Source organism: Aristolochia californica, unplaced genomic scaffold (genome assembly GCF_029961685.1).
Source record: "Aristolochia californica isolate CCGP_79_NKW_82.1479 unplaced genomic scaffold, dmAriCali1.0.hap1 SCAF_7, whole genome shotgun sequence".
Taxonomy (NCBI): domain Eukaryota; kingdom Viridiplantae; phylum Streptophyta; class Magnoliopsida; order Piperales; family Aristolochiaceae; genus Aristolochia; species Aristolochia californica.
In genome coordinates this window covers 32465098-32594841 of record NW_027182268.1, presented here as the reverse complement: position 1 = coordinate 32594841, position 129744 = coordinate 32465098, and the positions used below count along the sequence as shown (strand labels likewise).

General features: G+C 38.2%; 3 protein-coding genes and 1 pseudogene across 4 annotated transcripts in view; 1 reads left to right on the top strand and 3 right to left on the bottom strand.

The window, feature by feature from the left end:
• The first annotated feature begins 12857 nt into the window (after positions 1–12857).
• LOC137937000 (pyrophosphate-energized vacuolar membrane proton pump-like) lies at positions 12858–16387 on the top strand. Its single transcript, XM_068782006.1, has 2 exons — positions 12858–15761; positions 15872–16387. The coding sequence occupies exon 1, from the start codon at positions 14307–14309 to the stop codon at positions 15522–15524; it is 1218 nt and encodes a 405-aa protein (XP_068638107.1). The 5' UTR covers positions 12858–14306; the 3' UTR covers positions 15525–15761; positions 15872–16387.
• A 13681-nt stretch (positions 16388–30068) lies between these two features.
• On the bottom strand, positions 30069–67541 carry LOC137936491 (aspartate--tRNA ligase 2, cytoplasmic-like; annotated as a pseudogene).
• Positions 67542–102774: 35233 nt separating this feature from the next.
• Positions 102775–110133, bottom strand: LOC137936108 (protein STRUBBELIG-RECEPTOR FAMILY 5-like). Of its 2 annotated transcripts, none has more exons than XM_068780660.1 (16): positions 110002–110133; positions 109006–109138; positions 107876–107947; positions 107722–107787; positions 107380–107451; positions 107221–107292; positions 106160–106231; positions 106010–106075; positions 105808–105873; positions 105428–105699; positions 104860–105188; positions 104487–104743; positions 104240–104363; positions 103631–103767; positions 103364–103520; positions 102775–103112 (listed from the first exon to the last, which is right to left on the bottom strand). In XM_068780660.1, exons 1-16 carry the CDS (start codon positions 110084–110086, stop codon positions 103044–103046), a joined length of 2049 nt encoding a protein of 682 aa, XP_068636761.1. In that variant the 5' UTR covers positions 110087–110133; the 3' UTR covers positions 102775–103043. The 2 variants fall into 2 exon arrangements, with proteins under 2 accessions (XP_068636761.1, XP_068636762.1); XM_068780661.1 differs by having other exon boundaries at positions 104860–105137.
• Positions 110134–127934: 17801 nt separating this feature from the next.
• LOC137936109 (uncharacterized) overlaps positions 127935–129744 on the bottom strand; it is a 9393-nt gene continuing 7583 nt past the window's right edge. The window contains exons 5-6 of the mRNA XM_068780662.1: positions 129373–129569; positions 127935–128617 (exon numbers count right to left, since the gene is read on the bottom strand). Coding sequence (XP_068636763.1) covers positions 128327–128617; positions 129373–129569 — 488 coding nt within the window. The 3' untranslated portion in view covers positions 127935–128326. The remainder of the gene's footprint in view (positions 128618–129372; positions 129570–129744) is intronic.

Sequence of the window (129744 nt, the reverse complement as noted above, 5' to 3'; positions counted from 1 at the left end):
CCTTCTTTTACTTTTAAACGGTCTCCGTTAAATTCGAAACGTATCGGTCATTGGCCGGAGGATAGCCTTTCGCCGCCTTCGTTCATGGGTTAGGTGTACCGCTCTAAAGCTTTTCATCTCCTTTCAAAAACTCCAGCTAATCTACTCTTTAGGAATCTTAAGCCCAGAAAAAAAAAAGTCAATTAAGATAAGCTAAGATTTATTTAATTGTAGCTCGTTCGTTTCCCTCGCGGTTGTGAAGTATAATGTATAACACGGACCGCCGTGTTTCCGTCGCCGACGGTGGTGACATTAAAGAATTATTGACAAAGATTTTGAACAGGACGGAAACTAGATTGCGATCGATTACCAGTCTTAATCGCCTGCAGCGACAGATTTCGTTACTTTTTTTGTAATCCATACTCTGCGCGTCTTTGTCCTCGGCTGAAAAAATTTCCTATTCAGACCGCAGAGATGTAGAAAGAGAAACGCGTGAGAAAGACCTGACGTCCGGAGGAGTCAGTCGTCGTCGTCGTCGACCCTTTCAAATTGGTGCCGGTCAGGGAAATGAATCCAAATTGGAAAAAGACGAAATGGGAAACATAAGATTCAGGGATGCCAATGCTTTTGACCATCCAAAGACCGAGCCAGTTTTTTTTTTTTTAAATTAATCAATAAGAATAAAATTCTTCATCTATTAAAAATGTATTATACCTTTAAATTTAGTGTTAACGAGTTGGTAATTTATATAATTTGTTACTTGCATATCTTTCATTAAAGAGAAAAATGTGTATAAAAGCATAGGTTACCAATTAAGCTAGTTGACAGTTAAATGGGACCCTATGACTTGTTATGATTTTATAGTTTATCCACACAAATCCTTCACATTTTTATTTTCTTTTCTTGCTTACCAACTACCTACAAACGATAATGAGACGTATAGAGATGACAATAGGGCAGGTTCAACCAAAACCCATCTATATTGACCAGCTTGACTTACTTCCTCCAAATATAAATTTCTCATTTTACCTACTAGGGTGGGAATGGATTTCCCATGAAAAAACCTATGGGTTATGGGTGCAGGTCAGATTTTTGAAAACTCATCCCACCTCATGAACTTGGATTTAAATCCATTTCTACAAAAAAACTTGTCACAACTCTCAGGTTTGAAAATCCAACCCCATTTCTACCCCATGACAGGTTCTCATAAGGATGAGTTGCCATGGGGATAGCCTCTAGGTCAGGTTCAGGGGCTAGGGTAGAAATTAGATTATGATTTATTTTTATTTTTTTTGTAATCATCCCTATACATAGAATAAATTGACCTTTAACAACCAAAATAATAATTTTTTCTTGTTAAATTTATATATTATTTTTAAAATGTATCATGTATGTGGACCTTATGGATCGGGTTCAGGACTACGATGGAAAAACCTGTTCTGTTCCCACCTATATCTATACGACGTTTATCCCTTATGCCATCTCCGACTCGAAGGGTGAGGGGGAAATCCCATCCCTACCAAAATTGAGTTAGGTTGGGTGGAATCGCATTAGTAATTGGTTTGCTAAAGACTTGTTTTAAATAAATAATAAATTGTAATAAGTATCAAAACATAAGAAAAAAAGAATGCATGTGTGTCTTTAATTATTAGTTGTGATATTATATTTGGAAAACACATGATTCTTTTTTAGGTTCCCTTTTGAGAGCATTACAATACTTTTTAAGTGGGATAAAAAAAGTACCATAATTGACTAAAAAAATAGAAACTTTTGGAAAAAAAAAAACTCAATGAGCATTAGGGGGTTGAATAAGAGAAATTGCATAGCCTAAGAGTTAACAAGTTAATAAAAAAAAAATAAAAGGAGCTAATCAAAGGTCTTTTTGTATGCAAAAAGGAGCTAAAAAATTTCGGATTTTTGTATACAGCATACTTCTAGTATGACCTTTGAGTCTTCTAATATTAATATCTCTCTAAAGAAATATCAGATTGAGAAACTGTTTGTTAGGTTAAAAAACTAGGCTCAAAGAGATTTCTTTTGAGATGTAATTCATATAAAGTCTCATTTTTTTATGGTATAAAATGTTTCCAAAAACGAAGCTTTCTGTTATTACTCAAGTCTTTCCTACTTCAGATGTCGATTTCTCTTTGTAAGAAACTCTGATTTCCAAAACACCTTTTGCATCAGAAAATAGACTCAAAAAACTTTCCATAAACATATAATTCATAATATGGAAAGTGTATTAAGGAGGTGATAACTTCAAGGAACAATGGATATAGGGACAAGAAAACATGAATGAGGAAGACAAAAGTAGAATACAAATCTAAACCAATAGAGTTATAGATTAGAAAATGATCACATTGTCTATTGTTTTTGCCAAGTCAACTCATAGAACTTGTCGTAATACCATGTTGATTATTTTTTAAATACAAATAATTCTTTGACTTATGTAATTTGAGTATATTAGAACTTTATTTATAAAAGAGGAAATACATAAAATCTTAATGAAATTAAACTACCCAAGTTCCAATTACACTCAGAATAATACTCCTAATTATAATCAAACTAAAATATAATTAAAGAGAATTAAAATAATTGAAACACGTTTGAACTAAGACAATATGTGAGACTTCTTCCCATAAGACTTTTGTTAGACTTCATCAAATTAATTCTCATTCTTTGATACTTCTTTCTAGGAGAGTCATGTACGACTCTTCCATAACTGATCTTCAATAATTTCAAACACATTTTTTAGTTTAATCTATTTCCAGTTTGATAATGCCTTTTTCGTTTAATTAATTTTATTTTTTAAATAATTTATTACTTTAGTTGCACAATTGATCTTTTTAACTTTTGCTTTCCTTTTTCAGGTTTAATTTATAAAAAAACATTTAATTTTTATTTTTTTATTTTTTAAAATATTCTTATTAATTATTTTATTAAAATAATATTTTATGTATATAACTCAGTTTTATATTTTGTAATGCTATTTTAAATAAAAATGTTTATTATTTATTGCTTACTCTAATTTACTTTTTTTATATGTATTTTACAACCTTTATAATATTTCCATGACTTCTATTGTTGTTATTTAATTGCATATAAAGGGGGCTGAGCTTTTCACCAAAGTTCCCTTCTTGATTAATCAATAGATTAAGATGGAATCCTCTTTGGTCACTAGCTTTTCACCTGCCTCTTCTCAAGGCTATGATACGATGGAGTAATATGTAAAACATGCCAATTCCAATTTCTCATTTTCCCATTAAGATAGATGACTTATAAGATTTTTGCATCTTACTTAATACTCTAATCAATGAAATACTCTTCCTTTTAGTCTCGGAGGAGGGCAAGGGAGAGAGAATGGGTCTCTTGGCTCCCTCTTCAATTTATGATAAGATTTGTGATGACATTGAGAAGGTGCAAAGCAAATGGGCCCAAGAGATTGGTCTCATGCCCTTCTTTGCTCCACAAATATTTAAAGAGGAGAAAAGCATAAGGGCACTCTCCCTTGGGTAGGCCACCAGTAGTGCACAAGAAACTTTTTGGGTCAAATCATACAGGACTCACTTATATTTAAAATAAAAATAAAAATAAACTAAATAATTTAAAATTTTAAGATTGGTTTACAATTAAAATTCGTCTTGGTCGATGTTTCCCAACAAAACACAAAACCCCCATTCAATCAACCAAGTGAGGGGGAAAATCTCTTGCTTGCTTTTCACTACCCTTTTGTTTTTCATTCCCATCCATCTGGAGAAAAAAAAGTTTGCTACAAAAATCGGCAAGAGAGTTGAGGGAGGAATTCAGGATTGGGAGTGTCTTAAAAGGGAGAAGAATCGAGATGAAAATCTTACAGAAAAACCTAATGTTTTTGTTATTCTTTGCTTTGCTCGTCTCTACTTCACTCGAAAATGAGAGAAAATAGAGAGAGAAGAGAAAAACGAAATGAACAATGATCAAACAGAGAGATATTAGAAGGAAATGAGCTAGAGATCCATTTAATCAATTGATGGTTTGTCAAGGTCAAACTAATTTGTTTTCACTCTCAATCTCAATAAGTGGCTACTCTAATAATTTCATTCTCTCTATTATGGTACTCCGTCCATTGTTCCTTCTCTTTGAATTGTTGCTTTTATGTTGGTCTAGATGGTAAGCACCCATTACATTGCTCATTCTATGCTATTTCTACTATTTACACTCATAAACTCGGCCTCCGTTGTATGATCATTTTATTCTCTCCTTTGTTGTTTTTCCTATTAGATTCAACTATGCCATTTTTGGTCTATTAAACCATGCCCGCTAGATTTTGGTACACCCATTTTGATTATGTTATCCCTGTCTTATTGATCGTTATTGACCATATGTTGACTCCCTTCTTGATTTTGATGATAACAAAACTTAATAGAGTTGACAATTGTAAATCTAGTATTTCAGATATTTTTCCTTCAAGAGACATGCATTTTAAGGTCTAAAACATCAAAACGAATCAAGCTTCTAAAAGACCTCTAGCATTATGGAAAGTCAAGAAATCTTGAAGAAACACCCTTGAAAGATGAAGACAAATTGAAGACAAGAGTTCTAGGACTTATTGAGAAATGTCAAAACTCAGTCTGTGTAAAAGAGAGTTGTCCAAATCCTTCAAATTTGAGATACAATGCAAACTTAGAGCTTTAGGACATAACATGCATTCAAACCTGTTTAAAAATCATTATATACACATTTCAAACATGTTAGAAGCAGTTAGGATCATTTATTCTCATGCTTTAATTGTACGTTAAATGACCTGACACTAGAATGATCAATCAACATCTGCCAATGATCAATCATCTGGAAGCGTACATGCCAAAATTATAAAGCATGATTGATCAACCTAGGTTGATTGATCGATCATCCAAAACATGGCCAAATCATGCTATAAAGCATGATCGATCATCCAAAACATGACCAAACCATGATCGATTATCCCATTTGAACTGATCGGTTAATACTGTCCAGGTAAGGTAATTTCATGTTATTTGATTGATCCACCTATAAGACTAATTGATTTTACAACACTGTGCCAGTCAGAGACATAAAGTACTATCGATCATAGAAAGTATATTGATTGATCATATGTCCAATTCAATGCTAGAAGAAATTTTGATTGATCAATCATACCATGTCATTGATCAATCAACTTCAAATGTTAAACCCAATGAAGAGATATTGATTGATCATACCATCGATTAGTAAGACACATTCTAACAAAAAAAATAGTCATTACACTTGATTGATTGATCAATCACTTTACAAACAGGCAAAAAAGACTAGTTTGGCTTGGGGAACTTATAAATACCCCCTACCAAACCTCCCATTGAGAAGTTAATGAACATTTATTGGTATATTCTTAAGCCTTTATTCTCAATGCTTTGAAAATCATTCCAAAGTGTTTTTGTGACAAAGAGTGAGCCTCACTCTGGAAAATCCCATACTCTTTTCTCAAATCCTCTCCATTGCATCTGCATTAGACAAACTCCATCATTTCCATCGTGCTACAAAGTTGGAGGCTTAGATTTTTCTAAGGAGAAGGTTCTCTCCAAGTGATAAAGGGTGTAACTTTTATCCTTTCTTTTGTAATTTTCTGATAAAACTTAGGATTCCATGATGTATAACAAAAATAGAAGAAGATTAAGGGCTGAGAAGAAGAGGAAGAGTTGTGGAGAGAAGGTTTAGGAGGTGGTGAAGAAGATTGATGAACTTGGAGGAGAAGAAAAGAGGTTGGAGAATTAGGGTATGTTTTTTCTCCCTGTTTCTCCCTTCTAGGCTTTATATAATATATCTAAAGGTGTAAATATTACATAAGTACCCCTAAACCTAAAAGCAATATATGAAGGTCAATTAGTTCAACTGTATTATAAGAATGTGATTAATCTATTTATCTTCTAACACTCTCCCTCATGCTGATGGTGAAAATACATCGTACATCCCCATCTTGCAATAGGTAGCAATTAAGGTCTTTGAAGCAACTACCTTTATGAGTATATCAACAACTTGTCTTTGTTAGAAGATAGACTCAAGCCCACACATCCAAGAGGGATGGCATGATAGTAAATAAGGTGTCATATCATAAAGATGGCACAAAGGTGTAATTAGTCAAGGAGAATATATCTACTTATGTTTTTTCTTGTGTAAAGCTTGTAGCTCTAAGGGCATTATAGACATTGTAACATGTTACGGTCCCAGATCTGACACAAGGATTCTTTGGGAGGATCTGGGATCTGCCACGGGTTACGGGTCTTCCATGCATTACTATAGGGATAGTAGGAAGACATGGGGAAGACGAAGATCAATGGAGGATGAGAGAATACGTGGGTTTTTGAGGAAAACCCTAACCTCGAGATCAAGAAGGTGATCTCAAGCTTGTTTACCCTAGATTTAACCTAATTTTTAATACTTCAATCCTTCTATCTTCTCATTACTCTTACCCCTTAAATTGGGTTCACCCTGTTAGGGTTTAATATAAAAAATTACAAAAATGCCCTATAAATAAAATATTCCAAAAATACCCCTATAAATAAAATATTCCAAAAAATACCCCTGTGGCCTAAACTGAAATAAAAAAAGTAAATTAAAGAAAAAAATAAAATAATAATGTTATTGTGTTCATAACATTACACCCCCTAGAAGAATGAGCTTGTCCTCAAGCTCGAAGTTAGGTCTGCGCGCCCGTGCCGATGTCTCCATCCCTTCTAAAGCGTCAACCGCAATATCTGTGGCAGCCCTCTGGACTACAAAACTAAAACATCCACCTAAAGAAGCACGTTTGTTTTTTTTGTTTTTTTCATTCGGATCTCCTACTTGCAGTTTTATGTTTCTCTACTAGACCTCCTCATCCCCATGTGGTAGTAATTTCAAAACACCTAGGGTGACGATTGACTAAGAGCACAACTATCCTATAGTTGGAGAGTGGTCTTGCCCATATCGCAAGATCTCCCTCCATGTGAACCTTCTTAGCTTGAACACCAAGATGATCTTGGTTCACTGCTACCACTTCCTTATTGCCAATAATTTTCAAGGTTTCCTTGGTGGCATTCCGTACATCACATCCGATTAGGAGAGGTGCCTTAGAGATAGCCCATAAACTGAAGTGTGTGATGTATTCATCATTGGTCATACCTCCATTTCCTACCTCAAGCATGTCTGGATCATTCCAACCACCGGGACATGCAAGCTCAGCATACACTTCTTTCATATCAGCACTGGAGACCATACCCTCTTCAAGTTTTCTAGCAGTCCGCAAAGCACTCAACCCCGGTTCTTTTGGCCTCTCCAAATCCTTAGCATAGCCCCCCGGATCATGAGTAGCAGTCCCAAGGAAGTGCCCAAGACCATGAAGCATGAAAACAACACCCAATCTCTCAGCCATCATATCATCAACATCACCATGAATTAAGCCACCAGCCACCAATGACCCGAGAATAACTTTCTCTGCTAGCTTGTGCATGTCCATCCAACTTACTCCAAGTCTCATTGTAGAGACAACGTCATTATGAGCCTTAATGACTGCATTATAGATAAGATGTTGATCACTCGTAAATTTACCATACACAGGAAAAGAACAAGTTATGCCAGAACCATAAAAATGGTATTCATCTCCCATATCTAGAAGTGCCATGTCACCATCGTGTAAGATCCTGTCATTTGGAGCAGTAGCATGCCCATAATGAAGAACAGAGCTACTTTCACCAGTAGCACATATGCATGTGTATGAACAATATCTACAACCTCCATACATGTACACAGGATGGAGAAACATGCTCTCCAACTGATACTCTTTCATGCCCACTTTTGTTTTGCGCATAACATCAATATGAGCCTCCAAACTTATATCATTACCATACTGTATGAGTTCAAGCTCCATTCCCGACTTAAATATACGACATTTAGTCAAGATAGGATGCAATGTGCTACGATCTATTTCAAACTTCTCCATTTCCTCAAGCTCTGCAGGTTTGGAAAATTTGTTGCTATCAGTATTAAGCCCGCACAAGAGAAACAAGAATGAATTTCCCAATCCTTGGTAGTGATCACAAAGCACCTTCACCATCTGATCAGTGTAGCAAACCATGTTGACCATGTATCTTTTCTTGAAGTATGATAAGGGATTTATTTCTCCCAGCCAAAAAGCATAATCATTAGACAACCTGGGAGCAAAGAGGATGGATTTTCCAGAAACAATGTTTATTGCCCCATAAAAGTCAGGTTCCCTTACTCCAAATAGGTAAGCAAAATAACTCTCTTGCCTGAAGAGTATGACATGATCAGAGTAGTAGATTGCAAAGATCAGAACAAGATCCCATCCTCACTGAGAAGGAGAAACTGTGTAGCAGTTGCGACGCTGGAAGGCTTAGTCGAGTGACCAATTCCAAAAAACCCAACAGAATGTCTATTAACACACACCCTCTGTGATAATTAAGCCCTTTCTCAAACAGAAAAGGAACAACTTCATTGATCCCATTAGCAATGGCATTCAACTCCCTCCAACATACTCTAGAAATTACATTTGTAGCAGGCAACTGAGTCATGGACAACAATTGAAAAGGAGAGCTAAAAGATGAGTCCAATTTCTGTGGTCTCACTTGCAGTGCATAATGACAACCTTTCGTGCATCGGTGCACAATTGCTTGCTCAGTGATTACCTCTTGAATTCTGTGTTAATGCATAGAAGCTCTTTTTACGAAATGCCCTGAAAGTGCCGCCAACTGGTACTGAATCAGGAATGATAGTGTAAGCATTGCCTCCATTGATGTGGAACACTGAAACCACCTGTGAATCTAGAGGATCTGCCTCCCTTGAGACAAGTTGTTGTAAGCTTATTACTGAAGATGATGCTGTCGAAACAGGGTCAATTGAAGATTGTGGAATAGCTGCATGGCCTCCATTTCCTCTAATCTTTTCTTAGTAGTATCTACAACCAGCCAAGAAGTCACCAATTTTTAAAGCCACTACCCCTGTGGGATAGTGAAACCCCAAGTGAATGCCAAAAATAGCCTATACATTTTCTAACACCTCTTCTTTGATCATTTTCCAAGATCCTATTCCTTGTTTCTCCACAGGTTGAAATATAAGAACAACTGTTCCCTATATTGTACTGCTGAGTTGTTGAAGCCTTATCAAGACACATTGAGTGGCAAGGTGTCAAAGTCAACAAGACCCGTCAAAAAGCTTAAATATGTTGGAAGAAGCTCATCAAATTCATCTTCAGTAGTGAAGTGACTCCAAGCCATTGGCTTTTCATCACCAAAGTCCTTTGCAAGAGAATGGTAAAAATTTTGGTACTCTTCATCAGTAACCTCTTCATTTGATTCATCATCCTCTGCTGAAACTGTTGACTCAACCTCCTTGCTTGCCCAGAGATAGACGGGGAAGTTGATGACTTCAGAGAATCTTTGAACCAATTCCTTCAATTTGTGTTGTTCCAAAGATTCACTAGCTTCATCCGTAAGATGTAATCTGATCTCAGTACCACTACCTAATGGTTCATTCCATGTGTCCTCTGAGATTGCAAAGGCCCCATCAGTGGTAGACTCCCATACATAATCAGCAACCAAATATACCTAGTAGAAACCAAAATATTCAACGGCAAAATTTTAAGCAGTCCCACCCAAAATATTCAGCAGTCGCCATAAAATTTTCAGCAGCTTCTTCTCTAAAATAAAACTGAAGAGGTGCAAGCGTTGATGTCCCCCTAAAAAAATTTCTATGAATTTCGGCATCCCCAGAAAAATTACATGGCGAAATTCATACACACAAACCCTAATTCCACCAATTAAGCATTGTTGCTCTGCAACAGAGGACAAAAAACCTTTGTCCACAACTTTCGAGTAGCGTTGCTACTGCTCAACCTCTTGGAGGCCCTTCAACCGCATGGAACCACCGATTTGACCTAAAAATAGATGACGATTCAGAAGCTTACCCCCAATTTCGTTGGAGATGGTTCTCACTGGGCTTCCGAGGGCAAGGTTGAGGCTGAGAATGAGAATCCGGAAGCCAAAGCCCACCGGATTTGTTTTCGACGACGCTTCCTCTTTTTCCAGTGGACTTTTGTTTCTTCCGGTGCTTGTAGATTGTCGGAGACAGAGGAGGGATGGCCTAAATGATTCACCATGACCGAGTTAGATTGGAATGCTTCCGTCTATTGTGCGAAAAAAATTGCTACTAGCTGTGAGAAGGGGATGTGTAAGGTTGAACCCAAATCAGCCTGTACCAAGGAGATTTTGGTAGAAAACCCTTCTGATTTCCCCAACTCTTCATCATTGTTGTTCGGCTTTGGATTTCCTTGTGTGGAAATCTTGAATTTTTCTGAAGCTTGGCCTTTCTGCCCATCCGAAGTTGAGGTTGCCCCTGTAGGGACTTCGGCTGGTAAACGGGACAAAATTTTCAATTTTTCTGTTGTTTTTCCTTCATTGCGTACCTCTTGCTCGGAAATTTCAGGTCTTGTGACCTTTTCTGCGGCAGAGCTGGCTCCTTTGTCCAACATTTCATGAAAATTTCATACAATGCTCGTGCTTCTCCTAATTCTTTGCATAATTTTTCCACCGAAACATGTAACTTTTCCATTGAAACGTGTACCTTTTCCATGTAATCTTGTACCTCGTGCAATTTTTGGGATACATAACCTATTATGTTCCCGCTCTGATACCAGTTGTTACGGTCCCGGATCTGACACAAGGATTCTTTGGGAGGATCTGGGATCTGCCACGGGTTAAGGGTCTTCCACGCATTACTGTAGGGATAGTAGGAAGACATGGGGAAAATGAAGATCAATGGAGGATGAAAGAATACGTGGGTTTTTGAGGAAAACCCTAACCTCGAGATCAAGAAGGTGATCTCAAGCCTGTTTACGCTAGATTTAACCTAATTCTCAATACTTCAATCCTTCCATCTTCTCATTACTCTTATCCCTTAAATATGGTTCACCCTGTTAGGGTTTAATATAAAATATTACAAAAATACCCCTATAAATAAAATATTCCAAAAATACCCATATAAATAAAATATTCCAAAAAACACCCCTGTGGCCTAAAATGAAATAAAATAAAGTAAATTGAAGAAAAAAATAAAATAATAATGTTATTGAGTTCATAACATAACTTCCTCTCAAAAACTATAAATAAAGGCCATTGGCTAGGGGTAGAGCATCAAGTCTATCTCCCCTTCTCTCAATTTGTCCAAGCTCTTTTAGCATAAAGGCTCTCTCCCTTTTCTCTTTTCTCCTTTCTTTACCTTAGTTCCTCTCTTCTTCTCTCCCTCTCTTACTTTGCTCGAGGTTCTAATCATGGGGTCCTAAATTCAAAATGGTACCAGAGCAATAAATTTAGGATCCCCATGTCAAGATGATGCTCTGAAATTTCTATGATCAAAGCAATCATGCAAGGCTCCATGTGAAGCAAAATTCAAACATGTTGAGATAAGTTTCTTGTTCTTGTTATTATTATCTATTGATGGCTTCTTGATCTCGGTTTTTTATCCCTGGAACATGGTTTAGAGATTACGTTCTTCATCCTATGAGAATATTGATATTCATATCTCTCGGTTTAGAAGAAGGTTGTAAAGGCTGGATTTTTTTAGTTAGTTTACAAGTTTTTGGTTGTAATTGGTTATGTTGAGACTTTTTTTTTTGCATGGGAAGCTACTATTTGTGCATGTAAACTTTGTCTACTGAAAATCCATCCTCTTGTACTTTTTATGATCCATTTGATATTTTTTGGTTTTAAGAAGTTACGAGTAAAAGTATGATACTTCTTCCTCCCTCGATGTTCCTTTGAAGAGCTATTTTTTGAAGAACCGAGATTATTCAGCTTTTTTATTCAAAGCTGCTAGTAAAATGAGTTTTTTTCTTCTCCTTGAATAGAATCCCACGTGAAGCTAAGGTTGGGAGATCTATTTATGGCAAAAAACAACGAAGGGGTTCAAGTTGTTCTCTTGGAAAAGGCAAGGTGGCGCCGATGTATTTGAGGAAGATTTTTCTTTTTTTGAGATCTCAAACCACCTCAAGATTTCTTTGATTAGGTTTGATTTATTGATTCTTTATCAATCATATCTTGCCTAAATCAACAAGGGCTGAATCTAGACTGGTTGGTGTCAACATTATTTTTGGAAAGATCATGAAAATATTAGTCTTTCGGCAAGGAAAGAAATTGCTCCTGTCATGTTCTTGATTGCTGATTTTTCTCTTATTCTAAAAGGAAGATAAGAGGTCTAATGAAAGCATGTTTAGCATCTCATCTTGCCTCAAATATTAAGGATATAATCCAAACTTAGATATGTGAGTTGGCATCCTATTATGAACCCAATAGTGGGTCAAGTCAGGCAGAGACACTACGACTGAGTCAATTATTCTGACTGAGTTAGTTATGTAGTCATTTAGTTTATTTTCATGTTAAATGTCATGGAGGGGAAAAATTATAATTTTATAACCTTGTGGATATGAGTCCTATTTAAAGGACGACCTGAAATGAAAAGGGATAAGTCTAATTTTACCAAAAAACATAAGATCAATGTTCTCCTCAACGAACCCTAGGATCACTGTTCTCCAAAAACGAACCCAAGGATCGGTGTTCTCCTCAATAAACCCTCCCCTTCGAGCTTGATTTGCTTCTCCTCCTTATTCTTCCCTATGAATCACATTGTGGGATATGGGACCATAACAATTTGGTATAAGAGTTAAAACAATGAGCAATTCGTGGACCGTTGATGTAATATGCGCAGCAATCCGTCGAGTAATTCGGGAGACGAAGGTCGTCCCTGTATGCGCATAAATCCGTTTAAGTAATTCGGGAGAGGAAGGTCGTCGCTGTATGCGCATAAATCCGTTTAAGTAATTCGGGAGAGGGAGTTCGTTGTAGTGGAACAGTCGCTAATCCATGATCATCTTGCAGCAATGCGCACAGAAAGAATTTCGGCAATACGTGATGAGTTAGCAGCAATGCGCAAAGAAAGAATTTTGGCAATACGTGATGAGATTTTCATTGAAATGTCTGAGAGAGGGGCCGAAATAAAGACACATCTTGATAAGATTCAGAGGGGGAAATCGCCGTTCTGGAAGAAAACGGTGCAGCCTCTGTCTCGGGGAATAATTTCACCCATTCCGAAGTTGTTCGACCTCAAATCTTTACGGGACAGCCCGATTTGGGTTTGCCTGTTTTCTTTCGGCCAGATGCCTTCTTTGTCAACACTATTGTTGTTCGCCGGCTGACAAATCTTACTAAAGTCATTATTCTCGATGACACCAGTGCAAGGAAGATCTCGCTGATAAATACAAATGCGAATAGGATAGAAAAAAAATCCAGAGCCTGGAATTTCGAACACGGGGAGCAGTCCGACGAGCGCCAGCCCTATTCGAAACCTCTGCCTTGAATTGCTGTTGTTCGCCATCGGGAACAAGCCAACTACCGCGTGGATCGAACATTGGCAAAACGGGAATGGCGGCCACTGTAGGGCCTCTGTGTAGGAAATTCCCGAGATTTCCCGTTTGCCATTGGGAACGGTCGTCTAGTAGAGGGTCGACCTAACTCCAAGCGTGGAAATCTAGCATCGACCTATCTCGGAAATTTTTGAGACTCCTCATACGCCGTCGGGAACGGCCGTCAAGCAGAGGGTCGACCTAAACCCTCCAAGCCTGGAAATTCCCGAGCTGAGAAGCTCCATGACAAATTCTAGCCAGACGCCTTTGCTATTTGCCGTCGGGAAAAGCTTCCTACGGTAGTTCTTCTCGGCAACGACGGTGGTGGGAACAGGAAAGAGTCAAATTCCAGAAAAATTGATTTCGACGTGGAGCGTGTCGCATTAACGGAAGCAGACACTTTTGGAACATTGAAGTTCGGTCGGACATTGCCACCACAGAACGGGGACCCTGATGATGGTGTGGAGGAAATTGCCCAGCGTGCCCAGGAGATGAATTCTATGTTCATCATATCCATAGTGAAGGTGTTTGAGGCAATAAATACCAATTTATCTGTTGTTGATACAACAATTCGCCAGAGAGCAATATTTGCATTTCGTGAGTCATCTCTGAAGAACTATAGAGAAGTTGCTGCTGGCAAATCAGTCCTAAATTATATTGGTCTGCAGATGGAGAATATAATTCAACAGATGAATTATATTGTTGTTGGTGAGAACATAATCCGTGGGCATGTTCATTGTCATATATCCAGGAGTGGCATACAATCTGATAAGTTTGTGCAGCATTCTTTGGCTCACATGTATTCAGCCTGCAGAGGTGTAATGTCCACTTAGACACTGTTCGATGAAATTCTTCGACCAGGGGTGGTTCTTGGAATTCTATTATGGAGGGCTATGTCAAGGATAACACCCTGGCCAAATTTGAAAGGATGCCAAGTGAAGGTCCCAAAGCAAATGATGTGACAATGGTAAGTGTTTTGTGTGCTCTAACTTCTATTCTCTCCGGTTTTCTTGGAATGAGGGTTGCCAAATATGCTAATGCCAAAATAACCTTGGCGCCTACAAAGGGCACAGGGAAGGCTTATATTACTGCTTCTATATTAGGGGCTGTGATGGGTTTTCTTCTAATTGCAAGTGGTTTGATGGGTTTGTATAATTCTATTAATCTCTTCGGGATATATTATAGAGATGACTGGGAGGGACTGTACGGATCCATTACTGGGTATGTCTTAGAGCAGCTTCAATTGCACTCATTGGACGAGTTGGAGGAGGAATATACTGGACTCATTATTGGATACACAACAGAATATTACACTAGCAATGCTTGCAGTCCTGTGCAGGATATTGCTGCCTCTTGTAGAACAGGGGTAGCAACAAATGTCATCTGTGGCCTTGCACTAGGTTCAAAATCTGTCATAATTCCAATTTTTGCCATTGCAGTAGCCATCTACGTAAATTTCAGTCTTTCTGCCATATATGGACTTTCTGTGGCAGTTTTGGGAATGCTTAGCACAATGGCAATAGGGCTTGCGCTTGATGTCTATGGACCTATTAGTGATGATGCCGGTGGTATTGCTGAGATGGCAGGAATGCGTCACAAAATTAGGGAAAGAACAGATGCTCTTGATGCAGCTGGACAATGGTTCTCTGCTATTGTTGGCTTAATTGTTGGAGCTATGCTACCCTACTGGTTCTCTGCCATGACTATGAGGAGTGTGGGAAGTGTAGCCTTAACAATGGTGGAAGAAGTTTGGAGGCAGTTTAACACAATCCCAAGACTGATGGAGGGAAAAGCAAAGCCTAACTATGCCACTTGTGTCAAGATTTCTCCAGATGCTTCACTAAAGGAGATGATCCCCCCTGGTGCACTTTCTGGGTTTGATGAGCACTTGCAAATTTTAGAGTTGTTTGATCTTGACATTTTTACTGCTGCCTACACACCGGTGATGAACATACAATCAATTCTTCATCAATTTACTCTAGTGGGTTTACTCACAGCTTGCTCAAATTTGAGTGCATTAAACTATGGCAGGCTCATTACCCGCATTGCAGTTGCTTTTCAGAAGCAGAGGATCTCACTGAAATTTTTGCTTGGCTGTTGACTCATGTTGCTGGTCTCTAGTATGGGATAAACAATACAGAAAGTGGAACCCAAGTGCAAAGGATTTCAGGCCAACTATTTAGAGTCCCAATTGAACCTGACTGGGATGATGATGATGTTTATTTAAACCATTGGAATGATGCACTGAGGATGATGATGTTATTTAAACCATTGGAATGATGCACTGAGGATGATGATGTTATTTAAACCATTGGAATGATGCACTGAGGATGATGAGGTCAGCAACCCAACACTCTCTAGCTGCTAATAACGCTTATCTACGAGGTGATCATTTCTCTGCTCAGCAGCTTTCACTACAGTCACAAAAAAAAATAAATTGTTTTTCAGGTGGAACCTACAACTAACACGGAGTCTCAGAGGAGGTTTCAGATCCCACAAACTTTTTGTCTGTGGTGCTACATTGGCACGCTTACACCAATTGTGTTGTCTAGTGGGCTGACATAGTTAAAGGGGCGCTACTTGGGATGATGTGGAGCCGTTTCGGTAAGCGTACCCTACCTTCGAGCTTGAGGACAAGCTCGTTCTCCAGGAGAGGTGTAATGTTATGAACCCAATAGTGGGCCAAGTCAGGCAGAGACACCTCAACTGAGTTAGTTATGTAGTCATTTAGTTTATTTTCATGTTAACTGCCATGGAGGGGAAAAATTATAATTTTATAATTTTTTCTTGAACCTTGTGGACATAAGTCCTATTTAAAGGACGACCTAGAATGAAAAGGGACAAGTCTAATTTCACCAAAAACATAGGATCGGGGTTCTCCAAAAATGAACCCAAGGATTGGTGTTCTCCTCAATGAACCTAGGGTTTCAAGCTCCCCTTCAAGCTTGATTTGCTTCTCCTCCTTGTTCTTCCCTACGAATCGCATTGTGGGATCTAGGACCATAACACATCCAAAATTTTTTTTTGGAAAGATCTTAGATGATCTTCATATCTTGGTAAGGAAGATTAAAGTGGCTGATTCTTACATAATTTGGTGTTTGATTGTCTTTTTCCTCTCAATCAAAAAAGGAATAATAAGAGGATTGATTCCACTATTTTTTGGACAGCGTGTGCCTTTGATTAGTGGTTGTTTACTTGAACAAAAATATACTCCAACTCGAGCTGCCTTGTAGTCCTACCTAAACTGGTCTACTTTGTCAAAGAAGGAAATTGTTGGCTTGATTTGACTTTTGGTTATTGAAGCTTATTCCTAAGGATATATCAGTTATCTTGTTGAGTAAATATTAATTTTCAAATGGTTGAAGAACACATTGCTAGTAAGAGTGATATCCTCAAGATCAACACTATACCCTTGAGAGGGTTATCCAATTACTCGAACTAGCCAAATCGGTTTAAAAGGTTTCTTATTACCTATGACTTCCTAGTTCACCTAACCAAGCTCAGACCACCTATTAATGGAGAGGATAACACTTATAATTAGTGGTTGAAGAATGATACCTTGGTGGTTAGTTGGCTCATCAACAACATGGAATAACAAGTAGCCAACAATGTAGTCCACCTGGACAACCAAATAGGTTTGAGACGTGTTAAATTGTACCCAGGCAGTTTAAAAAAAGTGTATGATGTCTTCCAAAGGATGAAAGTGTATGATGTCTTCCAAATTATGTTTAATACTAAGCAAGGAGACAACTTACATGAGTACTTGGGAAGATTCAAAGGCCTTATTCAAGAATGGAAGTTAGCCGAGCCTAACACCACCGATGTCTCTGTTCAAGACAAGTAGAAGGAGGCCTTAGGAACAACTAACTTTTTAGAGAATAATAAGCCTTATCTTGAGGTTGCTAAAACCCAACTCCTTAGTGTTAGGAATTAGACGCCCTAATTCAATACTAACGAGAACAATAATAATTGCAAAAGAAGAAAAAACAAGCACGAAAAACACAAGATTTATACAGGTTGGCCTCAAGTTGAGACTACATCTTGTCTGTTGTCGTTGCAGTAATTCACTATGATGATGTAGTAGTTTACAAGAGAAATCGCACACACTCAAGTGTTTTTCTCTAACCTCTCTCAGCCGCAACTGATGATACTTCTCGATGATTAACCCTAACAACGGTGCCCCCAAATATAAAGAGAAAACTAGGGTAACCTTATGAAATCCCAAAATTATCCTTAATGAAACAAAAATTAATATATTTTTGTACCAACTCAATGTAAGGCGTTAATTAGGCTCCATAACTTAACACTTAGCTCCTCCGATATTCCCACTTTTGATGATATATGTGCCACCTTACTCCACATTCCAAATTTTTTCTCCTCCTCTCCTCTTGATGTATCATTAGCTATGTACTCCGGTAATAGGGGCACATCCTCTACTAACCAAGGTTGTGGTAGAAGTTATAGAGGAGATCGAAGAAGAGGTGGAAGGACTGGTCCCTCCAGAACAGACAACAAGGAATACACTCATTGTGGGAGACTTGATCACACCATTGAACAATGTTATAGACTCTATGACAAGCCAGAATGGTCCATGGCTAATCAAGCCTTAGCTAGTGGAACAAAGGAGGACAAGTCTGCACCATAATAAGACAAAAAGACCCTCTTAGATGATGAGTATGATCTCTTCAACGAATGAAAAAACCGATGGTCTCTCCTCCAAAATCTTCCACTACTGCTGATGCTACCACGACTTCAGGTATGCTCTCTGCCACTACCTCCTCTTCATCCTGGATTATTGACTCAAGGGTCTCTAAGCATCTCACAAGTAACAAAGGTCTATTACATTCTTTCTCTCTTTGCCTTTCCTATAAATTTTTTATGATAGTTGATGGATACCAGACCAAAGTTCTTGGGAAATGATCCACCTCTGTTACACTATTACTTCCGCTTACATATATCTTCTTTGTTTCTACCTTTCCCTTGAACCTATTGTCGGTTAGTCAACTTACTAAACATTTTAATTGCTCTATCACCTTCTCACCCTCTTTTTATGTGTTTCATGAGCTAACAACGAAGCAGGTGATTGGAGGAGGCCATGAACAAGGGGGGCTCTACTAATTGACTTGCCTCAAATAAATGCAGTCTCAACTAAGCTAGCCGAGGAAAGATTATGGCACAATCGGTTGGGACATCCCTTAGCACCATCTCTTCACCTTCTTTTTCCATAATAAAAAACTTTGTCACATTTGAATTGTGAAGTGTGTCAACTGACAAAACAATAAAGGACCACATATTCTCCTCGGACTGAGCTTAAAGGTGTTGTTTTTTTTTCTTTGATCCAACAAATGTATGGGGACCCTTGAACGTCTCAAACATTTCCAAACTTAAGTACTTTATTACCTCTATTCATGCTTTTACTCGTGTCACATGGATATTCCTCTTTAAAGAGAGATCTGAAATTTTATCCATATTTAAGTCCTTTCATACTATGGTGGCAACTGAATTTGGTAAAAAATTTAATGTACTTGAATCTGATAATGCCAAAGAATACCTCTCTAAGGACCTTGACTCATTTTGTCAAGAAAATGGCATTATCCATCAGACGTCTTGTGTCTGCACCCCTCAATAGAACAATGTAGCGGAACGAACAAACCGTCATCTCCTAGAGGTAGCCTACGATTTATTATACTCCATGAAAGCACCATACTTCTATTGGTCACATACCATACTTACTGCGTGTTTTCTCATTAATAGGCTGCCCCCATCAATCCTCGGTCATAAATCACCATTTTCATTATTTTTTCCAAATGATGAGCATTTTTCACTTCCTTTGAGAGTCTTCGAGTGTACATGTTTTGTTCATGTTTTATCACCTCAAGGAAGTAAACATGACCCGAAATCTTTCAAGTATATCTTCTTAAGATACTCTCAAACATAAAAGGGTTATGTTTGATATAATCCTACTCTCTAAAGGTTACTTGTGTCTAGGGTTGTGACCTTTTTTTAAGACACTTTATACTACTCCGAAAAAACTCCTTCAGGTCTCTTATCTATACAAGCCTCTCCTCGACTGGTTGTGCCCCGTATTGTTGAAACTCTTCAACACCTTGAAGCACTGGCCAAAACCACACCTACAGAGTTTACGGTAACCATTGAGGTAAGTCCATCTCCACCTACCCCTGTTCCATTTGGACCACAATATTCTACATTATTGTGTCTATAATATTTAAATAATATTCAAAAATTAGTATTCAAATGTATCAACATTGTCAGCATACACATATTATTCATCATATTGAGAAATTTTAAAATAATCCAAATACTATAGTATACATACTGGAAACAAAAATAAATACTATAGTACACCCCAAGTTATATTGTTATCCCTTGCTGCTAATTCTTCTTGGCTGGTCTATCAGTTTGATGTGAAAAAATGATTTCCTAAATGGGGATATAAAGAAGAAAATCATATGCAACAACCACCTGGATTTGTGGTTGAGGGGGAGTCGGTATGTCGATTAAGGAAGTCTCAATATGGCCTAAAACAATCTCCTTGTGCATGGTTTGATAAATTTAGCTCAACATTGATACAGGTTGGATTTCATCGATGTTCAGTAGATCACTCTGTATTTATCAAAGACACTCTGATGGGAAAAGTACTTCTGGTAGTCTATGTTGATGATATTGTCTTAACCAACAATGATTCTGATGGCATTTAGGAGTCCAAAAAGAAGATAGATGAAGAGTTCAAGATAAAAAACCTTGAACTACTTAAATATTTTTTGGGTATTGAGGTGTTACAGTCCAAGCATGAGATTATATTATCTTAGAGGAAATATATATTTGATCTACTGGAGGAGACAGGAATGATGGGGTGTAGACCAACAGATACCCCCATGGACTCAAATACTAAATTATTTGCAGGCTTTGGAGAAGATGTGGATATCGGGAAATATCAAAGACTTTTAGGGGAAACTTATCTACCTTTGTGTAACAAGGCTGAATATCTCATATGCGGTAAGTATGGTAAGTTAATACATGCACAAGCCACAACTTACACATTGGCAAGCATTGGAAAGAATATTGTGATATTTGGAAGGAGCTCCAAGAAGAGGGTTTCTCTATAAGAACCATGGTCACTTCAACATAGAAGGGTTCTCTGAAGCAGATTGTGTTGGATCTCTGGATGACAGAAAATCCACTTCTAGGTATTGTACAATATTTGGAGGAAACTTGGTCATGTGGAGAAGCAAGAAGGACAATGTGGTTGCAAGGTCCAGTGCAGAAGTATAATATAGGGCCATAACACACGCAGTCAATGAGCTTCTTTGGATCGGATCCCTTATCATTGAACTAGGATTCTATAAAAGATCTTCTATGGATCTACATTGCGATAATCAAGCAGCAATTCATATCACTTCAAATTCAATTTTTCATGAAAGAACAAAACACATTGAAGTGAACTGCCACTTTATACGAGAAAAATTCCAATCCGACATATTATGCATCATACATATCTCCTCACAAGGACAAATTGCAGACATCCTCACAAAGCCAGCCACTCACCAAATCATGTCTACCATTTGTCATAAGTTGGGCATTTACGATATTTTCTCACCCCTAGCTTGAGGAGGAATTTTAAAAGATGGGCTCAAGCCCACACGAGTATGGAGAAGGCCCACACATCCAAGGGGGATGGCATGATAATAAATTAGGTGTCATCTCATAAAGATGGCACAGGGTGTAATTAATCAAGGAGAATATGTCTACTTATGTCTTTTCTTATGAAAATCTTGTACTCCTAAGGGCATTATAGATTTTGTAACATCATCTCAAAAACTATAAATAGAGGCCTTTGGCTAGGGGTAGAGCATCAAGTTTCTTTGTTCTTCTCTCAATTCGTCCAAGCTCTCTTAGCCTAAACGCTCTCCCCCCTTTCTTTCTTTCTCCTTTCTTTACTCAAGTTACTACTCTTCTTCTCTTCTTATCTTCTTCTCTTCCTCTCTCCCTCTCTTACTTTTCTCAAGATTGTAATCATGGGTCCTAAATTCAATTGTCTTTCAAACGAAACATGTTCAAGACTTATAATCCCAGCTTTTAGCTTTTCTCTGATGAAATGACAGTCTACTTCAATGTGCTTAGTTCTTTCATAAAATATCATATTTGATACAATATGGATAGCCGTTTGATTGTCACAATAGAGCTTCATTGGGGTATCTCTGTTGAGTCCCAGAACGATGAGAAAAGACATGATTCATATTAGTTTACTTACAGCAAGTGCCATGGCTCTATATTTTGCCTTTGCACTAGATCTAATGACAACATTCTGCTTCATGCTCTTTCACGTGACCAAGTTGCCTCCAACTAGTGTACAATACCCAGAGGTAGATTTTCTATCACTTGGGCATCCTACCCAATTAGCAAATGCAAAACCCTCAACAGTAATGTTACTGTAGCATTTATAAAGAAGTCCTTACCCCAGAGATTTCTTTAAGTATCGAATAATTCTTTTTAAAGTTTGCCAATGAGAACCCTGGGGCTTATGCTTATAATGACTAACAACACTTACATCAAATGAAATATTTGGTCTTGTGGCTATAAGTTATATTAACTTTCATACCAATCTCTAGCATTTTCCCACATCAATATCATCTCTAGAATCAATGCATAACTTCACATTAGTGTCCATAGGAGTATTAGCAAGTTGACACATTGTCATTCCTCTCTCATTTAGGAGATCAAGTACATATTTGTTGTGACAAAATAATGCCAAACCTGGACTGTAACACTTCAATGCTCAAAAAATATTTGAGAAATCCCAAATTATGTGTTCAAAACTTCTCGCATAGATCTGTTTCGCTTGAGTGATACTCTCATAATCACTTCCAGTAACAATAATATCATCAACATATACTACCAGCAAAACAATGCCCTTATTTTTATGTGTAACAAACACCGAATGATCAATCATACATCGAATAAAACCAAGTTGAAGTATTGTTTTACTAAATTTATCAAACCATGCTCTAGGAGATTTTTTAAGGCCATATAGAGATTTTTATAAGAGACTTTGGATTATGAGAGGTAAGACTAAATTTGAGGTAATAAATTGTTATGGTCCCGGGTCATGGATCAAGTAACACAGTGTGGGATTTGTGAATCCAGCATTGGTACTGAGTTGCTGGACTCGGTAAGGAGGGTTAAATATCCCTTCTTTGACTGATCTTCCACACGTGATCAGTCCTCCTTTTTATGAATTGAATTAATTCACGTGGAGAAAAGACTGGAAGAGATACCTTTTGTTGCTCACGGAAATCAGGGTTTCAACCCTGGTTTGACTGCTGTTCATGCTAGAATTGAAGTCCTAGCTTATGGGTAGCCCTTGGCTCACCTTGGTGGACGTTGCTGCTATGTGTCCATGATGCCTCCAAGCTAGGAAGAGATTCACCAGTCCTTCACGTGGAAGAACTAGAAAAACTTTCCTTTTTCTGCTCGTCAAGAGGGTTAGAACCCTTGCTTGCTATTGATGAAGGATACGTTGGATTTTTGGAGTAAACCCTAAACTCAAAATCAAGAGGTGAGCTCAGCCTGTTTACACTACGTTATTCTAAAATCTCAAAGCTTGCCTCTTTCATTCATTCTTTCCCTTTAAATAGATCACGTCATGGAGTTTTAGGGTTAGGGTTACAATAATTCCCATAATGCCCCTACATATAAAAGTAATTAGAAATAACTCCTACTTAAAACAATATAAGAAATAAATCCTACTCAAAGTAATATAAGAAATAAATCCTATTGAGTGAGTTGTTGTTGCCTTCTTCATTGTGTGACTCGGTGTGCTATTGAGTCCACAACATATGCCCCCCCCTGGAGAAAGAGCTTGTCCTCAAGCTCAAAAGCTGAGTAGACTTGTTTGAAGATGTCCACATGTTCCCATGTTGCAGTGTCGGGGTCACTGTCCGTCCATTGAACGAGAATCTCCCAATGGTCATTGGTCAATCGAGCGCGTAATACCGCAGCAAGGGTAAGAATAACCTCGCCATTATCAACCAGTGGTAGGAATGGAGTGGATGTAGGCAGCGCCCCAGAATGTGGCTTCAAAAGAGAGACATGAAACACATCATGAAGTTTGGCCATGTACGGTAATTTGAGCTGATATGCGACTAGTCCCACGCGCCGAAGAATGGGGAACGACCCAAAAAATCTGGGAGAGAGCTTATGTTGTGGAGGTCCTGCAAGAGACTGTTCGCGGTAGGGCTGGAGTCATAACCACACATAATCCCCAACCTCAAAAGAGACCTCACGGTGGCCTTTGTTGTAGACATCATTCATCCGAATTTGGCCGCGTCGTAGCCGTTCTATGATATTCTGTAGCAACAGATTACAGTCCATGAGTGCCTAATCAATCGCATCCACGCGGGTGGACCTTGGGGTGTACGAGAGAAGGTGAGGTGGATCCTGGCCATATAGAACCCGGAAAGGAGTGGATGGCAAGGCAGAGTGGAACGAAGTGTTGTAATAGTATTCGGCCCATGGAAGCCATTGAACCCATTGCCGCGGACGATCACCCACCAAGCACCGTAGATACATCTCGATGGTGCGGTTCACCACCTCTGTCTGCCCGTCTGTCTGTGGATGATAGGCGGAGGAGAACTTCAATTTAGTCCCACTCAAGCGAAAGAGTTCCCGCCAAAAGGTGCTCGTGAAAACTGCATCTCGGTCACTCACAATGGATTCTGGAATGTCATGTAAGCGGATTATCTGCTCCAAGAAAGTCTAAGCAACCCGTGTTGCTATATAAGGATGAGCTAGTGGTATAAAATGTTCGTACTTGGAGAATCTATCAACCACCACGAAAAGTACGGATTTGCCGGAGGACAGGGGTAGACCTTCCACAAAATCCATCGAAATGTCGGCCCAAACCCGCGTACGAAAGGCCAATGGCTGGAGAAGACCGGCTGGACTCAAGTGCTCGGCTTTGTTGCACTGGCAGATTTGACAGTCGCCCACCTAAGTCGCAACAGAGGGCTTCATGGCTTGCCAATAAAAATCAACTCGAATTCTGTGCAAGTCTTTTGTATCCCCTTGTGTGTACTGTCATGGTAGGCCGAGAGAATAGCTGGAATCAACTCAGACTCAGGTCGAAGGAAAAACCACTACTTGTAATAAATAAGTGAATCCTGGATAGACCACTTCGAATTCATTATCCCTTCTAAAATCTTCCGATGCAATTCCTGCAGTGCAGGGTCAGTGGCATGTGCATCTCTCACCAAGTCAAGGATGAGAAATCTCGGCTGGCTGATTAAATAGACCGACTGTTGATCCTCAAAACATCGTGACAAGGCGTCTGCCGCCTTATTCAATCTCCCCACACAATATTCCACCGAGAAGTCAAACCCCAACAACTTACTGATCCAGTGCTGCTGTTGCGATGTCGTCAAACGTTGTTCCAGTAGGAATTTAAGGCTATAGTGATCCGTGTGTATGAGAAAAGCCCGGCCCCATAGATAAGGCATCTAATGTTGGACCGCCTTGGCCAACCCAATCAATTCCTGCTCATAGGCTACCAGCTTGTGATGGCGGACTGCCAACTGTCTGCTAAAATACGCAATAGGATGGCCCAACTGCTATAAAACGGCCCCAATGCCCCCACCCGAAGCGTCGCACTCTACCACAAATAATTCGTCAAAGTTGGGAAGTTGTAATATTGGTGCGGATGTGATAGCAGATTTTAGTGCCGCAAATGATTGGGTGGCCTCCTCATTCCAAATAAAGGAATTTTTCTTGAGCAGACTGGTCAATGGTGCTGCCACCGGCCCATAGTTCTGAATAAATATGTTGTAGTAACCTACAAGACCCAAAAAAACCCGTAATGCAGAACAAGACGTTGGTTGCGGCCACTCATGAATAATTCGGATCTTCTCAGGATCCACCCTAACCCCCTCATGTGAGATAGTGTCCCAGATAAGCCACATGTGAAGCCGCAAAAGAACACTTGGAATGTTTTAAATAGAGCTGATGTGCTCGTAACAAGTCAAAAACAATCCTCAAGTGTGCCAAGTGCTCCTCAACCGACTTGCTATATATAAGAATATCATCGAAAAACACAAGAACAAATTTTTGAAGATAGGGGCTAAATACCTCGTTCATCAAAGCTTGAAAAGTGGAGGGTGCATTGGATAACCCGAATGGCATGACAACGAACTCAAAGTGGTCATGATGTGTGCGAAACGTCGTCTTCTCGATATCAGAGGGGTGCATCCGGACCTGATGGTATCCCGAACGGAGGTTGAGTTTAGTGAATAACCACGACCCATGTAACTCATCCAAGAGCTCATCCACTACCGGAATCGGAAACTTGTCTTTTACTGTTTACACTTTCAACTCCCGATAATTCACGCAGAATCTCCATGTCCCATCATGTTTCTTCACAAGTAAGTGTCAAAGTCCTAGGCAAGAGTCCTTCCCAGGAGGTCACCCATCCTATAATTACTCTTGCCCAAGCTCACTTAACTTCGGAGTTCTGAGTCAGATACCTAGCCAATACAACCCGAAAAGACTAGTCGTTTAAGGTGCGGAAAGCCAAGTATCTAACTCAGAACACAAACTCTAACAAGAGTGGACGGAACCACTCTGACACCCACCCCGCCCATTCTGGAGCCGCTTCTCACGGGATACAAACGCGGGCCGTGACGTGCCTAGCTCTGATACCATGTCAAAGTCCTAGGCAAGAGTCCTTCCCAGGAGGTCACCCATCCTATAATTACTCTTGCCCAAGCTCACTTAACTTCGGAGTTCTGAGTCAGATACCTAGCCAATACAACCCGAAAAGACTAGTCGTTTAAGGTGCGGAAAGCCAAGTATCTAACTCAGAACACAAACTCTAACAAGAGTGGACGGAACCACTCTGACAGTAAGACGGGTGAAGAGAACGGGGAGCGACTGGGACGAATAAGACCCTGTTGCAACATATCCTGGCATTGACACTCTATCTCGTCCTTCTGAAGGTGTGGGTAACGGTACGATAGCACGACCACTACCTCAGATCCTGGTTTCAGACAGATCATGTGGTCACAGTGCCTCAAGGGAGGCAATCCCGAAGGCTCCTGGAAGAGGTTAGAGAACTCATCAACCAAACCATCAATAGTAATGTCAGGCTGTTCTTGTGTCTGCAAAGTGTGAATGCGGTGGGCCCTGTCCACCTGACAGCCCTGTAAAAGCACCCGACTCCCGACCAAATCAAAGCTCATGGCTAAAGCCGAAAAGTTCCACAGAATGGGCCCCAACATTTGTAACCATTTATGCCTAATACCATATCAAATCCAGCTAGGGGAATAACAAAATATTCAGCATTAAATGAAGTAGAGCCAATGGAAAAAGTTACTGCCTTACTAATCCCATAGCTAGAGACCTTCTTGCCATTGGCCACTGAGACGGTGGCTATCGGATGAGGGTGTATCTGGAGTTGGAGGTGCTGTGCGGCTGTCAAACTCAAAAAATTGTGTGTACTCCCCGAGTCGACTAGTCCCACCAATAACATTGTGTTAGGAGATTTCTACCTAGTAATAGCATGCAAGGATATCTCCGGTGGTTCCTCCTCGATAATATCCTTTGGCTTCTCTGGATCATCTGAATCCGCCACCTCGAGCCAAAACAATCGTTTACATTGGTGCCCCACCCGATACTGCTCATCGCAGTTGTAACATAAATTTTTTGATAGCCGTTCTGCCATCTCTACACTCGTTAATTTTTTGATAAAGTGCAGTAGGGGATTACCAGTGTGGGGATCGGCTACCAGAGTCATAGTTGAAGTGTGTCTGGATGATGGTGCTGCTGAAGATGCTCCCTGAGATGAAGCATAGCGGTGCCCTTGCCAAGTGGAGGAAGTGTTCCTCTCACCGGACCAACTCGGCTTACGTTGCTGCAACTGTTGTCATTGTTCCATTACTCGGGCCATATTCATTGCATGAGCTAAATCCGTAGGCATAAGGAGTTCCACCTCTAGCAGTAAATATTCATTGAGACCCGTTATGAATAGGGAGACCTGTTGGTCGACCAATACCCTCTCACTAGCACGAGCCAACTTTTCCTAGAACTGTTTTTATATTGTTCCACATAACCAGTTTGTCGCAATAGGACTAACTCCCTCAGGGGGTTGCTGTTGGCTGGAGGGCCAAATCTAACTGTGCATAGATTTTTAAATTCTCCCCAATTCATCCCTAGTCTCTCTTTTTCTACCTGAGTAACCCATAACAGGGCTTCATCTGTCATATGGAAAGATGATAGTTGCACCTTATCCAATTCAGCAGTCCTGTGGTTTAAAAAAAAAATCACATTTATGCAACCAAATTAAGGGATCAACTGAACCATTGAAAGAGGGAAGTTATTACTTGGTGTACCTTGGAACTGTGCCTCCATGTTGGGGTCCTTGGACAACAGTGCGCCCAGGCCACTACTCCCCTCTTCTGTGATATGGTTGAGCCACCTCTCTCGCCTCTGGGCTTTGATGTCTCTCTGCCCTCAGCTTAGTTAGCATGCTGATGACTCGACTCATCTCTTCTTCCAAACCACAAACCTTCACCAGCACTGGTTGTGCTGTTTCAAAGTTATCTTCTATCTTTTGTATCCTGATTTGGATTTTTTCATTGCTAGGAGTATCTCCCATGTTACCCTGCTCTGACATCACGTTGTTACGGTCCCGGGTCATGGATCAAGTAACACGGCATGGGATTTGTGAATCCAGCACTGGTACTGAGTTGCTGGACTTAGTAAGGAGGGTTAAAGATCCCTTCTTTGACTAATCTTCTACATGTGATCAGCCCCTCTTTTTATGAATCCATTCTAGTGCTAAAGTTAAAGCTAGAATTGAATTAATTCACGTGGAGAAAGGAGTGGAAGATGTACTTTTTGTTGCTCACGGAAATCAAGGTTTCAACCCTGGTTTGGCCGCTGCTCGTGCTAGGATGGAAGTCCTAGCTTATGGGTAGCCCTTGGCTCACCTTGGTGGACGTTGCTGCTATGTTTCCATGATGCCTCCAAGCTAGGAAGAGATGCACCAGTCCTTCACGTGGAAGAACCAGAAAAACCATCCATTTTCTGCTCGTCAAGAGGGTTAGAACCCTTGCTTGCTGTTGACGCTGAGAAGGAGAGAAGACCCTCTCTTTGGGCTCGGAAAAGGGGCTGGAAGCTCCTCTTCCAGCTATGGATGATGGAGGATGAAGGTGGCTGAAGATGGATGGCAATGGAGGGTGAAGGATACGTTGGATTTTTGGAGTAAACCCTAAACTCGAGATCAAGAGGTGATCTTAGCCTGTTTACACTAGGTTATTCTAAAATCTCAAAGCTTGCCTCTTTCATTCATTCTTTCCCTTTAAATAGATCACGTAATGGAGTTTTAGGGTTAGGGTTACAATAATTTCCATAATGCCCCTACATATAAAAGTAATTAGAAATAACTCCTACTTAAAATAATATAAGAAATAACTCCTACTCAAAGTAATATAAGAAATAAATCCTATTGAGCGAGTTGTTGTTGCCTCCTTCGTTGTGTGACTCAGTGTGCTATTGAGTCCACAACATAAATCCCCATGATGGCCAATTGGTCGAATAGGTTCCTTGATGATTCATACCATGCATGCCTCCAACCTAATAGAGACTTGAGATTACGAAAGGTAATAATCAATTTGAGATTATAAATCCCATGATAAAAACTTAAATAGGTGGCATGCCAACCATCACACTACTTAAGAGTCCTAAATGGTCATATTTCTATAGTTTGAGTAAACCCATATTTCTTCTCATACTTTTTCAGATAAGTTACATTAAATTCATTCTTTTGCAATAAGGTTAAACCATTTCATGTATGTTTAAAATGTTTATGATGGACAAAGTTGAATTCTAATTATCATTGCATATTTTTTGGATAAATAGAACGATTCAATAGTGTGTTCAACCAAAAATTAACATTTTTTTTTAAAAACAAACTTAAGTTAATAATCAAAACATACTATCTAAAAAAGCATAACTTTCAATATATAAGTCCCATACAATTAATTTTTTTGAATAATTAAATATTTTATAAAGAATAGAAATTCCAGCAATAATGACTAGGATGGTGGAAAGATGCCCCCCCAACAAGGAAATTGGTTAGCTCATTAGCTGACCTGAAAAATAAGATGCCTATAAATGAAAATAAAATCATAATCTAATCTAAGAAAAGTTAAAAGACACTCACGTGTGTAAAAATAACGTAACTACTAAATAAAGAAAACTTCCACATAAATAACATAAAATTAAAATTTTACAAGCTAGTGTCTTTTTGTATCGTTTTGTTTAAATGAAACCCTAAAGACATTATAATCATTATAAATACATTTTTACAACTATAAATACAACCTCAAAGCATAAAATAGAATATTCAAACATCTACATTTTGACTCAAATTAGTCCTTATTTTAGTTATTATTTTACTTTTGTACTCGGGTTAATAGATTTCACTATGGTTAAGCCAATAAACAGTTTTACCTATTTGAGGGTTTTTTGTGCTTTTTACCAAGAAAGAAAAGGCAAGGCATCCAATCCAATTGGAAGCAGCCAGTCTGGTTGGGTATAATAACTCTACTTGAGGGCTGAGGATCATGGACACTGGACGAGGATCAAAGCGAAGAAGCGAATTGCGTTAAGCTTTTGGATACCATTAGGTAAATAGCAGTTCTGAGGCCAATGTGATGGCTTCTAACATTCTGATAATGGCCATCAAGCAAAGAATGCAGGTGAACGGAGGCTCTGTAGCTTCTCACATGGTAATTTCTCTGGAAATAAAATTTTCGTTCAATTTTATTCTATTAACCAGAGAGAATAACTACATGAAAATTTTACTTTTTGCTGCTGAATCATGGACTATGGGGTAAGCCTCATGGGGTCGCGGGGGAACAATGATGTAAGGCGAATGTTATTAAGTCCACAGAAAAGCATCACCACTCACTCCAACCCAACACCAAAGCCACCGTGTGGAAAAGATCCATATCTGCAAAAACCAATTATAATAATTCATTAATTTCATACAAACACGAGCATAATCTACCAATACTACGCTACAGCTATACCAACAAGCTAAGTTTCACCTCTCTACATAGAGCACCAAGATAAACAAACAAAACAAAAAGGAAAAGAACAAAAAAAGTGAAATTACCGCCCAAAACTGATGGAGAAACATTCAAATCAATACCTGAGTGAATCAATGTACGTCTCGATTGTTGTAACATTAATACCACATTCCTTCACTGTAGAGGTTAAAAAGTCGGTATCATGGACACGCTGAGCTCCCAAAATAATCTCTTCGCCTTCATAAAAGAGCAAAGACAATTTCACTGATTTATCACTTGCTTATTTACCAGATCCAAACAACATGACAACTTAGCTACTACTGAGAAAACTAGGCAAGTAGAGCTATATATGAAACAGTGCATTAAGCCTTCAAAAAACCAACAAACGTCTTCTGCAGAGTCTATATTAGATTACAAACGGTTGACCAGGCTTCTCTATCCATATGCAAACCTGGCAATAAAGCTTTCCTACTCATGATTTATTCAATTCACATCATTCAGCATCTTCAAGATCAGAATTTCAAAAGATGAGTAAATAAACTCTAACATAATCACCTATTAGGAACAGAAATTTAATTAGGAGAAAAATGACGTAAGATTTATAGTTCTCAACTACTTAAACATAGAGATGACAAACAGATTGATTCTGCATCGAAGATCAACGCGAACAAAATAAATATAGGACGTTAAAGCAGACATGCTCTGCACAGATATCATGACTGAGGAAAATAATATAACTGTAGAGTTCAATAGAGAAAAAAACAATGACACAAAAATAATATTTGGGCTGCGTTATACTTCACTAAAAACAAAACCTTGTCAACTACATAAAGGGAAATCCTTATCAACAATATCTGCTGCCTTGAGCATTGCATCAGACAATTTGCATTATAAAAATTAATCAGTGTAAGATCTACAAACCCAAACATTGAAACAGTTGTAATTTGCAAACGAAAATACACGTAGTGAAAAAAGTTTTTTTTTAAGAAGAATGATTTATTAGGAAAAGCATTTAATAAACAAAAATTAGATTAAGAAATAAATTTGAACAGCTATACTGAGTTAGATCCATAGGAGAGGATCTTCAAAGATTACATTTTTCCTTGTCCTTCAGCTTAAACTTTTTTTCCTGCTAGTATAACTTGCCAAGTAAAAGATATTCATAATATAGACGGCACAAATGACTGATTGACAGTTCAAAAGAATGAGGTTGCCTCAGGCAAGACCATGGTTTCACGACTTGGCAAAGTCGTCATGAACCAAAGATGAGACGGGAGATACATCTCAGCCCTGACCTAGCTCTGTCCCAAAGTAATAACATGGTCTACACTAACTGCGAGACTCATGTTAGATGCTCTTTTAAATTTAGAACTTTACATCGTTTAAATAATTTGTCCTAGTGAAGCTTTATATAATTCTTTCACAAACGTATGCCTATGTTCACTAAAACAAGGTTTCCCACGCACTTCTCAAAGAAAGCACAAATCTTCAATAATTTTTCTCTTATAATACAATGCAAGATATGGAAACATCAAGAACACTACATTAATGATTTTTTCAACTGATAAGTATTACTGAGACCTTTGCACTTATCTCAAACTAGATGATCAAAGGTTCTGATTATTTAAAGGTGATGCAGTTCCAAACCCAACTGTATTGACAGAAACACTCAGATCTACGAGTAAAAATTGCAGGACCCTATACTGAGACATGAACCACTTGTCATCACTACTTTATATGTTATACTAAGGCAAATAGCTTTGAGAATTCTCCTGGTGCTTCCACATTTAAAGTATAAAAAAATTGAGAAATACCACTTCAGACAAAAAGTAGCATCCATAACAGAGTTAAGGTCTGTGTCATTGTTACCTCTGATGAAAACATCAAAAGAGTTACTGTTTCTTTGATCATCATAACATGGCATTGTATAGAATGGCCGGACAGCCAAAGGATAGCAGTGCAGTATATAGAACTCCGTATTGTACCTAAGATCAGAAGTAAACCATGAGCATTTACTGTTTATCTAAAAGCCCGATAACAGTTCTTTTTCTTTTTCTTGAATTTGCAGTGATAGACTTTGTAATATACTAAATGAAATTTGCTAGGAGCAATAGGGTGAGATTAATGACTCACTTCTCAAGAACAAGCTGACCCAACTTTCTCTCAGACTCTGTGTTTAGATCTCCCAGTGGATCAACTTCTATGCCGGCTTCCTATAATAACATTTCAGGTTTGAATTAGTTTTTTCTTCTTCTAAACTAGCAAATAATGACATTGTAAGCAACAATATTACTATAGAAATCAATATTTTTCTATTTTTTATTAATAAAAGACAGTTAATTGAAATAAACATGCAGATGATTTTACATCAACAAAATTACAGAATGTATTTTGCTTTTTCACTTGTAACCTCCACAGAAATCGACCAAATCCACAAATCAATTAGTTAAATAAAAAGGTGCTCTAAAATACATGTCCCTAAGATTCAAAGATTTTTTTTAGTTCTGGAGTATTTCCTATTATCTCAAATGAAAAATCACATATTGAGAATGTTGCCTCTTGTGGTAACAGTTAAAATATCAACTCAGGGGTATTTTTGGTCATTTAAAAATATTTTTTTTTTATCTTATATGATGTCTATTAGGTAGTCAATGCCTTTATATGTCTATGGTTTAATTTTCATTCATTTTAGAGGTGTATTTTAGGAAATATGTAAGTTTATGTTTTGGGGGGTATTTTTGTCCTTTTATGTAAAAATACTTAACCCTGACTAAAAGAAAAGGAGGCATCCATTTTTAGGCACACACTCCAAGGCAGCTGCTGCTGCTCCTCTCCAAGCTCTTCGATTCTTTTTCCCACATTTCACTTCCTCTCCCAAATTGTTTTTCTCCTGCTCGGCCTTCCTCCCCAGAATTTTTTTCCCTCTATCTTCTCCTTCTCAACCTCCGTCGCAACGCACGGGAGGCAGAGAGGCCTCTCTTCTCCCTCTCGGCGTACCGTCGAAGCAACGCCTCCTTCGCCATTGCCTGCTGGCCCACTGTAGTCTCCCGCCATTATCGGCGATGTGAGGAAGACGAAGCTGGTTTAATTTTTCCTTAGGAAAAATTAAACCAGCATAAAAAAAAAATAATCCATATTTTTATTTATAAAATAATTGTTTTTATATATTCAATATATTCATTTTATAATTACTGTATTAAATTAGTAATTTAATAGTCATTATTAAAATATTGTTAAAATAAACATTTGATAAATTGTTTTGGTTTAATTATCCCATTGCTATAATTAATTAAACCAATGGTTTAAAATTTTGTGACAATATATTATTAATTAATAATATGTAAAAATATATATTATCTTATTGATAAAATAATATATTTTTATTTATTTATTATTTTTATTTTTATTACTGTATTAAATTAGTATTTTTAATGTTAAAATATATCTTATGTTATTAAAAAATAATTTATTTATTTAATATAATTTATTCTAACCACACGTAATTATTATATTAATTTATAACAAACTGTAATCATTAAGTAATATAATATAGTCTTTCATTAATTAGTTTATTAATATATTTTAATACTACACATTAAATCACTTATAAGTGTAGTAGCCATGCTTATTTTGGTTAATTATCTATTTAGGTATATGTTATATTTAATGATATTACAAAAAGTTACTCATTCTCTTGTTTATATCATATTTTTCATTTTGGGGCACTAACACTGGAATCTGTTTTCCAATGCACTTGAACTCGTTTATACTAACACCCAAGGATGAGTTGAAGTTAAATCAATTCATTTAAGATGAATTGAAATCTTCACTTCATTTCAAGTTCATTGTGGACTAATCCCCCCTTAATGATCCCAATTTGAGAAATTTCTTCAACACTGCCTACGTCACCCAAATTTCATGCAATTGAGTTGTTTATTCTTCAATTCCTGGTCTTGATTGCTGAGATTGATTGTTATTCATAGGAAATTGATTTGGATTACTACTAGATTGCCCCAATTTGTTCAATTGTGGGACCCACTTGACTATGCAAACATAGAATTTTGGAAAAAAAGGTTCCCATTTAATTGGTTGACGCATTGTTGCACCGAACTATGGTAGTTTGTGGTGTTTAATCGGCTGAATCCAGCGCGCAAATTGATGTCCATAGAAACAATGAGGGCTTTGATTTGACCTTCTCTTAGCCTACTCAGATAACTACGATCCCATTGAATGGATCGAATTATGTCAACTAATCACGATCAATTTTGATGTATTTGAGGATCAGAAGGAAGGCCAAATACAAAACAGAATAACAGATTATCCCCCTATACCTAATATTGAGGATTGGGTGGTTGAAGATAATTTAGTGATGACCTGGTTCGTCAACAGTATGGAGTTACAATTTTGTGATAAAATTTTGAGTTGTGGTATTGCTAAGGCAATATGGATTACTTAGCATCTATTTTGTCTCAAAAAAGTAACTTGTTGAAAATCTATGAGTTGTATATGAGATACTTTAACATGAAGCGTGGCAATAGATCGGTGATAAATTACTTGACTGAGATGAGAGGGGTACAAAGGAAATCAGTACATTCCATCCATTTACTGTATATGTTAAAGACATTCGTAATAAAGAAAATCAGATTCAAATGGCTCAATTTCTAGATAGTTTGGGCTCTGAGTATGATGCGACTCGAGCTCTAATAAGGATGTAACCACCATAGAGTAGGCAATTAATAGGGTTCTTCAGGTTGAAGGTGTAGTAGTGAGTAAAAATGACTTGGATGGAAATCTCTCAAATTCAACTACTCTTAACCTCCAACCTTCTACTAGTACATCTGATGGTCAGTTTCATGGTGGTAATAATAGAGGTGGAGGTCGCTCCTCTACCCGTGGCCATGGTCGAAATGTGTTATGATCCTGGATAAAATGTTTGGCTTTCCACTACCTACCAGGCCGGTCTTTTGGGTAGTATTAGTTAGGTGTTTAACATTTGGTATCAGAGCCACTACTTACGTTGCAAATTCGAATCCCGAAGGGGGCGACCTAGCGGTGTCACTAGAGTGGGCCGCCGTGGACGTCGGCTCGTAACGGAGAAGCTTGTTGAGTGTCGACTAGTAAGAGCTTGAGGGCAAGCTCTGTCTCCAATGGGTGTGTGATGTTATGATCCTAGGTTAAGTGTTTGGCTTTCCGCTACCTACCAGGCCGGTCTTTTAGGTAGTATTGGCTAGGTGCTTAACAAATTGATAGGGGGGACCAGAAATGTGTTTACTATGTTAGGTCAAACCATACTTTTGAAAAATGTTGTGAGAAATTTGGTAAACCTGCCTAGGTCAACTCCATAGTCAGAGAACTAGACACCACTTCTCACACTGGCTCTTATGAAGAAATTCAGTAGCTAGTACAGTGGGTGGGCCAAATGATTGCATAATTTGGTACTTCTCCGATTGTAGAGACTCATCTTTCATCCTCAGCAAGTGCTACAGGTATGACTGCATTAAATGTGTCCCACTCTCCCTCCTAGATAATTGATTTAGGAGCCTCTACCCACATGTCAGGTATGTCTTTCTTGTTTCAGTCCATTAATCTGTCTTCTTCATATCGTAGAGTTACTTTGGCTAATGAGTCAACATCTCCCATTCAGGGCGAGGTATTGTTCACACTACCCCACAAATATCTTTAGACTCAATTCTAATTGTTCCCAATTTTCCCGTTAATCTCTTGTCTTTGAGTCACATTACTAAATATTTAAATTGTTCCGTAACTTTTTACACTACTACCTATGTTTTCCAAGACTTGTAGACAAAGAAGACGATTGGTTTTGGACATGAGAAGGGAAGACTCTATATGTTGGATGATGTATCTATTTCTCGAGTTTTGGCACTCTTTACTACAGATTCATCCTACTTAAGGCAACTAGGCTTGGGACATCCGTCACTAGTTAAATTGCATCAGTTTTTTCCTTCATTTTTAGCAAATATCTCATTTGATTGCGAGTCGTGTCAATTGGGAAAGCATCATTGGTCTAGTTTCCTAGTTAGTTCTAATTGTAGCACCAAATTGTATGAGTTAATTCATACTAATGTATGGGGTCCATGTCGGATTCCTAGTTTATTTTATTCTAAGTATTTTGTGTCATTGATTGATGATTTTAGTCAAGTAACTTGGGTATATCTCCTAAGGGAGAAATTCGAAGTCTTTGATGTATTCCTGAATTTTTTAGTGAAATAAAAAATTAATTTGGTCTTTGTGTTCATATGCTTCGTACTGATAATGGGTTGGAATATCTTTGTCAAATTGGGTCGAAGGCCCTATCCCAAAATGACTAGCCACTTAGGAAACCTCTTCTGCCAACTAATAAATGCAAAATCTTTGTACTCACTAATGTATGTGGGACTATCCTTAACACTCCCCCTCACGTGTAGGTACGTAGATAATTTGGGTGGATGCCCACATATGAGAACCTTGCTCTAATACCATCCCAAATTGGGTCGAAGGCCCTATTCCAAAATGACTAGCCACTTAGGAAACCTCTTCTGCCAACTAATAAATGCAAGATCTTTGTACTCACTAGTGGGACTATCCTTAACAATCTTAATCATAAGTTTTCAACTTTTTGTGCCTTCCATGCCCATCAGAGGTCTTGTCCTTATTCTCCTCAAAAAAATGGGGTGGCTAAACGTAAAAACAGGTATCTTCTTGGGTTACTCGAACACTATTACTACACATGGACGTTCCTAAATCGTTTTGGGGGGATGCTGTTTTAACTTCTTGTTTCTTAATTAATTGCATGCCCTCCTCTGTTTTGAATGGTCAAGTTCTTTTCCAAGTTTTAAAACCATATTGTAAACTATTGCGTGTGGTACCTCGTGTTTTTGGTTGTATTTGTTTTGTCCACATGTTTGGAGCTTTAGTTGATAAGTTGTCACCTCAGTCAGTCAAATATGTCTTTCTAGGATAATCTTGTTGACAAAAAGGGTACAAATGTTATGACCTTGTTCACCGAAAGACATGTGTCAACTGATGTGACCTTCTTTGAGCATACCCCGTATTTTGAGTCCTCTAGTGAGATTCCTGTTTCTTCTAAGTCTTCCTTAGAGAGTCTACTTCCTATTGCTATTTTGGATCTCCCAGCTTCATAAGGTTCCTCTCCACCTCTTCGTGTCTATACCCATCATCCTCGTGTTGCTACAGTGCCTCCAACAAATAAGCCTACAAAGCTACCTTTTAATGCCCCGTCATCTTCCTCATTGCCTGCAGGTTCTATTCTATCAAATTAGGACTTGCCTATCAATCCGCGGAAAGGCAAAAGGTCTTGCACTTCTCATCCTATTCTAAATATGTTTCTCTTGACTTTTTGTCCCCTTCCTTTAAATCCTTTGCTATGTCCTTGTTTACTTCTACTATATCCCGTTCAGTGTAGGATGCTGTGTTTTCTAGAGTGGAAATGAGCTATGGATGATGAGATGAGTGTTTTGCTATATTGGGGAACTTGGCATCTATGTGATCCTTTGGCAGGAGTTACTATTGTAGGGTGTCGTTGGGTTTATACTATAAAATATAATGTTGATGGATCTATTGAACGACATAAGGCCTAATTGGTAGCAAAGGGATATACACAGACCTTCGATGTAGATTTATTTCAAACATTTTTTTTTTAAAGTGTGAATTTATTAAGACAAAAGGAGAAGATACAACCTAAGGAGGAGAGACTCCCAACACATCAAGGGATTGGAGGGATGTGCCCCATCTAGCTTGATAATCTGCATGGTGGTTGGCTGATCTAGGCACATGCATCCTAGTACAGTCGAGGGAAGTGGCAACATTACATATGTCAAGGGAAACATCCCAATGTCTCCAGGGGGGGCTTTAGATTTGGTGAACCAATCAATGATCACCTTAGAATCCCCTTTGAAGACGAGGGGACCAGAAAAATGATCCCAGAAAATGGTTATGCCGTGGAAGAGTCCAGCAAGTTCCACCATGGTAGTCCGATATGCCAAGGGGGGCAGCGATAAGGGGGGAAACGAATGAAAGGAGGTTGCCATTACCGGAATGAATGACCCTGCCGACAGGATCAAGGCAGCCAACTGCACTACCATCAAAGTTCAGCTTAAACTGACTGGGGGGGAGGAGTCTAGGTTTCCATGATAGGGGGACGGGAGCCCGACATGGCAGCGACAAGGCGCCAGTTTTCACGGAGATAGGAGCTGCTAAGAGAAGTAAAATCCTTGTGTAGCCATGTTGAGATCTAGCCCACAATGGAATAAGTGAGTGTTGAGGCATTTGAGGCCTTGAGCTGAAATTTCCTTTTGTTTCTTCCTTTCCAGAGAGCCCAAGGATTGCGTCCAGCGTAGCAAGAGATGAGGATTCTGCCAAGTTTTGGAAGCCAAGAGCCAATAAGGGAGTGGATCATGGCAGTGAGGTCGCCAGTGACACAGTGTTGGATGCCAATCCTGCAAAGGAGGTTGGTCCAGATTTCCCTGGGAAAAACAGCAATGGAGGAGCAAGTGCATGGTTGATTCTGGAGAGTGGTACAGAAGGGTCAAGAAGGGTCTGGAACTTGAGTTTCACGCTTGAGGAGGTTGTCACTGATAAGAATTCTGTCACAGCAGGTCAAGTGAAGAACTTGGCCCGAGGGGGAGGAGCATAGAGACCGGACTAAGGCAACAGGGTGGCTGAAGTTAGGGGAGGGGTCGAAGTTCTGAGCTTGACGCAAGCAAGGCTGGATAGCAGATGAGAGGCTTCCATGGCTTCATCATCCATGAGGTCCTTCTGGAAATGCAAGTTCCTATATCCCAGTTGTTGCCAAACATCAGCAACCACCGCTGTGGGAAATTTGAGAGACCCGATAGAGCGCTGAAAGAAACCATCAGAGTTTTGTCACCATGCCACCAATTAGACCAGAATTTCGTCCAAGTCCATTACCAACGAAGCATTTAACAGCAGCAGGGAAACAGGGAAGGAGGAGAAGGATCTTCCTCCAGAGCAGCGAGACACGGTGATTGGTGCCCCCTTCAATCCACCATCCCTCATACTAGCCAGCCTTCTTAGCAACCAGGGGACGCCATATCAAAGAAGGGGACGAGTTGAATCTCCATAACTATTTGAGCAAGAGGGCAGAATTGGTGCCCGAGATGCTTCTAATACCAAGACAGCTGAGGTGAACTGGTTGGCAAATATCAGCTTATTTCACCAGATGATATCTCCTTTCACCGTTGAGGCCACCCCAAAGAAACCATCTCTTCAGAAATTCTAACCAATTGGCAAAAGCAGCTGGGCAGTGGAGGAGGGAAAGGACATAGCTCGGAATTCCATGGAGGCAAGATTTGATGAGAGTGAATTTACTTGCATTGGAGAGAAATTGGCCTTGCCAGGTTGCAAGGCAACGTTCCATTATTTCAATGATTGGAGTCCAACAATGCTAATTTGGGGAGCAGTCAAGTAGCGGTAGACCAAGATAGGTGGGGGCAGATTGACGATTTCACAGTCAAGATAGGAGGCCATGCTGTAGAGGGTGGCTGGCGAAATGTTGTAACCCATAATTGAAGATTTGGCCCACAGTGCCCTCCCCGAAAAGGATCGTATCATCAGCATTTTGCAGAATAGCAATGTCTTGATCATGTTGACTAAAGATTGGAGTGAGCCAGGCAATTTGTTTGGCGTGATGGAACATTGCGGAAAGATGTTCCACAACGATAGTGAAGAGGAAAGGTCAGAGGGAATCCCCTTGACAAATCCCAGGGGTGCCTTGAAATTGTCCATAAGAAACTCTATTCACCAAAACAGAATAGGAGGCTGAGGAAATACAGTTGCGCATCCAAAAGTGCCAAGGGGCACCGAAACCCATTGTATTGAGGAGATCATCGAGAAACTTCCAATTTACACGATCGAACGCCTTCTCAAGATTGAGCTTTAAGTCAAAACTGGCCAATTTGGAGCGTTTGAAATTGTTGAGAAGCTGAGCATGGACATAGCTGAATCAAGTATATTCCGACCCTGAATGAAGGCACTCTGGCATGGGTGAATAATCTGAGGAAGAACACATCGAACGCGGTCAACCAGCCGCCAGGAAATGATTTTATATGTGCTAGTAGTGAGCCTAATTGGCCTAAAGTCCAGAGGGTGTCCAGTGTTGATCTTCGTAGGTACCAAGGCTACAAAAGACGCTCCCAAGGCCTGGTAAATGCCACACTAGTGGAAGTTGTTGATGAGAGCATACACATCATTTCGGATAGTTTGCCAGCAATGGTGGTAAAATTCCCTGTTGAATACATTTGGCCCGGAGGCCTGGTCAGTAGGCATCCCAAGAGCGGCAAAGTCAATCTCGATAAGGGAAAGGGGAGCTCGAGCTTGGCAGAGGCCTGGTTGCTGATACGCTCGTACCGAAGTTGATGGAAAGTAGGCTGATCAAAACGTTCCTCGGTGTATACTTCTGCAAAAAACTTCACAATGGTATTAGTAATTGAGAGTCTATCCGAACTCACCTGATCCTCAATGTTAAGGGAGGTGATACGGTTAGCTCTCCTCTTGGCTGAAGCGATGGAGTGGAAGAATTTTGTGTTACAATCTCCATCGGTCAGCCAACGGAATCTGGCTCGTTGCTTCCAATGATTGGTTTCATTATAAGATATATCTTGAAATTCATGGGTGAGATTATTTTGAAGGGATAGTTCAGAGGTAGATAGAGACCTATGCTCCTCAAGGAGGTCACGTTCAGATATTCGGTTGGTTGAGGATGGAGTCCTTGAAGCAAGCAACAGCAATTCGGCGATTAGAGGACCAAGATCTGATTTTTATTTTGAAAATCTTCAACTCAAGGAGGAAGGCCCACCCTGGATTGGGATTTGTAGGGATAGACCGCCCCCAATTTGCAAGATTTGTATCAAAATTTTGGTCACAAAGCCACCTGTTTTTGAACCGGAAGAGAGAACGGCCCCAAGAAGGAGGATGGGTGTCAATAAAGATCAGCCAATGATTAGAGTATTTCAGATAGCTCAAGACTATCGATGAGATCGGCGAACGCTCAACATGGTGGAGGTAACTCTATAGGATGGGGGGGAGGAAAGGATTTCTCAATCCTGAATCGGATTGCATAGAAATCTTCCGCCAGAATTCAAGGGAGGTCCCGTAGCTGAACGAGATTTAGTAGCTCTTCTCAAAACTTGGCACAGTCACAATACTGAGTGGGGCCATAGATACCCGAAGGGCCCAAATGTGACCCGAGCGGCGATCTCGATACTGAATTCCAATTGAGTATGTTGTTGGGAACAGGAGAGTAGCTTCAACATGGTTGGGATTCCAGATAATAAGGATGCTACCAGCATGCCCCGTGGCGTTAATAGCAGTCCACTCCGGGGCCGGGGAGTACCAAAGGTCCTAGATGATACAGTTGTCAAGAGATTGAGTTTTAGTCTCCTAGAAAATGACAATAGAAGGTTTGCAGTCAGATAGGATTTTTTTGACAATGGCTCGTTTGGAACATGAGCAAATTCCCTAAATGTTCCAAGATATGACAATCATTGGGGTGGTTGTATAGGGAGTTCTGTAGTCTTGTCGTCTTCAGGCAGTTGACCAGTGTGGATTTCTCCAAACCGTACTGTAAGCTCCACCATCTTTTCCGATTCGTCAGGACGGTATCTAAGTTGACCGTATTGAATTGTCGCCACAAACCTCTGAGATCACTCACTAGGCAGGAGAAGGGAAGGACTCCCAGATGTGGAGTCAATCAGGAAGGTAGTTTAGAGATGAGGAGGTTACAGTTGGGTGGGTTTGTGCTCGGGGGGCAGGGGAGACTTGGCGGTGATTGATTTATGCTACAGTTACCTGGCCAGATAGATACATGACTGAGAGGGGAGTGGGGCATAGAAATGGTGGTACTTGGTAACATATAGAGGGTACGATGGTTAAAGATGGTCGATGGCGAAGGTGTGGAGCCAGTGATGCAATTAATTGTTTGGTGGTTGGTGGTTGCCAAGTGTTGGAAAGGGGCCAATTTTTTGGGGGGTGGCTGGGTTGTGCACGAGTCCATGTAAGCAGAGATTCCAGATCAAGGGGTAGTTGAGGTTTTTCCATGAGAAGCATCTGATCGGAGTGATCCAGATGACAAAATTGGGAGTTGTTGTGACTTCTCTCCTCTAGCCCAACATACTTCGGTACGTATCTTAATCCCTGTAGTAGTCAATAAAGATTGGCCTCTTTTTCAACTCGATGTGAAAAATGCCTTCTTGTATGGAGATTTACATGAAGAAGTTTATGTGGAGCAACCTCATGGGCATGTTGCTCAAGGGGAGACAGGGAAGGTATGTAAGCTACATAAGGCCATTTATGTGAGCTTATGTAAGCTACATAATGTGACCTTAAGTGCATTAAATTTGTTCTTCTTGAATTTGGTTTTCAGTTACTCAATTATAAACTCATAACATAAAGATTGATGTACTTGGATATTCTTATGCTGATTATGTTGGGTATAAGATGGATAGATGGTCTACATCAGGCTACTGTTGTTTTGTTGGAGGTAACTTGGTAAGCTGAAAAAGTAAAAAACAGACATTTTTTTTTTTGAAATAGTGATGAGTTATATTAACAAGCTCAAAAGTGCAAGATTACAAGGTGGGGGAACCATCCCAAATAATGAGAGATTGCTGGGATGTTCCAAATTTAGCTAACCTATCAGCCAAGGAATTGGCTGATCTAGAAATGTGATTCCATGTACAAAAAATTGAGGTTGCAATGTCTGCTATAGAAGAAATTATTGGCCAATGGTGCTAAGGGGGAGAGGCCGAGCTGGTGCACCAACTAATGACAACTTTGGAATCTCCTTCAATCAACAACTTCCTATGAAGACGGTCCTTGGAAATTTCCAATCCATGATGAAGGGTAGTCACTTCAGCGATATTGGAATCAGCAATACCAATCGGCCCCGCATAAGAAAGAATAGTCTCTCCTTTGTGGTTTCCGAAGACCACCCGCACCTGCCAGCCAGGGCATCCTAAAGCACTCCCGTCGAAGTTTAACTTAATGCAATTGCTAGGGGAAGGCTCCCACTCTACCATGGCTAGAATCTTTTGATGACCCGCCATATGGGTCAGAAAACTCCAATTCCAACAAAAGGAAATACTAGCATAGGGGGCAAATTCCTTCTTGGTGTGAAGTCAGCTAGAGATCATACCCACTGCACAAGAGAGCACTTTCCTGGTTGCTAAGTTTGGAGTTGAATCTCCAATTATTATGCTCAAGCCAAAGACACCACGGGATGTGAGCAAGGCATATAGAGAGAAGTAGCTTGCCAATTCTATGCAAACGAGTCCCCAGCACCATCTGGAAAGTGCTGAATAGGTCTTGATGGAGGCCCACTTGAATGCTAACTTTCTGGAAGATCGCCATCCAAACTCGTCAAGAGAAATTGCAATGAAGAAGAACATGCTGAACGAACTCCTCACAAATGCCACAAAGAGGGCAAGTACTATCAGGGGCGGTAAAGCCCCTCTTGTGAAGGTTGTCTGCAATGAGGATTTGCTCCCTGATGGCTGTCCATATGAAGAATTTTATCTTGCTATGAGCAAAAGGCCTTCAAGCGAGATTCACCTTGTGCTTAGGCAAGTTGGGGTCATCCTCTCTGATGTCGGAATAGGGTGAGGCCACTGAGAAGATACCATTGATGGTTTCCAGATCAACTTATCTTGCACTCAATCCCAAATGGTGGTACTACTGAGAATGGATAGAAGTGAGCAGAAAGTTATAGCTTCATCATCATTCAAACCTCGATGGAAGAGAAGACTCCAAGACTAATTGCTCCATGATTCCGCCAACGAACACGATAAGTCCATAGCAATTCTGGATTTCCCCAGGTAATCCTCAAAGAAGGATTGGGGACTGCACCACTCATCGGTCTAGAAGAAAAGAGTTCTCCCATTCCCAAGATAGAAGGAGGTTGCGGCCTTGGAAGGTTGGAAGCAGCTTGTAGACTAATGGCCTGGGATCTGAAAATAGTATCTCACCATATTTCTCCACAAACTGTTGTGTTTGGAGTTGAGATTCCAAATCCACTTAAGAAGGAAGGCATTATTCATGTCCTACGTAGGTCAGATACCCAGACCACCCCTAGTATGAGGTAGACAAATCTCCTTCCAACTGACCAAGTGATATCTGAAGGTGTCGTCAGAACCTCTCCACGGAAAGCGCCGGCAGATAGCATCAATCTTTGAGCACACTGAGGCCGGACACTGAATAAAGGACAGGAGGAAAGTGGGCAGCCCAGCCAAGCATGACTTTAATAGGGTAAGTCGACCCGCTGTAGATAGGAGCTTGCCCCGCCAAGTGACAAGTCTCTTCTCAAACTACTTAATAAGGGGGGACTACAGTGCAACCGTGGGCCGAGAGTCAAAAAGAGAGACCCAAGTATGTAGCTGGTGTGCTCTCTAGCGTACACCCCAAGAAATCAACCATATCTCTAAGCACAGCACCATCAATGTAGTATCCAAGAAGAGTGGTTTTCTTCCAATTAATATTCTAACCCGAAGCCAATTCGAATAGGCCAAGAACAGCCTACAATTTCTTGATCTGGTCCATGGTGCCCACACCAAAGCAAATAGTGTCGTCCGCAAACTAAAAAATCTGAATATCAAACGCCTCAGAGTCAGCCATGGGGAGCAGCCACCCTAAACCCTTGGCCAAATAGATCAGGGAGGAAAGATATTCTGCCACCACGTTGTAGAGCAAGGGGGACAAGGGGTCTCCCTGACGGATGCCCCGAGTTCCTTTAAAATAGGCACACATTGTCCCATTAAGAAGCACTAAATAACTAGCAAAGGAGATGCAACTCTGAATCCAAAACCGCCACTTGTCTTTGAACCCCATTTTTCCCAAGAGAATATCAAACAACTTCCAATTAACTCTGTCAAATGCCTTCTCAAAATCTAGCTTGAGTATAAACCTAGGGAGCTTCAAAGTCTTGAAGTGGTAAAGGAGCTCATGACAAGCCATTGTCGAATCCAGAATATTCCTTCTTTTATTGAAAGCACTCTGCCCCTAATGAATGGCAACCGGAAGAACCGCTCTGAGACGATTGGCAAGGCGACGAGCAATCACCTTATAAGTGTTAGTGATGAGGCTAATAGGTCGAAAGTCCGAAGGAAGCTTTGCCCCGTCTTTCTAGGGAATAAAGGCAATGAAAGAAGCCCCTATACTCTTGCAGGCGATGCCACGATGGTAGAATGAGTGGGCCATATGGGTGATGTGTTCACCAATGAAGGGCCAACAGTGACAGTAAAATTCCCCATTAAAGTTGTCCAGACTCGGAGCTCGGTCCAAAGGGAGGCCCATAGCAGCTTTCTCAATTTCTCAGCTGGAGAAGGGGAGCTCAATAAGATCAGCGACTGCAGTAGAGCTAGCCATAATATTGACCCTCTAAAGAAAGGTCTTTTTGTTATGAAAGGTGTTACTACCTGGCATTCTGTGTAGAGACCTACAAAAAGCTCACCAAAGTGTAAGCAATAAGGGATTTGTCCAAGGTAACCTCGCCATTGACGTAGAGCGAGGTTATAAGTTAGCTCTTCTCCTGGCAGTGGCGACGGCATGAAAAAATTTGGTGTTTGCATCTCCCTCTAAGAGACACTTGAACCAAGCATGCTGCTTCCAGTGCACGAGATCGCAATGTGTGAAAGCTTGCAATTGCCCCTGAAGGGCATAGCGCTGAGCCGTTTCAGTAGAGGTTAGGCTTCTGGACTCCTCATCTGAGTCAATAGTAGCCACCAGAGCAAGGACGGAGGATTTCTCCGCCGAACGGGTGGACTGGCGCTCTAAGGCCCATGAGCGCAAAAGGAGCTTGAACAGCTTGAGTTTCACTGGGAGGGGCCACCCACTCGGGCCAATAGCAACAATCTTCTTCCAAAAGGACTGGACAGAAGAATCGAAAGTGGGGTCTTTAATCCAAGCACTATTAAATTTGAACGACGAGGGGCCCCAACTGCCGAAATGAGTATCCACCATGACCGGCCAGTGACCTAAAACTGCACGGCCAAGGACTTTGCCAATTCCATTGTTATAGAGATGAAGCCAGTCCTCATTGGCGAGGAATCTATCAAGCATTGAGATAATAGGGGGTTGTCTACCGTTGGACCAAATGAAGGTCTTCTCGAACAATGCAATTTCATCGAAATCCTAGCACCCAATGAACTCGACAAAGAGTCTCATGGAGGTAGTGATCCTCCTAGACGACGGAGACTTCTCATGGCAAAACCAAGTCACGATGAAGTCCCCAGCAAACAACAAAGGGACAGGCCATCTCTAATAGACCGACAAGAGGTCGTCCCAGAAGAGGTGTCTCTCGCTATGTCTAGTAGGCCCACAGACTCCCACAAGACACCAAATGTTTCCCGAGCACTTGTCCCGTAGCTTGACGCCAATAGAGTAGCTACCCCGAAAGTTGTCAATTACCTCAATAGTGTCAGTGTCCTAGATAAGAAGAATGCCTCCCGCTAAGCCAATGGTGTCCACAGTGATCCAGTTGGGCTCTTTCAGAGGCCAAATATCTCAAACAAAACCGAGGGGGAGAGAAGCAACCTTGGTCTCTTGAAGCACAACAATGCTTGTTTTAGTAGAGGCAAGGATGCTTCGAATAGATGCGCGGCGCCACAGCGAACCAATTCCACAAACATTCTACGAGAGCACAATCATTGATCATTTCTTTTTTTCTTTGACTTTTCAGAGGGGTTACTCCCCATAAGAGGCCCCGAGAAAACAGTGCCCATCAATTTGTGCCCACGTTTCCGGGTCAAACTTGTGCTGATCAGACTAAAGCACTGGGATATTTCACCTGATTCCGGAAAAACAAATAGGCTTGCTGCTGGATCACGGGAAGCAGATTTGAGCACCGAGCTCTTCCTGAAGCAATTGTCGAGGCTGACCTCTATTCTGACGCTGGTATGTGGCTAGGGGGGGCGGGGAGGGGGGTGTGATTTGGCGGCGGCCTTGAGGAACTTGCTCGCTTGTCCCTGATTCAGCGTATGAGTGGTAATTTAAGGGGGATGTGGTTGTTTCTAGAATAAAGATGGGGTGTGTGTCAGTTGGTGGTGGCTGGGGCATGAAAAAAATCTGTTGGGAATCAAAGGGGTTAATTTCGGGGAGAGATTGGGAGTGGCGAGGGGTTTTCTGTTGCATGTGGATGGGGGATAAGGGAGGTGAGCGTGGCAGGCAAGGGAACAAATATGTCAGGGGGCAATAGCACAGATCGTGCCAGGGCTGCAAGGGGTGGACCGCAATTACTGGGGAGGAGTGGAGTTAGAATATGCTGCACTCAACAACGGGATATGCCCCAAGTCGGAAGTCTGCCATAGCACCAATGTCGATCCGGACCCAAAAGCAGGCGTAGTCAACCATAATACACCTAAAGTGTAGCCCTTCACAGGAGCGAAGTGGATTGATGAGGATTTAGGCCTCATCGAGTCAGTGCCAATGCTCAATGAGTGGATCCAAAGCAATGATGGACCCGAACTCGGCAATGATGCTCGAGAAGACCGTTGATTGCCCTAATTCCACTAGTAAGCCAGATATAGTTGCCCATTGTCCGGACTGGCAGGATGGTGTAGAGGGAAGCCATTCTGAGATCCTTGTGATGCCTAAAGGGAGACGAGGTGAGAGGGCGAGGGCTGCCCGTTGTCTTCGGCTGAGTGCAGAAATGTACGAGCCAGGTTTGGGAGGCGAGATAGGAAATTTTGGGTGTATATGGGAGGCTTAGTTCAGCAATCAGCCACTAGAGGATGCTGGATTAGTTGATTCCAGAAGAGCGCGCCAGCACATGACGCCCGTTGCGAAGAAGGTTTGGGGGTAGGCGAATGGTTTTTGGGAGCTCGACAGAAGGTTTGGGGGGTATGTGCTGGCACAGAAAATTTCGGAGGTGCGGACTGGGGAAATTTCGGAGGTGCAGGCTGAGGAAATTTCGGGAGGGGGGAGACAAGGGGCTTGAGCTCGAAATTTGGATTCAGGGAGAGTTTTGCTTTCAGCGGGGCTCGAGGAGGAGAGGTGGGAACATCTGCATGTTTCCGCCAGTGGGAGACGGCACGCTCGTCAGAGTCGAGGTCGGAGAGAAGCTCCGCAGAGCTTCCACTAGCTCCTTCCAACCAAATCCACCATTTGTGCTCTCTAGAATGAAGAGCCAGACTAGGATGGAGCTTCCCCGGCTTTGGGTAATCTAGCAGTCCCGGCGGCCACAAAATGTGGTCACTAAGAAGGAGAAGGCCGAGCTACCCGACTAGAGCTCACACGACCTTCCCGTCATCGCACCGGTATAATGCACAAATTGCTAGACGAAGGCTGAAATGGCCACGATCAATATGCATATGAAGGACATCTTCGGTCCGCTCGCTGAGCTGATGTAGATGACCAAACATGAGCTTCGGTTGACCTGCTTGACAGTTACTATTTTTTCCGTAGGAGAAACGGAGAAGAGGTTGTTGTCGCTGTCGCCGGGAGACAATGGTCCATTCCGCATTGTTGGGTTCCTTCGGGGCCTTATGATGCTCGTTGGCATGGTTGTCGGAGTTTTTCAATCATCGGCCAGAGCTTTGGCAACTGCTAGAAGGGACGACCTTCCTGCTTCTTGGAAAGCACGAGCTCGAAGCAACGGTGGCCGGAGTCAGAGTTGACAACGGCGGGGCTGCCGGTGATGCGGCAGTTGGCAGGGTGGGGTCGGCCACTGGGCCGGTGGTAGGCGGGGCCACCCTTCACGCTCGGTCGTGCTCTTGCTCGTTTCAAATTACTTTAGATAAGACCAATATAAGCAGCTAAAAAACAGACAATTGTGGCTAGATCTAGTGCAGAGGCTGAATATCGAGCAATGGCTTACATGGTTAATGAGCATATGTGGATTAAATCTGTTCTTCTTGAATTTGGTTTCCAGTTACCAAGTCCTATGGTCATGCAATGTGATCATCAAGCAGCCATCTTTATTACAAGCAACCCTGTATTCCACGAGAGAACTAAGCATATAGATGTTGATTGTCATTTTATTAGAGATGCAATTAAGCAAGGAAAGGTGGTAACTCCATATGTGGAGTCTTCAAACCAGTTGGAGGGGTGTTTATCATTGGGAAGATGTGAACATGGATCCTTTTGTTACAAACTGGAGTTATTTGATATCTACTCTCCAGCTTGAGGGAGAGTGTTAAAATATCAACTCAGGGGTATTTTGATCATTTCATATATTATGTTTTTATCTTAAATGATGTCCGTTAGGTTCAATTTTCGTTCATTTTAAAGGTGCATTTTAGGAGATATTTAAGTTTATGTTTTGAAGGGTGTTTTTGTCTTTTTACGTAAAAATACTTAAAACCCTGATTAAAAGAAAAGGGGGCGTCTTTTTAGGGACACTCCAAGGCAGCAGCTGCTGCCCCTCTCCAAGCTCTTCTTATCTTATTTCTCTTCTTTTTCACCCAAATATCAGATCTTTCAGTAACCATGTTCTAAATCCCAAGTACCACAAACAATCTCAAAGTTATGAAAGAGACAAAAAGCATGTAAAAATAGAAAAATATGCAATCAGCTTCTTGGGAAGATACAATATGTATAGAGCTTCAGCAAAAGCTGATAAAGATAGAGAAGTGAAAGGAAAATCGGATGCGAGTACCTTCAGCATTTGTAGCCCTTCTTCAAATGTAAGACGCAAAGTCTTGCGCAAATACTGTAGTCATCAAAAAACGATAGAATAGAATAAATGAAATATTTATACGTACATCCACACGCACACAGCGGGGCAAACATACACCCAAAAAAAAATCAGAACTCAAAAAATAAAAATATAATTATAAAGTATAAAAAATTTGACCACTGTAGACCTTCAGAGAAGTGAAGGGGTACAGTTTGCCAACTGCTTCAAGTTCCTTTTGACATTTCTCATTCAAACTCTCAAACATTGTGACAAACAAGCGGTCCACAATGTCCAAAACCTGCATTATTGCAGTCAATTGTTCAGAGAAAGTGGACCATTGTGTTACTTCTGAGACTATTTACGGACCATTAACACAGGAAAACAGTTTACCTCGAAATAATGCTCTTTAATTTCCATCTCAACATCAAGGCCAGTAAACTCACACAAATGTCTGTGTGTAAAGGAATCCTCGGCTCTAAAAACAGGACTAACCTCAAAAACTCGTTCAAAGTTACCAGAAATGGTCATTTGCTTATGCAGTTGAGGTGACTGAGCAAGGCAATCAGGTCGCCCTTTGTAATCCAGCTTGAAAACAGCTGAACCTCCTTCACTGGAGCCTGCAATCAATTTTGGAGTATGTATTCCGACAAATCCTTCAGAAAGTAAAAATTGTCTGAATATCTGGAGAGAAATAAAACATATTAGATACATGAATTTCAACACTAATATGAATAGAGGAGCTTTGGAAAGCAGTCAAAAAATCCAAATAGTTATCATAAATTCCCCAAAAGCGTACCATTCAGCAAGTAGTATAAACATATACTCTTTTCAATGAATGGAAGATGTCTGCGGTTCTAATCTTTTTCAGGAAAAAGAAAAAAGGTTCAGCTTTTCTGCATCTGATTTTATCATAACCATACCTTTCACAAGGATGCCACAGCATCTAGACTAGAGTATGAAATATTTAATTCTTCATAACATTCTATATGATATCCGGTTCTGATTATAAGATCAACAATCCCCCTTCAGTTAGATTATTTAATTCTCTCTGCCAGTGTTCAATAAATCATACAAAAAATGGGAATGATTGCAATATAAATATTTTGTTTTATTTAAAAGATGTTGTTTCATTTTCAACAAGCCAACGACTTTACTAACACCTCTTTCCCTCTCTTTTGTAGGAAGCAGCACACAATTTCCTGAACATTGTTCTAAACACTTGATAAAGGAGAATTTTTTTTTCCTAAACAGTGATATGCCTTTATTGATCAATAAAACTGAGATACAAGCCAGAGCAAAATGCTAGGTTACAACACAAGTAACTAGAAGGTTAATCGAATAGAGGATCCAATATACAGAGATTGCCTAGGGGCTCTTTGGCAAGAAAATCAGAGAGGATTTTGTCGATCTAGGTACATGTCTCCAAATCAACATACCAAGAGGAGGAGAAGTCAGTAATCTTGTCCAAGAGATAAGCAATCACCATAAAGGGGTAAGACCTTTGATCATCCAGCAATAACTATGGCTGAGTCCCTTCCATATTCAGGAGGTTAGAAAATCCCTGTGCAAATAACACTAGTCACACTAGTATAGCTCTTGATTCCGCTTTAAAGGAGTCACAAATGCCTACTGAAGCAATAACCCATCAATGCCAACTGCCCTTTCATAGCAGTTCAAATAACACTATAATGAGATAACGGACTTCTCTTGCTCTTGGCATATTGACTAGAAGCGTGTATGTAAACCTCTCAGATCAACTTGCTATAGTGGGGGTCCTAAGTGAGGCTTTAGTTAATGGATCTTCCAGTTCACTTTAATATTTGGGGAAACCCATGTACTTTGCTTTGCATTCTATCATTGTACTCTAGCTTGTATCACCGTGTCATTAATCAATAAAAACAGATCACTATTCTTGAAAGAAAAGGTAGGGTCCACTATCGACATTGCTTTGTTTTGCACTGTTTCAATTGATATGGACTACTTTTTCTGCAATTCTTGAGGTTCGAATGCCCATGACTGTAGAGCTTCTCATTACAACTTCAGGGTCAGCTCCTCCTACATCAGTGCTATAGAATCCTGTCCAAACTCAACTTCCAGTTGGACCCAGCAAGTTTGGATACTTGCTACTTAATGTGATTTAATGTGAGTTTTTGTTTGACCCATCCCCAACGCACTCATAGTTGATTCGCCTCTCAGTTCAGAGATTTTGCACATAAGCTTTCCACATTCTTCGTAATCCGGATTCTAGGTAGTCAGCCTCCCATTCGAGGTTTTCAAGTAACTCGCTGAGAGAGGCGATTAGAATCCTGATAGAGGAGAGATTGACAAGAAGCGTTATACAAGCTAGGTCACCACCAACAGGGCACAGTAACCCAAGAATGGACAAGGAACCAGGAGCAGTAAAGGTAAGGAAAATTTCAATAAGTTATTCAGTTTGAAGAAATGAAAACAAGGTTTCTAACTCACCTATATAAATATATGAACCCTCAATTCTTCTCCAAGAAAAAAAGTACCTTTCCCATTATGACTTAGGACTGACAATCTCACCTGAATACTAGTTCTACTGCTTCACCATCCATTTTGTAATAGTATCAAACAAAAAAAATTTACAAATGAAAATTTCTTTACCCCTTTACAAGAATGTTTCTCTTTGGTAAACAACTGCATAAATAATTAGGCCATGCTAAATTCTTGGATATGCAGAGGGTCCTGCATATATGAAAATTTCTAGGTCTGTAAATTCACTTCTCCCTCTACAAGTCCAAATATGAATTTGCTAGTCTAGAAGAGCAGCAATTTGATGCTCCAACCAGTCCTAGAGGGAAACATGAAAAATCACATGTCACTCCAGTCACTTAAGGAGCCAATCTTAGGTGAAGAAGACAGTTTCCATTTCCATCTTCCTCTGGTCATTTAAGAGAACCATGCATGAGAAATATGTTTTTCCATTTGTCCCACTATGCTGGTTGCACTAGCAAATTCGAACTTTACAAAGGTAAAAAAGCAAAAGCCCATTTGTAAAAAGAAAAATTTGTTTAGATAAGCATGACTTAGTTATATGTTAAGCAATACTTTTTTACAAGTTTATTAGTTTTTTAATTATTTTTTAAGATTTACATCTCAACCTAAACCTTATGAACTATGCTTTTCATTCACAAATAACACTAGGGGTGGCTTCGAACCGAGGTGGCTCGCAAGCGACTCGAGCTCGGCTCGGTTCCGGCTCGGTTCGATTCGGTATACCTGGATCTCAAGCCGAGTTCGAGATCCGGGATCGGCTCGTTTAAATTAACGAGCCGAGATCGACCAAATCAAGGTTCGGCTCGAAAACTCGCGAGCCGGCTCGTTAATTTAATGAGTGGCGCAGGATTCGGGGGATTCAGGGGATTTGGGGGATTTGGGGGAGTCAGGATGGAGAAGAGAGTCGCGTTGTGGGACTGCGGGAGCAACTCTTCCATCCTGTCTCTAGCATGGTAGCACGATTTTCTCGTGGAAATCGTGGATTAGAGATCAGAATCGTTGTTCGTCAGGCGGCGATTCATCGGAAATGGGGGATTTTGGTTTTCATATCCCTCGTTCTCCATCTACCTCTTCGATTCCTCACTCTCTGTCTCAGACTCTTCGATTTCTTTGTCTACGATTTCTTCATCTTTTATCTTCTTCCTCTTCGATTTCTTCATCTGAAGTTCTTCCTCGCCGATGAGACGAAAGTGATGGTCCGATGGAAGGAAGTAAGAGTTTTATTTAATCTTCTGTTTTTTTTTTCGTCGCCGACCTGACCTACAAAAACTCTAACTCTCGCTTCGCTTCAGCAGTGCTCCTGCATTCTTGGAAAGGCTTTTGGAGATATCCCTGAACGTAGAACACTCCTTTAACTCAACTTGAAAATATCGTAGATGATGTTATCGCAGAATTTGCCCCCAATGAAGTGGATCGAGAATGAAGGAGGTGGAGCCTACTGTTTGCGATTAAAAAACCCAACGGCATTGTTCAAGTTAAGTACAAAGTGAAGCCCGAATATGCTCATTCTTCAGTGACGTTTGGACCCCTTTTTATGGAAAAGGAAAAGTCTTCGTGAGGATAGCGATTTGAGTGACGGTGAAATGACGGAATTGCACAAGGATAATACTTTAGAATCCAAGGTAGTTCCTGATCAAATCCCTGACCCATCCGTTTGTTCAACCAAAACAGTCATTACTGTTGAGGCTTATAAGCATGATGATGTAAAGAGGCCTAAGGATAACGAAGCGAAGGTCCAATTGGACAGAAAGAGGAATTTTGTTCACTAAATGCAAAGATAAAAGTGGAGAAGCATGCCCGTTCCAAGTGCTGCTGCAGGATGGAAAGAAGTGTGTAAAGTACGAAAAGAGAGTTTAAACAGTGGTCTGAATGGAGGAGTTGAGTCAAATTTTACCAGTGAAGGGGCTTCAGACTTTGTTGTAGATTCAGACAGTAGCTTGCCTTTTTATATGATTGATGCCCACGAGGAGGCCAACAAGGCTAATCTAGGCACTTTGTATCTCTTTGGAAAGGTACCTTGAACTGAGTTTATATATTTCTATATTCATTTTATTGGCTGCCTAAAGTATTCTTCAGCTTCGTTGTTGTCTCAAACTGCAATGGCGATAATCATCTTTTAGTCATTATTGAAGACTAGAATTGTTTATTTTCAACTGCCGCATAGTCCTTAGTAGTATATACTGTGTAACGTCGACGAGCAAGCCATCAGTGACTCTTTGGAAAAATAATTGAGTAATTAACTCAAATTACTATCTCCTGTAAGATTGTATTTGCAGTCTCACTGTTAAAAGGTGTAAATCTAGAAATCGAGACTTGGTCAATGGTTTACTGTGTACCACAAGTTCCAACTTTTCTTCCTAAATGGATATCTTATGACACATTCGAAAGGTTAGAGAATTCAAAAAAATTTCTTCAGCTTATGTGTCATGTGCTTGTCAAAATTTATAGCTACTAACGAAGAAGGTGAAAAAGAGATGGAAGCACTGTGTTTGAAAAGCATCCTTTGTTGAAGAATGATAGAGCACGTAAGCAACAAAGAATTGATTCATAATTGTTGGCGAATAATTTATTCATCAATGAACCTTTCAAACACTCACACATACAGAAAAAATTGGATGAGTTGATAGTCCTTCATAGTCAGGAACAGGACCCCCAACAGAATTTTATTTTTCAACTTAAATACCTCACCAAGTAAATCAAAATTCTTCTCTTTTCTAGAAGAAAGGAGTAACTCAAATTCTTCTAACTTGATCATGTTTCTTTTTAATTAATTATTTCTTCATTTGAAGAGTTAAATTACTGTGTCAGTAGAGTTACCTTGTGTGATTTGCTTGGGGTAATTCTGAATCCTCTGACACAATGGCATTGTCTCATTGTGATAAGGTTAAAGCAGGAAGTTCATACCAAAGCTGTTGCGTGGTTGTAAAGAACCTGCAGAGATGTGTCTATGCTATTCCAAGCGATTCGGTGTTTCAGAGTGTCGAGATTATGGAGCTCGAAAGGAATGCTGAAAATTCTAAAAGTTCATCTACTGTTTTTTGGTCTAAGCTGCGGGTAATTTTAAAATTTACAGTTTCTAAGGCTTGGTTTACCATCTATATGTCATACTTGTGTATAATTTTGAACCAGGGTATCCTTGTTTTTAAAGGATGGCATAATTATAATGCACTTGTTCCTTGAGGAAGAAGGTTTCTTGGGTCCTTTTATAAAGTTCTGGAGTAGGTCAATTTACATGCCCCATTCTGTTTACTTCATTTCTTTATCTTTATTTATTTATTCTTTTTAGGAGATGGCTTCATGATTAAAGGAAGAAATAAAAACAAAGTTATTGGATCTGAATGTGTCAACATTCAGCCTTGCACCTGTGAAGGTCTGTATGCTAGAATGTTTCATTTTCTGTCACACTTCATCTATTGTTCAATCGTTATTTGCTTTGCTTTTGCTTGATAATAGTTGGTTTGTTTCACAGAGGCATTATGCATTTGAGAGACAAGATATACCCGTCGGGGAGCAATATGTCCTTAAGATCAATTACCCTTTCAAGGTGCCTTAATCTAGTTAATAGTTTATTGTAACTTCCGCTACAAATTTAGAATGTGCTTTCTCAATTGATGCTGAGATCAGCTCAAATAAGAACTGATTAATGTATTGAACTTGTTTGTTTTTTTAAAAAATAAAATTTATCTAACAGTACTCACTCTAGTGTCTGTTCAACACATCTGATGGGTGAATTGCATCATTTCTGCTTAGCAATATTATTTGGCATTGTCTATCTTGGACAACCTATGTCAAAGTAAACTTCAGTAGTTGGTTGTCTAAAGCATGTTTGACAGATTCCAATAGCTGTTTAATTTTTGTATGTTGAAGCTCGAGCTCGGCTCGAACTCGGTTAAAATTATTAGACTCGAGCTCGGTAACAATTTTAGGCTCGAGGCTAGGCTCGGCTCGAGCTCAAGTTCGAAATATTTAAATCAAGCTCGAACATAGGCAGGTTCAGGCTCGGCTCGGCTCGATGCCAACCCTAGATAACACATGATCTCAGCCAGTTATATATGTGAAAAAGGTAAGAAGAGAGAGAGAGAGAGTGGAGAAGAAAAAGCTCCAGAAGAAAGTTGTGTTAGGGGTCGTGCACAACCCCAACCTATTTATTTAAGAGATTTTATCAAAATTATAAATATGCCTCTCACTTAGGTGAAACCCTAATCTCCTTATATCTCCAATTCTATATGGCCTATATATATGAAAATTGGACTATAGACATAATTCAACATAAGGAACAAGATTAAATCAAGATATACGAGTGAGGATAAAGTGAAATGACCAAATGCGCTTGTATTTGTTTTTCAATATTCTTCCTCTAGCTGGAGCATATATATCAAAGAGTCTCAACTTGTCATAGAAGTTCAAAATTTCACGCTTCCTTGCTTTAGTGAAGACATCACCAAGTTGATCACCAAACTGAACATATGGGATTGACACCTCCTCCTTTATCACTATATCCCGAATGAAGTGACAATCTATCTCTGTGTTTCGTTGTCTCATGAATCATCGGATTGCTAGCAATGAAGATTGTTGTTTGGTTATCGCAATAAATAGTCATAGGATCCTTTTGATAGAAGTTAACTCCTGGGCAGCAGATTTCAGCCACATTAACTCACTTGCAGTGTGGGTCATCGCACTACGTTCAGCTTCTACACTAGCCCACGCAACAACATTTTATTTCTTACTCTTCCAGTTGATTAAGTTTCCCCCCAGAATTACACAATACCCAATAGTTGATTTTGGTCGAGCTTGGATCCTGCATAATCAGTGTTAGAAAAAGTTTCAATCCTCAAGTGATCATTGGGTCTAAAGAGAAGACCTTTTCCTAGTGCTTCTTTTAGATATCTAAAGATTCTCTGTGCAACCTCGAGATGAATCTTACGTGGATATTCCATGAACTGACTCACTACACTTATAGTAAATGAGATATTTAGTATAGTAACTATAACATATATGAGTTTGCTCACTGATTTCCGATAAATTGTTTTATCTTTCAATTTTGGTCTTTGATCATCATGAAGATCACGCCCTACCTCCTTGGGTGTATCAGCTGGTTTAGCTCCCAAAAATTCATACTCTTGAAGCATGTTGGTGACATACTTCCTCTGAGTCAAAAAAATTTCCTCCTTGCTTCTTGCAACTTCGATACCCAAAAATATTTTAGTTTACTCAGATCTTTAGTCTGAAAGAGAATCGCCAAGTGTGATTTGAATTATTCAATGTCTGATTTGTCACTTCTTAATAAAATGATATCATCTACATACACCTATAAGACAATAATCCCAAATAATCTCTTCATAATAAATAGCAAATGATTACAATGACTTCTAAGAAATCCCATGGACATAGCCACTTGACTAAATTTTTCAAACCATGCTCGTGGACTCTGTTTTAAGCAATAAAGAGCTTTCTTGAGTCTACATACCTTATTCATCCAGAGGTTGCTCCATATACACCTCTTCTTCAAGATCACCATACAAGAAAAGATTTTTAATATCCAGCTAAAACAAAAACCAGCCTTGATTCACTGCAACAGATACCAGTATTCTGACAAAGGACAGGCAGGCAATCGAAGAGAGTTTCACATACATTCACTCCAAAATTCTGGGTATATTCTTTAGCAACGAGACGAGCCTTATATCTTTCAACAAACCCATTTACATTATATTTTATTGTATATACCCACTGACAACCAACCACTACAGCCCCTTGGAGGTAAGTCACATAACTCTCAAGTCCTTCTATCAACCAATGCTTCTATCTCAACATCCATGGTTTTCTTCCAATGAGGAGACAAAAGAGCATCCTACACAAAAGAAGGAATAGTGCGAGTGGAGATGGACAAAACAAACTTTTTAAAAAAAAAAAAAAAGATGTACATATATAAAACAAGAAAATACAGAAATTACAAAGAGGGGAGCATCTCCCTGACAACCAAGGATTGTAGGGTAGCTCCGTTTTTAGCAAGCACATCGTCTGCCGAATTTGAGGATCTCGGAATGTGAGACCAAATACAAGATAATAATGAGCAAATTTCAATAATCTCCCAAAAAATGTCCCAATGACGCCACGGGGGAGGGGATGTACGCTCGCACCATCCAATGACCACCTCCGAGTCCCCTTCAATATGGAGGGGACCTATGCACTTATCTCGGAAAACACGGAGCCCATTGAGGAGACCGTGAAGCTCCGCCAACATAGAGTCTGTGATCTCTAAAGGGTCGGCATATGAGTAAAGTTGGTTACCTAGGTGGTCCGAGATAATCCCGCCGAATCCTGAGAGTTTGGGATTACCCAGAGAAGAACCATCAAAGTTCAACTTAAGGTAACCAGGATCAGGAGGGGTCCATTCCTGCATAGTCCGGATTTTTGTCCTCAAGTGCATCCTAGCCAAATTAAACCAGTTCTCACGGATAGGAGTCCCACAAATGAGGAGAAGGACTTCTTCGTCAGGAGCCAAGAAGAAATATGCCCTACCACTCGATCCGCTGATTCGATTTCACCTTCAAACCTTCTACGGTTGCGCTCATTCCATAGACCCCACGATATGAAGCTAGCACAGGCCGAGAGCATCACCTTTCCGAGACCAAGAAGGGATATACCAAGTAGCAATTTACCGAATGAGAGCAAATCAGCCGCCATACAGAATTGAATCTCCATCATGCTGAGAATGGATGTCCACACCTTCCAACAGAAGATGCATTGAACCAGAATGTGACAAGTGGACTCAGCTTCTATATTGTAGAGAAGACATAAGGGGTCTACTAAGGGATGACCTCTTCTTCTAAGCACGTCTGCCGAGAGAATATTGTCGTGACAAGCACTCCACATAAAGAATTTAATCTTAGGAGGAGCACATAGACTCCAAACAAAAAAGATCTCATGATCCTGATGAGTAGCATTCCTACCATTGATGAAACTGAATGTAGATGATACTCAGAAGATGCCTTTTTTTCTTTGGCCACCAAACGAGCTTATCTGCCACCAAAGGACGAATTTTTACCGCAGTTATCGAACCCATCAGTCGACTGGCCTCCAACGCCTCGGTGTCCGAAAGTCCTCTTCTAGGATGAAGGTTCATACCATCCCCCTCGAAAGCATCGGCTACTGATATATTCCTATGGGTGGATAGGAGAAACAAACTTCTAAAGGCATTCTGTAGCGGCTCCTACCCCATCCATATATCGTCCCAAAATTTGAGGGACCTGCGGTTTCCAACATAGAATCTGCAAGCAGCTGAAAATTTTGGAAGAAGTAGGTATAGTGCTCTCCAAATTGAAGATGAACCTCTCCGATTTCCCCCTCACATCCACCAATGAGTAACTCCAAGCTTGGCGATAACCATTTCCTTCCAAAGATTTGAGGAATGTGTATTGATTTTCCATAGCCATTTAAGGAGCAGAGCTTGGTTCATATCTTTGGATTTCCGAATCCCTAGGCCGCCCAAATTTTTTGCCAAACAGACTTCATCCCATTTTATCAGGTGATATTTAAAAGTATCGCTCGATCCTCTCCATAAGAATCTTCTTTTGAGTTTATCCATTGTCTTACATATGGATGCAGGACAGGGCTCTTACATATGGATGCAGGACAGGGCATAAAAGATAGAGAATAATTTGGAATACCTGCAATGCAAGATTTGAGAAGGGTGAGCCTCCCCGCCTTACTAAGTAATCGTCCTTTCCAAGTTGCCAACCTGGATTCAATCCTCTCAACCACCGGATTCCAAAGACTTTTACAGATGCAGTCGTTGAATAATGGCAGGCCAAGATATGTGGACGGTAATTTGCTTGTTGTACAACCAAATATACTAGCCATCTCTACAAGAAGCTCAGGTCTAACATTAAACCCCATTATAGAGGTCTTTCCCCAATTGACTTTCTGGCTTGATGCTACCTCGAAAAGACCCAAAATTGCTTTGATCTTTCTAGCTTCCTCAATGTTATCGATCCCAAATATGATAGTATCGTCATTAAATGCTTCTTGAGGGCTGATCGGAGGAAGCCATCCGAGGCTGACAGCAGAGTAAAACATAGAGGAGAGAAATTCACTGATCATATTGAAAAGAAGAGGGGAGAGCAGATCACCTTGTCTAATACCTCTGGACCATTTGAAAAACCCACAAACTGTGCCATTTAAAAGGAGAGAATATGAGGCCGATCCCACGCAACTCTTGATCCAAAATCTCCATCTTTCTCTAAAACCCATCTTTCCCATGATCTCGTCAAGGAGGATCCAATTAACTCTATCAAACGCCTTTTCTAAATCAAGTTTCAGCACAATTTTGGGCTCATCATTACGCTGGAAATGGTCGATAAGCTCATGTGCAGCCATAGTGGAGTCTAAAATCTCTCTTCCTTTAAGGAAAGCACCTTGCCCTCTGTGTATGACAGTTGGAAGAAAAACTTTTAGACTATGAGCCAAAATTCTAGCAATGATTTTGTAGACACTTGTGACGAGACTGATTGGTCGGAAATCCTCCGGCTTCTCAACACTAGCCTTCTTCGGGACCAAGGCATTGAAAGATGCACCGATACTGCGGAAGGTGACCCCATTTCTGAAAAATCCATGAATCATTTGTAAGATGTCCTCCTTGAGTTAGGCCAGAATCTTTTAAGAAAATCACCATTGAAGCCATCAGGACCCAGTGCTCTATCACTTTCCATGCCTAGAACAACACGCTCGATTTCCCCGGCCGAGAAAGGAAGCTCTAATAAAGAAGTAGCAAGTGGAGATAATTGAGAGAATCTGATGTGCTGCAATTTTGGCCTATTAAAGGATTCTTCCGAATATAGGTCTGTAAAATACTTCAGCAACACATTAGTGATCGCGGTCCGACACGACGTTACCTCATTATGTTTTAATAATGAGGTTATTCGATTGGACCTACACTTTGTCGAAGCCACGGCATGAAAAAATTTGGTATTGGCATCTCCTTTCTTCAGCCATTTAAATCTAGCACGTTGTTTCCATCGCATTTTCTCTTGATGAAGGATAGGATTGAGGTTAGAGTTGAGAGAGACTAGGGAGGAATATTCCTCCGAAGTCAAGTACCTTTGTTCCTCGGCAAGGTCCAAATCCGCAATCTGAGCAAGAAGAGAGGACTTTTTACCAGCCAACGCGGTACGGTGGCAGGTGGCCCATTCCTTGATTTTGCCTTTTAAGAAACGAAGCTTCAAAGGGAAGGCACAATCTCGTCTGCCCAAACTTGGGCCTTCCGACCACCATCCATCAATAAAGGAAGCAAAAATTTTCGCAGACAGCCATGAGTTCTCGAACCTTAAAGGGGAAGGACCCCATTTCTCAAAAGAAGTAGTTACCATGATTGGCCAGTGATCTGACCCTACCTTGTTGAGAATGCGACCCGAGACGTTTCCAAAGAGTTGCAACCAATCAGGGCAAGCCAGGAAACGATCCAGCTTTGATAAAATCCGTTGTTGTTGGCTATTCGACCATGTGTAATTTTTCCCGGATAACAAGATCTCATCCAAACCACAACTGCCAATGAAATCTGAAAAAACCCCTCATAGAAGCAGATATACGAGTGACGGGGGGGTTTCTTCTCATTACAGTACCGGATTGCATTGAAGTCACCCGCAAAAATCCATGGGAGCCTCCAAGATTGATATAGCTCACATAATTCTTCCCAAAAGAGGGTCCTCTCTGGTTGGGTCGTACACTCCCCCTACACACCACATCCTGCCGAAGGAGAGATCCCTGAACTAAATGCCCAGGGAGAAATGACCTTCAACCACATGGAGGGAGTCCAAAAGAGAAGAGTCCTAGGCCACAAGGATGCCCCCGAAATGGCCTACTGCGTTAACAGTCGCCCATTTAATTGAAGGATTCGACAAGATCTCCTTAATGATAGGGTCAAACATCTCCTGACATTTTGTCTCTTGTAAAGTAACCACAGAGGGTTTGAACTGGGAGAGAAAATTTAAAACCATTTCCTTCTTCCGAAAGCCACCAATACCCCTTACATTCCAGGATAACACAATCATCTGGAACTGAGTGTTGGAACTCCCGACGAGGTGTTGTCTCCAGGTAACTGACCTCTGTAAACTGCTCCCAAAAGACGCGCGAGACTCATCATTTGTTGCCATGTATTGTCATCATATTTGTGTCGCTCGACCTGGAGTTCTTCCACTAGACGATCTGGTCTACTAGGTGAGGGAGGCGAGAGCTGAGGACTGTCATGTCTCTCAGGCATTTGTGGGATGGCCGAGGGCATGCTTTCTTTGTTAATCTCTGTCTCTAGGCGTCGCCGTCTTCTTTGATATGTAGCGATGACCTGGAGATAAATCCGGGCCATTATTAAATGCCCTCGGCTCTGGACAATTTTAAGTTCCCGTATTCTTGTTTTTGGGAACACCGAGAGGGAGAAAGATATTTCCCCCCACTCTGATCTCCCGAAGTCGTGGCTCTCTCGCTGAGTCTTCGTCTTCGAAGCAGCGAGCGAAGTTAGGGACCGCAGCCAGAGGAATCGAAATGAAGGATCACCGATTGCCATTTCTGGAGGTTAATCGAAGAGCCATTCTGAGTCTGCTTGGCTTCATCTTCAGGGTAATTTCTGAGTCGCCGAATATCCACGATTCTCTTCGTTTCCCTTTCTTCTTCGACTTCTTTCCTTTTGCCGTCGACCAGCGTCCCTCTACCCCATCACGACATGGTTGAGATCGGAGTTCTCCTTGACGGTGCTGGAGGAGATGGCAGGCTTCGTCGTCTTGGAGTCTGATATCGTTTCCGGCACTATCTTCGGACCAGCGGGTGTCGGAAGTAGGGATTCAGAGGCGAGCGCAGTTGCCGAAGGGAGATGAGGCATGTTGGGGTATCGCCCCTCCCAACAGCGACAACTCATTCTCCTGTCCTTCTTTAAAGTTCCAAACAAAACAAACTTACGATACTGTCAGATAAGGAATTAAAAGAAGCAAAGTGAGATAGAGGATGGCGAGTACCTTTCTGGACACCCTTCTGAAGAGCAATAGGAAGGTTTAGATCACTTACCGCAAGATCAAGAGACGATGCAAAGTCATGGTCTAGTGTGCGAGTACTGTCATTTTAGTAATAAACATGCAGAGAATGAAGGGACAACAATCCTAAAGGAAAATTATTTAAATTATCAGTGTGATATGAAAATTTCCCTACCCTCTCCTTCTCTTTCCACATTGTAGAGGATAAGGAAGAATGCAGTGTCGACACATAAGGGGAAGGTAGGGTGTGAGGAGCATTGCCACGTGATATATGTGGATGATATTGTGTTCTTAGAAAGTGATTCTGAAGGAATCGAACTAGTCAAAAATTATTTGGCAACATTTTCAAACAGAGTTATGGCAACTAAAATGTTCCTCCAGTATCAAGGTGGCTCGAAGTAAGCAAGGTATTGTTATACCTCAGAGAAAGTACATTTTAGATATGCTACAAGAGTATGCTTTCTTGAGTCATGCCCAATAGATACTCCCATGGAAGTTAATATCAATCTTCGTGATCTCCAGAGTCCTAAACTTAAGGATAAGACACAATGTAGATGCCTATTGGAGAAGCTAATCTATGCTACAGTTATGAGACCAGATATATCATGCCCACTTAGACTTGTCTATGTCTTCTTGTCTCTAGATGCAGGTAGGAGAAATCAGAAAATAATTTAAAAAGTTGAAGCTGAAGTGCTGAACTACAATGGCAGAAAAGAATGGTGCACTTTCTTGGACAACGGAGAGAGTCTTCAAACCTTCTCTTAGATATTCCTTTCTGATTGTTGGACAAATGAATGAACAGGAAAGAAAAAGGAAGGAAACCTAGAATACCATAAAACAGGGAGAGATGACAGGAAAACCAAGCACCTGATTTCTAAAACGCACTGCATTTTCATCTTTCATGTTGATGCAAAAAATTGCTTCATTGAGGAGAATGTATACATCTACTCTACAAAATAATAATGGGTTTCCATGAGAATGCAAGAAGCACTCCTAAGTTCATGCATAACATAATGCAAAAGTAAAAAACAACCAGTCATTGTGAGAAGCTCTTTGTTCGCAAGAAAATAAATTAGAGAGGTTCATACAACTATCAAAGTTCACAACCAAGAAACTGTAAAAAAAAGGTCAATAAAAGCTAGACTCCAAAATACAAGCCACCAAAAGTTCCATTAATAAATGGTACAGAACAAGTAGGTGCACTTACATTTTCAACTTGATATTGGATATGAAAGATTCCTTGATTCGCAGGTGTACGCATGTCCAGAACTCTATAGTTCAGGCGTGTGTCACAATTAACCCCCACAAGAAGCACCCCCTCCTTTATGCCATCAAGAAATATACAACAAGCTTAATCAGGACATATACAGCTGGAAATATAGATCAACATGTAGTGTTTGCCATCAACTACTCAATTCTTTCCTGACTTTTAGGATATGCTCCAAATCATGTTGGCATCCAGCAGAAAGACACCCTAGAGTCATAGAAGATAAAAGATATAAAAGCAAGAGTCTCAGAAAAATGTACTTCTAGGCATCCTCAATATCTTTTTCACTACGTGAAGCATCTTCCATATTGATAGGAAGATTAGGCACTGCTTTGCTGATGCAGTAAATTTTTCGAACCTGTACTTCAACCTATAAAGAAAATAACATGTCTCCCTTCATTTTCTTTGCTCTAGAAAGGATTATCAGAGCACCTCAACACAAGTTTATTTTGAACATGATCCTCAATAAAAGATGACAAAAGCTATCACCTTGATAAAAGAAAACAGTTTAAGATTTTCTCCACATTATGCTGGAATTGAGAAGGCATAAGTATAGCTAAATAAGATAAAGAGAATTCAAAGAAAACTGAGGCTTGGAACCAGAAAAAAATTAAGAACCAGAATAAAAACGTCACAAACTCATGAAAAGATCAATTTAAAAACAAAAAAAAAAAACTAATGAAAAAATAATGGAAAAATTATAAGTAATTTTTGGGGTCACCTGTTGTGTGGCCCCAGTGATTTCAATCCCTGGCACTGATATAACCCCCTCAACATCAACTACAGATTCACGACTCAAACTTGCTGCAACTTGACCATTTGTCGACTGACCAATTCTGGAGTGACAGTGACAATGCACTGAACAGTAAATCCCTTGTGCCTCAGAACCAAGAAAGCCATGTTTTTACCAACAGCTCGAATTGCTTGGGCCTGGCCACGAACTAAAACCTCTTTATCCTTCATATCCGCATTCAAATGTTGAATTTCTGTCCATTTCCGACCACTAATTGCCTTTGACTGGAGATCCTTAAGCAGCACATCACCATAATGTTCAGATAGAGGATCATCATCTAACGATGAAATAGCAGCTGCAGCTTCCTGTTGGCGCTTCAGCTTTTCAGCTTTCACGGCTTCTTTTTTAGCTGCTTTTTTGCTGAGAGGTTTTTCGTCATCTTCGGCAGCTGTAGGTGGAGATTCAACAGGAGGCTCTTCTGATGCAGATGCCATCGGTAGGAGCTAAATTGAAAAGATACTGACTTGCAGTCTTTAAGCACAAATAAGTTTCAGTTAGAATGACCTGCAGGAATAGAAGGCAAGAGAGTGTCAGCACCTAGAAAAAATTCTGTAAGAAACAACACATAATATTGATCACAAAGTTTAGAGCACTAAAAGTATCACCAGAAAAAAGATACAACTTTTGTGAGCTGTCAAGGATCAAACAGGTATATTTCAAAGTTCTAAGAGATTTCAGTTGACATATTTAACCATCTTTCTACAAGAAACACTCCATCATTTTTACTATCTCATTCTCAAATCTATAAAGTAATATCTAAAAAAATAAATAAAGAATAAATGTTAAAAAGAAATATTTTTCAGATTTCCAAGAGCACTGTCAGCTATTAGACAAGATCCAGTTGTAATATTTCAGTCCAACGTACAATCAGAACAGGGCAGGGTTCCTCAGTTATTTGGCACCAAAGGCATGATTGTGGTTGACACACGTACACTAATTATCGTGACGATAACAGATGCATAGATAATGCATTCAAGTTACCAACTAAATGAAAAGTTTGAACTCCAATATCATATGCCCAACAGAAACAAAAGAAAGTTCTTTGAGATCCCAGATTAAACAGGAATGCCTAACATATCGTAACTATTATTTCTAACCCAAACCGCTAGCCAGTGGAAGATTATGTTTATACCCTACTGCCTCCGGTAAGTCCAAATATTTCCGGCATGGGACTGTTGCAACCCCTGTCCTTTCCTTCCAGAGAGGAGTCGGAGGCCTTTCATATCTTTTAGTAAGAGAAATTTTGATATGCCACTGAGCTCAACTAACAATTGACAAGTTGTGACGTAAATTCCATTGCAATTATCTAACAAACACGGACACAAAACCAGTGAAGGATTACACGGATGTAGTTTGCTGTTTTATAATAATAGACAGAGAGCAATGATGCATGTAGGCTTAGCCGTCTCTGTTTATGCCTTACTACGCCTAACTGACCCATCTTCAACTTCACCATAAACTGGAGCAAAGGAAGCTGAAGCTAGGGTTGCCATCAAGTTTCAACTTCTGGAGAATGAGAAGAGTTTGAAAACAACAAGTTTACAATTCAATTCATAAAACGGACTAGCAGAACAGAACTGAGACAAGCAACGCGATTGCAAGCCCACAGCCATCCAAACCGAAACCAGAGGGAAAACATAAGTGAAGATTAGAATAACAGAAAACAGATCTTAACGACAATGCCGAGAGAAGAAAATGCAGAAGTGGTAGAACGAAGAAGAAACGAAATGATACCGCCAATAGCACCGGCGATTTTCCGCGCCAACGCCGATTGCACGCTATGCAGAGTTGACAAGCGCACTCCGTAAGCTTTTAATTCATAGATTGGCTCGGCGGGGCCCTTACGCGTCAGCCATTTGCGAGTCGGGGTAACGCCGTTTGACACCCAAACGGTAAGGCAAAGAAATATACCAAACTAGCTGTCACGTGGTTATATCGGGCTAGCAGTCGATCTTAAAGCTTTTATATGGTCTAGCTTACTTATGTAAAAGGTACGCCAGTAAACCTTCGTTTAGAACTGAGATATTTTTTGGGCAAATTTTAAGATTAATACATGTAAATCAAGGATAAGTCACACTTATCCCCTATACGACCAAATGAGAATTTACCACGTAAGCAAGGTAAATTTCATCTTATTCAAATTCAAATGTATCAAACTCCATATGCCCTTATTTGTCTCAAACTACCCTCCATATTTCAATGTCATTTGGGTAGGATAAACTAAATTTCGAATTTGAGTCAAAACTGCCAACAAACCAACTACTAGTCGTGCGCTGGTCAGTACTGGCCCTGCACGTTGGACTAGCTGCGCCCCACATCCCTACCACGTCTATTGCCCTCTTGGTCACTTGGGCAAGCGGACCTGAGATGCAATAGTAGCCTACGCGTGCCTATGCGCCCCCAATTGATGCACCCCTGGTTGTTTCATGTCAAGTTCTTATTTTTAGGTCCTTTGAAGGTGTTGTTAACGCCAGATGGTCTTTTTGAGGGCTTGAGCTTATCGTACCAGTTTGTGAAGCCCTTTTTTTGGTAAGTATGATGCACCCATATTTGGCCCAGGCGTACACGTGTCCGTTTGTGGTACTTCTGACTGTGTATCATGCTCCCACAGCCACAACACGGATATCCTCATTGCGTTGCCCCACAAAAAAGTTGCAACCTCGTCTTTGAATTGCCATAGTTCAGCGTCCACCTGCCATGTGGCTTCACTCTCCGGTAAGCCTCACCATTTCACAAAATATTCTTTATAATGCGGCGTGCCTTAATGTCGTACCTCCCGATTAGCGATGATGTAGTTCACTTTGTGAGGAAAAGTGGTGGCCACATCTAAGGGTGCTCGAAGTCCAATAGAATGTGAGAGGTCAGAGGTATCTTCATTATAAGGTTTCAAGTTACTAACATGAAATACATTATGGATAAGCAAGCAGGCAAGTAATTGTAGCTGATAAGCAACATTCCAAACCCTTCTGATGATAGGAAAATATTCTTCATACGTCTTGATCAAGCCTTTGTTCTTTCTCTGTAGCAAACAAAACTGCTAAGGGCAGATTTTCACAAGCACAAGATCCCCAACCTTGAACTCTAAGGGACGCATCTTCAGGTTGTTGTATTTTTTTTATCTGCTTCAGTATTTTATGCAAAAAAACATGAGTAATATTGATATGTTCCCTCCATCTTTTGGTGAGTTGCGAGGCTATTGGGCTCCTTCCAAACTTGCTGAGGAGAATGTTATCAGGCACAAGCGATTGTTGTCTGGTTGCCAACTCGAACAAGCTATGGCCGGTGAATTCACTTTTCTACAAGTTGTATAAGAATTAGGTTACGCCTAGTAGTTTCAGCCAGTTCTTTTTATTAGAATTTACAAAATACCTTAAATACTTCTCCAAAATGGCATTGATCCGCTCCATCTACCCAATGGTTTGAGGATGGAAACTTGTAGAAAAATTAAGGGTAGTTCTAAGAATTTTAAAGAGTTCAGTCTAGAACTTACTTGTGAATTGAGGATCTCAATCACTTACAATTATTCTCAACACTCCTCAATGTTTCACCAAATTGGTCATGAAAGTTTTTGTCACCTCCTTTGTTATACAATCACCCGACACAACCACGAACGTATTGTATTTTGAAAATCGGTCCACTACCACCATAATGGAACCAAGGCCTTCCAGCTTTTCTAAGTCCAAAAATAAAGTCCATAGAAATGGATTCTTGTAGCCTTTTTAGAATAGGGTGGAGCTAGGGCAAACCCCTGCGTATCTGACTTTCCACCTTTTCTTGTTGGAAAATGAGACAAATACGAACATACTCCACATCTTGCTCTATTCCAAGCCGATAGTAATTACCTTTCAAAAGAGCAATCATTCACTTTTTCCTAGATGTCCAGTCCATTTGGTGTCATGACATTATTGCAACAACTCATGTCAAAGATGATCATATTTGGAAATAAAAAGTCGTTCCCCTTTTGTGCACAAGATGCCCTCATTCAGCTAAAATCGATGTGTACCTCCAAGAGCAGCGGCCTTCACCAAATTGTGAGCTTGTGAGTCTTGCCTAAGACCCACCTTAATGCAATTGATCAATGTTGTACAAACCTAGCTGAGAGAAGAAAGACCTTAGAGTTTAAGTGTAGTCAATTCAGCTCTGCAGCTTAATGTGTCAGCTACATTGTTGTTCATGTTGGCTTTGTACTCAAGCAACATGTTGAATTCCACTAAGAAATCTTGCCACCAAGCTTGTTTTGGGCTAGGTTTCTTGTGTGTGAGGAAATAGTTAGATGCTACGTTATCCATCTTGACTACGAACCTCGACCCTAATAAATTGTGGTGACAAGTGCATAAACAATATTCTTGAATGGTACAACGCTGCTTTGTCTCTTTAAGCTTTTCACTCTAGAAAATCGGATGCGCATCCAGTTCTAAAACACCACTAATTGCAAAGTTAGAGGCATCGATAGCTACCTCAAAAAGCTTACTAAAATCAACAAGTTGCAGGGCAAGCTCTTGGATGATCACATTTTTTAGGGTCTCGTATACTTCTTGGTATTTGCTTGACCAATGTCATTGTTGCTTCTTCTTCAAAAGATTATTCAAGGGAGACGCTAAGGCTGAAAATCCCTTAATGAATCTCTAATAGTAATTTGAGCCCAAGGAAGCTCCGCAACTCTGACACTTTGGTTGGAAGGTGTCATTCCACAATTGCTTGCACCTTCTTCTCATCCATCCATATCTGTCATCCTCTGATCCAATGTCCCAAAAAGGATACCTCTCATAAGGCAAATGAGCATTTCTCTTTTTTGGCAAAAAGAGAGTTCTTTAGAAACACCTCAAAACCTACCTCAAGTGATGTGTATGCTCCTCCATGTCCCTACTATACACCATAATATTGTCCAAATAGATGACTACAAATTGATCCAAAAAAGGCTGAAAGAGATTGTTCATAAGAGCACAAAAAGTAGTCGATGCATTTGTCAAACCAAACAAATAACCATAACTTGTTACACATGCGATTTTCTTTTCATCTCCTTCAGTGATTCGAACTTGATAGTAACCCAACCTCAAGTCAAGATTACTAAAAATACAATCATGACGGAGTTGATCAAAGAAGTCTGCAATGAGGGGAGTCAGATACTTGTTCTTTACCATCACCTTGTTCAACGTCCGATAGTTGATGCATAACCTCTTTCTCTCGTTCTTTTTCTTTTGGAAAAGTATGGGTGCGCCGAATGGAGCTTTAGAAGGCTAGATGAACCTGGCTACAAGCAACTCCCCAAGTTTTTTTCAAAGTTCTACCAATTCTTTTGGTGCCATGCAGTAGGGTGCTTTTTTTGGTGGTTTAGCACCCAGTTCAAGCTCGATCATATGGTCAACCTCCCTTCGTGGAGGCAACTTCTTCGAAAAATTTTCCAACATTAAGTCCTTGAACTCCGTTAGGACTTTTTTTATGTCGACCAGTATGGATTGAGTCTCAATCTGTCGGTCATTTCTTGTCAATGCAACAAGAAAGGTAGACTCTCCTCGAATGTCCCTTCTTAAGTTAGAGAGTTGAAATCATCACAATTTTCCCATTTACATGATCCTCATTCTCCAAAATCATACAAAACCCAACTTCATCCATATACAACTCCCAAATAGGGCATTACGAATGCTTTGCAATTACAAAGGAAGTCCATGCCCCAAATTATATTTAAATCATCAATAAGAACAACAATAAAATCGAGAAAGCCTACCCATTTTCCAATGACAATTCAGGTGTGTTTCATAACGTCAAGCACCATCTTGGCTATTGAATTAACAACTTTCATACGACTATCATCATGCTCGCATCGTGAATTTAATCATTTCGCTTCTTCCACAAAAATGAAATTGTGGGTAGCTCCAATGTCGACCATAGCTTTGCTTTAATATCATTAACAAAAACATCTAAATAGAGTTCTTGCTAAGATCTTACCAACAACTTTGTAGTCTTCTCAATGTGGGCTCAAATGGAGTTAAGTAACATCATTGAGCCCATTCTAGGTTCATTGCTTAGTTTCTCAATGGCTTCCTCCATTTTGATGGCATTCAATAGCCTCTTTTTCAGTCAATCTCGTGCCAAATGTTCACCATCACAAATATAGTATTTACTTTTTTTAGAAGTACCTTTGTCCACAAGGTTCTTTTTCATCTCACTATTTTTGGAGTTTTGGTTCTCATTGATGGAACTCTGATTCCAAGATTGTTTCTTCTAGTTATTCTCCTTGTGCCCATTCCTATTGGTTTTTGTGGATTTGGAGGTGATTTTGTCATATTTTCTCTTAAAATTTGTTAGCTTTTCACAATGGCTAGAGCGGTAACAAGCGTCTTCACATCTCTATGCCTCAATTCTTTCTCAACCCATGGATGATGTCCTGCCAAAGACAAAAATAATTGATCTTCATCGATCATATTAGGAATACTTAACATCAAGGAAGTAAAATGTTAGATGTACTCATGGATAGTTCCCTTTTGTTGCGATGCCCAAAATTCTTTTCATGCTAAGTAGTCAACATCTTCTGAAAAGAAGTGCGCTTCAATTCACATTTGAAATCTTCCCAAGTTTCCATCGAGTATTCTCCATCCTCTGCATACCCTATTCTCCTCCTCCACCATAAAATAGCATTATCAACAAAGAACATGGAAGTAGTACTTACTTTCACTTCTTTTTTTTTGGGAGTTTTGAAGCTTTGAAGTATTGTTCTACTTGCCACAAGAAGTTTACAATCACCTTAAAATCATGTATGCTATTGTATGGTTTCAGTTTGGGCACTTTTATCTTCATCATCGAAAGAACACTTTCTCCATTTAGAACGGCTCGTTTGAGAATCGTCATTCTCGTTTGCATCTCTTCTAGTTTTGACCACATCTTGTCAAGGTTGTTGCTCGTGTCTGTTTTAAGCACAACAACAGTACTATGAACATCATTTTCTATCCCTTGTATTGCCTCAAGGCTATGTTTTTTGACGTCCACTACCTCTTGGATCCTCTCCTCCCAACTCGAGTATTGGAATTCTACCTTCTCGAGCCTAGATACAAAAGAGGTTAAATAGGATTCAATTTCGGAAACTTTCTTCTTACCTTTGTTTGGGATATTTTCAAACCTTGGTTTTGAGGAAGAAATGGCTGAAAAAATTCTGCTTTGATACCAGTTATCACGCTGCCATATCAGGCTAGGATTCTATCCTAAAGCTTTAGTGTGTGGCCTAGCTTTCTATGGGTGAAAAGTACGCTAGTAAGCCTTCTTTCCTAGAGGAAATCAAACCAAAATAGAGAGAAATGAGCTCTAGTAGAAATGAAAATTCTTTGCACGAATTTCAAAATGAATACATCAATTTTACAATGCCTATTTATAGGCAAATCAATGATAAACCACCCTTATCCCCTAGAATACATGAGCCAATGAGAATTTTCCACATAAGTAAGGAAAATCCCATCTTATTCAAATTCAAATGGATTAAACTCCATGTGCCCTTATTTGTCTCAAACTATCATATTCGAATGTCATTTGGATTGGACAAACTCAAATTTTGAATTTGAGTCAAACTACCACTCAGCCAGTCTACTGAGTGGTGCTGGTCACGCTCTGCTGGTCACTTGGGCGAATGGACCTGGGTTGCAACTACTGCTGCCTTCACCGGTTCGTGCCAGGTTTGCATTTTTTGGGCCTTAAGGGTGTTGTTGACACCCGATGGTCTTTTTCAGTGCTTGGGGTTGTCATACTAGTTTGTGAAGCTCTTTTTTATGGTAAGTCTGGTGCACCCATATTTAGCCTAGTCGTGCACGAGTCCATCCATGGCACTTCTGACCTCGTATCACTAGAGGTCACATCCTACCCAATCGGTTCATGAAATTTTCAACTTGGGCTCGCCTTGGCTCTATTGGAATCTATTTATCTTCATATCAAATTGAATTTGTTGGGATCGATTTATCTTGATATCAAATTTATTTTGAGATTGGGATCATGTTTGTTTAAATAAATTAGTCAAACTCAAGCAAGTGCTAATTCGGTTGTTATGAACTCGTTAGTGAGCCGGGTAACTCAGTGGCACCGTGGCTGAGTCATTGAGTACTAAGTTCCTTAGTTTCATATTACTGCATTTTATATCAGTTTAGGAGTAAATATGCCTCAGGGGTATTCTTGTAATTTTTACTATAAAATTTGGTTGGCGTCAAGCTTATGTAGGAGGGAAGATGGAATATGAAGAGGCAAGTATTATTTTGGCCAAAAATAGGATCCCGAGTTCTCCTTGACGAGCTCAGGGTTGGAGTTCCCCATTGGGCTCTTGTTATCCCCATTGATCTCTTCTTCCCCCCCCCCCCCCCCCCCCCCCCCCCTTCCCTTTCTTCTTTTATAGAGTTCAGCCCAAAACAACAGCACTGAACACGTTCACTAGTTTCAGGTGCTGTTGTTCGATTTTAGTTGAGTAGAGCAGGGGAATTGCAGTCCCGTTCCAGCGAGCACTTTCAGGCATTGTTGTTCAGTTTTAGTCGAGCAGAGCAGGGGGATTATAGTCCCGTTCCAGCAAGCATAGCAGTGTGCTATTGTTTGGTTTAAACAAGCATACCAGTGGGTTTCTGCCCAGTTCCCGTCGAGAACAGTAGGGTGCTGCTATTCAGATCTAGCTGAGCCTAGCAGTCAACTGCTGCTCTATTAATCGAGCACACCAGTGGGTGGCTACTCAGTTCCAGCCGAGAACTGCAGTGCACTGCTGTTTAGATCTAGCCGAGCCCAGCAGTCTACTGTTGTCCTGTTAACAAAGCACACCAGTGGGTTGATACCCAATTCCAGCCGAGAACAGCAGAGCGCTGCTATTCAGATCGAGTCAAGCACCACAGGGAGTTTCTGTTCAGCTCTAGTTGAGAATAGAAGTGGAAGAACTTACCCTCTCAACTCTGGATCTATCCATCTCACCCCGTGTTACACGATCTATGACAAGGGACTCTAACATCTTGGTATCAGAGCAGGGTAAAATGGGGAACTCCAACCTTGAGCTTGTCAAGGAGAACTCGGGATCCTGTTTTTAGCCAAAATAATACTTGCCTCTTCATATTCCATCTTCCCTCCTACATAAGCTTGACACCAACCAAAGTTTAGGGTGAAAATTACAAGAAAGCCCCTAAGGCATATTTACTCCTAAATTGATATAAAATGTAGTAATATGAAACTAAGGAACTTAGTACTCAATGACTCAGCCACAGTGCCACTGAGTTACACGGCTCGGTATCGAGTTCATAACATCGGTTCACGAGCTCACAATCCAACATATTTACTTAAACCTTCTGGTCTTTGGGAAATCAGGGATTCATGGGAATTGGGGATTCGACAATACGTTAGGAACTCAGGAGAGTAGGCAATTGACTAGTCACTATAGAGTTTCCTCCTCTTCAATCTTCACTAACTAAGAACAACAATGAGAGAAGTATTTTAGTTGTAGTTTGCTCTTGTGTGCCCTATTCTTGCCAACTACCATGTTCATCCTCGCTCCTCAGCCTCTTCATTGCTCAATGGATTATTGTAGTCAACATTACGCGTTGTTGTCAAAAGTCACAGAACAAACTAGGGCATTGTTTTCTGAAGTCATGGAACAAACCATAAGTGAAAGGTAAGTGTTGAAGTATGTTAGGAGATGGGCCCAAGCCCACACGTCCAAGTGTGTGGAAGATGGGCTCAAACCTATAGACCAAGAAGAAGGCCCATAGCTCACACAAGGGTGGCATGATGGTAGATAAAGAGTCATCTCATAAAGATGACACCGATATAATTAGTTCATGATTTAAGTCTCTTATTCACTGTTACTAGGGTGAAGGGTATTCTTATAATATTAATACTATTGATATCTATAAATACAACTTAAGGGGGAGGGTTTGGATAAGTCCATTACTCTAATCTTCCTCTTCTCATCTCCAAATTCGTCACTCTTCCTCTTCACCTCCTAAAACATTCTCTCCACAACTTTTCTTCTTCTTCTCACCCCTTAAAACTTCTTTTACGGTGATTATACAACATGGAATCCTAAGTTTGAACATGGTATCAGAACAGGAAATGATCTGAGATGTAAAATTATAAGAATATGGTGAAGAATATGGAGAAGAAGAAGAAGAATAAAATGAAAAATAAAAAAAGAGGAGTTTCCTGTTTTTCCTTAAGTCTTATCTCTCAATTTCTATATTTCATTGGATGTTTCACTATCTTGATCTATTTTTCATATATAAAATTATATAAAATTGTAAATATATTTGATTCTAGTTTCCAACTAAAAAATAATCGTTGAAATCAGACTTTACTAGAAAGAGAAATTGACATCTGAAGCAGCAAAGGTAAAGCAGTAGAAAAAAATCCTGTAGCAACAGAAAGTTTCAACTTTCGAGCCGTTTTATACCATCAAGATCAAGACATTATATGAAGAACTATATATCTAAAGAAAGATATGTAAGTTTAGTTTCCTACCTATTCAACCAATTCACATTATGAGTTCTTAAGATGGAGATATCAATCTCAGAAGAGTCAATGGTCATGCTGGCCGAAGAAGAAAAAGTATTTAGTTCGGCCATATTATATAGTCCAAAATCTATTAGATTATTTATCTTAAAATAAGTATATTTATGAATATAAGTTATACTTGGTTGAAAGGTATTGATGTCTACTTTTAGAAAGAGAAAATTTCATGTCAATCTGATCTATATTTTAGGATTTATTGGCATAGGAAGAATCAAAGGTCATGCTGGTGTAATGTTGCATGCGAAGATCCGGATTTAAGTGTATTTTTTTGCTTAACTTTTTGAATTGTTGTAATTGATCTACAATATCAAGAAAACATCTCATGATCTACCCCTATAAATTTTATGTTTGTTAAATAACAATATTTGTAAAGATCTTTAAAAGATCATTTTATTTTCATAAACTTTCTTTGATTTACTTGTCAAAGATTGCCTTACCTAAAGACTTCAAGAAAAAAAGGCAAGGAAAGGTGTCTTCTTTAATTGCTAAGTTGGCACCGATTGGAGGAAACTACCTTATTTAAAATATTTTTTCAACCACGAATTTTGTGAGATTTTTTTGGTATTTTGAAAGATTAGAAAGAATTTGATTTGGTATCCTCGCCTAGAAAATTAAGGCAAGAAAAATATTGAAATATTTGGCTTGGCTCAAGTTACTTGGTTTAAAATATTTGAACTAGTGAAGTTATTGATACTAGCCTTCTTTTACTTGGTCATACATGAGGTGGATTAGCACTTCAACTTGCAAAATATTTGTTCACTTCAAGGTGGAATCATTGACATTATCTCCCAACTTGAGGGGGAGAATAGAAATAGAAGTATGAAAGATGAGCACATTGAAGATTGTTTCATTTAATGATTATCAAAAGCCACTTGGTTCAAATTATTATTGGCAATCTATTACTTGGCTTGACTCACTCACTCATTGTCAAAGCTACTATCTGCAATCTACTACCAGCTTGATTCTGACTTGATTATTACCCTGGATTATTACCTTGGATTATCCTCAGCTTATTACTTGGTCCATAGCTTCCTTATTCAAGGATGGACTTGCTGCATAGTATCTTATGTGTTCTTATTGCTCTTAAGAACTTTTACTACCTATTGGTTATCCTCTGCTATGTAACCTCCTATTTGGTATGTGTTATTTGGGCATTGCCTCATTATCGTTGTTGCTATTATGTCTGTTTGACTAAGATGTTATTATTGAAGACAAAAAATTTAGTTGCTAATTGTTGTCAGCATTGGTTATTTTCATGAAGAAAAACACATATGGTAGCCCTAGAATATTATCTTTCGGTGATTACCATTTATCCCCCTTATTTGGCATTTTTACTCCTAACATTTGAGAGTCGGGGCACTGTGTTGGGACACCATGATGGAGGAGTTTATTACTACACTTTTGAACAATGCTTATAGACCCACAACCTACAGAGGTTACGAGTGTGTCCAACATCCAACATGAGTCAAGTCTATTATTTACCCAAGAGGTATTTTTTTTAGCTACCCTGAGAAAGTGGGTTGACTCTTTGCCCCATAGTAGAGTTACTTTTCCACCTGTGAAATTGAGCGAAAAATATTTTTGACTATGACCATTTGACTGGAGTATGGAATAATGTCTTATGGCTAGGAGTGATTTTACTTTGTCTTATATTATGCCAGCTAGGTCTCTTGATAAAGAACAAATAGATCACCAACTTGAGGAGGAGGAAATAATGAACAACCATTTTATACAGGAAGATCTTATACACCATTTACAACAAGTTTGGGCGTTTATGATTTTTTCTCACCTCCAGCTTGAAGGAGAGTGTTGGAAGATGGGTTTAAACCCATACGTCCAAGTGTGTGGAAGATGGGCTCAAGCCCACAGACCAAAAAGAAAGCCCACATAGTGGTGGCATGATGGTAAATAAAGAGTCATCTCATAAGATGGCACTGATGTAATTAGTTTATGATTTATGTCTCTTATTCACTCTTATTTGGGTGAAGGATATTCTTGTAATATAATATTTTTGATATCTATAAATACAAATTAAGGGGGAGGGTTTGGATAAGTCCATTACCTTAATTTTCCTTCTCTTTTCTCCAAATTTGTCACTCTTTCTCTTCTCCTCCTAAAACCTTCTCTCTACACCTCTTCTTATTCTTCTGCTCACCCCTTAATCCCTTTCTACTATGATTATACATCATAGAATCCTAAGTTTCAACAAAGTAGTTTGAGTGGTATTCTATGTAAATGAGAGAGTGAGTGGTATTCTATGTAATTGAGAGAGTGAGTGGCATAAGTTATAATTAGTGGTCAGTTTAAGTGTTTTTATTATTATGTATTAAGGAATCCATGTCTCGCCTATATAAATAAGAAATAGGAGGGGGTGGGGAGGTCAAACTCGTGCTCTCTTAACCCCTAAAGTTCCCCTCTTCAACTTGTGTTGTGGCCTTCTCCTTCTCATCTTCTCTTCTTCTCTTCTTTCTTCTTCTTTGTTCTTCTTCTTTTCAAACCAAGTTATCAATGGATTAAACCCTAGAATTCAAAAATGGTATCAAATTTGGAATTATAGGGTTTAAAGTAAAGTTAATCTAGTTACAAAAGTTTAGTGGAAATGAAACTCAATTTGGCCTTCTAACAAAGGATATGGCTAGTTTTGAAGAGGAACAAAATGTTGAAGTAAATGCAGTTAGTTCTCTCCTTAATCAGATAAGTTGTACCTTATGTTTCACATTATGAGGGATTCAATTCAAGGTTTCTCTAGTCACAAACTTTTTTTTACGCAAGCCTAATTATCCCCTTCAAAATTTGTTTTTTATTCATATTGAATGGTTGAAATCACCTTTTTGTCACGTGCATGAGTTTCCTTCATTCCTTGATTGTTGGATCTAATTTTTATGCCAAAAACTCATCCTAAGGAATGCGAAAAGTCCTCTTCAATCTTTCCTTAAGTTATGTTTTGTTTCAGGAATGGTTGCTCTATTAAGTTGTTAAAACCCTAAGTTAGACTTTGAAGAATAGTTTTTGAAAGTAATCACTAAGTCTAGTTCAATTTTATTGCTTTATTACCCCAAAAAAGTTCAAAATTTCACTTTTTAATCACCATTGCTTGTTGAGTGATTAGAATTATGGTTTATAATTTCAAACGGCTAAAAAAATTCAAAAAAGGGATCATGCTTGCGTGATCTATTGGCTGGTTTCCTTGCTTGTTACTTGTTGAATTTGATCACTTGACATTACATTGTTTTGCATTCCATAGCTTCTAATATTTGTTAGTTTTGATAAATTCTTGTCCTTTTTCCTCCTAAGTTAACCTAAAGGTGTTGGTTTTCTGGAAAAAATAAGTTCTTTTGTAAGTCATAATGTTTGAATTGTCAAATACTTCTTCTTCCTCTACATATGGTGATTTCAGAAAAGGTGATCCTTTGAGGATTACTAAAATTCCACTTAAGGCTTGAGTAATTACTTTTCTTGGTCCCAATGTGTGAAATATCTTCTGGTTACTAGAAACCTTGTTGAGCATATAACTTAGCCACCTATGCATGTGGATCAGCCCTCTTACCATCAGTGGTTGAGAGAATATACACATGTGGCAAACAATCTAGTGCACCTAGAGACAGCCAAATCAATTTGGAACACATTTTTTGAATTATACTCTACCCCTGACAATCAACAAAAGATTTATAAATTTTTTTGGAGATGTGTAACACAAAGTGTAAAGACAATCTTTATGAGTACTTTGCCAAATTCAGAGGGCTCTACAAGAGTGGAAAGTTACACAACCGTATGCACTTGATGTTGCCACACAAAAAAAGCAGAAGGAAGACCTGGTCTCAACTACATGTCTTACAAATCTACCTCCCTATTTGTATGTTTCCAAGTCACAGGTACTTAGCTCTGTTGCAAAGCCTTCTTTATATGATGTAGATTCCATTAAATGAGTCCAATAGTTAACCAGAACAAGTGAAAAACTTAGTTATGTTCTCATAAGGGGGAGGGAATGATGGTTCTAGTAGATGTAAAGGAAGAGGTGGAAAGACACCTAGCAGAGGAAGAGGAAGAGGTAGAGGTGGGAATGCTCCTACCTTTAACATTGGTGGTAAGCAAAGAAAATATACCTTTTCTGGGATTAACAACCATCTAGTTGAAAATTGTTGAAACCTACATGTCAAACCACCTTACTTCAAAGCTAATCAAGCATAAATCTCTACTACATCTACCAATAATGAAGCACCCTCAGAACCCTCTAGAGGAAGATTGGCTCTATCAAAAGAGGATTATGACTTATTTTAGAAGTTTGAAAGTATGATGGTTGCTCCCCAAAGCAACAAAATCACGACAAATTTAACTACTGGTATGTCTTCCTTTCACTCATGCTCAAGAAATTCACCTTGGATCATTGATTCTAGAGCCTATGAGTACCTCAAAGGGAAAATTAAAAATATCATCTACGACACTATGCACTTTATATTGCTTCGTCTCCATTGTAGATGGATCAATAACTAGGATTCAGGGTACCAGTATGTCCATCATTTTCACTTTCTAATGTCTTGTTTGTCCCTCAATTTCCATTGAGTCTTATGTCAGTGAGTCAATTGACAGATGTTGAATTTAAGATCCCTTTTCATTAATTCCGAGCAAGAGAAAGAAGAAAGAAAAAGAAGAAAAGGGAAGAAGAGCTCTCGGGTAGAGAGAAGAAAAAATAAAAGAGTAAAAAGAGGTTGCGCCCAGCAAAGAGAGAGAGAGAGAGAGAGAGAGAAAGTAACTCAAGAATGAGATGTGTAACTTGATGAATTCCGAATTACAACTCCTCTATTTATATTAGAGGAGAAGGTAGAGTCCTTATACAATTAGCCTTTCAATCCTAATTACATTCCAACTCTAACTCTCTAAGATAAGTCTATCCAAACCAATCTACTAGAAGACTAATATGAGTTGAACTAGGACTCTTTCTTCATTCATCTTCTAGTTGAAAACTCATGAGATATTTATGGGTCCCACTTGATCTTCGAGTCTTCTAACTCAATTCTGCTTGTGCTTCTCAATTCCTTAACTTGTGCTTGCTTGGGTGAGGACTCTTCTTGGTTTTCCACGTCCTCATGGTGGGTCCCACCAGCTCGAGCACCATGGTGGGTCCCACATTGTAATAACAGAAAAAATAAATTGTTGTATTACTTTTTTCCATCTCATTATGTACTTCAATACGTCAAGACGAAACCGGTAATTGGTTGTGGCCATGAGATAGTTGGCTTTTACTATATAGACCCTACTACATTGACAACAATAGCAGCAACCACAAGAGAAGAGGCTTCCAAATGGCATAAAAATCTTGGTCATCCCTTATTAGAAAATTTAAAATGTTTAGTTCATTCCTTTCATTCAATTTCACAATTTTCATGTGAATTTTGTGAGTCTTGGAAACACCATAAATAGGTTTTTCAACCTAAGCAAAACAATATTAGTTCTAGTCCTTTTTCTTTAGTTCATTTGAATGTGTGGGGATTAATTAATGTCCCAAATATATCTCAATCTAAGTATTTTTTTTATTTGTGGATAATTACATGGTTATATATGATGAAGGACAAGGGTGAGGTGTTTCCTATTTTCACTTCCTTTTGTGCTATGGTGGAAAATCAATTGAAAACCAATGCCAAAATCTTTCAGTTTGATAATGCGAAAGAGTTTTTTTCCTCTCCCTTTTTTAAATATTTTCCAAGGAAAAAGGGATCTTTCACCAATCATCTTGTGTTTGTACACCTCAACAAAATGGTGTATCCGAAAGAAAACTTCACCATCTTGTAATAATTGGTTGAACTATTATGTTGTTTATTAACGTTCACTAGTTTTATTGGCCTTATGCAGTCCACACTACTTATTTTTCTCTTAACCATATGCCCTCCAATGTGCTCAAAGGTACCACTTCCTTCTCCAAATTGTTTCCCAATTCACTTGTTTCCCATTGGCACCTAAGGTATTTGGAAGTACATTTTTTGTTCATCACTTAGGGCCTCCCCAGGGTAAATTCCTTCCCTGCATCATTGAAGAAAACGTTTATCTCGACCAATGTTTCTTTTTTTAGCATCAACCTTATTTTTTTGCTAGCTCTCCTCCAAGTTTCTCATCATCTATAGGGATGCCAAAGCCACTTATTCCGGTGGATTATGATTTTCACATTGTGGACCAGCCTTCTAAAGACCCTCTCTCTACACCTGTTGATTAGTCACTTGTGGAGTCTTCAAATGATCCAAACGTATGTTCACCTATGGAGTCTTTGCAAAAGAGCTCCTCTCCACTACTGTTTGACCTCCATCCACTTCACACCCTATCTCTTTATGTTTCCACTCACCATTTGTCTCTGAGTTGGGTCTTTTTTTTTTTTTTTAAGTGTCTTCTTCCACCATTCCTACTTACTATGAGGAGGCTTTCACTGATTTGAGATGGAAATCTGCCATGGATGAAGAGATTCAGGCTATGTCTCGCAATTCCACTTGAAATTTGGCCACTCTTCCGCCAGGAAAAAAAACACTTGGGTGAAAATGGGTCTTCTCCTTAAAGTATAATCTAGATGGTTATGTTGCTAATACTCAATCTTACGGTATTAATTATGATGAAACTTTTTCTCATGTTTCCAAGATGAACTCGATCAGAGTTCTTATTTCTCTAGATACCAGTTTTAAATGGGAGTTACATCAATTCGATGTCAAGAATACTTTCTTGAATGGTATACTCTTTGAGGAAGTCTACATGTGCCAACCACCTGGTTATGTGGCTGGGGGGTAGAAAGTATGTCGATTGAATAAAACAATATATGGGTTGAAACAGTCTTTGCGGGCTTGGTTTGATAAATTTACCTTTGTGGTCACAAAACTTGGGTTCAAGAGGTGTGAAAGTGGTCACTCAATGTTTACCAGAAATTCCACTAAGGGTAACATTCTTATGGTGGTATATGTTGATTATTGGAAGATGAGCCTAAGCCCACACGACCAAGGAAGACCCACATATCCAAGTGTGTTGGAAGATGGGCTCAAGCCTATAAGACTGAGGATGGCCCACATATCCAAGAGTATTGGAAAATGGGCCCAAACCCATAAGATATGGGACTCTCCATGATCACGTGAGGTAACATAAGAAGTCTTCAACAATAAGAAGTCTAACGGATGCACAATTATTATAGAAGTAGGTCTCATAAAGGATTTTCAGTTTAAAGGTGTTTTAGTCATGTTAGTCTTCTATTTATATTGGGCTATTTAATTATGCTTGGGCATATCTTTAAGTGTTAGAGTTTGAGTGTAATTGGGACAAGGGTAGTTTACTGATAATTGGACTCTACTACTTTCCTCTATTATAAATAGAGGTTCGTGTACTCTGATTACAAGAAGTCAATTAAGTATTTATCTTTTCCTTAAATTCAACAAAAAGAAATATTTACAAATAATGTAGACACATAGAAGAGTGAGTAGATAGAAACAGTTTCTAATTTATATTACGTAAATTATATATAGAGAGTGAGACATTGGTTCATTAGTCCAATGTTTATTTTTCTACGTACAAATTATCAAGAATATATCCACCAATTGAACCAATTACCAACAAAAAAATCGATCATTACTAAATGTTAGGAATTAGACGCCTAATTCACAACTATTGAGAGAAATAATAATACATGCAAAAGAAGAAAAAACAAGTACAAAAATACAAAAGACAACAAGATTTATACAGGTTCCCCTCAAGGTGAGACTATGTCTTATCTTTTGCCACTGCAGTAATCTACTATGAAGATAACATAGTTTAAAAGAGAAATCGCACACACTTATAAGTGTTTTTCTCTAACCTCTCTCGACCGCAACTAATGATGCTTCTCGGGATGATAAGTGATCAAAACCTAATAACACTCCCACTCTAACCCCCCCCCCCCCCCCCCCCCCCCCCCCCCCCCCCCCCCCCCCCCCCCCCAATTATAAAGGGAATTATTGCTCTTGTTAGTTTGAAATTGGGGTATCTAATTCCTAACAAGTGGGGATGATAAAGATTCTGGGACATGGATGAGAAACCTTTCGTAAATAATAAGCTACATCTAATAAAAAAAACTCTTCAATTTAGAGATGACAGAAAATACATCAGTGGCATCACATTTGAATGAGTGTAGCACAATTATCAATCAATTGACCTCCAAACCCATAAGATATGGGACCCACCATGATCACGTGAGGTGGCATAAGAAGTCTTACACAATAAGAAGTCTAACAGAGCCACAATTATTATGGAAGCAGATCTCATAGAGGATTTTCAGTTTAAAGGTGTTTTAGTCATGTTAGTCTTCTATTTATATTGTGCTACAATGTGGGACCTACCATGGTGCACGAGCTGGTGGGACCCACCATGAGGACGTGGGATACCAAGAAGAGTCCTCACCCAAGCTAGCACGAGTTAAGAAGATAAGAAGCACAAACTGAAATTAGTTAGAAGACTTGAAGATCAAGTGGGACCCACAAAGATACCACGAGCTGGTAACCTTAACAATATGAGTTGGAAGATCATGTGAGACCCACAAGGATAAGGCCACGAGCATGCCTCCTCCCTTATATTCACGTTATTGAAGAATAGTTCTAGTTCAACTCATATTAGACTTCTAGTAGATTGTGTTGATAGACTTATCTTAGAGAGTTAAGTTGGAATGTAATTAGGATATTATTGAAAGGTTAATTGTATAAGGACTCTATTACTTCCTCTACTATAAATAGAGGTGTTTTAATTCAGAATTAATCAAGTTACACATATCATTCTTGAATAAATATCTCTCGCACATCTCTTTTTTTTTCTTCTCTCTACCCGAGAGCTCTTCTTCCCTTTTCTTCTTTTTCTTTCTCCTTTCTCTTGATCAAAATATTGGAAAATGGATCTTAAATTCAACATATTGGTTATTTAATTATGCTAGGACTTATCTTTAAGTGTTAGAGTTTGGGTGTAATTGGGACAATGGTAGTTTAATTGTAATTGGACTCTACTATTTTTCTCTATTATAAATATAGGTTCATGTACTCTGATTATAATAAGTCAATGAAGTATTTTTCATTTTCATAAATTCAACATTGATGATATTGTTATTATGGGTAGTGCCCTTTGTGGCATTCAGCTAGTAAAGCAGGACCTTAAGAAGGGGTTCCAAACCAAGGACCATGGGCTTCTTAAGTACTACCTTGGGATTGAAGTTCTTCAATCCAGACATGGTATAGTCCTATCACAAATGAAGTACATATTTGATTTGTTGAAGGAGATTGGGATGCAAGCCTGCTGACACATCTATGGAACCTAAAGTTAATTTTTGTGTAGGAATTGGTAGTGATGTTAATTTTGGTCGGTTTCAATGGCTGGTTGGGAAGTTGATCTATCTCACAGTCACAAGACCAAATATTTCCTATTTGGTCAGTGTTATTAGCTAGTATAGGCATCAACCACAACAATCACATTTGGAAGTATTGGAAAGAATCCTTCAGTATCTCAAGAAAAGTCCAAGTCAAGGGTTGCCATAAAAATGTCATAGTCAAAATTTTTTGAAGGCTTTGTTGATGTTGATTGGGTTGGGTCACTTGAAGAGAGAAAATCAACCTTTGGGTACTGCAAAAAACAAAAGATAGTGGCTAGATCAAGTGTGGAAACGAAATATTGGGTTATGGCTCTTGTAGAAAGTGAATTGTTATAGTTAAAATCACTCATAACTGAGTTTGGGTTCAAGATAACCAAGCCTATACAACTTCACTGTGATAATTAGACAACTATCCATATTGTGACCAATCCAGCATTTCATGAGAGAACCAAGCAAATTGAAATAGACTGTCATTTCATATGAGAAAACTTCAAGCTGGAATAATATCTATGTATTATATCCTGTTGGAAGATGGGCTCCAGTCCATATGACCAAGGAAGGCCCACTTATCTAACAGTTTTATAAGATGGGGCCCAAGCTCATAAGAAGTAGGACCCACCATGATTACCACGAGCTGGAATCCTTATCACATAAGTTGGAAGATCAAGAAGGACACACAAAGGCATCTTTATTTTATGGTCACATTCTAGAAGAGTTCTAGTGTGAGTTATGTTTGTCTTTTATCTATATTGAGTTATTTAATTATGCTAGGACTTATCTTTAAGTGTTAGAGTTTGGGTGTAATTGGGACAAAGGTAGTTTTATTATAATTGGACTCTACTACCTTCCCTATTATAAATAGAGGTTCATGCAATATGATTATAATAAGTTAATGAAGTTAATGTAGTATTTCTATTTTCCATAAATTTAACATGGTATCAGAGAAGGTTCTATAAGTTGACGTGGTCAACCCACAGAGGTAATGAGATTCATCTTTAGCAGTTAGGTTTCGTAGTTATTTTTTTTTAGTCCCTACACCCGTTAGTTTTTTATGTTTTTCACCACTATAATGAGTGTTCCATATTGCAAATTTTATATTGAGGGGAAGATATTCGAGTCTACTTTCCAAGGAAAAATAATTTTTCTTCCAATCATAGTTATCTATAGAGATATATCAATATTGGAATGCGCAAAGGTCAGATTGCAAAAGAGGTTCGAGCAGCGGCAGAAAGCTTCAACTTCAGACGTATTTTGTGCTATCAAGAACCATACTTTATATGGAGAAATACATATTAAAAGAAATATCTATAAGTCTATTTTCTTACCTATTCAACCAAGTCTCAGTATGATTTTTTATAAGGAGACATTAATCTTGGAAGAGTCAATGGTCATTCATGAAAAAAAGGAGAAACAGTACTTAGTTCGGCAAGATGACAGAGACCGAAATCTATCAGATTATTTAACTTTTGTTAATTGTATTTTATGAAGAGATATATACTTGTATGAAATCTATTTAAGTCCACTTTCATAAGGACAAAATTTTATTTCATTCTGATCTATATTTCAAGATATATTCGCATTGGAAGAATCAAAGTCATGTTGGTATCCTGTTGCATTGAAAAATCCGAATTTAAGCCAATTGTTATGCATCACTTTTTGAGTTGCTATATCAGGAAAATATCTCAATTTTCCCAGGTTTAAGCGGTTATTACTACATCTCAGTTATTTGGGCTTATTACTATATCTATGATATTTGGTTCAAGCTGGATCACTGTCATTACATTCCAACTTGAGTTGGAGAAGTAGAAGAAGTACAAGAAAGAGGTATTTTATTCCAAATGTTGTGGATAAGTTTATGTGACCAAAATATTCAAGAAAGGGGTAGCACAAAAGATGAAGCTTCTGCATCTAATAAAAAATATTTATATCGGATTATGATTATTTCATGGGTCCTTCTACAAGGTTAATTATTTTAGTTTGTGTTATATGTGTTGGAAGATGGTCGTGTTACATTACAATGGCTGGTATTATGTCTCTTTGGATGAGACATTATTATTGAAGAAGAGGTGGCCTTAGTACCTTTTCTCATACCATAATTTATTTTACTCTCAAAAATATCACGGTTGGGACACCATGAGAGTCGGTGCCCGGATTGGGACACCATGATAAATTTAACACTCAAAAATATCATGGTTGGGATACAATGAGAGTCGGTGTCTGGATTGGGACACCATTATAAATAAACCCACTACCCCCTGTAATATAGGGACATGGTGGTGGACACTTTAGAGAAATGTCAATAGACACACTACCTACAAAAGACGGATTGTGCCCTACATCCAACATTAGGATTGGATTATGGAGCAATGTCTTACCGGCTAGGAGTGATTTTTACTCTCACTTATATTATGCCAACAGGGCCTCATGGAAGGACGCAGCAGTGTGAAGGGGAGTGTTGGAAGATGAAGGCATATTGGAAGATGTGTCATTTTATACAAAAAGATTCAATACATCATTTGCAACAACTTGGGTGTTCATGATGTTCTCTCACCCCCAACTTGAGGGGGAGTATTGGAAGATGGGCTCCAACCCACATGGCCAAGGAAGACCCACATATCTAAGAGTATTATAAGATGGGCCACACAACCAAGGAAGGCCCACAAGATGGACCCAAGCTCATAAGAAGTAGGACCCACCATGATTACCACGAGCTGACATCCTTATCACATAAGTTGGAAGATGAAGAAGGACTCACAAAGGCATCTTTATTTTATGGTCACGTTCTAGAAGAGTTCTAGTGTGAGTTATGTTTTTCTTTTATCTATATTGAGTTATTTAATTATGCTAGAACTTATCTTTAAGTGTTAGAGTTTGGGTGTAATTGGGACAAATGTAGTTTTATTGTAATTGGACTCTATTACGTTCCTCTATTATAAATAGAGGTTCATGTAATCTGATTATAATAAGTTAATGACGTCAATCTAATATTTCTCTTTTCCATAAATTTAACATATCCCTTCAAAGAATCAATTGGCAGACATTTTCACAAAGGCTATTGTTGCAAAGTCACTCAAAGATACTTGTTCCAAGCTAGGAATATTTAATATTTTCTCCGTAGCTTGACGGGGGGTATTGAAGTAGTTTGAGTGGTATTTTATGTAATTATGAGAGTGAATGGCATAAGCTATAATTAGAGGTTACTTCAAGTGTTATTTTTTATTCTTATGTATTAGGGCAACCATGCCCTACCTATATAAATAAGAAAGAGACGGGGAGGAGCTCAAACTTGTGCTCTCTCTTAACCCCTAAAGTTTCTTTCCTCAACTTGTGTTCTTGCTTTCTCCTTCTCTTTTCTTCTTCATTCTCTTTTTTTTTTTCTTCTTCTTCTCAAACCAAGTTATCCATTGATTAAACCCTAGAATTCAATAATTCGCTAATCTATTCAACTATTCAGCCCTATTATTTGTCGGTCCTTGTTCTTTTAAAATATTATGGCATCATCTGTTGAAGTATAAACAAATTTTCATGTTTTTTTGCGTCATTTGAAATATAATATTTATCCCATGTGCCTTGCATCTTTTTTAACAGTACAAGCTCATTGTGGTTAATATTTTTGGTGATCACACATCATTCATTTATGTTAAGAGTATTATAGCAACTATGTAAGCCTCCTCATTATGTTGTCCTATATCCTGGTTTCTATTGATAGATTTATTTTCATCAAGTCATTCTCTAACACACTTGTTCATGTTATAGTTTGTTCTTCTCTATTTATGGTAAATCGACAACATTTTTAAAACATGCACTAATCACTTTATTGACTCCCTTATCAAGAGGTTGCATCGAACCAAGTTGCTTTGCGAGTAGCTCGAGCTTGACTCGGCTCCGACTCGATTTGGAATGAGTTATAGTGATTTTGAATTGAATGCAAGATCGGGAGTTAGGCTCATTTAAGTAAACGCGCCAAACACAAGTGAACCCAGGTTAAATTCAAAAGCTCGCGAGCCCGTTGTTACTTAATTGGGGCTTCGACCTTCTCCTTCGAGGAATTGGGGAATCATGGATTCAGGCTCAAGAAAAATGGGAGTTCAGAGTTTGTTTAGTCATTGGGAGAGTGATCCACTACTCATTCTCAGATCTTCCTTAAACCTTTAAACAAAGTCCTCAATGAGAGAATCAGACTGCAATCGACCCTATTTTTTAGGGGCATTTTGGTTTTTTATTCAATTTTGTCCTATTTCTATGATGTTCTTCGTCAATCACTTCAATCTTCGTCACTCAACCAATTTTTGTAGCCAAAATTTGATGTTGTCAATGGAAGTGACAAAACATACCAAAGGTAAGCTAATATGCCCCATCTTTCCCCTTTCTCTCTCACATCGGCTTTTGTTTGGGTTTTAAGTATTTTGTTTCCGTCTATGTTTTTGTTTATCAATGTTTTCTCTATTATTTTGAAAAATACATTTCTTGTATAACTGTGTTTTTTATTTACAATGGTTTTGAAATATATACCACATGCTCTTTTAAACAAGAATATGTTGTTAATAGTCTTATTCCTTTTACTTAGCATGAGATAAATCCATAATAGTTTATTGGGTAGATTAAATAACAATGTTGGATCTCGAGAGATAATTTGCATATGATCCTAGCCACAACATTAAAAGATATTGTATTTGTATCAACTACAATGGAGAACACCTAGAAAAGCATGTTTATTTTTCAAAAGAGAATAAATAATCTTCCTTGAATCATGGAGGCATTTTGCCCAAGTTTATTTTTTGACGTTAGAGGATGCAAACTCATTGGCCCCTGCAATAATAAGGTCTGGTCAACGTGAATTAACATTTCACGATTGAGACCAACGTTAGTCTGATGTTATTAGAAAATCTTAACATTTCAATTAGAGAGAAACTTCTCTTCATTTTGGGAGACTCACACAGATAGGTTTATAGAGGTGGGTGGGACATGGAAAGGATATCTAAACAATGGCAACGACATTGGAATGCAACAATGTAATGTTTGTTAAGTGGATGTCTTAACAGACTTGTTGCTTGCCTCCCCCTTTGTGTTGTCGAACAAACTCTAAACAACTACAATATGATGTATTGTAGTTGCAAAGTTAAGCTTTGGTAATAAGAAAGCCTACTTGAATACTATAACACAAAAGGGAAAGAGCCAATGGTAAATAAGAGAGAAACTCAAAAAGTGAAAAAAAAAGAGTTCAGTGAATGATTGATAAAAATGGTACAAACACCCCTCCCACAGGAGTCGAAACGCAAAACCCCCAAGAGGTCCACGATATATTGATTGTTGTTTCATTAAGGGTAATTTTTGGATTTCACACTTGCATTGCACTTGCCCTAGTCTCTCTTTATATTTGGGTCCACCATGGTTAGGGTTTAATTCATCGAGGATCATCAGTTGTTGTAGAGAGAGATGTGCGATTTCTCTTGTAAACTACTACACAATCATAGTGAATTATTGCAATGGTAGAAAAAATTTTGTAGTCTCACCTTGAGGTGAGTTTATAAATTTTGTGTTTCTCGTGTTTGATTATTTTTTTTCTTTTTCGATTATTATTTCTCTTGTTAGTGTTGAATTAGGGCGTCTAATTTCTAACATGAAGATCGTTGATGTATGGTGGACAAGTTAATATTAGTATGAAGCCATATTTGATACAGTGGTTAAACAAGTCTTGAATAACTTTTAGCTTGAGCCAAAGGATCCAATTCTCACTGCAATGGCAAATGAGTGCATGCATAAAAAGAGAGGCTATAAAAGCAAGAAACGAAGTCTAAAGCCTAGACATATTGGTATTGCTTTTGGCTTTTTTGAAGTTTGTCTCTTTTAATATATGATGTTTTCAATTATTGCCTTATTCTTTGTATGCTTTATTTGCATAATCAAATGCTAAAGGCAAGGTTGTCAATAGTCTTTAATCTCCAAATTATAGAGTAAACTCTCCTAGAACACTATATAGAACAACTAGTTAACCGATTAAAGACAAGGCTTTCACATATCATAATTAACATGAGTATATATAATTAGATTTTAATATTTAAAATTTTATATTGATGGAAATATATTTGAGTCTACTTTCCAATGAAAAATTATTTTTCTAATTGGAGTTATCTACAGAGGGATATCGATATTTGAATGAGCAAAGGTCAGAGTGCAAAAAGGTTCGAGCAGCAGCAACAAGCTTCTGCTTCCGAGGTATTTTATGCTTTCAAGAACTAGAATTTATATGGATAAATATATATCCAAAGAAATATATGTAAGTCTATTATTTTACCTATTCAACCATTTTTATGTGAGTTATCTACAAAGATAAATCGATATTTGAAGAAGCAAAGGTCAGATTACAAAAGAGGTTAGAGCAACTGCAAAAAGCTTCAACTTCCGAGGTATTTTATGCTATAAAGAAAGAGACTTTATATGGATAATTATATATCGAAAGAAATATATGTAAGTGTATTTTCTTACCTATTCAACTAATTCTTGGTATAGATTTTTTATAAGAAGATATTGATCTTGGAAGAGTCAATGGTCATTATAAAAAAAGGGAAAAAAAGTACTTAGTTTAGCCAGATGACAGAGACCGAAATATATCAGATTTTTTATCTTATGAAAATTATATATTGTGAATGGAAGTTATTTTATATAAAATCTATTTAAGTCCAGTTTCAGAAGAAGAAAATTTCATGTCAATCTGATCTATATTTAAAGATATATTCGCATTAGAAGAATCAAAGGTCATGCTAGTATTTTGTTGCATTGAAAAATCCGAATTTAAGCCCATTGTTTTGCGTCACTTTTTTAGTTGATATATGGAAAATATCTCACTTCTCCATGGTTTGAGGGCTTATCTATACATATTTTTTATTTGGTCTTATGGTTACATCTATGATATTTGGTTCAAGCTGGGATCATTGCCATTACCTCCCAGCTTGAGGGGGAGAAGTACAAGAAGTACAAGAAAGAGGTATTTTATTCCATATATTGTAGATAAGTTTATGTGACCAAAATATTCAAGAAAGGGAGTGCACAAAACATGAAGATTCTGCATCTAAGAAAAAATATTTATATCGGATTATGATTATTTCATGGGTCCATCTATAAGGTTTATTACTTTGGTTCGTGTTATATGTGTTGGAAGATGGTTGTGTTACATTACAGCTACTAGTATTATGTCTCTTTGGATGAGACATTATTATTGAAAAAGTGGTGGCCTCAGTACCTTTTCCCATACCATAATTTATTTGACTCTAAAAAATTAACACAGTTGGGACACTATGATAAATTTAACTATAAAAAATATCACGGTTCGAATACCATAAGAGTCGGTGTCTAGATGGGGACACCATTATAAAGAAACCCACTACCCCCCTGTAATGGCTTTTATTACTCCTACCACTTGAGAGTCATTGTCCTGTGGAGGGACACGGTAGTGGACACTTAAGAGCAATGCCGATAGACACACTACCTATAGAAGACGAAGTGTGTCCTACATCTAGCATTAGGACTGGAGTATGGAGCAATGTCTTACCGGATAGGAGTGATTTTTACTCTCACTTATATTATACCAGCAGGGCCTCATGGAAGGATGCAACAACGTGAGGGGGAGTGTTGGAAGGTGAAAGCATATTGGAAGAAGTGCCATTTTATACAAAAAGATTTTAATTGTAAAGTTTGGGTATTATGTCCTGCTCTATATTGAGTTATTTAATTATGCTAGGACTTATCTTTAAGTGTTAAAGTTTGGGTGTAATTGGGACAAAGGTAGTTTTATTGTAATTGGACTCTACTACCTTCCTCAATTATAAATAGAGATTCATATACTCTGATTATAAAAAGTCAATGAAGTTTTTCTCTTTTCCATAAATTCAACAGGGATATAAAGCAGGACATTTATATGCAGCAACCACCTGGGTATGTGGTTGAGGGGGAGTCCATATGTTGACTGCAAAATTCTATTTATGGTCTCAAACAGTAGCCTCGTGCATGGTTTGAAAATTTTAGCCAAGCACTCATACGGGCCGGATTTCATAGATGCTCTGGAGATCACTCTGTCTTTATTAAAGACACACTGAAGGGCAAGGTAATTCTAGTCGTATAAGTTGATGACATTATTATAACTGGCAGTGATCCTGAGGGCATCCAAAAGACTAAAGAAAGGATATGTACTTAATTCAAGACAAAGGATCTCGGACTGCTCAAATATTTTTTGGGTAATGAAGTACTACAATCCAGACATGGAATTATATTATCTCAAATGAAGTATGTCCTTGACCTACTGGAGGATACTGGAATGCTGGGTTGTAGACCAACAGAAACTCTTATGGACTCGAATACAAAATTAAGTGCAGGTATTGGAGAAGAAGTAGATGTCGAAAAATATCAAAGATTGGTGGGAGGACTTATTTATCTCTGCGTAACGAGGCCAAATATTTCATATGCAGTCAGTGTAGTAAGTCAATATATGCACAAACCACAACTTAGTCATTGGCAAGCACTAGAACGGATATTACGATATCTTAAAGGAGCACTAGGAAGATGGCTCCTCTATAAAAATCATGGACACTTCAACATTGAAGGATTCTCATATGCAGATTGGGCCAGATCCCCGGATGACAGAAAATCTACTTCGGGATATTGTACAATGGTTGGAGGAAACGTGGTTACATGGACGAGCAAGAAACAAAATGTAGTTGCAAGGTCTAGTGCAGAAGCAGAGTATTGAGTCATGGCACACACAATCAGTGAACTCCTATGGATCAGATCTCACTTAAGTGAATTGGGTTTTTACAAAGAAGCTCCTATGAATCTATATTACGATAATAAGGCTGCAATTCACATCACATCAAATTCATTCTTCCATGAGAGAACAAAGCATATAGAAATAGATTGCCACTTCATACGAAAAAAATTCACTGTCGACATCTTATCTCTCGAACTTGTATCTTCACAGAACCAAGTTGCAGACATTCTCACCAAACCAGTCACTGACAAAATTTCTTCCAACATTTGCAGCAAACTGGGCATCTACGATGTTTTCTCACCCCAGCTTGAGGGGGAGTGCTACAATGTGGGACCCACCATGGCCCCTGAGGCTGGTGGGATGCATCATGAGCTCGAGAGGTGTCAACAAGAGTCCTCATACAAAGTGGCTCTAGCTAAGAAATAAGGAACATGTGTTGGAATTAAATAGAAGATTTGAAGATCAAGTGGGACCCACAAATATACTATGAACTGGTATCTCTATCTACATGAGCTGGAAGATCATGTGGGACCCACAAGATAAAACCAAGAGTTGGCTCTCTAGCTTGATTCACGTCCTTAAAGAAGGTGTTTGTAGTTGAGTTAAATCAGTCTCTTAAATAGATAATGTAATCTTATCATGATAGGTTTATCTTGGAAAGTTCTAGTTGGAATGTAATTAGGAGTCAAAAAATTACTTGTACATGGACTCTATCACCTCCTCAACTATAAATAGAGGTGATTGTAACTCGGAATTCATCAAGCAAGTTTCTTATTTTGTTTTCTTCTCTCTCGTGTGAAGTGTTTTCTCTCTACTCTCTTTTATTTTCCTTCACTTCTTTCTCTACCCGAGAGCTCTTTTCTTTTTCCTTTTTTTCTTTCTCTCTCCCCTTCATCGAGGTATTATTCATGGGATCCTAAATTCAGCAATAATTTATAATATGAAAATCTCAGTATAGTGGTAAAAACTCAAAGCAAACTACTGGTGTAGAGACTAAAAAAAATACGAAGTTAGACTTAGGGTTTAGGGTTTAGAGAAAAGGATCTCATTATCTATGTGGGTTGACCAAGTCAACTCACAGAACTTGCTTTGTCAACCCACAGAACCTGCTCTGATACCATGTTGAATTTATGGAAGAGATAAATACTTTATTGACTTATTATAATCATATTACATAAACCTCTATTTATAATAGAGGAAGGTACTAGAGTCCTATTACAATAAAACTACCTTTGTTCCAATCACACCCAAACTCTAACACTTAAAGATAAGTCCTAGCATAATTAAATAACCCAAAATAAATCGAAAGTTAACTTGACTAAAACACCTTTAAACTGAACTCTTTTGTAAAAACTGCTTCCATAATAATTGTGGCTCAGTTAGACTTCTTATTGTGTAAGACTTCTTATGCCACCTCACGTGATCATGGTGGGTCCCATATCTTATGTGTTTGGGCCCATCTTCCAACATTCTTAGGTATATGGGCCTTCCTTGGTCATGTGGGCTTGAGTCCATCTTTTGTGGATTCATATCTTATGGGTTTGGGCCCATCTTCCAACACTCTTAGATATGTAGGTCTTCCTCGGTCGTGTGGGCTTGGGCCCATCTTCCAACAAATAATAATCACGAGTTGAGAAGTCAAAAACTACTTGACTTGGTTATAATTCAAGTACATGAACCTCTATTTATCCTAGAGGAAAGTGGTAGAGTTCAAATACAATTAAACTACCCCTGTCCAAACTCTAACACTTAAAGATAAGTTCTAGTATAATTAAATAATTCAACATAACTAGAATCGAAACTCTTCTATGAAGCACATGATCATGGAATAAGGATGCCAGCTTGTGGGTATCATGATGGGTCCCACTTGATCTTCTAACTCATGTGATAAGGGCACCAGCTCATGGTTATCATGGTGGGTCACACTTGATCTTCAAATCTTCCAACTCATGCCAACTCTTGTTATAACCCATCATGCCATTTCATGTTATCATGCTGGGTCCCACTAGCTCGTATAACCATGGTGGATCCCACTTTGTAATAGTGTAATCGTTAATGATGTTGTTGTTAACATTGTTACGTGTATCATCGGTCGTATCTTACTAGGTATAGGCATTGGATTTGGAAATCACTCAGTTCCTCTTTATCTGCTTGGATAGAACAACAGAGTAAAGGAGATGACTTTGCAGCAACCATCAGAATTACTTTGCCGCAATTATTTGTTTGGTTTATGATCATCAGAGAGTGCTATAGCTCTTCTAGCCTTTGAAATTATTGCACGTTAGCCTTTGAGATTATCTTCTTTTGTTGGCGTTGCTACTATCTACTACTTAAAATAGAGATTATCTTCTTGCTGCTGGCATTGCTGCTATATGTTGCTTACAATAGTGATTATCTTCTTTTTGTTGGCACCAATTATCTTCTCTTGTTGAAGAGGTATTTCTCGACATTGATTACCAACAGTAGACTTTATACAAACGATGATATTTTTGTTTGTACACGATGAGACTGATAGAGATAAGGATAAGAATCGACATATAAGTTAGAGATAGACTCAAACTCAAACATGGTATCAGATCTCTCGATCAGTTGCCCACCGTCGTCTCTTAGTCTGATTCCTCTCCTGTCAAGACATGTCGATTCTAATCACAAAAGGAGCCTCCCACCTCCTTAGCACCAAACCCTAGCCTCTCTTTGCCCATCGCATGCAGGCTCACCATCACCATCTGAAGTCGCTTCCATCGCTGGAAATAGACACCTTTGCCACCTACTGCCTCATCAGAAAAACCCTTCTTCTTCCTTCATTGTTCCTATCACCATCACTGTTGAGCCATCACCATATCCAAATCCCGTGCAATGAAAATGCTCATCTCTATCGACACTGTCACCCAATGTCCTCATCGTCGTCGCCCCACTACCACTGCTATCCACTCTACTGGTAACCACCCTCACCAGTGCCACACAAAAGTCCCCCCACCCCCACCCCCTACATCATCTAAGTCGAATAACATGGGATACCTATGTTAAGGAGGGAAATTATTTTTCCCCTCGATGCCCCAACCGCACAGCGTGCGAACTCGCACGTGTGAACTGTTTTGCACATGCGACAAATAATAGTTTTTTATATAAAAAAAAAAACTCACTACAGAACCTCTTTTTCCCATCCGGATGATGCGAATTCGTCTACTCCAGTTGCTATTCTTCCTCATATCTTCACCGGACGATGTGATTCCATCAGCTCCAGCTGCTACCAGTGTCGTTGCTCTTCCTCATCTCTTTACCAGATGATTGAATTTCGTCTGTCCCATCTGCTACCAGTGTTGTTGCTCTTCTCAACCGCTACCAGTGTCGCTGCTCTCCCCTGGATGATACAATTCTGTCTGCTCCAGCACTACCAATGTCGTTGCTCTTCACTGGACGATGCGATTCCGTCCACCCCATCCACTACCAGTGCCACTGTTCTTCCACCGAACGATGCGATTCCATCTACCCTAACCGCTACCAGTGTTATTGCTCTTACATCGGATGATGCAATTCCATTTACAATGTTATTGCTCTTCCCCGAACGACGCGATTCCATCTGCCCCAGCCACTACTAGTGCCACTGTTCTTCCACTGGACGATGCGATTTCATCCACCCCAGCCACTACCAGTGTCGTTTCTCTTCCATCAGATGATGTATTTCCATCCGCTCCAGCCATTACCAGTGTCACTACTCTTCTAACTCTCTACCAGTGTCACTGCTCTTCCTTGGATGATGCAATTCCGTTTGCTCCAGCTACTACCAGTGCCATTGCCCTTCCCCGGACGAGGCGATTTTGTCCACCCTAGCTTCCTACCAGTGTCGATGCTCTTCCACCAGACTATGTGATTTTGTCTACCCTAGCTTCCTACCAATGTCACTACTCTTCTCAGTTATTGCTCTTACCAAACATGCTTCCTCTTTTTGAAGATCTAGATTGGAATCTACCCTTGGTGCTCCATCTTGCGGGGGCATGATAGAGATAAGGATAAAAATTGACATTTAACTTACAAATAGACTCAAACTTTGAAGAGTTATAATCACCTTCAGTCACTATTGTAATTCCATAAATAGGATACACCAATTCAATGATAATTACAACAAATATTATTCTCCATTCCTATAGAATTTAGTACTCCTTCGTAATGATCTCGAGCCAAAGAAAGAGAGGAGGAGAAGAAGAATAAGAGCGAAATGAGAGAGAGTTTAGAGGTCGACTTCCAAGAGAAGGGAGAGGAGAGTTTGGACAAATTTGAGACGGGAAGAGAGAACGTAATGCTCTACCTCTTAGCCAAGGGGCTCTATTTATAATTTTTACAATGCCCTTAGGGCAACAACATTACAAGAGAAGAGACATAAATAAACAAGTGATTACATCTTCATGACATGTTTATGAGAAGTCTTCTTATTTACCAATATGTCACCTCTTGGATGTGTGGGCTTTCTTCCTTGGACTTGTGGCCTTGAACCCACCTTCTAACAATTCCTAAATTCAACAAAGAAGATGACGATGAAGTTTGAAACCAAGTTAGTTGTAGAATAGATTTAGATTGCTCTCAATGGTTCTACCTTTCCTAATTGGCAACAACTCTTGCTCTCAGTCCACCTGAATCCTGATGGTCATTGCTACCAGTCATTGATGCTCCTGTCAAGAGGCCTTTTAATCCATCTTCAAGGCATACTTAGCAGGTTGCTGATTATTCAACGAAGTAGAACACATAGTCACCTGCAGCTGCTGCCTTCTCTTCTCTCTTGAATTTTAACAATTGGTGCCTTTATCGGTGATGTTGATGTTTGACGATGGTGCTTTGATACAACAGCTTTCATTAGTGATTGTTTTTTTAATTAAAATACACTTGGTGTTGTGATAATTGGGTGACATTGTTGCTCTCGGTGTCTTTATCTCACTGACGAATTAGCATGATTTTAAATTCCAGCATGATGAAGATCCATCTACGTGCCTCTGCTATTCTGCTGCCTGCTTTTTTTTTCTTTTGAATTCCAGCATAAAGATGACTTCCACAAGTTGCAGTTTCAGTTGGCTTTTTTTTATCAAGTCGGTGAATCAACTGTTGTAATCAACAATGGGATTTAATCAGCACCTTTCCATCTTTTGTTTGAATCTAGCTGGTCAATAATTACTCTCTATGGGGTATCATGGATGCACATGTGAGTTCAGCATAGTCCTCTAATGGGTTTGATTTTCTTACTCTTATGTTGATTATCATATGCTATAATTTAGTATTCGTATCTGCGTTTTTTTATGTATTGATTATCTGAAGACATAATTCAGGTTATTATTGAAGTCTCTTGTTGTCCAAGAGGTTGTTGGTATTTATTGGTGGTAATAAATTTATTATTTGTTATATTGATGATATATTGTTGATATATGGATGTTTATTGCTGATAGGGGGAATATAAAGCCCGTCAATTTTGGACTATCTATATCAGATGGTCAACAAGTGTTTTGTGAATGTTGTTTGGATAATAGAAATTGAAGATTACAAAATTGGATTCCCACTGAAGAATGTAAGCTTCATGTTGTTGCTTATTTGTAGCAAATCACTGGTTCAACAATTATCATCTGGCGTCACCTGCTTGGTTTCAGAACTCATTTAGTTTTGGAGTTATACCTTAAGTTGTTATTCGGTTCAACTTATTATTAACAATCTATTACTCGAATTGAACTTATTACTTGGTGCACAACATATTGTTACTTGTTTGTCAAGGATGGACTTGCTGCAAGTTATCTCATGTGTCCTTATTGCTCTTAAAGATTTTATCTACCTACCGCTTATTCGTTACTATATAACAATATTTTTGGTATATGTTATTTGGGCATTGGCTCATTACTGCAGTTGCTATTGTGTCTCTTTAATTGAAACATTATCATTGAATAAATTCTCGGTTGTTTGCCTTGGGTTTATTATTTGTTGATTGTTGTCAGCGTTGGTTCATATGATGAAGAATTAAAGTTATTTAAAAAAATAAAGCACATTTCACCATATCTTTCCTTGATTCCCTGTTACCCTTTTTATTATTTGGCAACCTTTCTCTTGCCATCCTTTATTTGACTCTCATTTACCTCATTTGGCCAACCTTGCGGTGCATTGCTTTGGTTGGTCCCTTTTATATATATGGGTATTTTTAAGTCCGATGTGACTTTTGATTGGTACCCTTGGGTTTTTATTGTCATCTTGTGAATGACATGCATTACCCACTTGAGTGATTATTATCACTATATTTTGTTCAAAATCATTTGAGGTTGGTTTGGCTTATAATTTATCACCCATTATTACCCTTTGAGAGTCGGTGCTCGATTTCATACTCATCCTTGGGAAAGCGTGATGGAAGAGTTTATTACTACATTTTTGTTATTTATTTCAAGATGGGATTACAAGCATTACCTCCTAGCTTGAGAGGGAGTGTAGGAAGATATGAATATGTTGGAGTGTCATTGATATAGTTAGTTTATATTTTTTGTCTCTTATGCACTCTTACTAGGTTGAAGGACATATTGGTAATATTGGTATTTTTGGACTCTATAAATAAAGTTAGGGGGGAGGGTGTGAATATCAACTACCCTAATTATTCCTCTTTTTTTCTCAGTGTGCTCTCGCTCCCTCTCCTAAGTCGTTTCTTTTCTTTTTTCTTTTTCTTCTCCTTTTTTCTATCTGTTGCATAACAATGTGACCTATGATGGAATCCTGAAAATCAATAGTGGCAATGATTGGATTTTGGTTCTTCACGGTGCCAAGAAAAATAAAAGATAAGCTAATATTGAAAAATTAATCATTATGATATTTTTTGTTAATATTTTAATTTTATTTATTAAATTTTTGTTTCATGATTGCAACTTGGGAAGAAGTTTGTGGAGATAATGTTACCAGTTACCTGATTTTTCAATTATTTCTCATCTTGGTAATTTAATAGTTTTCATTACATTAAGTAATTAGTAGTGAAAGGCATTCGAGGGAACAAATACTTAGCATATTGTTTTCTAGCATGAATTGAAAGATGAAGTTTTTCTTTCATTTTTCATTTTTTAGGAATGAGTTTTTATTCTTAAAACCAATTCAGTTTTGTAATTGTGAACAAAAAAATCACAAATTTTGAATTTAATATTTGGTTCATAATTTTTATCTTTGTAATCCAAATTTATACTTGATTTATAGTTTTTATTTGGGTAATCATAAATTTGATATTTTGTGTTTGAATTATCAATAGTCTTATATCAGTTTTATGCATAATTTTATACAAAACTATACACAATTTTATGAAGAGCTTACATATAGTTTATTTGACATGTTTTATTTGCAAAATTTTAAATATAGGTTGGAGGTCGAACCCAACTCAAACTCAAGTTTGAAGTTGGTTAAAATTCTTAAGCTCAAACTTGAGTCCAATTTAAGGCTCAATGTTGAGCTAGAATTGGTAGTTTTCAAATCAAACCAAAGTCAAACCTACATAAGTTCATGTTTGGCTCGACTTTATGTCACCCTTACATGAGACTGTGGAACTGGACAAATGATAGACTAGGTAGGCACGTTGGATTTGACTATCCTTTTCAAATTACTCCGATTTGAGTAGGTTGAGGATCAGAATCCAAAACTATACGACCAAACCCATTTAAACCATTTCTAATCTTTTTTTAAATAATACCTTTTGTATGATCCTTTTTAAAGTTCAACAAAGATATACCAAATATATATATATATATATTATTTTTAACTATATATACAGAGGAAAAAGAGGTTGGATGAGTCCAACCACACTTAGCTTCACTAAAATTCTTTCTTCCTATTTATAATAACATCATTTACTTCATTATATTTATAATATTATTATTTATTGTTAAAAATAATTTTTTAAAAAATCTCTAACGAACATTAGAACGAATATATATATATATATATATATATATGATATAAATAATATAAAATAAAAATATCTTTGAGTCATTCAATTCATATATTATAGTCAAATTGAAAATTAATGCACCTAAACTTAGACTCATCGAATCTGACCAGGCAACTAAGAGATTCGATCTAACTCAACCTATTTATTAATTGGTCAAGGACAGGAGATCCATAAATACATATCCCTTACGTATGTACATGACAGTTATCTTATACTGCCATTAGATGGTACCAATGTCTGATGTAGAGGGCTTATGGAACCCGCCACCCACATGAATAGAAACAGCACGTTTCAAAGACTGGTTCTTTTTAATTCTGGGATTCGTTCTCTGTTATCCCTTTTCCTGGATGGTTACGGCATTTAACATCAGAAATTGGATACGACGTTCTCCATTTACCCATTGCTAGATCAAGCTCAAAACAAGAGTGAATTGAGTCTTCATTCCATAAATCGGCAGAGTAGAACTTCTCGTTACAAGTGGTTTACTCTGAACAAACCATTTGGGCTTGGAGTCGGCTAAGTTTAGCAAAATCCTGAGATCTTTTGACAAGTACATACAACAAATAGAAGAAAAACAAAAAATAATAAATCAGTGATAAAATTCTAAACTGCTTGACCGTGTGAACATTTGGAATACAACATTTCAGTAATAACTCCGGTGCATTTCTGATCAAATGTTTGCAGTGGGATACCTTCTGGTCGGCATATTATTCATCCCCGCTGACTTCTGACCAGTGATTGTACCACATCAGACATGGCTGGCCGAAACTCCGGTTCAACCTGGGAACCAAAGAAATAAAAATAAATAAGAAAGGTCATAGGATAGCATGCTAACACTAAAACGTAAACCCTAGTGGAGTTCTGAAATAACTGTAGTTGTGAGGCAGTTCCAAGGTTGAAGTTAGTAAACTTCCTCTCAGGATATAACACTCAGGAGCACATATTTATGAATTTCATGATAATGCCGTAAGGGTGGATCTCTGACTCCCACTAATCAAGAACATAAAGCCAAATTCTGCAATAGATACTACCTGGACACACAGAGCTATTATGTCAGCAAATCGGGACAATGACTTGGGAGGGTACAGTCCACGGAGAGCAGGGTCAACCATCTTGTCCAATGCATCAATGTCATGAAGCTGCGGGGTGGCCCACTGGACAAGATACTGTTCTGCTTTTGCTTTAGAACTGACAAGGAAAAAATTAGTTAGATACAATATCTTCATCTGACCAAAATGATGAGGTTGGCATGGCATAGAAAGAATATCGCATAGGGAGAGGATAAAAAATCACAGTACCTGTCAAAAGGCTTCCGACCTGTCAAAAGCTCCAACATGACCACTCCAAAACTGTAAACATCGCTCTTCGAAGTATGTGCAGATTGCTTGGTGCACTCAGGAGCACTGTACCCCTCCACATCATCTTTTAAAGAACACTGACATACACAAAGACACTCGCTAAATAAACAATCAAAACTAAGCTTTTATTACACCCACTACCAACGTAATCTATTTTCTCAGGAACATGGAAAGAATCCCATTTTTTTCCATTTCACAAGTTGTTATGTGATATTCCTTTCAAATGGAAGCTCCACACAAGCATCCAACAGCTTCCAATGTATAAAGTGGGATGTGAGAAAGCGCTCTAGCCTCCCTGAGTAAAGATTCCCAACTTTCATTGGCAATATGTGGTAGTGGAAAAGCAAGATATGCCAGTTCTGATACAGAAGTGTGCTCAGAGCAGTGCTCAAAATAATTTAAGGTCCAGGATTCCCTCAGTTATGCCAGTTAATAAGAACTAAGGTGAGCAACATTTTAGGAACCACACTCTACTGTCATATTCCCATGCAAATTTTTTGTTGACATTATGCATAAAAGCACAAAATCCTACCAGTCTAGCTTGAGTACCTCAGAGAAAAATGTTGCAAAACCACAACCGCAGAGGTGAGGCTTAAGCTCTGTGTCAAGCAAGATGTTGGCTGACTTGATATTCGTGTGCACAGCAGATGGGGAACAACCTTCATGCAGGTACCTGAAATAGAGTTGAGACAAAGCTTAAGAACATAACAAACTAAAAAATAATTAGGCAACTCGTAAGGAAAAACAACAATCATGAAAGTAAAATAACAATAAATGAACACAAAGTTAGGCTTACTCTAAAGCTCGAGCAACCCCAAGAGCAATCTTGATTCTAGTGTTCCATGTCAATGGCTTGCTATAATCGTCTGAGAGATGCAGAAAATTATAGAGAGACCCATTCCTCATGAAATCATAGACCAACAGCCGATACCCACGCTCTGAACAATAACCCAGAATTTCAGTGATATTTGGATGCCGCAATTTTGAGATGCTGGAAACCACTTCTATAAAATCTTGGTTACTTTCAGAATCTATTTTCTTCACAGCCAAAACCTGAAAAGGTTAAAAATGGAAGATATTGAGATTATTATGGTTAGATGGAGCATAACTGCTTTCAGTCTGACAATCTACAGGTATCTCCATTAGGTACATCTAATTACAGGTTGTACCTTTCCATCTGAAAATTTTGCCTTGTAAACACATCCAATGGACCCTTCACCAACTAGACAACTTTCAGCAAAGTTGGTTGTAGCTTCCTGCAAGTCTCCTAAGGAATAAGTTGTAGCAGCAACAGAGTCTACGCTTTTACTGGAATTGAATTTACTATCAATATCAGTGTCTTCAAAAGATTTAAGCCGATCAGAAGGAGGTGGCTTAAGGTTCAGTGAATCAGCTTTTGGCAAACTATTTATATCAATTGAAGCAGAATGTTCCGACGAATCAGCGTCTGCAGGAACCACAGCCTCTTTGTCATTTGGTAAGCTTATATTACTGATTCCTATTGATAAAATGCACACAAAGCAACAAATAAATATAAGTGAAACAATTAGGGTCCATATTGAAAACAAGAAATCTATTTATGTTTATCTGCATAAAAAGAACATTAAAAGACTATTGAAACCAAACAAAACATAGAGAAGTAAGTAAATTAAGAAGGTAAACCAAAATCAATAATTCCACAAGAAGCATTTTCCAGGTTGGATATAACATTGGTAAGCACCATTTGAAAAGCATTACCTAACTCTTGGGAGACTAAAGGAGTAAATGGTCGGTTCTGGCTAATCTTCTCTTCATCAAGAAACTGCGATGAGTGTGATGATGAAGATTTACGGGCAAACAAGACAAGTAAAATCACAGCCAAAGCCAACACTGAAACTACAATTGCAGCAATCACTCCGCCTTTTGCAGCCTGCTTACTGATTCGGCCATGGGATGTATGACCCTGGTGATCTTTTTCTCGCTCACTACCAGGTGGTGCAGGTCCAGCCGACCAAGCATTTCCTTCAGTCCTTACAAAATATAATGGCCATGTCAAGCAAAGATCCAACTACCACCACATCCTCATTAGAACAAAATGAGAAAACAAAACAAAGTTCAAAAGGAAAGGATATACACACTCAAGATCATCTATGTTCTTCATTTTATCTGGAATCCAGCCACTAAATTTGTTGTCTGCTACGTTCCTGAAGCGAGACAAACCTTACAAAGTTGTTTCAAGTTGTAATCTAGCAACTCTAATGAATAAAAAGAACTTCAAATAACCCCATGAGTTTCTGGATTACACCTATAACAAAAACAGTTTAGAAGAGAAAAACTTACAGTTCTTGCAAAGGAAGATTTTCAAGAACATTTATTGGGCCTTTGAATTGATTGTTCTGCAGCCGCCTGCATGAGATAGGATGATCATTGTTAGGTGAGAAATGCTTGATGATGACAATGGTTTATCTAAGTGTTCATCTTACTCCTTACATGGTCTCCAAACTTGAGAGGGATGCAAAACTCTTTGGCAGGTTACCTGACAGGGAGTTGAATGAGAGATCCCTGAATGTTATTCAACAAACTATTAATAAAAATTAAATGTTGCCCAAAATAATCATCAAGAAGGTTTCCTTAAAAAGACAGTAAAGTGTGGGGCAACTGGGAGAAAGAGGAATTGTTTGGGTTTATTTGTAACTCTTAAAAATAAAAAAATAAATAAAAAATTGTCAACCAAAAAGAAGAAAAATCATGCTGACAGATGGCATGTATAAGATATATGTGGATGTGTAATACTTCAAACCAAACACAATAAGATAATAGATGATGCACAGCAGAAAGCAGTTTTGCAGTTAAAGCAAGTCTAAGCAGAGAAGTCAAATGTGTCAACTTCAACAAGACCCTAGAGAGATTCTGATCCTAGGAAATAAAAGAAAGTAATTCAGTCAATTCCAGAAGAGTTGACAAATAATTCACTCAATAGACTTCAAAACACAGTTAGACCTCAGAATTAGAGCTTCAGGTCATTGAGTCCGTATGGACCACTCAAAAATAAACCAATCATGTGACCTAATACAAAGCTTCCACAAAATAGGGTAGTGAATAAGAACAAAATTGTTGATGCTCATGCTTTCATAGTACACTAAGCATCTCCATTTCCTATGCCTCTCCAATAAGAAACAAATAGGAAAAAAGCATGGACCCATAAAGCTTATACAAGAGATCATGTGCACATATAATATGATGCAAAACAAAAAATGGAAATAACCATCATCCTCATAATACCAGCCATAAACCGAGAATGCTAGGGGTAAAAGGAAATTGATTACTATACTATTTCTTCAAACTTCATATTACCAAAAACAGTTCAATGCTTTGATTTGACGTTGATGACTGATGAGAAGCAATTGCAGGATGTAAATCCAAGCAGCATTTTAAAAGTTAAACTGATCTTATACAGGTATTTCTATCCAGAAAATCAAATAAAAACGAAAGCAAAAGCAACATTATTACAGATTTATGCTACACATAAGCTGACAAGGTCAGGAACTCACAGCATATTTAGTTTAGAAAGTTGCCCAAACATATCACTCAACTGACCACTGAGCTGGTTATTGCCAAGATTTCTGTGCTCATTCAAAAAGTCAGTGTGCAACAAATAATTAAACAGCACACAAAGAAAACAATATATGCAGAGGAAAGGTACAACTTACAGGTACTCAAGATCAGACATTTGAGAGGTTGAATAAGGTATGCCACCAGTAAAGCTGTTCAGAGCAAGATTTCTGCACAGTAATATCAAATAATTAGAACATAATTAACTTGAATTTGAAAGCTAGATAACTGGTTGCAAAATAAGGACTCTGACAACAGTGACTATAAACTAATCTGCAGCTATAAGATCCTCTAAAACTATTCAATGCAGGAAAAAGAAATTTGATAAAAAAATGTCACACTAACTAAATGGGACACAGTGCCTCAACCTGCAATTCCTTCAGATGCACTAACTTCGCTGATGAGAGAGGAGAAATATATTGTGGCCAGAGATGACTTACATATGGATTGCATTTGGAGGAAGTTGGTATGGTATATCACCCTGCAGGTTGTTCTTGCTCAAATCACTGTACTAAACAAATACAGTTCCTTTAGTTGAAACAAATTTAGAAAATAATGGTTTAATCATGCTAGTTTTGAAGATCCAGGCCTCACAAGTAAGTGACAGATGTCAAGCTTGAGAGCTGATACCCCATTGATCCAGTCAGTCCAAGCCCTGATAATTTGCTACTCATAATGACAGATAAATATGAATCTCAGTAACTATGTCAGACAAAAAATCAAAACAAGAGTAAAGTAACAATTACATGCAGCAAGACAGTAGCCTGATTTGATGCAAAGTGAACAAGAACAAGAGCTAGGGAACGTTCTCATATAGGTTAATGTCAGGAAAAATCTTGTGGGTAATAGTTTGGAGAGGATGTCTTAACATTGTCCTATTGTGATGGACCAAAACCAACATTAATATGGCATGAGAGCAGGACATTTGTTTTGTTGTGCCTACTTCATGCTCTGATTAATTTGTACCCTGTTTGTATGGTTCATGTCTTAGGCCCATTGTCCATTTGTTTAGATGTGAGGGGAGCATCAGTGGGAATAACAGATGAATGTCACAAAAAATCTTGTGGTTATTAGTTGAAAAACGGCCTCCTAACTTCAGCAAGTTATTTTGGGATGGACCTCGACCCATCTATAACACTAGTTGCCTTTACAGTAAAAAATCTTAGTTTGGTTTGGGGATGGCAAGCATTAATTCCTTTGCACCATCATCATAAAGATTTTTCAAATTACAATCATACCAAATGAGTTGTTTTTCTCTCTTGGAGTTGTAAGCCTTTGTAATTTCGTTTTCTTCACAACAAATCCTTTTAAATATGCCCAATTCAAAAAGGGATAGTGGCAGAAATATGAGCATGCATTACAAATAACAAAGAGCTAGAATTTTCTAAATTCAATAAGACATAAATACAATAAAAAGAGCAGTATTTTTAAACCAATGACACACAAATATTGTAAAAAAGTAAATATTTTTAAACATATATTACTATATTTGTCTATGACCTTTTGATGGAGATTTGTAAGCAGAATTTTTGCAACATTGTTAAACTGATATTTCAATATGACAATTTGAATTCATTGCACAGAGAACTTTATTAAGAAGAGAACTTCATGATCTACCAATCTGCTATCAGATTGATCATTGCAATTGACTGAAGAAATGCCTATAGAGCACCTATAAAAAGTAGAAACTACTGAAAATTGGATAGTAACAAATTTGGCAATACATTTCAGTCACGGACGAGCCTGAACATGTGATTCCTTTCCAATCTTCACCACAGGGATCACCTCCACTTGCACGCCAACCAGTCAATTGAGAAGGAGAATTTAAGCTGTTATACATGACTTGCAAGGCTGAGACTGTAAAAAGAATAACCACAAAATTTTGCCCAGTAAAAATCTCAAAAAGTGGGACTGGTAACTTGAAGATAGAACCTACAATGACTATGAACAAAAATAACATTTATCCCGGATAAAGTGTTACAGGATACATGGCCTCATTATTAATTTCCTGGCCGGTTTTGTTTTCTTCTTTTCCAGATGAATTTGTGTGCTTCATTCTTTCTCCAAAATGTAGATCACATCCTTGTGTTACATCTAGTACAAGGCTACGAAATTTTTCTTATCATTTTTTTTTTTACCAGAGAATTATTCCCTTTTAATTTCAATTCCTTTCTCCTATCCATTTGCCCTTTTCATTTATTATTACATCAAAGAAGCTCTTTTATGCAATAGCTACAATTCACTTTACCCTTGCTTCTATTACTGACTAGTACATGCAACCATTCCCGATCTCCAGCACTGTGTTTTCTGTTTATAACGAGATTCAATGATCAATACCGGTAATAATGGACATCAGAAGAAACAGTTATCGCCACAGCATAACTTCATTCTTAAATTATGTGTAATATAACCCCTCCCAATAAAATGTGATCTAGATTATCCAACTGCAAAAAAACAAAATCATCTAAAACAGATCCATACATTGAGAATATTTATCTTCAAAATCACTAAAAAATAATTTTTTAATCTTGTTCACAATAGAATCGCCAAAGTCTTTAGAATCACACCAAGATAGCAACAATATTGGCGTAAGAACATAATATAATCCAGTAGCATAATTAAACAACGGCATTACAACAGAAGAGAAACGAGAACTAGAGAAAATAAAAGAGAATTATGATCAGAAACATCAAATCATCGAAGCAATGAGTTTCACTTACCGTCAAGAGCTTGGGTTTTTCCATCAGCAGGGATAAAAAACACCAATAGCAGGGAGCAAAACCCTAAAAAGATCCGATCCATCATTTTGCATGGAAGCCAAACATAGACGAAATTCAAATTTCGTTTATGACTTGTCCCCTTCACCCGAAACCAGAAGATCCGAGATTTAGAGGAGGAGGAAATGGCTTTGAGTAATGCATCCAGAGAAAGTAAAATTGGCTTAACACGTTGAAGAGGACGAAAACCCCTTTGTTCCGTGATTTGTGTCGGCTTCGGTTTGTTTCAGAATTAGCGGGATCGCAGCTAAACTTGGAAGAAAAATTTGAGAATGCCATCGAGCCTGTGCGACACTCGCGGGAGACCACTCTTCGTCTCTCCCGGGAACGAAATTTTTGAATGCCTCAGTCTACCCAAAACGCCAAGCGCTTCCACGCGTGAAAGTAAATTAATAATAATAAAAACCAATTTACAGATTTTATATTTAATTACCCTAACCCACAATTCTTAAATCAAACTATGTAATTTTTACGATTCATATTCTTTATAACGAAAATGCCCTTATTTCCATCTATCTCACAACTATCTCATAAACCGTGCATAATATAATATTCTAATAATTATATGTACTATTTAACATAGTACTTTAGGAGTGCCGAACTTGAACTTCAAATTCAACTTCAAATTCATTTGAATTATTTACATTATTAACTTCAACTTCAAATTTGGCATTAGGGGGGGTTAGTCCACAATGAACTTGAAATGAAGTTAAGATTTCATTTTACACCATTCAATAGCTTTATATTTAAAAAAAATATATATTTCATTTATTTTTTCGTGCAAGAAACATCAGGTGGATGTAGTTGATTTAGTATGATTGTATGAGTTAATATCGAATTAATTCCAATGGTTTGATATTGAGTCTTAAACCTCTTAATTATGGTAATTAGAGAAGTAACATTCTATTTTTCGAGTTAGTTTGGCCAGTTGCTATATTACATTAAAGTAAAATATAAAAAAATTAAAATAATTTAAGCTTTGACTTCATAAGATATAAATTTTACATTAAAAATGAAATTGACATGGGCACGAATTAAGATGAAGAACACTCCAGGTATTTTTTAACCAAGCATCCTGGTTCAACCTAAATCATTATTCAATTTTTAGATTTTATATTTAATGATGAAAATTTCATAATTCATGTATAAAAATATTATATTTAGATGTATTATTTGAGAAAAAATACACTTGTTTCCAACCTACAACTATCTTGTAGTATGGGATTATGACAACTGATAACATAGTATTCAATTATAGAATAACATAGTTATTATTTATTTATTAACATAGCATGATAGTAGTGCATAACACAACATTCCTTTACAGAGTAACATAATTATTCCCTAAAAAAATGTCTTGGGTTAGCTTGAAACCATGGACATATTATTCAATTTATAGACTTTATGTTCAATGATGTTGAATTAACAATTCCTATATCAAAGATGTTGTAATTATGATTCATATTATTTGAGAACAAAATTCCCTTACTTCAAACCCACAACTATCTCATAATATAGGATTATGATAGTGCATAATATAGTATTCAATTATAAAGTAACATAGTTATATTTACTGTTTAATATAGTATTGTAGTAGTGCATATCATAATATTTTATTACAGAGTAATATAGTTGTTCACTGAAGAAGAAAAAATGTCCTAGATTGGGTAGGAACTAACACCATTTTTTTTTTTTTTTTGTAATGGAATATTGTGTTATTCATGTTATAATCCTATCTTATGAGATAGTTGTAGGCTGGAAATAGGAGTATTTTTGTCCTAATAATATAAATTTGATACACGAATTATGGATTTAGCATGACTAAATATAAAATCTTTAATTTTTTTTCTAATTTTATAAGAATAATGCTAAAATACATTTGCAATCATAAGCAAAAACTTGTACTTCCTCTCACCATATGGAGAAGGGAGGGTTATTCTCTCTTTCCTTTATTTGGCTTCACTTTTTTTGCCAAAAACATTTTTTTTTTACATCTCTATTATCTCGAAAGGAAAAGAGAAAGACGAAGATACTTTTACCCTTTCCTACATCCCAACTAGGGGTGGCATCGAGCCGAGCCGAGCCGAGCCGAGCCCGAACCTGCTTATGTTCGAGTCGAGCTTGATTTAAATATTTCGAGCCGAGCTTCGAGCCGAGCCTCGTCTCGAGCCTAAAATTGTTATCGAGTTCGAGCCGAGCTTTGAGCCGAGCTCAAGCCTCAACATACATTTAAAACTTTTCAAAAAATATATATCGAATAAAATGTATATAAAATTATGCATACATTTTACATAAAATTGGGCATGACCTCTACATAAAATTGGGCATAACTTATATATATAATATGTGTATAAGATTGGCCATAACCTCTACTTAAAATTGAGCATAATCCATATATATAATACTTGTATAAAATTTGGCACGACCTCTACTTAAAATTGGGCATAATCAATATACATAATACCTGCATAAACACTCCATAAAATTGTCTATACATTCCATAAACACTTCATGAAATTGTTTATACACTCCATAAAATAATCTAAACACCCCATACATTGCATAACATTATAAATAAACTTCATACAATAATCAAACACAACAAAATTAAATAAAATATCACTATCAATTTACAATCACCCAAATAAAAACTATAAACTTTTAAATAAAATCCTATTACTATTACAGACTTACTAGAAAATTACAAGAAATATTTTAATTTTTTCTTAGGAAAGTTAAATGGACCTCTTATTGCCTTTTCTAAGGAAATAAATAAAAATTAATAATTAATCTAATATATTATTATACTTATCGATAAATTTTTAATCACATAAAATGTCAAACACAAAATTGCTATGAAAATTGCCTCATGCTCAAAGTATTATATCATCAACTGTCAAATAATTATTCAAAATTTTTCTATATGGTTTTCTAACCCATCTTGGCAAGAAAATCTTACTTGGAAAATTATATGATTTTTTAAAAAGAATTTATAATTAGAAAAATATTTTGAAAAAATATGAGGCACTAATGGTCCCTATATTTCTATTAAAAATGTCTTTTCAACATTTATTGAAAAAACCACTAATAGTCTCTAGAAACGAATTTCTACTAAAATATCTTTTCAATTTATTTAAGACCCATAAGGAAGGGACAAAGAATTTTTTTTCCTTCTTTATGATCTCGCACGTAGGGTGGCTTTGAATAAATTATATATAAAATTATGCATACATTTTTAAAAAATATAATGATAGGGGAGGTTCAGGATTGAATTTCAATAATGGATTAAAATACACCAATATTAATATTTTTTACTCCAATTGTTGTCTAGCTTGTTTTTTAATTTTTGAATCTGGCCATAATTTATTATGGCCTCCTTAGTGCCCCTAGATAAAAATTTATATTATAGGAAAAACTAAAAATATTTTTCCTCTGATACATTTTCCTAAAAAACCTTTAAATAAAATCTTATTACTATTAGTGACTTATTAGAAAATTATAGGAAATATTTTAAAATTTTTTTAGGAAAGTTAAATGGACCTTTTATTATCTCTTCAAGGGAAATAAATAAAAATTAATAATCAATCTAATATATTATTATACTTTTCGATAAATTTTTAATTAAATAAAATATCAAACACAAAATTGCAAAGAAAATTGCTTCATGCTAAAAGTATTACAGCATCAACTGTTAAATACATATTCAAAAAATTTCTATACAGTTTTCTACCCCATCTTGGTACGAAAAATCTTACTTAGAAAATTATATAATTTTTAATAAAAAATTTCAAATAGAAAAATGTTTAAAAAAACATGAGACACTGATAGTTTATAGAAAATTATTTCTATAAAATTTATTTTTAATTTTTTCCAGAGGAAAAAGTTTTTATTTTTTTTTATTTTATGATCTCGTGAGGAAGGGGGAGATTATTTCTCCCATGTTCTGGTTTTCCGCCGATGACGCGGAGGGAAGGCGGTTATGGCGCCGGGGAGGACCTATTGTCAGGGATGAGGCCCACGACGGAGTCAGCGGTGGTGACGGAAGCGGCGGCGATGAAAACAAAGGCGACAACAAGGAGAGGAAGAAATCGAATGGACGGCCACAGAGGCGGTCGACGAGCAGCTGCGACGGCGGTATAGACGCCAACGAACAGCTACGACGGTGGTAGAGGCGGCGACAACAACCGATGGGAGGGGTCGGCGGTGACAAGGGGGGAGGAAAAATTTTTCCCCCGCTCGCTCACGATCCCCTTACCGATTCATACCGATCCGACTCATTTCGAGCCGGCTCGCAAGCCGACGAACCAAACCTAGCTTCGGTCGAGCTCGGCTCGTTAAGGTAAACGAGCCGATTTCGGGGCTCGAGCTCAATAAATGACAAATCGAACCGGGCCAATACCGAGCCGGCTCGCGAACCGGCTCGGTTCGAAGCCACCCCTAATCCCAACTCTCTTGTTGGCGACAATGAAAATAGTAGGTTTTGAAAATTATACCTGGGGATGATGGTAAATCCATAATTCATATATTAAATATGTTATATTTATGATTGATATTATTTGAGATGAAAATGCCCTTGTTTCTAATTTACAACTATCTCATAATATCATATTATGACAATGCAATAAAATAGTATTCTAAGTATAAAATAATGTCCTTATTTTCAACCTAACCTAAGACATTTTTTTAAAGGAACAATAATGTTATTCTATCATGGAATACTACATTAATATATTTTAATTATACATTAAATTAGTTATTAGTGTAGTAATCATTTTTGTTTTACCTAATTTAGGGTTTAAGTATTATATTTTATTTAAGTATATTATTACAAGTTACTCATTCTCTTATTTTTTATATTTTTCTCATTTTGGGGCACTAACACTGGAAACTGTTTTTTAGTACACATGAACTCGTCCACACTAAGGGGGTTAGTCCAAAATGAAGCAGAGATGAATTACTTGTGCATTACTTTGTTAATTCAATTAGGCCGTTAGTGGTGAATAAACGTCTCTTCATTTGAATCACGTCAGGTAATCTTCTCAAGCAAAAATTGAGGAATCGTGTTTCATACCTATTTTGCAAATCATTCACATGAAGCGATCGCGCGGGACTCGTCTCTCCCTCCCCTAACAATTTTTTTTCCCTCATTTAGCTCTGTTCTCCCTCTCTCTCTGCCTTCCTCTCCCGAATTTTTTTTCTCCCGCTCTCTTCTCCCTCTCGGGTTTTCTCCCTTCTTGTCCTTCCTCCCCCGAATTTTTTTCCCTCTATCTTCTCCCTCTCGGCTTCCATCGCAGAGCCACCATCGCAGAACACGGGAGGCCGAGCTTCCAACGCAAAGCCTCTCGGCCTTGCTCTCTTCTCCCTCTCGGTGTACCGTCAGAGCGCCACCATTGCCTGTTGGCCCGCCATTATCCGTGCCGTGAGGAAGACGACACTGCTTTAATTTTTCCTAAGTTAGGAAAAATTAAACCAGCGTCATAACTTCATTATATTTATTTTTTAAAATAATCCATATTTTTTTATTTATTAAATAATTGTTTTTATTTATTCAGTATATTCATTTTGTAATTATTGTATTAAATTAGTTACTTAATAGTCTTAATTAAAATATTGTTAAAGTAAACATTTGTTAAATTGTTTTGGCTTAATTATCCCATTGCTATAATTAATTAAACCAATGGTTTTAAATTTTGTGGTAATATATTATTAATTAATAATACCTAAATATATATATATATACACTTTATGTTATTAATAAAATAATATATTTATTTATTTATTATATTTTTTATTACTGTATTAAATTAGTGATTTTTAATGTAAAATATATCTTACGTTACTAAAATAATTTATTTATTTATTATATTCTCTTATGTTATTTTTTACTTTATTTATTTGTTTTTTATAATTTATTCTAGTCACACGTAATTATTATATTAATTTATAATAAACTATAATCATTAAGTAATATAATATAGTCTTTCATTAATAGTGTATTAATATATTTTAATACTACACATTAAATCACTTATAAGTGTAATAACCATGTTTATTTTGGTTAATTATCTGTTTAGGTATATGTTCTATTTAACTATATTATAAAAAATGATTCATTCTCTTATTTATATAATATTTTTTATTTTGGGGCACTAACACTGGAATCTATTTTTCAATGCACTTAGGGGGGTTAGTCAACTTGAAGTCCTAGATGATCTTCAACCGCATGACGCCCTTCAACACTTGAAGTCGTTAGTGGAGCGTATATGACATTTCATCTGGATGCAGGCGATGAAGCGGTCCTTTATCTCCACGGTATAAAATCCTTCATCTAAAAGAAGGTCATATTTGATCTTCTTTGAGATGAAGGACACGCGACACTCCCTTTGCCCCTCTCTCCTCGCACCCCCCTCTCTTGCGTGTCCTCATTTTCTTTTTTTTCTTCCTCTCTCCCGCACTCCCTCTCTCGTCTCCCTGCGCCTCCGACGTCGTTGCTGCCTCTCTTCCCTCGGATTCTCGTCTCCGGCCTCCGTCTCTGCTCCCTCTTGTCTCCGTGCCTCCCTCATTTCTCTCGGACTCGCTCTCCATTTTTCTCGCTTGCTTCTCTCTCTCTCTCTCTCTCTTATCCCTCTCGACCTCCCTTTCTTCTCTCTCTTTTCCCTCTCTTCTCCCTTTCGACATTTCACTCCCTTCTCCCTCTCGCTAGTCTCTTTTCCCCCAAAATACATTCTGATTTCTTGCGATTTCCCCTATTTCGGTTTCAATTTTTTTTTATTTTGACATTTGGACTTAGATTTCTTAATTTCTACTTCGATTAAGCATCGATTTCCCCATTCAACTTCGGTTTTTCCCAAATTTCTGAAGGTATAACTAAACCCTAATTTTTTTCATTAAATTATTATTTTATTTGATTTAATTTTATTGTCAGTGCCTAATTGGGGGTTATTTGTGCATAATTGTGGGATTTAGGGTTACGGTTTAGGGTCTAAATTCTTGATTCGTGTTAAGGATTATTTATAGCGTTTGGTACTCGGTATTTAAGGGTCATGTAATTAGGGTTTAGGGTTTATGGTTAAGGATTTAGGGTATTTTAGGGATTAGGGTTTTTAAAGGTTTAGGGGGTTTAGGGTTTTTAAGGTTTTGGGGGTTTTGTGTTTTTAAGCTCTAGGGTTTTTAGGGTTTGATGGTTTAGGGTTTTTAAGGTTTTGGGGTTTTGTGTTTTTAAGCTCTAGGGTTTTTTGGGTTTAGGGTTTAGGGGTTCTAAGGTTTAGGAGGTCTAGGGTTTAGGGTATTATGTTATGGAATTAGTGTTTAGGGTTTAGAGTTTAGTAGGTGATAGGGTTTGACTTTAGGGTTTGATGGTTTATGGTTTAGGTTTTATTAAGGGTTTTTTAGTCCAATTCAAACAAGGTTGAGTCGCCTACACGAGCATCCATTAGCCAACGAAACCCGACCCCCATCAATGACGATGTACAGTTCGTAGTGACTGCGAAGTTATATGGGGCTCTACCAGGGGTGTTCGGTGAATTTGGATTTGATGTGAAAATAGTTTAATTAATTTTGAAATGTTTGAGAATGTTGTTGAGAATTTTTGAAGTGCTATGAATGTGTTTGCCATGTTGTGAGGAGATTCAGGTGTTATACATATCTACCACATGGTATTCTATTTTTTATGGTTTGTGTTTCCGTGACGGGTAAAGGTTGTCAGATAAAGTTTTTTCCATGAGGACCTTATCGGATTTAGATTATACATGGCTGCAAGAAGACAACCAACTGGTCGACCATAAGACATTTGGACCTTCGAAGACGATAGCAAAATGCTCGATCTCTTGGTCGAGCAGGTTAATCTAGGGAAGAAGTTGCCTAACGGGGTATAGAAGCATGAGGTATATATGGATTGTGTTAATAAGTTCAATGAAGACGCAGTCAATAAAAAAACTGTTGAGCAGGTGAAGAATCGAACTGTCAGAGTGGTTCCGTCCACTCTTGTTAGAGTTTGTGGTCTGAGTTAGGTACTTAGCTTTCCGAACCTTAAACGGCTAGTCTTTTCGGGTTGTATTGGCTAGGTATCTGACTCAGAACTCCGAAGTTAAGCGAGCTTGGGCAAGAGTAATTCTAGGATGGGTGACCTCTTGGGAAGTACTCTTGCCTAGGACTTTGACATGGTATCAGAGCTAGGCACGCCACAGCCCGCGTTCATATCCCGTGAGAAGCGGCTCCAGAATGGGCGGGGTGGGTGTCAGAGTGGTTCCATCCACTCTTGTTAGAGTTTGTGGTCTGAGTTAGGTACTTAGCTTTCCGCACCTTAAACAGCTAGTCTTTTCGGGTTGTATTAGCTCACGAACAAGATCATGGAAGAAAACATACCAAACGGTAATGAGTTGTATCAACACTAGTGGGTTCGGTTGGGATGCAACCACACAACAAGTTACTGCATGTAATTTTGTATGGCTTGACTACATAAAGGTCAGTAAATCGTGATGTACTATAAAATATTTTTTATGTTTTACGCGTTAGTATAACTCTATTTCATGACGTATAAATGATGTTTTATTCTTGTAGGAGCATAAAGATGCTGAGAAGTACAGACGTGAAAGCTGCCCACTGTACGACAAATTAGCTGTGGTGGTGGGAAACACAATAGTCGTAGGGTCAGGAGGTGCAACATTTATAGATCAGGGCGATGAACTCATCCGTGAATTGGAACATGTCTCGATGGATGAGCCCGAGGATGTTGATATAGTTAGGGATACTCCATCGCCATTATTAAGCATGGATGAGTCTCCAAGTAATAAATCTGAAAGAAGTAAGCGGTCATCTTCAAGTTGTCGTAGAAAGAGAACCGAAATGCCCGATGATGACACTAGTAGATTCATTGATGCAATGGATCGAATAACTTAGACATTTGAGAATTTCATGATGAAGCCTAAAGAGAAAGAGCCCGATATTGAAAGAGATTGGGTCAAAGCTCTCAGGAAAATCCCGCACTTGTCTGCAGAATTGAAGTTTCACGCTCCTTTATGGATGGATATGCCAAGTAAGAAGGTCATGTTTGCGGAGATAACAGTGGAAGAGCGGGTTGAGTGTTAAATTTTATCTTGAAAACTAATTGTAATGCGTTGTAAATACACTATTCTTTAGGAATATTGTTATGTATTAGGTGTGATGTTTGAATTATGACGTTGCAAGACTTATTAGTATGGATAATATTTAAATTTGATATGTTGTTGTGTTTATATATTGTATGGATGAATATGGTAGATGAGTATGGATGTGGACAATTAAATGAATATGGTTGCATAGGGATGTGATTGAATGTAGGATGTGGGAATGTGGATGAATATGGTTGTGTATAGGTGTGATTGCAAATAGGTTATGATTGAAGATTGATGTTTACTTGTGTTTATGACATTTAGGCTATTGAATTTGTAGATTTCCATGGATACTATGACAGACGAAGAACAGGTTGCAACTATGGTTGCATTCACAACTTTGTTTATCGCCATGGGAAGATACTATATGTACCATTGCAATAGACGTGTACCACGTCCTTGTGGGATGAATGGTCAATTGTATTTGCAAAAGGCACTAGACAAATCACCAGTTAAATTTTGAAAATTTTACAGGATGAATCAACTGGTATTTCAACAATTGGCAGATATACTTACTAGTAAAGGGTTTTTATAAGCCACAAAGACCATCTCAATTGAAGAACAACTTGCATATTTCCTCCTAACTGTTGGTCAATAACAATCTTATAGTGTCACAACAGAGATGTTTGATAGATCAAACTGGACCATAAGTATTTCAACAAGGTGTTAGATGCAATCCTCAAACTTCACTCTGATTACGTCAAATGACCTTCAGAACGCACACACTTGAAGATTTTAACCAGTTCAATGATTTATCCGTACTTCAAGGTAACATCACTTCCTATAACTAAATAATTTTAGATTAATATAAAAAGTTAGTCAATATTAATTGAAAATGTATAATTAGGATTGTATTGGAGCTATTGATGGAACTCATATCAAAGCGAACATTCCACTTGAAGATCAACCAAGGTTCTGGAATAGAAAATACTCTCTCACAAAATGTGATGGCAGCATGTTCATTTGACATACAATTCACTTATGTACTTGTTGGATGGGAGGGATCAGCAGCTGATTCTCGTGTACTGAAGGACGCATTGACTCGCCGAGATAAAATCTTTGTACCTGAAGGTAAGTAATATATTTTTATGCAATCATTTTTATCTATTTTATCTTCAATTATTTAATATGGTATATAATTTCTATTATAGGAAAATATTATCTAATCGATGCTGGTTATGCAAATCTTCCGGGATTTTTGGCTCCATATCGAGGAACCCGGTATCATCTATAAGAATTTGGAGATAATATTCCTAGAAATGAAAAAGAATTATTCAACAGAAGACCCTCATCTTTACGGAATATTATTGAGCGAACTTTTGGTGCTTTAAAAACTTGATTTCAAATGTTAAAAGGCACTACTCGATTTTCTTTTAAGATCCAGGTGAAAATTGTACATGCTTGTTGCATATTGCACAATTATATACGTGGAGAGGATTATGATGATATATTTGAAGATGAAGATGATGATTCGGGTGGCGAGCTCGATGGAGGAGGTGATGCAGTCCAATTAGGTGCAATGGATGATACAGACAACGACGATTGCGATGGTCTTGAGGATGTGGGTAGCCAAGTAACATGCTTTCGGAGGCAGAGTGCATTAGAATCCACAAGAGCCGCACAATTTCGAGATGCCATATCGACTTCCATGTAGAACGATAAATGATGGTTGTATCTTATTATTTTTAAACATGCGTCTTTTATATGTACTAAACTTGTAACTTGATGATTTTAATATTAAAGGCACGAACTCGTTGTTAGAATAATCTTTCTTTTAGGTATTTATAAAATTGTATATGTATTTATTTATTATTATTTTTTAATTTTATTACTATATTAAACTTCATATTTAAGTCTCTGGTAAATAAAATATAATTAAAGTATGCATTTGATTAATTAATTAATTTTAATTTTGTGAAAATATATTATTAATTAATACCATGTAAAAAATCTATCTTATGTTATTAATATAATACTTTTTTATTCATTAATCATATTTTTTTATTTACTCTATTGTATTAGTGATTTAATAGTCGTAATTAAAATATTATTAACTCAAACACTTGGTTTAATTAACTTATTTTTATAATTAATAAAATCAATTGTTTTAAATTTCGAAGATGAAGATGAAGATGAACTTGCCTACACTAACACCCTATTTCAAAGATTTTGAACATGAACTTGTTCACACTAAGGGGGGGTTAGTCAACTTGAAGGACGAGATGATCTTCAACCACATAACGCCCTTCAACACTTGAAGTCGTTAATGGAGTGCAGATGAAGCTTCATCTCGATGCAGGGGATGAAGGGGTCCTTCATCTCCACGGTTTAATTTCGATCATGTGGAAGAAGGCCCTTTTTTATCTTCTTTGAATTGAAGGACGGGCGACGCTCACATTTTTCCATCTCTCTCCTCGCACCCCCCAATCGCGCGTCGTCATTTATCATTTTTTCTTCCTCTCTCCCGCACTCCCTTCCCTCTGTCGTCTCCCTGCGCCCCCGACGTTGATCTCGTCCTTCGTCTCCGGCCACCATCTCAGTTCCCTCTCGTCTCCGTCCTCAACTCTCGGTCTTCTCTCGGCCTCACCCTCTCTCTCGCACCCCTCTCTCGTCTTCTTGACTCCCTCTCTTCTCTCGGACTCGCTCTCTCTCGCTTCTCTCTCTCTATTCCCTCCCGACCTCCCTTTCTTCTCTGTCTTCTCCCTCTCTTCTCCCTTTCGGCCTCCCACTCCCTTCTCTCTCTGGCTAGTCTCCTTTCCCCCGAAAATACCTTCCAATTTCGTTCGATTTCCCCATTTCCATTTCGATTTTCTTCGATTTTGGACATTTGGGCATTGATTGCTTAATATCTACTTCGATTAGGCATCGATTTCACCCTTCGGCTTCCCCAAAATTTCAGAAGGTATGCCTAAATCCTAATTTTTTTCATTAAATTAGAGTTTTTTTATTTAAATTTATTTCCAGTGCGTAATTTGGGGTTATTTGTGCATTATTTTGGGATTTAGGGTTACGGTTTATAGTCTAAATTCTTGATTTGTGTATGGATTATTTTTAGGGTTTGCTGCTCGGTATTTAAGGGTCCAGTAATTAGGGTTTAGGGTTTATGGTTAAGGATTTAGGGTATTCTAGGGATTAGGGTTTTTAAGGTTTAGGGGTTTTAGGGTTTTTAAGCTATAAGGTGTTTTGGGTTTAGGGTTTGGAATTAGGGTATAGGGTTTAGGGTTTAGGGCTTTTAATGTATTAGGTCCTGGAATTAGTGTTTAGGGTTTAGAGTTTAGTAGGTGATAGGGTTTAGGGTTTGATGGTTTAGTTTTTTTTTTTTATGGTTTGTGTTTCGGATTTAGGGTTTAGGGTTTAGGTTAAGGGTTTAGGGTATTTTAGGGATTAGGATTTTTTACGGTTTAGGGGGTTTATGGTTTTTAAGGTTTTGGGGGTTTTGTGTTTTTAAGCTCTAGGGTTTTTTAGGTTTTGGGTTTGGAATTAGGGTTTAGGGTTTTGGGCTTTTAAGGTATTAAGTTCTGGAATTAATATTTAGGGGTTTTTAGTCCAATTCAAACAAGGTTGAGTTGCCTACACGAGTGTCCATTAGCCAACGAAACCCGACCCCCATCACTGATGAGGTACAGTTCATAGTGACTGCGAAGTTATATGGGGCTCTACCAGGGTCTTCAGTGAATTTGGACTTTTTGTGTGTGTGTTTTCATTGTTTAGTGTATATGCATTAGTGAAAATAATTTAATTAATTTTGAAATGTGTGAGAAAGTTGTTGAGAATTTTTGAAGTGCTATGGAATGTTTTTGCCATGTGGTGAGGAGATTCGGGTATTATACATATCCACCACATGGTATTTTTTTTATGGTTTGTGTTGGTATTTTTTTTTTATGGTTTGTGTTTCCGTGACGAGTAAAGGTTGTCTGATAAAGTTTTTTCTGTGAGGACCGTCTCGAATTTAGATTATACATGGCTGCAAGAAGACGACCAAGTGGTCGAACTTATGATATTTGGACATTCGATGATGATAGCAAAATGCTCGATCTCTTGGTCGAGCAGGTCAATCTAGGGAACAAGTTGCCTAACAGGGTGTGGAAGCATGAGGTATACATGGACTGTGTAAATAAGTTCAATGAAGACATAGTCATGAAAAAAACTGTTGAGCAGGTGAAGAATCTAACAAGAGCATGGAAGAAAACATACCAAACGGTAACGAGTTGTATCAACACTAGTGGGTTTGGTTGGGGTGCAACCACACAACGAGTTACTGCATGTAATTCTGTATGGCTTAATTACATATAGGTCAATAAATCTGTATGGCTCGACTACATGATGTACTATAAAATATTTTTTATGTTTTCTGTGTTAGTATAATTCTATTCCAAGACGTCTAAATGATGTTTTATTCTTGTAGGAGCATAAAGATGCTGAGAAGTACAGACGTGAAGGCTGCCTCCTGTACGACAAATTAGCTGTGGTGGTGGGAAACACAATAGCGGTAGGGTCAGGAGCTGCAACCTTTGTAGATCAGGGCGATGAGGTGATCCGTGAATCAGAACATGTCCCAATAGATGAGCCAGAGGATGTTGATATAGTTAGGGATACTCCATCACCATTATTAAGCATGGATGAGTCTCTAGGTAATCAATCTGAAAGAAGTAAACGGTCATCTTCAAGTCGTCGTAGAAAGAGAACCGAAATGCCCGATAATGACACTAGTAGAAGAATCTTTGATGCAATAGATCGAATTGCTAAGACATTTGAGAATTTCATGATGAAAGACGATATTGTAAGAGATTGGGTCAAAGCCCTCAGGGAAATCCCGGACTTGTCTACAGAATTGAAGTATCACGCTCCTTCATGGTTGGATACACCAACTAAGAAGGTCATGTTTATGGAAATGACAGTGGAAGAGCGGGTCGAGTGGCTTAAATTTTGTTTTGAAAACTAATTGTAATGTGTTATAAATACACTATTTTTTTGGAATATTATTATGTAGTAGGCATGATATTTGAATTATGACGTTACAAGACTTATTAGTATGGTTTGTATTTAAATTTGATATGTTGTTGTGTTTATATATTGCATAGATGAATATGGTGTTTTGAGTATAGATGTGGAATGTGGATGAATGTAGGATGTGAATGAATGTAGGATGCGGAAATGTGGATGAATGTAAGATGTGATTGAATGTAGGATGTGGAATGTGGATGAATGTAGGATGTGATTGAATGTAGGATGCGGAAATGTGGATGAATGTAAGATGTGATTGAATGTAGGATGTGGAATGTGGATGAATGTAGGATGTGATTGAATGTAGGATGTGGGAATGTGGATGAATGTAGGATGTGGGAATGTGGATGAATATGGTTGTTTATAGGTATGATTGCAAATAGGTTATGATTGAAGATTGATGTTACTTATGTTTATGAATTTTAGGCGATTGAATTTATGGATTTCCATGGATACTATGACAAACGATGAAAAGGTTGCAACTATGGTTGCATTCACAACTTTGTTGATCGCCATGGAAAGATACTATCTGTACCATTACAACAGATGTACCACGTTCTTGTGGGATGAATGGTCCATTATATTTGCAAAAGGCACTAGACAAATCTCCAGTTAAATTTCAGAAAGTTTAAAGGATGAACCAACTGGTATTTCACAAATTCGCAGATATACTTACTAGTAAAGGATTTTTATCAGCCACAAAGACCATCTCAGTTGAAGAACAACTTGCATATTTCCTCCTAACTATTGGTCAAGGACAAGTGTATAGTGTCACAGCGGAGATGTTTGATAGATCAAACTGGACGATAAGTAAGTATTTCAACAAGGTGTTGGATGCAATCCTCAAACTTTACTCTGATTACGTCAAACGGCCTTCGGAACGCACACTCTCGAAGATTTTAACAAATTCAATGTTTTATCCCTACTTCAAGGTAACATCACTTCCTATAACTAAATAATTTTAGATTAATATACAAAGTTAGCAAATATTAATTGAAAATGTATAATTAGGATTGTATTGGAGCTATTGATGGAACTCATATCAAAGCCAACATTCCACTTGAAGATCAACCAAGGTTTTGGAATAGAAAAGGTTATCTCTCACAAAATGTGATGGCAGCATGTTCATTTGATTTGCAATTCACTTATGTACTTGCTGGATAGGAGGGGTCAACAACCGATTCCCGTGTACTGATGGATGCATTGACTCGTCGAGATAAAATCTTTGTACCTGAAGGTAAGTAATATATTTTTATGCAGTAATTTTTTATCTATTTTATCTTCAATTATTTTATGTGGTATATAATTTTTATTATAGGAAAATATTATCTAGTCGATGCTAGTTATGCAAATCTTCCGGGATTTTTGGCTCCATATCGTGGAACCCGATATCATCTGCAAGAATTTGGAGATAATATTCCTAGAAATGAAAAAGAATTATTCAACCGAAGACATTCATCTTTACGGAATATTATTGAGCGAACTTTTGGTGCTTTAAAAGCTCGATTTCAAATGTTAAAAGGCACTCCTCCATTTTCTTTTAAGATCCAGGTGAAAATTATACATGCTTGTTGCATATTGCACAATTATATACGTGCAGAAGATTATGATGATATATTTGAAGATGAAGATGATGATTCGGGTGGCGAGCTCGGTGGAGGAAGTGATGCGGTCCAATTAGGTGCAATGGATGATACAGACAGTGACGATTGCGATGATCTTGAGGATGTGGGTAGCCAATTAACAAGCATTCGGAGGCAGAGTGCATTAGAATCCACAAGAGCCGCACAATTTCGAGATGCCATATCGACTTCGATGTGGAACGATAAATGATGGTTTACTCTTATTACTTTTGAACATGTGTAATTTATATGTACTAAACTTGTAATTTGTTGATTGTAATATTAAAGGCACGAAATCGTTATTTGAATAATGTTTTTTAGGTTATTTTCAAAGTTGTATATGTATTTATTTATTTATTTTTTTATTACTATATTAAACTTCATATTTAAGTCTCTGGTAAATAAAATATAATTAAAGTATGCATTTGATTAATTAATTAATTTTAATTTTTTAAAAATATATTATTAATTAATACAATACAAATCTATCTTATGTTATTAATATAATACTTTTTATTCATTAATCATAATTTTTTTATTTACTCTATTGTATTAGTGATTTAATAGTGGTGATTAAAATATTGTTAACTCAAACACTTGGTTTAATTAGGTTATTTTTATAATTAATAAAATCAATGATTTTAAATTTCTAAGATGAAGATTAAGATGAAGTTGTCCACACTGACACCCTATTTCAAAGATTTCGAAGATGAAGTTGTCCACACTAACACCCATTTCGAAGATGAAGATCATGTAGATGCATAAGATGAAGATGAAGATCAAGATCAAGATCAAATTTTTATTTTGTTGACTAACCCTAACACCCATTTCGAAGATGAAGATCATGTAGATGCATGAGATGAAGATGAAGATGAAGATCAAATTCGTTGGGGAGAGAACAATGCGTCCCGTACAATGCTTCAAATGTTTTTTTACTGAGAAGATTACCTGTGTGATTCAAATTATGTCGGCGCTCATTCACGACTAATGGCCTGATCAAATGACCGTTAGTGAAATGACAAATGATAAGATTAAAGTAAACGATAAATGATCAGGAACTGCTTTAGTGCTTCTTATTTTAGTTTTCCTACAATTTCTTATTATAGGAAACTCATCTTACTATATTTTTTAAATATTTTAAGGATAAGAGGAATAAAAAATAAAGATAATTTTTTTCCTAATTAAAACGATACAACCACTAAAACATCATTTTTCTTATGCTTTTAATGTTTTTCTTCTAAAAACATAATCAAAAGAATTTTTTTTTCTTCTAAAAAAATGACATAAACCCTAAAAATTTTGGGTCAACATGAAAACCTTTTCTTACACTTTCCAAAGTTGGCATGAACATGCCCTTAATGATAAAACTTAGAATTCTAACAGGTCATAATTAGATAAAAATGACATCTAATGGGTTGCACTTAAAAGTACAAAATTAAACTAATCCTATTCAGAATTTACGTCTAGGCGCATTACATATCGAAATTGTCCCATATCAAACAAAGTTTTCTACATAAAAATATGTTGGATTAAGGCTAGTTATAATTTTAGTCTCTATGTTACCTTAATTTTAAAAAAAACTGAAATATAATTTCTACCTTTTCGACCAACAACTATGATATTTATAACAATAATTTCAGCGGAAGTATTTAAATTTAAAATAATATCTAAATTTAAAAATATTTTTAAGTCTGATATTTACAATCGCTGGTTGTAAGGGATATACTCCCCCAAATTTTGTAATTTCTCTTGTTCATTAATACATGTTCTTAAGAAAAAAAAATCTGATATTTCGCTCATTTTAGTTAGTTTTTTCTACAATAAGAAGTCCTAAAAAATTACTGATGAAAAAAAAAATCTTTAGCCAAATTCTTTTCAGACATCTATGTTGGTTTTAGGGGATGAAAAAACTATCTTAATTACTCTTATCCTAAAAAGAAATACACTGTAAAAAAAAATTAAAATGAGTTTTCTATTGCTAGAACAGAGAAGCAGGGAAAAAATAAAGCAAAAAGATACAAACAATTTTAATAAAAAATCATAAACGAAGAAAAACAGCAAAACCAATCTGTCAGTTCAACTCAAAAATTATTTTCTGGATTGGCCAATGCTAATGCTATTAATGGATCCTCCGCTGCCCAAAACAAAGATGAGATCTCCTTCAATAAACAGGTAGGTTAGTTTACCAAGAGTCTCAAGCAGTAAAAGAGCAAGGAATCTTCATCTTGATGATAAATCATATCCATATCTTCTTCTTTCTTCCTGCTACCTGTCAGCACAGTGATTGGGATACAACCCCTTTTTTTCTTTCTGATGAATATTTGCACTGTTTATGAAAATACAGCAAAATTCTTCAATTTCACAAAAGGATTAGAAAGTGATGGTCAGATCAAACTCTATAAGACTCTGGGAACAACAGAATGGTAAAACAGAGTAAACAGCTTGACTGCTCGCAGGTGCTTTCGGGAGGCAATGAAAGCCAACTATCATTGATCACTGCAGACTGATAGGCTCACACTTGTTTTTGCCCAAATCAGGGTTACTTGATGCACCTTGATGCTTGCTGAGTTTCTTAAGAATAAATGCCATGGCAATCTTAGCACCAAGACTTGAGTGACCTCGAGACAAACAAACAACACCACCCAGAACAAGCAAGCCATTTGCAATCAACTTTCTCGAAGGTCTCTTCAGAAACTTCTTCTTTTTAAATTCACCCGCCGCATTAGAACTCTCAGAAAAGTCATGAGGACCGACTGGGACCTCAGCTTCTATTTCTGGCGGGACCTGCATAGACCACGGGATTATAATACAACAATGATAATAAATCTAGAAGCTAATATGTAATTTTCAATTTATCCACATGTAATTTAAAAATGGGTAGACTGCAGAGAGACGAAGAGACAACATGGTGTATCTGCAAATGGATTTCCTTCCAATTTTATCAGGAATAAGTTCAAATTGCAGCCTGCAATACCCATAAAAGCAAATTCTCTAGAATGACTGATGACTTTGAACAACTGCCATTAACGACCCCTATCACTAAATAGCAAGTTCTGACGACAATTCATTCTATTCTCAAAATAGCCAAGTAAATGATAACTTTTTTTTTTTTTTTTGATAATGAAGTAAATGATGACTTTTGAAACACTATAAGAAAAAAAGTGCTTAGACAGTGGATTTCACATCCTCAAAGTCAACTTGACTTATTCAATCAAGTTCGTGGTCAAGCACATATTCAGAACTTTACTTGACAATACATTTTTTGAACTTGAATGGTGACCTCATGGCAGTTGTATTTTTACACACCAACAGACCCAAGAGGCACTTGTTTAGGCCATTGTCCAAGAGTCTTACCCAAGGTAAGTGGCATCAACCACCGAAGGAAGAGATGAGCTGTCACTGAAGCATGCAAAGCTAAGCAATTGGGAATAAAGGAGGTGGCCATAGGGAGTAGGGGATTGGGGAGAAAGGTGACACCACACCTAACCATCCACTCAGTAATATACAGAAAAATAGAAAACAGCAAAAAGAGGGGTCACCTTCCGGAATAGATTCGAAATACGCATGGATGAGCTTGTTCCTCTGCGCCTGCTTAGAGGATAACTACGAAGTGCAGTGTCCATCTTACACACATAATTCCATATCCCTTTGGAAAAGGCCAGTTTTGCCATCTGCACATTCAAACCTGCATCTTCTTGATGTACCATAGCTATCTCACAGGCATCTCTACCAGGAACTGTAACTTCCAAAGGTAACATAGCCAGCATCAATGAAAGCATCTAAAGGAAATTAACAGACGGGTACAACAGAACTAGAAGCAAGATGAGACAAGGAAAGATCTATGTGCCGATCTACTCCAGGGTTCACATACTGGATCCAGACGCAGCACAGGTACTTGAAAACCCAAGATA

Coding starts and splice junctions, on each gene's coding strand:
- LOC137937000 (XM_068782006.1), top strand. CDS start 14,307: ATGGAGGGCTATGTCAAGGATAACACCCTGGCCAAATTTGAAAGGATG.
- LOC137936108 (XM_068780660.1), bottom strand. CDS start 110,086: ATGATGGATCGGATCTTTTTAGGGTTTTGCTCCCTGCTATTGGTGTTT. Junction 107,948..109,005: donor GGCTCGTCCGTGACTGAAAT/GTATTGCCAAAT, acceptor CATTATGAGTAG/CAAATTATCAGGGCTTGGAC. Junction 104,364..104,486: donor GGGGTTGCTCGAGCTTTAGA/GTAAGCCTAACT, acceptor ACTCTATTTCAG/GTACCTGCATGAAGGTTGTT.